The 144,179-nt window shown below is 44.2% G+C and overlaps 3 protein-coding genes across 4 annotated transcripts in view; 1 reads left to right on the top strand and 2 right to left on the bottom strand.

Annotated features, from left to right (window-relative positions):
• Positions 1-22,585: 22,585 nt before the first annotated feature.
• Positions 22,586-39,716, bottom strand: LOC138747971 (glia maturation factor gamma-like). Of its 2 annotated transcripts, XM_069907629.1 has the most exons (8): positions 39,182-39,210; positions 39,033-39,093; positions 34,544-34,640; positions 32,598-32,647; positions 30,946-30,994; positions 29,486-29,569; positions 25,895-25,968; positions 22,586-22,789 (listed from the first exon to the last, which is right to left on the bottom strand). In XM_069907629.1, the coding sequence occupies exons 1-8, from the start codon at positions 39,193-39,195 to the stop codon at positions 22,718-22,720; spliced, it is 501 nt and encodes a 166-aa protein (XP_069763730.1). In that variant the 5' UTR covers positions 39,196-39,210; the 3' UTR covers positions 22,586-22,717. The 2 variants fall into 2 exon arrangements, with proteins under 2 accessions (XP_069763730.1, XP_069763731.1); XM_069907630.1 differs by lacking the exons at positions 39,033-39,093; positions 39,182-39,210 and adding an exon at positions 39,467-39,716.
• A 5,609-nt stretch (positions 39,717-45,325) lies between these two features.
• LOC138747969 (protein Smaug homolog 1-like) lies at positions 45,326-133,652 on the top strand. Its single transcript, XM_069907628.1, is given in 14 exon segments — positions 45,326-45,422; positions 60,421-60,915; positions 60,918-60,986; positions 86,475-86,990; positions 98,111-98,377; positions 103,800-103,909; positions 106,549-106,635; positions 110,735-111,044; positions 112,838-112,923; positions 115,349-115,464; positions 123,426-123,627; positions 125,435-125,558; positions 127,789-127,872; positions 132,873-133,652. Coding segments are annotated over 13 exon segments (2,124 nt in total). The 5' UTR covers positions 45,326-45,422; positions 60,421-60,791; the 3' UTR covers positions 132,902-133,652.
• A 10,295-nt stretch (positions 133,653-143,947) lies between these two features.
• Positions 143,948-144,179, bottom strand: part of mrps12 (mitochondrial ribosomal protein S12) — a 4,651-nt gene continuing 4,419 nt past the window's right edge. The window contains exon 3 of the mRNA XM_069907631.1: positions 143,948-144,179. This exon is cut by the window's right edge and continues 250 nt beyond it. Coding sequence (XP_069763732.1) covers positions 144,005-144,179 — 175 coding nt within the window. The 3' untranslated portion in view covers positions 143,948-144,004.

Here is a 144,179-nt window from a genome sequence, read left to right as displayed (position 1 = left end):
TTTCCTTATTTTCTTTTTTTTTCGCCTGTATTTGGAATGAATTTGAAATATTGTAATTGCTTATTTTGTGATTTAAAATAAAGTTTTAAAAAAAATAATGTTATTGTTCACCTTTCGGGCGATTCCTTGGAGGGGGAGGAACCTGCAGATGTAGCAACGGTTAAATGTTTTCAAAGAATGTGACTGAAAATATAGTAAAAAGCTTTATTCATGCAAGTGAAGTTTGCTCAGTGAAAGTACAGTGTAATGTTTTTGTTGTCTGGAAGTAAAACACGAAAATCTGTAGACGCCGCGGTTGAAGTAAAAACATGAAACGCTGGAGCAACTCAGCAGGTCAAATAGTGTCCTTTATTATGCAAAGATAAAAAATACAGAACCGCCATTTCGGGCTTGAGGGTGTGGACAAATGTTGGTAGGCGTCCAAACAAAAGGATGGGGGTGGGGAAGGGTTGGTCATTTTTGTCTTTTGTCTTTTTAAACTGTTTATTCTTAATACAGGTGTATTAGTTAGACATTGTACGAGTAAGTCTCAAGCAATCGGAAAATGCACTTATCCGGCATCTATCAATCCCCACAGGTGCCTGATACCCAGGGGATTTCAGTCAAGCTCCATCTCACTCCAAATATATGCCCCATCCAAACAAAATCCCAGCACACAGTTCGGCGAAGATTTTAAATCTAATGCATCCAGGACTGCATGAGATCCCAGACCCAGCTCATGCACCTACCAATGAATGCATGGCTCCCTTTTCGAATAGATTAGGTGGATTGCAGTCCTAAAATACCTGGACTTATTGCTATGGAAGGATTAACAGAGCAAAATAAGGAATTACCATCTTCCTCAATCTAAACAGTAAATCTGTTTACAGCAGACATGTTATTTCCCCATATTAAGAGGTTTAATCGCATCAGCTTCATTTAAATACAAAGCTCATCAGGATTTTCAGCCACAGAGATCAGGAAATGGAACGAGGTGTTGGCTGTTAATTCTTACTCAACACTACTGATTCTCCTTCCGTCTCTTCCATCTCTTCTACTCCGTAACCGCCTCCAGTCCTCCCCTTCTCTTTCTCGTTCTTTCTCTCTCTCCATCCTCTCTCTCTCATTCCCTATCTCTATCTGCAATCCTCACACCTCTTTATGTACCTCTTAGTCTCTCTCTCCATCCTCTCTCTCTAATTCCCTATTTTCTTATAATTCTTTCTCTCTCTAATCTCCTCCAGTCCTCACTCTCTACCCTCTTTCACCCTCTCTCCATCCTCTCTTTCCATCACTCTCTCTCTCCATCTCTTTCTCTCTCTTTCCCCTCCAGTCTGACAAGATCTCTGCATTTTTTTTTTGAATATTTGTACATCCATATACAGTGTCCTGCCAGCAATGGTTGTTCACATTCAAATATACATATATTGATTTTCTTTATGATTATACATACAAGCCCGTGTCTCTAGCAACACCCCCCCCCCCCCGCCAACACCTTCTCCCCCCAACACATAAAACAAGATGTCTCATTCAAACTTTGACCAAGAACAACAAAACTTTAACACCAGAAAAATAAATAATAAGTTCGGGGCAAGGATTGTGCCGGCTCAGTGGGCGGCCTCTGGGTTGATATTCATTCCTGGATCGGAATCAATGCGAGGGAGAGGAAGTTGCAACTGGGAACGGGGAACCCAATCACCACCAGGCGCCTGCATGGCTGCCAGATCTTACAAAAGGGACCGTATTTGTCTGTCAGGTTATAAGCTAATTTTCTCCAGGGGAACGCAGCTCTGCATTTCCCTGTTTCATCGTTTGATACTAAGACAAGAGTCAGACTTCCAAGTCACCTCAATGCACTTCCTGACCACTGCCGATGTGATGAACGCAAATCAGATTTTAAATTTGGACAGCTTCATTGTAACCCTTATGTCCATTATATTTCCCAGCAGGAAAATGCTGGGTCCTGTGGGAATCGCTTGCCTATACTTTTCTCCAGGACTTGGCCTAGACCTTCCCAAAAAGGCCTCACCTTGGTATAGGGCCAAGTTGCGTGCATGAACGTCCCAGTCGCAACACCACATCTGAAGCATTGGTCCGAGAGTTTCGGTTTTGGCGTTAGTTCAACCAACCCAAAAATTTTTTCCCTCCAATTTTCTTCTATACTCAGCATCTGATGCCTCTCATGTCAGTGTCCAACAATAGTCGGCCAGCATCAATCGAATCCAGTTGCCCTGATGCCGCTTTTCCACGGTCACAATGTCCTGGTGAAACCTTTCACCATGTTCATCATCGACTGCACTGAGATCGGCAGGGAAGATGGCCAAGTGCAAATGCAGAAAATGAATTTTCAATGACACTTCATGCTGTTGTACGCTTGAACTCGACTTAAAATGTGACAGGAAATCACCAAAATAAGTTATATCTAAAATAAAACTACATGATAGGAAAATTTTCAGTTGATCTTCGTGAGTACACCCAAAAGTGTTCAGAAAACAAAATCTTCATTGTCAAGTGTAATGGATTGAGTGAGGCCATGATTTGCTCTTCATGTTTTTTAAATCCATTCATTGCTGCATTAGTTACAGACATGAAGGTGGTGGTTTGCCTTGTTTAATGGGGTCCGAGTGATCTACAAGATGTGTTCAAGCGTCCTCTCCCACAGCTGTGGGTAAATTGTGTTTCTACCTCTCTCCTACCTCCTGTCCCCCTGCAGGACAAATTAGATCGAAAGAAGAGAAGGTCATTCGGTTCTGCGAATGATTTCCATCATTCGATAACATCATGGCAGTTTCCTTGCTTAAAGGCTCGATCCTGTCTCTAAAACCCTTGATCTCAGTTATGTGGGGAGAGAGAGTTCCAAGTATTCACAACCCTCTGAGAGAGGAAATTTCAAGACACGTGACTCAGAGTGATTGAACATGCGGGAGGATGGGGGCATCTAGGGGTCAGATGTGGTGATCTCGGGGCTGGAGGAGGTAAGAGAGAGTGCACATGCTGGAATCTGCAGAAAGAAGCCGACCGAGATTATCCACCTCTTACCCTGCCATCGCTAATCATTTTCTCCCTCCTGGAAATTTGATTCTGTTTTCTCATTCAGTCCCTGCAAAAGCATCACATTTAACCAAGCCCAAACTCAATACAAACTCCCTCTATTGATAGTAAAAGCTCACAGAAATGATGGAGGAACTCAGCGTCCATACAAGGTAGAAGTATATTTCTGAAGTTTCGGGTGCGAGCCCTTCTTCAAGGTATAAGCAAAATCCAGGCAGGCATCAGAATAGGGAGAGAAAAGGGGGAAGGAGTCCTGGCCAACAGCTAAAAGGTATTTATTGGATATGATAAGAGGAAAGGTGAGAATTGATTTTTGACTCTGTGAAAGGAGATAAAGGGAAAAGGGGAGAGACAGAGAGAGAGGGAGAGAAATGGGGGAAAGGTGACTTGGGAAGAGAAAGGTTAGGGGGGCATCAATTAATAAAAGCCAAAGACGTCGAAATTAATGACAGTCGGTTGGAGGGTGCCCAGACAGAAGATGAGGTGTTGTTCCTCCAATTTTTGGGTGCTCTCAGTCTACCATGGACATGTCTATCCATGTTCTCGTGCACTGCCAGACTGACGCCATCACTAGCGTCACTAGGGGGCTGCAGACCTCACCGAGTGACACCACCAGAGGGTGCTAGGGTTAAAACATTTTGTGCGGCGTTTCAGCAGAAATTTATTATTGTTTTATAAAAATATCCCTGTCGTTAAAAAACATTTTTCATAAGCCCAGCACATATGTATTAATATACCTACAAGGCTGTATTGGGAAGGGTTGTGGCTGTCATGTGACAGCACTGCCCCCCCCCCCCTCCCCACCTCGTCAGAGGACACACCAGCTGCCAATCAAGGTTTAGTTCCTCCGCACCCATTAGTGCACACCTGGCTGTTGGTTACATGTAAATTGCCTGGACTGCACTCTCCAGCCTGCCTGGCCTTGGCCCATTGGCTGCTGTAATTGGATTAACTCTCCTGGCACCGTCATTGGCTCCCTGGAAATGATCTGGGCTTGTCCCTCCAGCACTATAAAGGTTCTTTTTTTTTTGCCAGCTTGCAACCACCCTGCTTCACTCTAGGCCTAGAAATGTGGAAGGACGTTGGAGAAACGGTTGGTAAGATGTGCACTGTTGAAAGGGTTGGGAGCGTTTAATTAGTGTCCCTTGTAGCACAGAGCCGTGCCTACACTGAGTCAAGGGGTAGTGGGGGATCGTAGTGATTTTTCCCCACGTTCATTATTAAACAATGTACCTGTTCATTGTGTGTTTTTTTTTGTTCCCACACTATTTTCCCCACGTTCATTATTAATTGTCCACTATTTCATTTCCCGCACTTGCCTTCCGTAAATAAAATCCTTCCCTACAAAATAAAACTGTGTTCAGAGTCCTTGCCTTTGAGACTGACCGAACTTGTTTCCTCACTCACAACGAAGGCTAAAACTTAATGTTTGTTTACTTTTTGAACCTTCTAATCTGCTCTGATCAGAGGCCCCAATCCCCCTCCCCCCCCCTCTCAGCATCATTGCCATCATCCCTACCCATTCAGTGCACCACCACCCCCTTCCTCTCAGCGCCACTGGCACCCACAACCCACCCCAGCTCTGCCGCCACCATGCTGAACATACAAGGAAAACGGTACACTTGAATACTGGAGCCCATCACAGCATCTGCAGGCTTCTGTGTTTCATTCCCTCTATTAATAGGTACTTGTTGCTGTCACCTGGTTGTCCTCCACTGTGAGCGAGCACCGGGGCACAAGGATGATTTCGGATGAAGTTAATTCCTGCGAGTGATCTCACAGTCATTGGAAGTATGACGTCTTGACAAGGAGTTAGCTGAAGGCTGCTTCACCAACAAGGTTTAGGGGATGGCCATTGTTGGCCTGTGATGTAACGCATAACTGCACATTTTCACAGCACTTAGCAACAGCCTGTCATTACCAGCAGTAGTTCATACAGATGACAAGTTATGATTAGAAGATGAGGTTCACAAACACCCATTTAAGTTGCCAGCATTGGTCTGGGTCTGTCAGTGCCTTGGGTTCCAGCAGAGTTGATCGCTTTGTGCTGCCGAGCACTATTTTGGATCAGTTCCTTAACGGCACGGCTGGTGGCCATTCAGGGCATTGATTCCATTCGTGCTTCGGCAGAGCAGCCTCGCCTTTCCTTGCGGCTCCGCAGCCGACCCACCCTCTCGCAAACCCCTGGGCCACGCTTGCAACGAGGTGGTCATTTTCAGGGACTGGCCATGGCCATCTCAGGGGAGGGGTGCAGGGAGGGTGGGTATGGTCAACCTTCACCTCGAGAAGAGTCCTGGAGGGTCCATCTTGTAATGGTATGGATTGTATGTACTCACTGGCTGGTAAAAGCCAGTTATTCTATCTATTTTGTAGATCCTTAATAGAAATGTATAAAATTCATGAAAGGTAGAGATAAGATAGAGGTAGTTAAGTTGTTCCCATTGGTGGGGGAGACCAGAACTAGAGAACCTGGCCTCAAGATCTAGGGGATTAGATTTAGGATGGAGATGAGGAGGAACTGCTTTTCCCAGAGGGTGATGAATCTGTGGAATTCGCTGCCCTTTGAAGAAGTGGAGGCGACCTCAGTAAATATATTTAAGACAAGGTTAATTTTTACATGGTAGGGGAATTAAGAGATATGGGGGAAAGGCAGGTAGGTGGAGATGAGCCCGTCATTGGATCAGCCATGATCACTTTGAATGGCGGAGCAGGCTCGATGGGCCGGATGGTCCACTCCTGCTCCTATTTCTTATTGGGAAAGGCCGAGGAAGCTGTCTACAACCGGTCCAGGTGAAGAGACGCATCCTTGAGGTGATAGGCCAGGAGAGTGGGAATCTTTGCATTCGGAAGGGATGGGGCAGGGTAGGTGGTGAAGGGACTGTTATCCTGGGCTAGAGATTTCAGAATAGGAGCCCATGGACTCATGAATAAGGAGTTGGCCCATTTAGTACTGAAGTAAGGAGAGTTGAGATATGAGGGGTGTAGAGAGAGTCAATGCAAGTAGGCTTTTTCCACTGAGAATAAAAACCAGAGCATATGGGTTAAGGATGAAAGGGGAAACATTTATCGGGAAATTTAGGAGGAACTTTTTCGCACAGAGAGTGGTGGGAGAGCGGAACAAGCAGCCAGCTGAAGTGGTGATTATGGGCTCAGTTTTGATATTTAAGAAAAATTCAGGCATTTACATGGATGGGAGGGGTATGGAGGGCTGTGGTCAAGGGAGGCAGTGTGGGTCAGTGGGACTAGGCAGAATAACAATGCTGGGAAAATCTCAAGTCAAACAGTGCAGAGATAAAGATACATAACCAACGTTTCAGGAATGATAATCAAGGCAGAATACTAATGAAAATATAAAACAAGCCCCTCATCAAGAGTTGTTTGGCACAGACTTGAAGGGCCAAAGGGCCTGCTCCTGAGCTGTAGTGTGCTCTGGTTCGATGACCACCAGCCTAACGGAGCCACTTGATTAGATTCACTTTCAATCCAGTGGAAAAATGAACTGTCCAAAAATAGAGATAAATGTTACCAATCTGGAATTTACACATTCCCGAGTGTTTTATCAATGAGGTAATTATCTGAACATCAAGTAGCTTCTTCCAAGATCGTTCTCTCTGAAAGGACTGAAATGTACAATCTGCTCACTGCCTCATTTCCTCTGGCCCTGATCCCTGGTGCCGAGCAGTCTGTACCAAGGTGGCAGTAGTAATTCAGGAGGCCCGGGACAGGCCTGGTCAAGTGCTCTGCTAACAGGAGCATTCTTTAAACTGACATAGAGCACAGTATCAGGCCCTTCTGGCCCACAAGCCTGTGCTATCCAATTTCACTAAGTTGGCCTACAACCCTGGTACGTTTTGAATGGTGAGAGGAAATGGGAGCACCCGGAAGAAACCCACGCAGACACGGGGAGAGAGAGTCCTGACAGACAGCTCGGGATTCGAACCCTGGTCAACGGTGCGTACCAGCATCATACTAACCACTACACTAACCGTGCTGCCCTCGCTAACCATGCCGCCCTGCTGGATTATGGAGGAATCCGGAAGAATGATTATCACTGAGTTTGGAGGCAATGGTCATGTGAATGCTGTCCGTCCTCAGCTGTTGGTGTCGGTGATCCCAGGTGTAGGTGGGACCCTACGTTTTCACCAGGAATGCCAGGTCAGGAGTTCCTATCACCGATTCTAGTATCTGCAGGGATTCTGGTATCCGCAGGCATTTCGTCCAAAGAAAGGCTGTTCATTTTTTACGTGTTTCACAAACACAGCGTCCGCGGACTTTCGTGCTTCACATTTTACTCATTTGTCCACTGCATCTGGTGCTCCCTTTGTGGCCTCCTCTACATCAGAGACACTGGACGCACACTAGGAGATCACCGAGCACCTCGGCTCTGTCAGTCTCAACAGCATGGATGTCCCGGTGGCCGCCCGTTTCAATTCCCCAGCCCATTCAGTTCCTAACACATCTGTCCATCATGGTCTCACCCACGGCCAAACTCAGACCACCCGCAAAGTAGAGGAACGACGCCTCATCTTCCGTCTGGGCACCCTCCAACCGGATGGCATTTACATCGACTTCTCTGGCTTTCGTTAAACACCTCCGCCCCCCCCCCCCCCCCCCCAGCTTCTTCTCCCTTCTCCAGCTCTCTCTCCCTTTTCCCTGACTCCTTTCACAGAGCCAAAATCAATTTTCATTCCTGCTCTCCTCCCCACCCCCCCCCCCCCCCAGCACTATCTTTATTCTGACGCCTTCCTGTTCTTTGCTTACACCTTGAAGAAGGGCTCAGGCCCGAAACATCGGTAATGTATCTTTCCCTCCTACAGATGCTGCAAGACCGGCTGAGCTCCTCCAGCATTTTGGTGTGTTTTCACTCCAATCGCAGCTTCTGCAGATTTTCGAATTTCACGTTGATCCTTCCTACTCTGTCCTTGTCAGAGGCTTAAGTTCATCACTGAGATTAAAATCCCTCTCGAGGACCAGCTCAGCTCAATTTGGGTTGTTGACCAGGGTTTCTTCAAGGATGGGTAACTAGTACAATTGATTTGTTTTAAATCAAAAATAGATTTTGATTGCAATAAATTACAAAATGTCTCTTTGCACTAAAAATGCAGAAAAGCCTGAAAAACTTGAGGGGTCTTGTACCATTCATAGGAGGTAAAAATATATAACCTACGTTTTGGGCCTCTTCAAGGTATGGGGCCTTTAGTTTTCTATCTCTCTGTTTCCAACACTGTTCATTGTTACATTCTATTTAGTACAGTAGTTCCCAAACTTTCTCGGACTGCAGCTCCCTTGGCTCCCAAGCCTCACCACTGGCACACCACCCCCCCACCCCCCGGCCCCCTTCCGAACCACCAACTTTGGGAATGACTGATTGAGCGTCATTGCCACCACTGTGGCACCATGTCGTTATTTCCTCCCTCTGTTGTTTGAGGGGCTTCTCCTTGGTCTCAGCCCCTCATGCCCGGTTTTCTTTCCATCACGTCCCACTTTAAGTTATCCCCGTGCCATCAGTGCTCTGTGATTAGTAAGGAATTGCTTATGTGAGTGGGAAGGGAAGATTGAGAACCACTGCTCTAGACCCAATTGTTCCTGAAATATTTTGTTTGAGAAAAATGGTCATTGGCCCATTTTCTTTGGAGTTATGAAACGGTGCACATAACGAGTCAATGAGGTACAATTAAAACAATGGTTTTCAACCTTTTTCTTCCCACCCACGTACCAATCCCTTACTAATCACAGAGCACCGATGGCATAGAGAATATTTAAAGTGGTATGTGAGTGGAAAGAAAAAGGTTGAGAACCACTCCTCCAGACTGTGGTCATTGCCTTTACATTGGCTGCCGAGCACAATGTTCAAAGTTCAAAATGTCAAAGTTCAGATTTATTATCGGAGTACATACATGACATCACGTTTGACCCTGAGATTCTTTTGTTTGTGGGCGAGACAGAATTACCACTTATTGGTAGTGCAAAAAAAAAACGGTACTTAAGAAGTTACGTACTCATGTAAACAAATAAAGAAATGTTAACAGATTGACTCTGCAATACAGAGAGAAAAAAAAATCAATAAAGTGCTAAAGTAAGTGTTCTCAAATGAGTCCCTGACTGAGTTTTTCATTGAGGAGTCTGATGGTGGAGGGGGAGCAGCTGTTCTTGAACCTGGTGGTGCGAGTCTTGTGGCCCCTAGACCTCTTTCCTGATGGCAGCAGTGAGAACAGAGCCTGTGCCGGGTGGGGTGGATCCCTGATGATCACTGCTGCTCTCCAACAGCAATGTTCTCCTTAGATGTTCTCGATGGTGGGGAGGGTTTTGCCTGTGACGTCCTGGGCTGTGTCCACTACCTTTTGCAGGCCTTGACACTCAGGGGTATTGGTGTCCCCTGTACCAGACCGTGAGGCAGCCCACTCTCCACTACACACCTGCAGAAATTTGCCAGGGTTTCTAGTGTTGTACCAAACCTCCGCAACCACCTGAGGAAGTTGAAGTGCTTTCTTCATGATGCCATTAGTGTGTTGGGAGGATCCCCTGAGATTGTGTGTGAGAGCAGTGTCAAGAGGAAGAACCTATTCAGATCTATTCTGTCTATTCCCCTCATAATTTTAAATACCTCTATCAAATCCCCCCTCAACCTTCTACGCTCTAATAAATAAAGATCCAGTCTACTCAGTCTTTCTCCGTATTCTAGATACTGCAATCCAAGCAACATTTTAGTAAATCATCTATTTTGTAATAAATTCTTTAACTCCCCTCTTTCTGATTATTATTTTTTGCATAAATTACAGTATTCTTCACCTCCACAAATGCACAGGTCATTAAATATTTTTGTCCTGAGCAGCTCACACTCTTCAGGACACGCTTCCTGGAATCAGGGATTTCAATCTGGAAATCGGCTTCTTCGCAAGGAATTCCTGCAAGAGTCCAGCATAGAACAGATCAGAAAAAAAGGCAACTTGACACAGGAGCAGAAGTAGGCCATTCAGCCCATCGAGGCTTCCCCACCATTCAATCATGAGCTGATCCATTTTCCCCACTGCCCGGCCTTCTCCCCATAACCTTTGATGCCCTGGCATCAAGGACCTATCAACCTCCATCTGAAATGGACCCAATGACACGGCCTCCACAGATTTTCTGCCCTCAGGCTTAAGAAATTCCTCCGCGTCTCTGTTCTAAACGGATGCCCTTCAATCCTAAAGTTGCGTCCTCTTGTTCTAGATGCTCCCACCTATATAAACTCCCTCAAAGCCCATAACCTTCTAAGTTACTTTATTCATTACATTCTCACTACTGAGTTCATGAAGGGTTAGATGGATACGTGCCGACAGTGTCAAATGGGGATGGCTCAGGGAGATGACTTGGACAGCACAGGTGAGTTGGGCCAAAGGGCCTGTTCCCTGCTGTAATACTCTATGGACAAGGACAAGACCTTACCTGATGAGAGGCGTTCAGAACCGTGTATAGATTAGGCAGGTCTCAAGCAAGGGGAACATCCGACGGGACCACAACAAGTGAGACTCACTGGTCAGCTCAACATTTCCAAAGGCGAATTTCAAAATAAGCTGATGCATTGCCAGCAACCCGGCACTGTCTGGAAGGAGTTTGCACGTTCTCCCCGTGTCTGCGTGGGGTTCCTCTAGGGGCTCTGGCTTCCTCCCACCCTTCAAAACATTCGGAGGGCATATTTGGGCGGCACGGTCTCGTGGGCCAGAAGGGCCTGTTACCGTGCTGTATGTCTATGTGACTATCCAATTGGGAATCGTGCGGAGGAGAACGTGGAGAGGTCAGTATTGGAGTGGAGTGACTGGGGAGGGGGGCTGTATTGGGCAGAGGAGGGGCAGGCTGGGGGACAAAGGAGAAGGGGGGGGGCTTCTACATAAGCAAACCCATTGTGGACAAACCTTGTCACTGGAGTCTGATCTCTCACTCTGCACCTGGGGAAATGGTACGCTCGCATTTATTGTCAGAGTACGTACATGACATCACATACAACCCTGAGATTGCAGTCTCTCCCATCGTTCAAAACATGCAGGGGTTGTAGGTTAATTGGGCGGCACGGGCTTGTGGGCCGAAAGGGCCTGTTACCATGCCGTATGTCTAAATTTAATTTAAAATATAAATTTAAAGTTTATATGTTAAAAAATGTATAAATTTAAGATAAAGCAGAAGGCTATTCAATCCCTTGAGCATGCACCTCTTTTCCATAACATCAGGATTAATCTTTGATTTCAACACCACTTTCCTGACGTGTCACTTGCTCTTTATTACATTTCCATTAGCAGGAACTTGTGTTGTAATGTTAGGGCTTGTCGTAAAATAGACAAGTTTATTGTCATCTGACTGCACAAGTTCAAGAGGGCAGGCAAAATCATTCAGGCTTTGTTCTCCGGTCCTCAGTGCAAAATGCGCAGACCCACAACCAGACATAACACACATACATACAGACAAACAATACATGTGCAGGACCAGTATCTGTCTATACAAATAAATAAATATTGCTTTGTGAATATGAGAGTCTAGGATGGTCAGTGTGACCAGTTCCTTTGGTCATTCAGCATTCTTCCTGCCCGCGGGAAGAAGCTATTCCTCAGCCTGGTGGGTGTTTGCTGCGATACTCCTGCATCTCTTTCCTGACGGGAGCAGCTGAAAGATGCTGTGTGCAGGGGGTAGAAGGGGTCCTTGCAATATAGTTAGGATAATGTGAACTATTTTGTAATGGCGTAAGAATACACCCTTCTCACTGTAGTAACTATAGTGCACCACTGTGGGGCATATGTATATGTATATGACAGTTTCCTGAGATGGTGGAAGGCATCAGTAAGTAAAGTCTCTACTGTGAATTGAATCTTGCACCTCTAAGTTATTTAAGAAGCCTCCCAAGTAATTTCAGAGACAGAATATCATGGCGGCAGTATAAGAGAACAGGAATAAAGCCATACAATTGATTGCGTCACTGAAATACGAAGGAGAAGAAGGAAAAAAAATTCCTGAAAAAAATGGCTGGAGCAACAGCAGTTCACGCAGTGATGGACTGGGAGGCTGAAGATGTTGTTGAATCATTTAAAAAGTTTCAGCAGAAATGCAAATTAGAATTTGAAAGCTATTTTAAAAATGCAACAGCCGAGAAGAAGGGGAGCGAGGCCTTAGCTTATTTAATAGCTGGGAGCTTGCAAAGGGGGAGAAAAAAGATCCTGAGCAGATATTTGCTTCTCACCTTGAACCCAGGTCCAATCATAGAATTAAACAGTATGAATTTCAAGGCTTAATGCAAGAAACTGATGCTCACTAGACTAAAAGTTGTTGCTGCAAAATGCAGATTTAAGGATATTGAGGAAAGATTAGTTGATTAACTAAGATGGGGAAGAGCCCATCCCGCAGTGCAAAAGTCTCTTATAAGGAAGGATAGCTTGAAGCCGGCTGAAGATATAAACACAGCCAGAGCCTTCGAAGCCACGTGGATGCAAATGAAATCCCTATCAATGCAGACCCACCCACAGCAAAGAGAAGGAAGGGTGGATGCTATAAAGAACACAGTCCAAAAAGTGCAAACCCACAACACCTGCAGGAAGTGCGGCAGACAACACCCCTTCAATGACGAAAACAAATGTCCTGCATAGGGTTCTGAATGTCGAGCCAGTGGTAACGCAAACCACTGGGTGAAGAAGATGTGCAAGTCTGGGATGAAGAAAACAGTAATACCAGTGAAGAAAAAAGGCAAGGAGAAGATCCACCACATAAAAGGAAACAACAATGAGGACTCCGACATCCAGATACTGGATATAGAATCCCTATACCTCCACCAGATGTTGGGTGAGATGAAAGAAGGAAGCGAGTTGCACACAAGGATCCAATTACAGAGATCAATCCAGAACAAGCCTACGATATTTAACCTAAAGGTGAAGCTGGATACTGGATCGCAAAGCAACATCCTTCCACTCAGACTCTACCACCAGATGTTCCCAGAGAACATAATAAAAGGGCATCCAAATGATGGTGCATTGGAAACAGTAAATGTCACATTAACACCCTATGGTGGACCCATGATCAAGCAGCTAGGGAGAGCCAAGATCAATGACTGCCATAAGGAAAAGAACGTCCTCTGTATGTTCTACATGGTAGACGCAGATGGACTGGCAATTCTAGGTCTGGATAGCTGCTGGGAGTTGCAGTTGATCTCTGTCAATCATGAGATCCAGTCAAAGAAGATATCCAAAAGCATCAACAGAAACACACCACAAAAAGAGGAAATGATTTCCACAGAAGTACCCACCAGGCCACGGCACACAGTGGGAGCTGACTTGTTCACCGAGAATCAAAAGTGGTATTTAATAGTAGCCCGTTACTACTCTAAGTTTCCATTCGTCAAAAGATGAAAGATTTGAGCATGTCAACGACATGAGGGCCCGCCTTGCTGAACAAGGAATACCCGAGCGCGTAAAATGTGACAATGGAACACAGTTCACATCACAAGAATTCAGAAAGCTGGCTGCAGAATATGGGTTTGTTATCATTACATCATCTCCACGCTACCCCAAACGGGGAAAGACACACTAGTTAAGTGTCGCAAAACAATAGAAGACCCAGACCTCGCTCTTCTATCATTACGAGCAACACCTTTAAGGGGTGACATGAAGTCCCCGGCAGAACTTCTAAATGGCAGGAGATATAAAACAACTCTGTCGAGCAAAATACAGCCTCCAGAAGAACAGGAGGAAACCAGAAGAAGACTGGCTGACCCGCAAGAGGACTAGAGGGCATAGTTTAAGAATACAGGGTAGGCCCTTTAGGACGGAGATGAGAAAGCATTTTTTGACCCAGAGAAGTGTGAATCTGTGGAATGCTCTGCCACAGAGGGTGGTAGAGGCGGATTCGCTGACTATGTTCAAAAGAGAGTTAGATAAGACTCTTGTGGGTAACGGAGTTAAGGGTCATGGGGATAAGGCTGGAAAGGGGTTCTGATGGTAATGATCAGCCATGATCTAAAATGGCGGTGCTGGCCCGACGGGCCAAATGGCCTACTCCAGCTCCTATTGTCTATTGTCTATTGTCTATTGCAAGAAGGATGCCAGCATTATGACAAACGGGCACAAACATGGCCAGAACTCTTCAGAGGGCACATTCTGCGCCCTCTTCAGACAACAATCCCGGTAGATCACGTCAATGGGGGGGGGAACGACTCCAGTGATCCTCCCTGCCACTCTTACAGTCCTGTGGATCGACCTCCAATCCATTTCTCTGCAGCAACCGTACCCCACTGTGTTACGCAGCTGGCCAGGACCCTCTCGATAGAGCTCCTGTAGAAGATTGATATGATGGCGGCCGGGTTATTTGAGTGCCAAGAAATAGGAAGTAGCAATCGTAGTCAAATCCATCACAGGCTCTGACCTTCCACCCATTGAGTGTGAGGCACTGCTTCAAGAAACTTGCCAAATCAAGAAACATTTGGACAGATACATGGACTGGATGGTTTTAGAGGGGATATGAACCAAGCCCATGCAGGTGGAATTAGTTTGACACTGGTCAGCATTGACAAGTTGGGCTGAAGGGCCTGTTTCTATGCTGTATGACTACTTGACTATAATATTTTGTTCATGGACATTACTCGTTGGATGAGGGGGACCTGTGGTGATACAAACACAGCACTGGCCGCACTCCTACCAGCCTCCTGCAGGGGAAAACCACTGTACCTGCAGGTGGGAAACCTGGGAGACTGGCCAGCCTGTAATATAGACTCGAGCCGGCCCCTCCTGGGGGTCAGTCGGACACGTGCAGCCGGCAAAGGACAGCCAGGCATACGTGGAGCCAGCAAAGATATTAAGACTGGCGTGTCCAGAGTTTGAGCTGATAAAAGCCTGCAGTACACTCTCCTCATGTTTTGTGTTTTCTCGCTGCACCACAGGACCTCATGAAGGCATTTCGAAAGGCCTGGACGGAGTAGATGTGGCATGTGGATGTTTCCCATGGTGGGGGAGTCTCAGAAAACAGGGCCCAACTTCAGGATAAAAGGCTGTCAATTTAAAACAGAGATGTGGAAAAATTTCTTTAGTCAGAGGGTTGTGAGTCTGTGGAACTTGTTGCCACGGGCGGCTGTGGTAGCAAGCTCGTCGGGCATAAATATTGACAGGTGCTTGATTAGTCGGGGCATCAAGGGTTACGGGGAGAACGCCGGGGAGTGGGGCTGAGTGGGAGGATGATTGGCAGAGCAGACTCGATGGGCCGATGGGCCTTCTACTGCTCCTGTATCTTGTTGGTATCCCTTAACAGTGAAAAATGCAAATGGAAACGTTTCCAAGAAACAGCAGGAGAAGAGAGAAAGCGGCTGAACGTCTAACATGCTGAGTGTTGTCAGATCATCAACACGCCCCCTTTATTGAATCGAAATGAAATGGTGACAGGTGGGTATTGTGAATATGTGAGGGGTTTTTTTGTCTTCTGTCAGGGATGTGAGGAGATGCAGGGGAGGGAAGGGTGGGTGTGAGAGTCACACCGCCAAACCTTGCATCAAGTCCAATTACAGTCATTATCCCAGAGGGGACGCAACAAAGGCCGAGTGAGTTATTCATATCATTCACATTCCTGAAATGGGCAAATTGCAGAGGACTGTTTCCACGGTGAAACACAACCATTCTCACCTATTTTGTCCCATTGCTTTGATGGTCTGTGCACACTTCCTGCATTACTGCAGGACTGCGCTTCAGAAATGCTCCACTGGAGGGAGGGCACTTTTGCAGTGGTTTTTTCCTTGCAAGATTTTCAGCGCAGAACTATTTTTTAGTGGCCACCAGTCACGCGCGAAATAGTCAATACAATGTAAGAGTCAGTCTGGTATTTTCTGTATATCCCGTGTAATAGCCAGCCCCGCTGTTTTTGGCCCCCGCCGCCCACCCACCTGGGCTCACCTCGGCCGCCCACCCACCTGGGCTCACCTCGGCCGCCCACCCACCTGGGCTCACCTCGGCCGCCCACCCACCTGGGCTCACCTCGGCCGCCCACCCACCTGGGCTCACCTCGGCCGCCCACCCCAGCCGATCTTCCAATACCCCGGCTGTGGAGTCTCACCTAGGCCCCGGCCGCCCACCAGTCAGAGCTCCCAATGCCCCGACCATGGATTTGCCACCTGGTCCCAGCCCTCCCGCCTGCCCATCGGAGCTCCCGATGCCTTGAACGGCGCAGGGTCTCATCGCAGTCAAAAGTAGTGGGCGTGTAATAGTCAACCCCCTAAATTTTACCCTAAGATTTGGCCCCCAAAACCTGATTATTACATGAGTCCAGAACCCACTTACAGAACACCTTGAAGTCCAGCATTTCCATGTTCAAGAGTAGATATTTTTTTTCCAACGAATATCAGACTTTTTTTAATTTTTTTTAGACATGCAGCTCAGTAGCAGGCCATTTCGCGCCACAAATCCTTGCCGCCCAATTTACACCCCATTGACCTACACCCCCGATATGTTTTGAACAGTGGGAGGAAACCGCAGCCCCCCAGAGAACAACTATGCAGACACGAGGAGAACATACAAACTCCTTACAGCGCGCCCAGTCCCTATTGCTGGCGCTGTAAAGACATTGCTGTAACCGTGGACGATGATGGCGCGGCAGTGGCTGCAGCAGCTTCTCCGAATCCGATGCTACCACAATGGTTAAGTGCTGTGCAACAGTTCTTGATTGATGAACGTTGGACAGTAGAGCGCTGTGGAGCTGGGAGAACCATGAAGTAAGGTACGTGATCGGGCCTCTGTTGTGGGGGACGTCATTTGCTGCCGGTGGTCGAGGAGGAGACGCATGGCGGGTTTTTGCCGGGGTGTGCCTGGAGCGGGCTGCATTGTACACCTGGCTGGGAGGATCTGGAGGTCTGTGTGCTCTGCAGTGGAAGTGTTAGGGAGCAGCCATGTTGAGTGCCCGGCCTGGAGGTTCTGGAGAGTGTGCCGTCTTGGAGACCGGGCATCTGCAGTGGATGGTGGGGTCAGCGAGGAGACCATTGGGTCTCTCTCTATCACTACAGTGCTGAAGCTTGCAGGCCCGTATGGCCATTCTTCACTTCAAGCTACTAGACCAATGGTTCTCCAATTTTTTCTATCCACTCAAATACCACTTGAAGTATTCCCTATACCATCGGTGCTCTGTGATTAGTAAGGGATTGCTTAAGGTGGGATGCAAATGGACGGGAAGGTTGAGAATCAATGCTCTAGACCCAATTGTTACTGAAATATTTTGCTTGAGCAAAATTGTTATTCGCCCATTTCCTTTGGAGCTCTGAAACTGTACACATAACGAGTCAATGAGGGACGATTAAAACAGTGGTTTTCAAAATTTTCTTTCCACCCACATCCCACCTTAAGCAATCCCTTACTAATCGCAGAACACCGACAGCAGTGGTTCTCAACCTTTCTCTTTCCACTCACATCCCACTTTAAGTAATCCCCATGCCATCGGTGCTCTATGATTAGTAATGGAGTGTGTCACGAGATGGTACTGTGGGAGCCTCCCTCTGTGTCTTCACCTGGGAGTGTGTATTAGGGCAGAGTCGAGGGAATTTCACTTTGTGTTTGAACCCAGGAGTGGATGATGGCATCGTGTAGGCAGTGGTTCTCAACTTTTTTCTTTCTACCCACATCCCACTTTAAGTAATCCCAATGTCACAGGTGCTCTGTGATTAGTAAGGGATTGCTTAAGGTGGTATGTGGGTGGAAAGAAAAAGGTTCAGACCACTGGAGCTTCACTTTGTGTTGACCCTGAGAGTCAGGTCCAATCTTCGTGGTGTGTATATCCCCCGAGGACGCACACATTGTTGGTGTGTATTTCCCTGTGGGCACACACATTGTTGGTGTGTATTTCCCTGTGTACACACACATTGTGGTGTGTCTATCCCCCTGCAGACACACACCTTGTGGTGTGTCTATCCCCCTGCAGACACACACCCTGCGGCGTGTCTATCCCCCTATGGACACACACCCTGCGGCGTGTCTATCCCTGCTGACCCGCATATTGTGGCGTGTATAACCCTGCGGATGCACACACATTGCGGGGTGTCTATCTCTCTGTGGTCCTTGCCCCACCATTACTGTATGCGTCGGTCCCATCAGTGGATTCCTTCAGCCAGTTGCACGGAGCCTGCCTAAGACCTGTGGAGTGGGCTGACAGCGCCACCTGGTGAGTGAAACAAGAATGTCTGCAGACACCATGATTGCAGTAAAAACCCCCAGAAATACAGGAGGGACTCGGCCAGTCTCGAAGCGTCCACAGGAGGTAAAAATATCAACCGGCATTTGGGGCCTGAGCCTATCCTCAAAGGATAAATAAAAAGCAGGCAGGCGTCGGAATTAAAAGTCAAACTGCATTTGACTGGGAACCTGTTAATATTTAAGGATGAAGAAGGTGGGAATGAAGTCTGATACCAAACGCATCAAGCGCAGACACCGTTATACCAGAGGGTTCAATCACAGTTACTCAAAACGAGATCACGTTTCTCACCCAGCATGTCAACAGTCAGCAAGATCACATGTTTAGACTGATGTCAAACACTAGAGGTGATGGTTGGGCTGCAGAACAACCCGATTCTCAACATGGACAAGATGAAGGGAGATGACCATGGACTTCAGGAGGACCAGGAATGACCACCCTCCTCTACACATCTCAACAACTTGGTATTGGAGAGAGTGGAGGGCACCAAGGTCCTTGAGTTCACTTGACATATAAGCTATCATGGATACACAACGTCTCCTCACTTGTCAGGAAGGTGCAAGAGCAACTGCACTTCCTGAGAAGACTGAAGCAGGCAAGGTTACCGGCCACCATCACGTCAACCTTCTACGGGAGCTCCATCCAGAGCGTCCTAGCCGGGAGCATCACAGTTGCTCCAGAAAAATTGATCGGAGGTCAATCCACAGAGTGGCAAGAGGATCACAGGAGTCTTCCTCCCCATCCTTCCCGCCCCCCCCCACCCCTCCCACTGCCACCATCAATGTGATCAACCAGGATCTTTGTCTGAAGAGGGCGTGCAAAATCATGGAAGACCCCCTTCCACCCGCACACAGCATCTTTCAGCTGCTCCTGTCGGGGAAGAGATACAGGAGGATCAGAGCCAGTACCACCAGGCTGAGGGACAGCTTCTTCCCACGGGCAGTGAGAACGCTGAACGACCCAAAGGAACTGCTCTCAGTAACCCTCCGAAACTCTCATATTCACAAAACAATATTTATATATTTATTTGGATGTATGAATACCTGTCCTGTGTATGTATTGTTCGTCTGTATGTGTGTTATGTCTGGTTGTGTGTCTGTGTTTTGCACTGAGGACCGGAGAACGCTGTTTCATCAGGTTGTACTTGTAGAAAAGGATGATAATAAACTTGAACTTGTTGTCTTTGCTCTCTTGTCAATACTCCGAAGATCAATGTTCAGCAACGGACTGTTGGAAGGTTTCCAATACCAAGGCACACGTCGGACAATGAGAGAGGAATTCACTGTCGAGTTAGCAAATTGGGAACCAGGGTACATCCAGCCTGGTATTCTGCTCTGCGGGGATAAGCCTTACGCAGACTCGCTCAGTGAGTGGTGCTGAGCCCGGTTTCCAGAATTGAAATTCTGCCCTTGCGCGTAGCTCCGGCAAAGCCCACAGCCACCCAAAGCAGCCCATGCGATCCGTTCCCTCCACCTCCCGTACACAGTGTTCACCACCTTCCCCCCCCCCACCCCCACTGTCACCCTGACAGCTGCTCATCCCACCTCGAGCTTGTGGGCCTTGGTCCCCCTCCACCACCAGGGTTCGTCAGCTCTGCACCCGTACATACCCTGTTGCTCTCTTTCCAGTAAAAATGCAAAGCTGGAGAAACTCGGCAGGTCAAGCAGTGTCCTTTATATAGCAAAGGTAAAAACATAGAAAATACTTGGTTGACCTGCCGAGTTTCTCCAGCTTTGTGTTTTTACTCCAACCACGGTGTTCAGCTCTCTTTCCAACCAGTGAGGAAGGAACCTTATAGAGGCACAGCCGGCAGAGCTATGAATCCAGCAATCTCTGGATCTGCCTGCGTGGAACATGCAGGTTCTCCTATGGAATCTGGCCCTTTGGCCCAGTTTATCATCCAGCCAAGATACCCTGCTGAGCCAGTCCCATGTGGCAATCCTGAGATTACTGATGATTGCCCCCATCCTCCTGGATTTGACTCCTCGTCCACAGAGGGCAATTTACATCAGCTAATTACTGTATATACCAGTGTATAAAACAACCCCTGAATTTCCACCTAAAAAAGTAGATACTGAGCTGTAATGGCTGTATGCGGCTGCCCCAAGACTTACTGCTGACCTGTGGAGTGGTGATGCTAGCTGCATTTAATATACCAATTCGCAATCATTTTAAAAGCAAATGACCCAGTGAAGGTTTAAATTTCATTAGTATATTTAAAAATAAGCCACCGTCAGCTCCTAAGCCAGAACAGAGCCAACTGGACAGATGACCCCACGGAGGAGCACTGAGATTCAGCTGTTAAGGTTCGTGCAGGTGCTCCCCGACTTGCAATGGTCCGGCTTGTGATTTTTTTTCGAAGTTACAGCGGTTGGAATCCGCTCTTTCGGTTTTGGATTCCAATCTATTCCCGCGCTGGCGATGGGCGGAGCACTACTCTCCCACGATGCCAGGTGATGGCAGCATCCGTGAGGGTATTGTCCAGCATACCTTATGCCCAGTGTGCTTTCAGTGGTGTACGTTTTGTTTTCAGTGTGGAATAAAAGTTTACAAAATGCAATTATAAAAAACAATGGATTCGTTTTCGACTTACGACTTTTCTCGACTTGCAATGGGTTGGCTGGAACGTAATCCCATCAAAGGTTGAGAAGCACCTGTATTTTATATTTGGTGTATAAGATGACTGCTGGTTTTGGGGTGACATTTTTTAACTTTCAATGACCATCTTGTTCGCCAGCATGTACGGTAAACTGGAATTAGTGTAAATGGATTGCTGGTGGTTGGCACCGACACTGAACGGCCTGCTTCCCTTGTGTATCTCCCTGTGACTCTGCAGGACTTACTGAGCTCCAGTAATCCGGCATCTGGCTCATTCATTAATCCAGAATGTGAGCGTGGCATCTGGACAAGTGGGAGTGTGTCCAGGGCAGGGGGGTCCCAGACTGAGGGCAGGCTGTGTGCCTGGATCCAGGGTCAGGAAACGTCGGTGGGCTTAGTGCTGCTGTCCACAAGGCCTGTGCACTTCCTGCTCTCTTTAAACTCACCAGATCACTGGAATATACCAACATAAAAAGGAGGTCACTGAAGTCAGGCGTGCTGGAAGCCATGCTCACGTTACATCAATAGAGTTGTGGTGGAACGTGTAACAAGCTTCAAATTCCTTGCTGTCAACATTTCCGATGATCTCACCTGGCCCCTGAACTCCTCCATCCTGATCAAAAAGGCGCAAAAGGGTCTTTATTTTCTGCGGACCCTGAAGGAAAGTTCTCCTCTGTCCCAAGATATCGATGGATCTTTACTGCTGTCCCATTGAGAGCAGACTTACCTCTGGCATCTCAGTCTCATTTCGGATCGGGTGGTGAGAGCTGCCCAGTTGATTATCGGCATCCAATTGCCCACCATTGAGGACATCTATCAGGAGCGCTGTCTGGGCAGGTCGAAGAGCATCATCAAGGATGCATCTCACCCAAACTATGGGCTTTTTACTCTTCTCACATCCGGTAGGCGCCACAGGAGCTTTCGCTCTTGAACCAGCCGGCTCGAAGAAAAGCTCTTTCCCCCACCCCCCCACCCCCCGAGGCTGGTGACCCCTGCTGAACCTTTTTGAATCACAGCGCTGAGTGGGACTGCCCTCACACCGTACTGTCAGTGCACTGCCGAACGCACTTGTTTTTATTCGCAGGGACTTGCTTGTATTTAGCACTATGTTTTAACTTCTGGTTGGATGCTAATTGTATTTCATTGACCAATGACAATAAAGTTGAATCTCATCTCATCTAATAATGTCCAAATGAAGTTTAAGGAAAAGTTACATTTGATGATCCAAATACAGACTCCAAGTTTTAATTTACCTCTTGATCCAGTGTTATTTTTGTTAGATGTCAAATCAATGGCTTTAAAATTAAAGTTAACTATGTATCACATTGAGTTTTTCCGTTTATCAATAGCGGTTTCAAAAAAATGCTTAGCTATTTCGTGGTTCAAATATAGGGACGAAAAGAGGGCGCAATGAAATGAAAGCCTGTATTTCCTTAGAAAAAAAATTACATATAATTTGAGAGATAAATATTCTTTTTTTTAATTAAAGTTTGGAGCCCTTACTTGAAAGCTGTTGATATTAAGGTATGAGGGTCTCGATAACTTTAAGGTTAAATAATGATCTCCCCTTTCTTTCTTTCTTTGTAGTTGGGGCGGGGAGGAGGGAGGGTAGTAACTGGGTGGTTGGGTTTTTTTCCATATATATAAAAATGATTAGTCATAAGATAAATGCATTTAGATGTAGTAATTACTGTTATATTCGTATTGATTATTCTTAAATAAAATATTTAAATGAAAGAAAAGTTACATTTAAAATTCATCTTGAATGGAGAGAACTCAGCATCACTTTTAATGCAGTGGCAATTCAATTTATTCCTGCAGAATAAAAACACAGCATTTTATTTTTTTTTAATCACACTGGTTCCTCGAACGGGACTCTCGACCAGCTGGTTGCACCGCCAAGGTGTGCTTCACACTTTCAGCGGAAGAATGCCAGCTTCTCACACAGCCAGTTCTCTGTCAGCTCATCGGTGTTCCGAATCTCGAAGACCTGGGAGTTAAGAATACGAGAACGTAAGAAGTAGAGGAGCGGGAGTCGGGCCGTCCGGCCCGTCGAGCCTGCTCCGCCGTTCGGTGTCATCGTGGCTGATCTGACGATGGGCTCATCTCCATCTACCTGCCTTTTTCCCCCAAATCCCGTAATTCCCCTACTGTGTAAAAATCTATCTAACCTTGTCTTAAATATATTTACTGAGATCGTCTCCACTGCTTCAATAGGCTGAAAATTCCACAGATTCACCTCCCTCTGGGAAAAGCAGTTCCTCTTCATCTCCATCCTAAATCTACTATTCCACATCTTGATACTGTGTCCCCTCCTTCTGGTCTCCCCCACCGATGGAAACAACTTACCTACCTCTATCTTATCTGTGCCTTTCATAATTTTTCTATAAGATCTCTCTCATTCTTCTAAATTCCAGCAGGTACAGCCCCAGAGGACTTAATCTCTCCTCAGGCTAACCCCTTCATCTCTGGAATCAACCTGGTGAACCTTCTCTGCCACTAGATCCTTCCTCAAGTCAGGAGACCAGAACTGCACACAGTCCTTCAGATGCGGCCTCACCAGTACAGTTGCCCCACAATCTCCCTGCTCCTAAATTCAACCCCTCCAGCCATGAAGGCCAACACTCCATTTGCCGCCTTGACAGCCTGCTGCACCGGCAAACCAACCTTTTGCGATACATGCACAAGCCCTCCCAAGTCCTTCTGAACGGCGGCACACTGCAATCACTTGCCAGTTAAATAATAATCTGATCTTCCATTTTCCCTTCCTTACATTTACCAACGTTGTACTCCATCTGCCAGACCCTTGCCCACTCACCTAACCTATCTATATCCCTCTGCAGACTCTCCATATCCTCTGCACTATTTGCTTTTCCACTCAATTTAGTGTCATCAGAAAACTTAGATACACTACGCCCTGTCCCCCCTCGTCCAGATCATTTACACACATGGTGAAGAATTGCAAGCCCAGCACTGACCCCTGCGGCATGAGACTCACCACTGATTGCCAACAGAAAAACATCCCTGCTTTTTGTTGGTTAACCAATCCTCTATCAATGCCAACACATCAAATGCTAATGGGAGCATAATCTTCCTTCTGCAATGAATCACGATGTCAAACAGCCACTGGTGTTGTAAAGCTAAGATAATTTTCAACGTTGACAGTCAAAAGACTTGTATGGTGAGGCAATGCTACAGCTGTACGACCTGCAGACCCACAGCCCCAGATGGCACGGTTGGCATAGCGGTTAGCTTAATGCCCTTATGGTGCCAGCGATCAGAACCCGACCTGGGTTCAAATCCCACGCTGGCTGTGAGGAGTTTGGATGTCTTCCCCATGTCTGCATGGGGTTTTCTCCGGGAGGGGCTCCAGTTTCCTCCCACTGTTCAAAACATACTGGGGATATAGGTTAATGGGCGTAATTTGGGCGCCACGGACTTGTGGGCCAAAATGGCCTGTGGCCGTGTTGTATGTCTAAATTTTAAAAAGGAAGCGGGTTCGATCCCGACCGCCGTGTGGAGTTTGCACATTCACCCTGTAACTGTGTGGGTTTCCCCGTGTGTCCTCCCACATCCCAAAGGTGTGCAGGACGGGGCTTCTGTTGACTGCTCCAAACTACCCCAGTGTGTGGGCAAGGGGGTAGAATCTGGGGAGCGTTGGTGAGAATGTGAGGAGAATTAAATGGATTCTTGGTAAATGGGTGCTCAATGGTCAACAAAGAGTCAATGGGTTGAAGGGCCTAGTTCTCCACTGTGCAACTCCGTGAGAAGCAGGAATAGCAAACACCAGAGTACATGTGTACAAGATTTAGGGGAGACATCAGGGGTAAATTTTAGGTGAGACATCAGGGGCATTTAACCCTTTGGATTCTGTGTCCCTGTTTTCAGGGAATTCCAACAAGAGCATATACTCCATGTCCCCGTTTTCCAGGACTGGTTTTATGCCCGACCACCAGCGGGTTTTCACTGGTGTTCGTTCTGTAATTTATCCGTGGACCCAGTCTGGTGTATATATTACGAAAGGTTAAAAATGGTCAGAGTCCAAAGGGTTAAGAGACACTTAGACAGGCACATGGATGAAAGAAGGGGTCATGAGGTAGGAAGGGTTTTAGTTTTTTTTGGTAGGTATATATGGGTTGGCACAGCTTCATGGGCTGTAGGGCCTGTATGAAACTTCTTAATTTTTTTTTAATTTAGATAGACGGCAAGGCAACAGGCCATTCCAGCCCACGAGCCCGCGCTGCCCAATTACACCCATGGCCCCCAGTATATTTTGAACAGTGGGAGGAAACCGGAGCCCCCGGGGAAAACCCATGCAGATCACGGGAAATGAACAAACTCCATATAGACAGTCCAGGATTCGAACCCAAGTCCCGATCGCTGGCGCTATAAGGGTGTTGCGCTAACCATGCCGCCCCCCCCACCCCTTGTTGACAGCAGCCATCTCCCACTAATTTGATTGTAGTCAACAGGCCCTTTCAAATTGCCTTGTAAAATGGGGGTAATTTATTAGGTTGAAGACCTAGGTACGGGCCTATTTGAAAGGGCCGAATTGGGCAAGCCTGGTTGAAATCTACCCGGTTCCCAGACCGACCTCGGAGGGTGTCCTCCTCCGCCTAATGTGAATGACTCACTCGGTTACTCTGGAACTTTAAACAGAAAGAACACAGGGAACAGGGGATTCCCTGTGGCTGCGTGACACGTCACTCGCCACATCATCCCAGGGGCAGGTCCCCCTTAAATCGCCAGGTTGGCGATTTAACAGGTGGGTAAGGCTGCTGTTTGAAAGGTGCAGAGGGCACACATAAGTTGTTGGGTGAGATGGGGGCATGAGTTGGTTATAGTTATAATGCCCACATGAAATCCACTGCAGTTCTGCCCCCCCTCCCCCCACCGTTCTCTCTGTCACTCCACCTGAGACCTACTAAATTGTCTCCCTGAATCTCAAACGAATGGACAGCATTCCAGGACAACGCCTGAGGAACTACACACAAGGAAATCCCTGTGGCCCAGACGGGAGAAGAAATGAGCCAGCAATTCCAACAGCGAGATTTCAAAGCAACGCACAGGATGTGTGTTCCTTGGATTCGCTCACCTTGGTGATTTCCGATGCCTGGACTAGTCTGTTCTTACTCCCAGCGTACATCACATGCTGTTGGGGACTACAACCTGTAACTCAAGGTAAGAGTGGTTAGTGGTATGTCCAGGATGGATCCATGTTGGTAGATTAGACCATAAAACCATAAGATATAGGAGCAGAATTAGGCTGTTCAGCCCATCGAGTCTGCCCCGCCATTCAATCATGAGCTGATCTATTTTCCCACTCACCCCAACTCCCTGGTCTTCTCCTGATGCCCTGGCTAATCAAGAACCAATCGATCTCTAACTTAAACAAGTTGGCCTCCACAACCGTCTGTTGAAATAAGTTCCATAGATTTACCAACCTCTCCACATCTCAGTTCTCAGTGGACGCCCTTCAATCTTTAAGTTGCGCCCTCTTGTCCTAGACTTTCCCTCCATGGGAATCCACCTACTCCACCCTCGCCTTTCAACATTCAAAATGTTTCAATGAGATCCACCCTCCCCCCTCATTTTCCCAAATTCCAACGAGTACAGGCCAAGAGCAGAGACCATGAGCATAATGACTGAGGTCACATGGTGACGATGGTCACCCCTTCTGCCAGCCTCCCCGTGAAGAGAAGTGGCACTCACAGGTCCTTGCCCAGCAACAGGGGATCAAGGTCCTGCTAGCTTCTGTCAAAATGGCAGCCCCTCTCTGAGGCTAGAAGTGAGAGGTAGAAGGGGAGGCAATCCTGGGAGTTATAGCTCAGGACGTCCGAGAATTCCCACAATAGGACACATCTGAGAACTCCCTCTCCAACAGAACTTGTGGCCACTCAGTTACTGAAAACATTTCATGGAGAGATCACCCAACTGCCCAGTCAACTGCCGTCAGCTTCGCACAGGCTTTGAACGGCCCGTTACAGGAGTTTTTACTTTAAAATCCCGCGACTGGTCTGCGCCCTAGATGGCGGCGCCTCTGATCGGCAGCAGACTCCGGGGGAGCGGAAGACTGGTGCAGGGCACCAGGAAAATGGGGAAGACCGTTGCACAGTCTAAGAAGGAGAAGCAGAGGAGACGGCCCACGGGGACGGCGACCACGGCAGCGGACCAGCGAGGGGGCTCTGCGACTGAAAGGCCCAGGCACGCGGCAGGCTGCCAGCGACAAGGGTCGAGGAACTTGCAGAGGCTGGGGGGGGGGCTGCTGCCGGTGCCAGAGGGGGGGGTGCTCACGCCAGGCTGCAGACTGTTGGAAGCAAATCTAGTTGGTGACTCTAGGGGGGACTCTCCTTTATTTCTCTTTCTCTGAATGTAAGAGGTCAACAGGCAATTTCTGTCGATGGTGAATCTGTCTGCCTTAGAGCGGGCTAAAGCAATTTTTGCCTCATATGATAGTTTTATTATAATGACAATAAATCGAATCTTGAATTTCGAGGGGTGCCAAATTGGTGAGTGATGCTGAGGTAAGAGATCACCCCACGGTCTTCCTACTGGCAGAGCAGACTCGAGAAGCTAAATAGAACAGCAGAGAAACAGGCCCTTCGGCCCAGCTGTTCATGCTGAACAGGGTCCAAACCAAACTAAAACTTTGTTGCTTATCTTTCCATACCTATCAAATTTCTGTGTCTATCTATATGCCTCCTGAACACAACTATTGTATCCATTATTCCTGGCAGCCCGTTCCACTCTCTCTCTGTAAAATATTTGCCCCGCATATCTCCTTTAAATGTCCTCCCGCTCACCTTAAACGCATGCCTTCTAGTCATTCTCAACAGGGGCCGTAGCACAATTAGGTGGGCCAAGAACTGTTTTTTTGTGTAGGTGGGAGAGAGGTACGGAAGAAACTTAGTGAAGCACTCAAGTCTGCAGATGCTGCAATTGCAGGGGGAGAAAAAAGCACAACGAAATGCTGGAGGGACTCAGCCGGTCTTTTCAGCGTCCACAAAGGTATATTCCCAATGTTTCGGGCAAAATAAGCCAAGAAATTTCGGACAATGCTGGCTGGGGGAGGAACATCAGAGAGGCTGGGTGCAGAGTGGGAGATCACTTCGTTGAGCACCTCGGCTCTGTCCGCCACAACAGCAGGGATCTCCCAGTGGCTGCCCATTCTAATTCCCCATCCGATTCCCTTGCTGACGTATCCGTCCATGACTTCATGAACTTCCAGTCTGAGACCCCCCGCAAATTGGAGGAACAATACCTCATCTTCCGACTGGGCACCCTCCAACTGGATATTAACATCTCTAGCTTTAATTAAACGCACCCCCCCCCTCCTCCTCACCTCTTTCCCCTTCACCTCTCCCTGGCTCTGCCTGTCCGTTCAGTCTCCTTTCACACAGACATGATAAATTCTCACCTCTCTCCTTATCAGATCCAATTGACACCTGTTGTTGGTCTGGATTCCTCCCCCAGCCACAACGACTGAATTCTGAGATTTCCTGCTTTGGGCTTATTCTTTGAGGAAGGGCTCAGGCCCAAGAGGTTAGCAACATATTGTGGAGTTACACCACAGGGGATCACCTGTTAACTTGCAGGAAGAGCACTGGAGGACAAGGCAACACCCGGATGGCTGCCAATCACCCTCCGGGATATCAGCCACATCCGGCCCCCTCGAGGTCAGTCTCAGAGCCAGCACAGCCCCTCTAACAGCCAGCTCTGTGGACGTTTGTGTGGAATAAAGCCTGTTGATCAGACTTTATGTTAAGGCTCCAGAATGGCTGCTAGTGTGTGACACCTTTAAGATCCTGACTGTTCCCTCCCCCCCCGCCCCCCCCCCACAAACGCCTCTCGTGATAATGTACATCTCCTCGTCTCCGACGCTCCAGAGAAAACAACCCAATCTCTCCCCATAAATCATTCCCTCTAAGCCAGGCACCATCGCAAGCCCTTCTGTAAAGGCCCTTATCCTTCCTGGAACTGCTGGGGCACTAATTCTTATTTCCCCTCAGACTTTGCAATATTTTGGGCCGTTCACCCAATTCCCAAAATTTTCAGAGAGGTTCATCTCCCGCAAATCCTCTGCCTTGAGCATAATGTGTCAATCTAACCTTGCCCTCCTTGGCATTCAAAATGAGGCACACCGTTGTAAGCATGAATTACAGACGGGTAAGGATCTTCCAATTTAATTCTACCTCGAAGGAAGCACGCTTTGGTGTACAGAGTGGTTACGGGTGGCACGGCTGGTGTAGGTGCGGTTAGTGCAACGCCTTTAAGACGGGGTTTGAATCCTGCGCTGCCTGGAAGGAGTTCGTAACTTCTCCCCGTGTCTGCGTTGGTTTCCTCCGGGGATCTCCAGTTTCCTCCCACTGTCCAAACTGGGGGAGTAGGTTCATGGGGTGTGACGTGGGCCTCATGGACTCGTAGGGCCGAATTGGCCTGTCTTAGTGCTGTGTGTCTAACTTGATTTTTTTTTTAAATACAGGAAGGGCGCAAGGTCCCAAATACACTTGGGCTCGGCCAGAGGTGAGGTGGTGCTCGCAAAGCGCGGGAACACACGTCGCCACAACTCTGCAGCTTCACTTCTCTCTAGACAGGAACAGCAAAGAGTTCTGAACTCACGGTGGTGACGCGACCCCCTCTGAATGGAGAGGAGACAAGCCTTTAAAAAGAGGTCCTGCCAACTCACCCTGTGGACTACTGAAGATCAGGCACATGGGGTAGGACACCCTCTTGTCATGATGTACATATTTATAGCTGTAAACTACGAATCTGATCAGTAGTTAAGAAGCATAAACGTTTCCTGCAGTCGAAAATGGGAAAAAGGGTAACAAATGACAACTGGAGAAAATCAGAGATTAGAATTAATAGACAATTAATAGGGAGAATATTCAGTGGCAAGGATAATCCATGATGAACATTAAACAGAAGCATAAAAAATAATTTTCACTTTTACAAAACATCCAGGAAGTCTTCAAAGCTCGGGAATTCTGGCCTGCGCTACGCAGCTGAAGAAGAGTTCTTTTTCGACGATGGAATCTGGAGCAAAACGCAAATCTGCCCGGTGGTAGGGGGGGTGGGTCAACGGGACGAACAGCATCAGTGGGAGAAGGGGGCTCGGAGCCCTTCATCGAGGAAATTAATTTTTCAACTGTTCGCGATGAATCGCCAGTTATCGAGTCTGCATGCTGCAGTTTGAGAAGAGGCGTGCCATCTTCTCCCTAGACGGGGGGACAGCAGGAGTCCCACACAAAGCTCTCTCTACCCCAACCTATCACTCCTGTTACGCCGCAAGTCCACACGACAGGCCCTTCGGCCCACGGTGCAGTGCTGACCTGCTCAAAAAAACTCCCTACTTCGTGACCCTCTCTTTCTCTGGCCTGCCTAAGAGTCTTTTAAACGTCCCTATTGTAGCCTCCACCACCACTACCCGCTACTCTCTGTGTGTAAAAAAAAGACTTACCCCTGACGTCTTCCCTAAACTTTCCTCCCTTCACTTTGTACAGGTGTCCTCTGGTGATTGCTGCCCCTGCCCTGGGAGAGAGAGGTGCTGGCCATCCGCCTTTCATAATCTTGTAGGCATCTATTAAGTCGCCTGAGTAAGAGGAAGAATTTGCAGGGTATGTATTCTTGAGGACCGTAGATCAGGGCGTAAGTGAATTTCCAAGAATTTCCAAGAAAGGACTTGAATCCTACAGAACTTGTGCTGAGAACATTTAAGGGGATTGGTTAACGTACAAAGGTGAGGGCATTGGTTAGATGCAGAGTCTGCAATATCTGAAAAATCTGAGTCCTTTCCCCAGAACTGGTGTTCCTCCATTTCCCCACTGATGCGGCCAGATCAGCTGAACGATCCAACCGTGTTTTTTTTTTGGCCTTTTATTTTGGTTATTTCAAATTTTCAGCCTCTTCCCTTTTTGCTTTGCTTTCTGATTGAGAAAGGTCATCTGCTCCTTCTCATGTTGTCGGCGCTCGGCATGCCCACATTTTCTGACTTCGCTTCAATTTGGCTCGAGTGCAGTCGAAGTGTACATCGTTGACTCGACCTTGTTGTCGGCAAGGCATTTCGGAGGTCCCAGGCTGGTGGAAGCTACAATTTTAGACCCCCTAATCTTTATTTCTTGGTAAAATTGTTCAGTAAAGGATATCGAGGTTGCCATTCTGGTAGTTCGTTTCTGAGTGAGTCTGGAGAAATGTCCTAGGACGAAAATACATTGATTTATAAGCGTTTGGTGTGTTGTGCAGTGTGAGACTACAGAGGTAAGGGCCGGTCTCGGGGCACACTGGCGAACTCTCTGTTTTACACACAATCTATCCTGCATTGCCAGCCTGCGCTAGTCTCACCCTCTCTGAGTATCACCACTATGGGATCACGGTTCAACAGGCCTGTGGATGTCCAGTCAGTGAGCACCTCCCCTCCCCTTGTTGAGAAGGAGAAGCAGAGGAGATGACCCTGCAGGTCAGTGGCCACGGCAGCGGAGCAGTGAAGGGCTCATCAGATGAGGCTGCGGTGGTGGGGGGGGAGGGCCTGCACGCACTGAGGGCTCCTGGAGACTGGCTCATGGGAACTGGGTATCGGCACCGGGTTTCGAGAGGGTGCTGAGGGTAATAAGGGCCAGGGTTGCCAGATTTGGCACCTGTTAACTTTCTATGGAGAGTTCCCTGGCCGGCTGCATCTAGTGTGGTACAGTCGTGGTAGAGGGAGGTCAATCCACAGGGTCATAAGAGCGGCAGAGAGGATCAGTAGAGACTCCTTCCCCCTCCCCCCCCCACCATCAACGTGATCATGGTCTGAAGAGGTTTCGCAATGTCTTCAAGGACCCCTTCCACCACCTCCCCCCCCCCCCCACCCCAGCTACTCCCATTGGGGAAAAAAGATACAGGAGTATCAGAAACATAACCACCAGTCTGAGGAACAGCTTCTTCCCATGGGCAGAGAGAATGCTCATACAAACCCTCTGAGAATCTACTATTATTTAACAATATTTATTTATTTTTATATATCTACAGCATATCTTCTTTGGCTTGGCTTCGCGGACGAAGATTTATGGAGGGGGTAAAAGTCCACGTCAGCTGCAGGCTCGTTTGTGGCTGACAAGTCCGATGCGGGACAGGCAGACACGGTTGCAGCGGTTGCAGGGGAAAATTGGTGGGTTGGGGTTGGGTGTTGGGTTTTTCCTCCTTTGTCTTTTGTCAGTGAGGTGGGCTCTGCGGTCTTCTTCAAAGGAGGTTGCTGCCCGCCAAACTGTGAGGCGCCAAGATGCACGGTTTGAGGCGATATCAGCCCACTGGCGGTGGTCAATGTGGCAGGCACCAAGAGATTTTTTTAGGCAGTCCTTGTACCTTTTCTTTGGTGCACCTCTGTCACGGTGGCCAGTGGAGAGCTCGCCATATAACACAATCTTGGGAAGGCGATGGTCCTCCATTCTGGAGACGTGACCTACCCAGCGCAGTTTGATCTTCAGCAGCGTGGACTCGATGCTGTCGACCTCTGCCATCTCGAGTACTTCGATGTTAGGGATGAAAGCGCTCCAATGGATGTTGAGGATGGAGCGGAGACAACGCTGGTGGAAGCGTTCTAGGAGCCGTAGGTGATGCCGGTAGAGGACCCATGATTCGGAGCCGAACAGGAGTGTGGGTATGACAGCATATAAATTGCTTGTAAATATGTGCGCTAGGTCAACATATGTGTTTGCATGTTTTTACACTGAGGACCTAAGGGCGTCGTTTCGTCCAGTTCTCCATTACAATTGTATGATTATAATAAACTTGAACTTGCCGTGTGTCTGTGAGGGACTTACCTCATGCTCTTCCTCCAATACCATCATCTGGCTTACTTTGTCAGCTTTAACTAGAAGAAGGAAGACAGATGAGGTTGGAAGTAAAACATGAAGTAAGAAAACACACAAGGCTGGAGAAACTCCAGCAGGTCGAACAGCTTTCTTTATGAAGCAAATGTCAAAATACAGAACCGACGATTCGGGCCTGAGCCCTTCACAAAGGTATAGACAAAATGTCGGCAGGCAGGCGAGGTTGCTGTTTAAAGAATGACTCAAGGTTCTTCCACAAAGCTCAAGTGTCAGCGTGGGACTTTCACAGGCAAGATTGGAATTTAATGCCAGTTGCCAACAGGAGCTGCCTCGACAGCATTGAAGAACTCTGGAACTGGGTTATGCCACCGCTCTCCTTCCCTGAAGAACATGCCTGAGCCATTGATTTATGGGGGCATTGGGTGCAGCCAACAGGATGAGGGGAGAGTGGCTTGTGCAATTAGGGGCGACTTCTGGGAAGGGAGGGGTGACTTTCCTTCTCCAGCCTACTCTGACTGGAGGCTACGCAAGGACCATTGGCCTAAGAGCACCTCGGATTTTAGGATCTAATCCTCACCTCAAGCTTTGACCCCCTCCACCATTAAATTCAGCTATGGTTCCTGCTGAAGGGGTGGGGTCCAGACTACTCACCCACTCCCGTTACACAGGGTTTGTGGTTGGGGGAGGTGGATATTAAGGAGTCCGTCTATCCCATCAGTCCGTTTCATGTTAGCATAGCAATTAGGGGCAGCAAGGTTCGCATAGAGGTTAACACAACACTGTTACAGCACAAGCGACCGGAGCTCGAACGCAGCACTGTCCGTAAGGAGTTTGCACATTCTTCCTGTGTCTGCATGGGGGCTCTGGATTCCTCCCACCCTTCAAAACATACCGGGGTTGTAGGTCAATTGGCGGAGCAGATTCATAGGTCGGAAGGGCCTGTTACCGTGCTGAGTGTCTAAATTTAAAATGTAGCTAATGCCATAGGCAGCCCCAATACAAAGGGCAATAGAGACCCAAGATCAGGTCTTCTGCCCCATCCTGTCACTGGGGACACTTAGAAGTCCAGCACTGAGACTCCAGGGGCAATAGAGGAATTATCTTCAAGCTTAAATAAGATGTGATATCATTGAAATGTGAGTGGGTGAGACATTATCTTTCCACTTTGTCAAAATTGCTCGTCTAGATATCAACGAAACAAAAGCTAGGATGCTCTTCTGGGTTGAAGACAGAGATACATCCTCTTCTAGAGAAAAACAAATATGATATCATTTAAGGTTGGAGATAATTCAATCTATTATTAAAGATGCCAAGTCTGAATGTGAGAAGATGTGGGGCCCATTCATAGATTATTACCATGATCTGAGGATTGAAGTGGTGTGGACACCCCAAGGATTCCCCGCCTGGTGTCTGGGGCCCGGTGTTCGATTCATATTTACAATATATACAAATAAACCTTGTTTATAAGGAGGGGGTAGGTTAATAGGCGGAAAAAATCCTTTTTATTATTGACTAATAAGTAAAGGGGGGGGTTTTAACTGCAGATCACGGATCATACCACATGATCACATCAGAGAAGTATCAAATATCCTATATAAGGGAATTTTACGTGTATTATTTGTATTCCGTGTTATTTTTGGGCATAATACGAGATGATTTTTATTGTTTAGTTATTATAATTTTAGAATTTGATGTCCTGAATGAAATAAGTTAATGTAACAATTACGGTTATGCCTTTAACTTACAATTGATATGTGACGTGTATATGATTTGATTTATGTTATCAGTAGTTTATCTTGTGTAAAGGGTTTTTGTTAAACTCAATAAAAGTATTTTTAAAAGAAAGTGGAGTTATCTCATGGGGGAGGTGGGGGTGCGAGGTGGGGGTTCATCCCATGGTAGCCCCGTTGCCCCCTGTTCCTGGTTCCCTTACTCACTGATAATGGCAGCGTTGGTTGTCTCTTTACGGAAGCGAAACTTCTTCAGCCGGGTCAAGAGTACGGGGTCCACGTCGCACACGACCAGTGAATCGGACTGCCCAGAGGTTGGAGGGTGGGTGAGGAAAGAAAACACAGAATCAGCTTTGAAGCATTGAGAGCAGGCGAGGGGCCCTCATCTGGTAGGAGCCGGGGTGGGGGTGGGGGGGGGGGGAGGGGGATATACTCCATGCAAAGAGCACAGTAAGATCCCAGACTGCAGCCAGAGGAACGTGTGCCAGTTCATTAAGTGAGGAGCATTGGTCCATGACAATCTTCTCTACAGATGATTCCAGATCATTGACCTCCTGCTTCCAAGAGCAGAACTGACAATCCCCTTTTTTGTCACTTGGAATTTATGGAGCCCCAGATACACTCCACTGGGTGACTAAAATCAAAATATTCCAAGAATAGTAAGCCAGGGTGGGGAGGTTTTCCTGAGTGCTGCAGCCAATTCTGTTCCTCACTCAATCCAACTAAAACAAATAATTGAATGGAATTTTTTATTGTCACATGGACTACCCAGACAAGTCAACAGTAAGAACACTACAGCGCAGAAGGGCCATTCAGCTCTTCTAGTCGGTACCGAACAATTACTCAGCAATCAGGAAGAAGGCTCAACATGAGGAGTTTGGGGAGATTTGGTACGTCACCAAAGGCCCTTGCAAATTTCCACAGGTGTACCGTAGAAAACATTCTGACCAGTTGCATCACTGTCTGGTATGGAGGCGCTCATGTACAGGACAGGACAGAAGAACAGAGATAGGCTATTCAGCCCTGCAGTTTAATTATGAGCTGATCCATTTCCCTATTCAGCCCTGCTGCCCGGCCTCTCCCCACAACGTTTGATGCCCTGGCTAATCAAGAACCTATCAATCTCTGCCTTAAATACACCCAATGACCCAGCCTCCACTACCACCTGTGGCAACAACTTCCACGGATTTACCATCCTCTGAAGAAATTCCTACAGATCTCTATTCTAACCAGACCCCCTTCAATCCTGAATTTGCTCCCTTTGGTCCTAGACTACCTCACCTTCCTACATCTTTCAATGTTCCTACATCCTTCCATGCCTTTCAATGTTCAAAATGTTTCAATGAAATCCCCTCCTCGTTCTCCTAAATTCTAATGAGTACAGGCCAAGCAAGACCTGTCAAACGCTCCTCATATGATAACCCCTTCATTCCCTGAATCATCCTAAGCTACAGAGGGTCGTGAGCTCAGCCAGCACCACCGTGGGCATTAGTCATCTCTCCGTAAAGGACATTTAAAAGATTCAGCATCTCAAGAAGGCAGACTCCATCCTCAAGGATCCCCCACCACCCAGGCTCTCTTCCCTCTGCTGCCGTCGGAAAGGAAGTGCAGGAGCCTGAAGACGAACACTCGGCGGCACAAGGACGGCTTCTTCCCCTCCGCCGTCAGATTCCTGAATGAACAATGAACCACAGACCTCACTTTTTTTTTGTCTTCTTTTGCACTCAAGTATTTATTTTTAAAATAGTGTATTTATAGCAATTTTTTGCATCTGTAGTGCACAATACTGCTGTCACAAAGCAACACATTTGTGACACGTGTTCATGACGATAAATCTGATTCTGACCATACCCTTCCAAGCCCCTCTCATCAAATTTTTCTTAAATGTCACCCGCGTTTACCAATTCTGCAGGCAGCTCATTCCACCACTTTGTGCAGTGATAAAATAAAATTGTAGAATACAGTGTTACAGTAAGTCAAAGCGTGCGGGGTGGAGAGAAAAGTGTCGTTAAAGACAAGTGCAGAGTCACTCGAGATACATTGTGAGATGCGCAAGGTCACAACCGCAGAAGGAAAGTTGCAGGTTTGTCTCCGATTTTCCACTTGCATTGAAACTGAGTCCATTTCAAAAAATGACTCTGCACAATCCATTCCCGCCACATGCTCCTTTAAATGGTGGCAACAAACTATCCTGGACCCAACACACCAATGGCATATCGAAGAAAGCCTCTGGTTCCTCAGGAGTTTGCAGAGGCTTGGTATGACACCAGAAACCCTGGGCAAATTTCTACGGAGGTGTGGTGGAAAGTGTGCTGACGGTCCGGTACGGGCTCACTAATACTCCTGAGTGTAAAGCCCTCCAAAAGATAGTGGGCACAGCCCAGGACATCACATGCAAAACCCTCCCCACCATCGAGTGCATCTACGGGGAACGCTGCCGTCAGAGAGCAATCACCACCCAGCACACGCTCTGTTCCCGCTGCTACCATCAGGAAAGAGGTCTCGGTGCCACAAGTCTCGCACCTCCAGGTTCAGGAACAGCTGGTCCCCCTCCACCATCAGACTCCTCAACGACAAACTCATTCAGGGACTCCTTTAAAGACTCTTGCGCACTTTGCTTTCTCTGTATTGCTCAGTCAGTTGTTTACATTTGTTACATTGTTTTCATGTTTACGCTGTTTACAGTTTATTTTTTGCACTTCCAATTAGTGGTAATTCTGCTGCACCCACAGGAAAAAGGAATCTCAGGGTTGTATCTGATGTCATGTACTCTGACAATAAATCTGAAACTGTGAAACCTTGGCCTCAGATGTGACGAACCCCTAGGAAGTAAATGGTACATTGGCCTTCATTGAACGGAGCTCACAATATTCAAACCAGGAGCAAAGGTGTTGCCGGGCATGGGGAAACGTGGGTGGATGAGATGGTGTGGAGGAGCTAACAATAATTTGCTGCAGCCTTTAACAGCAAGACTATAACATTCTGCACATTTCCACACTCCAGTCTGATCAAAGGCCTTCGACGCACTCCAGTAGTGCAGGAAGTAGGTAGCTTTTACCCTGGATCATACGCAGGGGGCACAGATGGTTCACTATTTAGGAACCAAAAAGGGGGGAATTGCGATCTTGAGTGTGGGAGGGAGAGCAAGGTTTGCAGTTGGCTGCAGAGGGGTGGTGAGGCTTGGGGTTGCGATCGGGGGAGGTGCGCAGGGGTGATGTCTGGTGGGCAGAGATAGTCTGGCTAGAGATTAAGTTGCTTTGCAAGGTGGGGAGTATGTTGAGATCACACACACACACTCTTTCACATACAAACACACTCCCTTACACATACAGTCTCTCTCACACACACGCACAGACATGCACACCCGCACACACATACACATACACATACCCCCATACATGCCCACACATATACACACGCACACACAAACAAACACATACCACACACACACACCTACACCTACACACATGCGCGCACACACACGCACAGACATACACGGTCGCATGTGCACACATACATAAAATCACCCACATACATACACACATTTTCACACTTTCTCAAATACATACTCTGTCCTTCTCTAATTTCTATCTTTCTCACAGGTACACACTCTAGCTTTCCCTTTCTCTCCCCTCCCTCACTTTCTCACTCACTCTGTCCTGATCTCCATCTCTCTCCTCCTTTCACTCCAGTGAATCAGTAACTGACCGGAGTCAAGTGTGGATGCAGGAAACTCAACACCTCCATAGAGTGAAACACGAAAGTCTGCAGACACTGTGATTGCAGTCAAAACACAGAGATGCTGGAGGGACTCAGTCGGTCTCGCAGCGTCCACAGGAGGTAAAGATATATTACCGATGTTTTGGCCTAAGACCGTCCTCAAGGAATGAGTGAAAATAGACAAGTATCTGAATTAAAGGCCAGGGAAAAAAGTGCTGTTGGGTTCTGTGGTTCTAATGGAGGTGGTGTGGGGGGGTGTGCAGACCAACAAGACAAAATGTGAGAATTGATTTTGGCTCTGTGAAAGGAGTCAGAGGGAAAAGGGAGGAGAGAGAGAGAGCTAAAGAAAAGGAGACAAAGATGGGGAGTGAGGGGGTTTTCAACAGAAAATGGAAAAATTAATGATAATGCCATCCGGTTGGAGGGTACACGGTCAGAAGATGAGATGTTGTTCCTCCAATTTGAGGGTGGTCTCAGTCTAGCAATATACGAGACCATGGACAGACATGTCAGCAAGGGAGGAATTGAAATGGGTGGCCACTGGAGACAGGGTGAAGGTGCTCAGCAAAGCCGTCTCCCGGTCTGCGCCCAGTCTCTCCGACGTAGAGGAGGCCACAGCAGGAGCAGCAGGCAAACCCTGCAGATTCAAAAATGAAGTGTTGCCTCACTCGGAAGGACCTTTTGGGGGCCCCGAATGATAGTGAGGGAGGAGGCGAGGGCACAAACGGGGCTTCTCCTGCGGTCACAAGGGAGCGACTGGTGGGAAGAGGAGGGAGTGCTCCCTCCGGAAGGCGGAGAGGGGCAGTTTTGTTCAGCCTCTGAACAAGTCACGGGAGCCAGGTGGGTCTTTGCTCTCTGGCGATGATCATTTCACAGTCGCAGGTTGTGGATGGGCCGTCGAATCAAAGGGAGTTAACGACTCAAGCTTGTGATCAAAAACGCGCTGTGATCAGAACCAGTTACTTCTGTAACTCACGGAGCCATCAACATCCCGGAAATACTGGAGGTAATTCTTCAGCCGTGTGCTGGAGACAGAGCTGCATGTTTAAAAATACAAGTTGTTCAGATTTAGTGGTTTTTCACTCTGGGTAAAACGTAAGGGCAGGTTGTACCGTGGCGTCTCACCAAATTCTCTGCATCTTTGCCAGCCTGTAGTAACAAGGCGGAAATCTTCGGTGGAAGTGAACATTCAAAGCCTTGTTACCCCACAACTGAATCCCTGCCCTTCACTGCTGTGGACAGCACGGACACAGGGGTTGAAAGAAAGAGGGCTTAGAGGAACAAAAGACCTGCAGCTATTTCTGCCCAAGAGGGCCGTGTCAACAGAAGTGGAATCCAGAGAAACATTTTCCATCAAAGCATGCGAGAAAATGTCAAATAAACCCAGTTTATGAAATGCAAAATCCTTACCATGCTGATTCTTCTGTGCAGCCGTGGTTAAACTCAGCCTGGTCTTGTGACAGGATGCTTGCACTGTAGTTCCTCAATAAAGCTGACAGCCCATCATCTGTGCCACAGATTTGCATAACACAAATTCCTTGTTCTAAACGCAAAATTTTAGTTATAAAGTTCCAGGACAATCAATCCCCTTGCTTAAAGACACTTGGGAGATTGCTCCTTGAACTCTGGAAAAACACATCATTTTAGCCTCATCCCTGCCGTGTGCTTCTGAAGACGAGATCCTGCTCAGCTCACCACAGGCCCACTTCGAAGTGCAACAGATCTAACCACTGAAGGGGAAGTCATTGCTCTTTTCTAGCTAACTGACTTTTAAAAACAAAAGTTTCTCCTTAGGGGGAGCAAGCCGGAGAGGAGTCTTGGTCAGTTGAACTAGAGAGTTATAATTGGACTGGAAGACTCCAAAATCATCAAGGATCCCTTCCACCCCGCACACAGCCTCTTTCAACTGCTCCCGTCGGGGAAGAGATACAGGAGGATCAGAGCCAGCGCCGCCAGGCTGAGGGACAGCTTCTTCCCACGGGGCAGTGAGAACGCTGAATGACCAAAGGAACTGCTCTCATTCACCACCCGAGACTCTGCTATTTATTAAATATTATTTATTTTTATATTTGTATATACACATATTTGCATATGTCAGTGGACCCCAGCTTCGCTTCAACAACCTCTGCAAGCGTGACATGAAAGCCTTAAAAATCTACACAGAGTGCTGGGAAGATGCAGCAGACGACCCCGACAAATGGCGAAGTACTCTTCATCGACACCTGAAGCAAGGTGACAGAACGATCTTGAGTCAGTTTGAGGAGCCAAGCGAAGAGCATGGTGGGCAACTGTTCAACGATGCCCTATAGTTGCAGCACTGTGACAGAGCCCGCCGTTCCAGATCGGCCTCCACATCTTCAGTCTACACTGTTAAACAAACCAGTGACTACCAGAGGCGCAATACCCATGGTCGATCACGACCGATGGAGGCCAAGAAGAAGAAGGACTGCTTATATTTTGTTTGTCTGCATGTGTATGATATCTGGATGCGCGTTGCCATGTTTTTGGACCGAGAACCAGAGAATGCTGTTTTGTAGGGGTGTACTTGGGCAATCAGACGATAATAAACGAACTTGAACTTCATTCAAAGGGAGGGAACCAGAAGGAACCCAAAAAGAGAATGTCTGTCTTTACTAGTAAATGTCTTCCTCAGTTGAACAAGAGCAGTGGTTCTCAACCTTTTTTTTCCACTCAAATATCACCTTAAATAATCCTTTATTATCAACAGATCACCTATGGCTTCCTATGCCTTTAGTCAGGGATTACTTTAAGGTGGTTGGGGGCAGGTGAGGTCTGGGCCCAATGTCCCACTCACCCAGGGAAAGTGCACGCGTAATCCATCGCCTTTCCTTTCTCGGTGTAGTGATTGTCGCGTGGCCACTATCTGGCTTGGCCAGGCACGACGACACTGCAAATGGCCTCTCCTACATTACTGTGTCTGTAGCAACACCCTCTCGTCAGTGTCCCCCGTTTTCACCGAGTTTGCTACATCATGGCGCGGCCGACTGTCCAGCGGTATAACTGGATGGGTCGGCTGGGCTCGTTTGCCTTGGTTGGCAGCCAGCCTAAGAGAAGGACGACTCTGATTTCAAACCCGGGCAGCTGGGGGTCATTAGTCTTGTCAGGCCATCCATCTACGAGATGGACCCACCGACGTAACACCTACAACCCAAAGACCTGGCTGTCACCATCCCAGAGTGCTAGGCTGTGGCAGATAAACCCCGAGTGCAAAGGGTGGGGACAGTACTGCACAACCTGCACTCCACCTAAACAAATGCATTGTGCAGGCTGGAAGGACAACCCCATGTCTATGATCCTTCCTAAATCTTCGTTCATGAACCCAAGCCATGATGAATTTAAGGTGATATTTGAGTGGAAAGTAAAAGCTTGAGAACACCGAACAAGAGAGCTTTCATCAGACCAAGGTCTTCTTCATCCAGGTCAGTGTCATTTGAATTAATTTTACTCTTCTTTAGTGCATGACATATTCCAGTCCTTACGCGTTAAGTAGGCCGATACTTTGGCAGGAGAATGAAAGTTAAAAAGGATAAAGGTTCCAATATTGTCATGTAATACTACATTTACAATTTACAATACAGGAAATTCTTTAACTTTGTCTACTGTAAGGAAGACACTTTGTTGAGCGCCCCTCGCAGAAATGAGGCCCCAGCGAGGAACAAACTCGTGACCCCTGGTTTACAAGGCCAGTGCTCTAACCACTGAACTATCGGAGAAGATTTTAAAAAAAAGAATGCTATGCTAAGGTGGATGCAGGAACAGAAACCATGCGCAGAACTTTTTGAAAGAGGCAAGACAGGTTAATGAAGATGTCAAAAAATGCATGAGGAGCCCTGGGTTCATAAATAAGGCAGAGTCCAACATCAGGGAAATGGTGGTGAACTATAAAACAATAGTTGGGTCACAATTGGAGATTAAAGCTCAATTTTGGTCATAATATTGTAGGAAGGATGGTGTAATCTTTTGTCAAGCATGGGATAACTTGATTTCTCTGCATCCGCTGTAAAACATGAAAGTCTGCAGACACCGTGGTTGAAGTATAAACACGATGCTGGGGAAACTCAGCGGGTCAAACAGTGTTCTTTATGTACCAAAGGTAAAGATACGTCAACAGGGGAGCACTCTGATGGAAGGCAACCACGGCGTAACTCACAGCATAAGATCCTTCCTCACCAGGCTCCTGTGACAATTCAGAAGCTGAACTATAGAGGGAATGACCCAGTACGAGAATGGCAACTGCCTCCGAGAGTGTAGTTAATGAGGTTGAGATTAGACTACAAACATGACATCGCGTACGATCATGAGATTCTTTTTGCTGCAGAGCGAGGGCAGTATTACTACTTAGTGCCAAAAATAAACTGTACACAGCGTATACATGTAAACAAATAAAGAAATATAAACAGATAAAGAAATGCAAATGAACTGACTGTACAATACAGAGAGAATTTAAAAAAACAATAATGTGCAGAATTAAGAGTCTTGAAATGAGTCCCTGATTGGGTTTGCTGTTGAAGAGTCTGACGGTGGAGGGGGAGCAGCCGTTCCTGAACCCGGTGGTTCGAGCCTTGTGGCACTGACACCTCTTTCCTGATGGCAGCAGCGAGAGCAGAGCGCGTGCTGGGTGGTGTGGATCCTTGATGATCGCTGCTGCTCTCCAAATAGCAGTGTTCCCTGTAGATGTTCTCAGTGGTGGGATGGGTCTTGCCTGTGATGTCCTGGGCTGTGTCCACTACCATTTGGAGGGCTTTAAGCTCAGGGGTATTGGTGTCTCCAAACCAGACCGTTTTTGCCAGGGTTTCTGACATCATCCAAAATCTCCGCAAACTCCTAAGGAAGTAGAGGCGTTGGCGTGCTTTCTTCATTATGTCATTTGTGTGTTAGATCTAGGAAAAATCCTTTGACATAATGACTCCCAAGATCTTAAGTTTGCTCACCCTCTCCATCTCTGACACCCCATTGATCAATGGATCATACACCTCTGGTTTTCCCTTCCTGAAGTCAACAATCAGCTCCTGATTTTGGTGACATCGTGTGCAAGGTTGTTGGCGCACCATTCGGCCAATCTCCCGACTCATCGCCTTTTTTTATACAACCCACTACCGTGGTATCATTGGAAAACTTGTAGAGGGTGTTATTGTCATACCGGGCCGCACAATAATAAGTGTAGAGCAGGAGGCTAAAAACGCAGCCCTGTGGTGCTCGCAGACTGATGGAGGTTGTGGAAGAGATGTTCTTACCAGCCCTCATTAATTGTGGTCTGGAGGTGCGGAAATCCAGGATCCAATTACACAGTGGGGTGTTGATTGGTTTTGATTGCTGATCAGTTTTGAGGGGTTGATGGTATTAAATGCCAAACTGTAGACGATAAAGAGCATCCTAATGCATGCTGGTATGTTATTCTGAAGGCATGGTACCCACGAGAAAGTGTACCACCAGGAAGCACCATCTAGGAAGAAGGTAATGGTGAGGCCGCATCTGGAGAACTGCGTGCAGTTCTGGTCTCCTTACTTGAGGAAGGATGTACTGGTGTTGGAGGCGATGCAGAGGAGGTTCACCAGGATGATTCCAGAGATGAAGATGCTGGCCAATCAGGAGAGATTGAGTTGTCTGGGACTGCCCTCGCTGTAGCCCCAAGGACGCCAAGGTTGGACCTGGGTTCAAATCCCGCACTGTCTGTAAGGAGTTTGCACGTTCTCCCTGTGTCTGCACGGGTTTTCGCCAGGGACTCCGGTTTCCTCCCATCCTTCAAAACATACTGGAGTGTACGTTAATTTGGGGGGCCCACAGGCTGGAACGCGTCAGTCAGCACTGACATCTCCGTGCACTCAAAGACCACCAGGTTTCAGGCAGACCAAAGTGCATCTTTTAGCAGTTCAGGATGTCTCACTCTGTGTGTCCCCGGGGACAACCCATATATCAGCAAGTCCTCTGTCACACTGCTGCTGGGGATGAATCGCGGCAAGGTCCCACACATTCTTCTCCACATACTCTTAGCAAATCTGCACTCAGCAAAGAGCTGGGAGACCATCTCCACTCCACCTCAGTCATCTCGCATGGTGGTTAATGTCCCAGTTGTTCAGGAAGGGTCTGACTAGGAGGGATCATCTCACCTCCAGCCAGACCAAGTCCTGGGACATCTCCCTATTCATCCTTGAGGAGGATGTAGGGGAAAGATCTGCTGGCCCTCACCAATACCCCTGAGTGTTAAACCCTGCAAAAGTTAGTGGACACAGCCCAGGACATCACAGGCAAAACCCTCCCCACCATCAAGGGAACACCGCCGTCGGAGATATCAAGGATCCACACCACCCAGCACACACTCTGTTCCCATCAGAAAAGAGGTATCAGTGCCACAAGACTCGCACCACCAGGTTCAGGAACAGCTGCTCCCCCTCCACCATCAGACTCCTCAACGACAAACTCAATCAGGGACTCTAACTCTTGATTTTTTTCCTCAGTATTGCGCAGTCACTTTGTTTACATTTCTTTCTTTACACATGTACTTTGAGAACAGTTTTTTTATGCACTGCCCATAAGGGCAAAACCGCCGGGTAGCGGTTTGCGCGACACCTTTACAGCGCTAGCGATCGGGGCCGGACTCGGGTTCGAAACCTGTGCTGTCTGTAAGGAGAAGGCACACTCTCTCCGTGTCTGCGTGAGCTTTCTCCAGGGGTTCCTCCCACCGTTCAAAAAAACACTGGAGGTAACGCTTAATGGGGTGTAAATTGGGTGGCACGGATTCATGGCCTGTTACCGTGCAGTATTCCGAAATAAATTTAAAAATTTTGTTTAAAGTGGTGATTCTGCCTGGCCCGCAGGAAGGAGGATCTCAGGGTTGTATGTGATGTCATGTACTTTGACAATAAACTTGAAATTTGAACTCTTACTTATCTTTAATTATCTTTTCTACTGCAGAACTCCTGATTTCCTTTGTGTCTTTTGGCTTGGGATCAAAATCAACATTTCAGTCAAGGTCCCCAGCCTCTGGATAAATGGGCAGCCTCCATGTATTCCCCCACCAGACCCCAACGGGAGAACTACAACCCCCAGCGGCCCTTGCGAGAACCTGCCCCGCATCCGGCTCACCCCCCCCCCCCCGATGTCACCTCCTGTCTCTCCCATTCCAGTGCAACCGCAACCGAACGTGTTGAGTGACGGGCCAGCCACCCAGTGGGGAGGGAGGCCGGCGGGGGGGAGCCGACCAATGAGAGGGCGGCGCGGCGGCCGATCAAGTTAGGAGGGCTGGAGTTTTGCCCCCTCCCTCCCTCCCTCCCTCCTCCACCCACCCCTCGGCGGATTTTCCAGCGCTGTCGCCGGGCTTTGGATCGGAACCCCCCCCTCCCCCCAGGTGAGGGGAGATCGAGAAAATTCGACGGCGGTCGGGCGGGGCGGGCGGTCGGTGCTCGACGTCGGGGTGGGTGTTCGCGGGGTCGGGGCCGACGTTTGATTTTCCTGAGGGGAGGGGAGGGAGGGGGGGGGAGGAGGTAGGCCTCGGCCATCACCTGGGGAGGGGGGGCAGGCCCCGAGGTGTGCCCGCCATTTGGGTGGAGGGGGACCCGGGTGAACAACCACCCCCCCCCCCCCCCAGACCCAAGGACGTCCTCTTTCCCCACACACTCATCCCCAAGAGCCCAGCCCCTCCACCTTGTCACTGGGGGGGGGGACCACCTTGTCACTGGGGGGGGGGAGACCACCACCTTTACACTGGGGGGGGGGGACCACCTTGTCACTGGGGGGGGGGAGAGACCACCACCTTTACACTGGGGGGGGGGGACCACCTTGTCACTGGGGGGGGGGGAGACCACCTTGTCACTGGTTGGGGGGGAGACCACCTTGTCACTGGGGGGGGGGGGAGACCACCTTGTCACTGGTTGGGGGGGAGACCACCTTGTCGCGGGGTGGGGGGGACCACCTTGTCGCGGGGTAGGGGGGGAGACCACCTTGTCGCGGGGTGGGGGGGGAGACCACCTTGTCACGGGGTAGGGGGGGAGACCACCTTGTCGCGGGTTGGGGGGGAGACCACCTTGTCGCGGGGTGGGGGGGACCACCTTGTCACGGGGTAGGGGGCACCACCTTGTCACTGGTTGGGGGGAAACCACCTTGTCACGGGGTGGGGGGGAAACCACCTTGTCACGGGGGTGGGGGAGACCACCACCTTTTCACGGGGGGGGGACCACCTTGTCACTGGGGGGGGGGAGACCACCACCTTTTCACTGGGGGGGGGGACCACCTTGTCACTGGGGGGGGGACCACCTTGTCACTGGGGGGGGGAGACCACCTTGTCACTGGGGGGGGGGGGAGACCACCTTGTCACTGGGGGGGGGGAGACCACCTTGTCACTGGTTGGGGGGGAGACCACCTTGTCGCGGGGTGGGGGGGACCACCTTGTCGCGGGGTAGGGGGGGAGACCACCTTGTCGCGGGGTGGGGGGGGAGACCACCTTGTCGCGGGGTAGGGGGGGAGACCACCTTGTCGCGGGGTGGGGGGGAGACCACCTTGTCGCGGGGTGGGGGGGACCATCTTGTCGCGGGGTGGGGGGCACCACCTTGTCACGGGGTGGGGGGAAACCACCTTGTCACTGGGGGGGACCACCTTGTCACTGGTTGGGGGGAAACCACCTTGTCACGGGGTGGGGGGGAAACCACCTTGTCACGGGGTGGGGGGGACCACCTTGTCACGGGGTGGGGGGGACCACCTTGTCACGGGGTAGGGGGCACCACCTTGTCACGGGGTGGGGGGAAACCACCTTGTCACTGGAGGGGACCACCTTGTCACTGGTTGGGGGGAAACCACCTTGTCACGGGGTGGGGGGGAAACCACCTTGTCACGGGGTGGGGGGGACCACCTTGTCACGGGGTGGGGGGGACCACCTTGTCACGGGGTGGGGGGGACCACCTTGTCACGGGGTGGGGGGACCACCTTGTCACGGGGTGGGGGGGGACCACCTTGTCACGGGGTGGGGGAGTGGGGGTACCAGCTTCTCCCTGCTTCCCTTCATTTATTTTTGCCTTGCTCTACTTGCTGATGCTTTTTTAAAAAAATTTTGACATAGTCTTCTCTGCGTGGCAACCTGTTACAGGGATGACTCATTGGTTGGATTTCTGTAAATAGACTGTGTCAAGCTGTTTTAGTAAGTATAAATGCTAGTTTCCCTGAGATTTTTGGTTGTATCTGCATCCAAGGTTCAATTGGTCATCATGAGACAGGGCCACGTTATGTGAAATTGTTTCTCATCTGCTGTAAGGACGGATTCGCCATTGGCAGGGACTGCCCGAAGCGCCTCTTGCAGTCGGAGAGAGAAGCAAAAGAGAGTCCGTTCCCCCCCCTCCCCACTAGTGTGTCTGTAGGTTCGCCAGCGGCGCTTCCGCAGCCTCGTGGAGTCCGTCAGCGAGCCGAGCTCTGGATCCAGGACCCCCAACCAGGTCGGGAACCTTCTTCTCGCATCCCAGCCAGTTTCCGGCAGCCCGCAGCGAGTCCCCCGGCAGCAGCCCGCAGCCTCCATGGGTTCCTCGAGTCGCGTGTGCAATTCTTTCGGTCCGGTCGCCCGTCCCCGTGGGTCGTCTGCTTCGCCTTCACCCGACGGGGAGATGGTTTCCCCATTTTCTGGCGCCCCATGTCAGCCCTCTGCTCCCCTCGTGGCTGCTGCTGCCGATCATAGGTGCCGCCATCCTGGGCGCAGACCCTGCGGTTGCGAGATTTTAAATGAAACTCCAATCAGCTCCTTTAACGGGACACTCAGAGCCTGTGCGGAGCTGGCGGCAGTTGACTGGGTGATTGGACCCTGCAGAAGCGCTGTATCTTCGTGGTTCTGCAATGGCTCTGGTAGTGTCGCGATTTTGAACACCTTTCCGTGTTATCAACCGTGTAATGGTCCCCCTTATATTTGGCCCTGCCCATCTGAGCTTCGGACTGGATGTTCACCTGGGTCCCAGCCGCCTACCTAATCGAGCTTCCGACGCCCCCAAACGTGGGCTTGCCGCCCACCCGTCCAAGCTCCTGGCGTATCAAATGTGGAGGCAACTTGGTCCTGGCGGCCTGCCCATCCGAATTTGCAGCGCCTCGAACCCAGACATAACCTGGTCCTGTTCGAGCTTCCAATGCCCTGAACAATGCAAGTACTTACTGTGCATGTAATAGTCAACCCCCCTAAAAAATTGATCCCTAGAATTCAACTATTTCACACGTATATATGGTATTCTCCCACTGCCCTCTTCACTTTTGTATTGGTGTATTTTCAGTCTCATACAGCACTTTTATAATTAATGCACCCTGCAGGTTTGGTATATCATCAATAGTTTTCAAGATTCTGAAAGACTGAATCTTAAAAGTTGTACCTTTGACTAAAATGTGCAAGTGAGGTGACTATTTTGCATTGCAAGTGATGGTTTGATAATTGAGTTAGAGTGATGGAAAGTTCAATGTCTGGCTGCAGTATCTTAAATAACATATGAGAACACAATTTAAGCACACACTCTTCTCACTGCTACCATTAAAGAAGGTGCCTCAAGACTCACACCACCAGGTTCAGGAACAGCTGCTCTCCCTCCACCGTCAGACTCCTCAACAACAAACTCAATCAGGGACTCATTTAAAGAATCTTACTTTGGCACTTTGTTGATTTATCTGCTCTGTATTGCACAGTCAGTTTGTTTACATGTGTATGTTGTGTAAAGTTTATTTTTATTGCCAAAAAATGGTAATTTTGCCTCACCTACAAGAAAAAAAATCTCAGGATTGTGTGTGACATATGTGCTCTGACAATAAATCTGAAACACTTGGATACTTTGCAACTAGTGGATCATCTGTTGCTATTGCATACTTCTAAGGATTCTCAACCTTTTTCTTTCCAACTCGCATACCACTGCAAGTGATGCCATAGGTGCTCTGTGGTTGGTAAGGGATTTCTTAAGTAAGGTTGAGAACCATTGGATTAGACAATTTATGGGAACGCCACTTGAAGGCTGTGTGCTTGTGATGTACTGTTGGTACGGTGCATGTCATTCTCAGAAGCTGCTTGTCGTTTTCCATTTCTCATGCCAGCTGTGCCTTGGCACTCCTTCTGAGATGACTAAATCAAAGGTTGGTTTGAACTGTTGAGTTCCGAGTTACCAAGAGTTGTTTGCAATTTCGTTTAACTTCGTTGGTGGAATCCTTGCAGACAAGGTTAGTCTGTTTTGTATTTGAGCAGGGATTGCAGAAGAAACTATTTTTATTTAATTACTGTAAGGGATTAATTTCATAATGTGATTTAGTTCTTTATCGTTTGTTGGTTTTTAACATACGTATTTGCATCTGGATGGCTTTTGTTTATTCTCTTGTATGAATTATTATAATTGGGATAGAATCTCACTGTTTTTTTTTGTTCTCACCCAAGCCACCAAAATATCTGCGGAAAAGGTTGCAAACTTTATTGGTTATGAAATTAATAGCATTTTTGCGTAATTGGCTAGAGCAAGGATAAAATTGATCTTTTGATACCGCTCTGTATAAAATTTGTTTAACTTTTTTGCATGGGTGCGGGAGGTGGTCTTTGCTTTATTTTTTTCCCCCTTCTCCTCCCATCAACTGAGGAAACAACTTGTAACAGTGTTTTTGTCAACTTTGAGATTGATTTTTAGAATCAAATCTTGAAACACTGGTCTTGTATGGCTCAGTTGCATAGCACTCCAGTGTTAAAGTAACTAACCTTGTGTTCTTTTTGTTAGATATCAATCTTGCAGAGTGGGAAAATTTGATAGTTAATCAGATTTATTCATGGAAGAAGAGGTATTTGGAAGTTGACGTTTTGATATCAAGGAATTTTTTTAAATCTGAGTTGGTATTAATGAAAACACAAATGCTGGAGGAACTCAGCCGGTCTAGCAGCATCCATTTGAGGTAAAGGACATATTATCAACATTACAGGCCTGAGCCATTCTTTTGTGGAATAAACAATAAACAACGAAGACTGAAGGATGGGAGGGGGAAGAGTCCAGTCCAGCAGTAGGTGTTAATTGGATATGATAAGAGGAAAGGTTAGAATTGATTTTGGCTCCAAAAAAGGAAAGAGGCCCATCAAGTTGAATTGGGGGAAAAGGCGACAGGGGAAAGAAGAATGGGGGGGGGGGAGGGGTTGGTTTAACAGAAACCGGAGAAATCGAAAATGCCATCTGGTTGGAGCGTGCCCAGACAGAGTATAAGGTGTTCCGCCAATTTACAGGTGGCTTGGTCTGGCAGTGCACGAGACCGTGAACAGACACGTCAGCAAGGCAATGGGACAAGGAATTTGAAATGGATGCCCACTGGGAGATGAACGGAGTCAAGGTGCTCAACGAAGTCATCTCCCAGTCTGCGCCCAGTCTCTCCAACAGAGAGGAGATCGCAGCGGGAACACCGGATGCAGTAGATGACCCTTGCAGATTTACAAGTGAAATGTTGTTTTACTTGGAAGGACTGTTTGGAAGGTATTAGTGAAGTTTAGTTCATTAATTATAGGATAGTAAAGGAATGAGTAGAATAGTGTCAAGACCGATGACTAGCCAGTGATTCATAATCACTTCTATGTCATTCAGTGGAGCACCCATCCCTAAAGATCACTCGCTTGATTTCTCAGCCTGTTGATAGTGACAATGTGTGCACCAAAGTTTGATCAGTGGAGAGTAAAAGTAAGTTGTTTTCTCCTCGAATTCAAGTCACAAACCATCACTGCACAGTGCATGCAGAATTCTCTTAATTTAAAAAAAATTTAGACATACAGCATGGTAACACGCCATTTTGGCCCATGAATCTGTGCCGCCCAATTTACACCCCATTAGCCTACGCTTCTGGTACATTTTAAATGGTGGGAGGAAACCAGAGACCCGGAGAAAACACGCACAGATGCAGGGAGAACATACAAACTCCTTCCAGACAGTACGGGACTTGAACCCCATCCGGACCCGATTGCTGGCGCTTCAAAGGCGTTGTGCTAACCACCACGCCAAATGTGCCACCCTTCACTTTCTAAGATAGCTAATGGTTGTGAATTATATTGCAAAGGAGCTTTTATATCTTTTCCCTTTCACAAAGTCAACATCCCAAAAGCCCTTTTTCCATTGGTTTGTTGTCATACAAGTACTTTGTGCATGTGCTCCAAACTCTACTTTCTTCAGCCAAACAAGTACTTATTGTTTTTTTTAGTTGTAATTTGAAAAGTGTACACTCTTGTAATGTGGTAGCCACTCTGTACCCTTTTTCACTGGCACCTTGCCACAGAAATTTATGGCCAATTTGCTGGTTAAAGGTCCAGTGGAAAAGCAAATTGACAGCCTCGACCTCCTTCTCACATCCCCAGGATCAGTTGGCGCCAGCGTGCCAATTAACCCAGTGTGAAAAGGACAAGTCACGCAGGAAGTTTCTGGTTGAAGGTAGACTCTCCTCTCCCCAGGGATGACTTGTAGTCAATGTGGAAGTAGGTAATGTCCCAGTTAAAAGTGACCCAGTGGGGACAGCAAAACAGCTTTTTTAACTGGGACACTGAACGGCAATTAACTGAGATGCCAGTGAAAAAAAATGTGTGCATTCACATAATTTTGCTGAATGGTTAAGGGGTAAATGTTGACTGGGGTCCAGTTTTTATATAGTCCCATGGAGCTATAATAACTTTCTTCCCAAAACCAGTTAGTTAAAGCCTGGGTTTATCATTTCAAATGATTAATGGTGTTTCCACCAACATGTTAATTATTCAATACTGCTTTGGGAGTGTATGGATTTAAATCTTCACTGCCAATCTTGGCAGTGCACTAAGTGGTAATTCTGCCTCTCCCGCAGGAGAAAGAATCTCAGGGATGTATGTGATGTCATGTATGTACCCTGACAATAAATCTGAACTTTGAAAGGAATTTTCCTTGGAAGAGTATGTTGCCCATCTTGGCAATAAGTACAGACGAAAGAACAGGTTAAGGCTGAGCAAAATATGGTGTTGGTCTGCGTGGCTTGGCCTCTATTATGATGGCAGGTGCAGGCAAGAGTTGTATTAAGATGGTAGAGCTTCAGTTTGCTGCTTTCAGCCAATTTACATAGAACATTTCAGCGCAGTACAGGCCCTTCGTCCGATGATGTGCCAACCTATCTAAGCTTACTGTATCCATGTGCCTGTCTTAAGAGTCTTTTAATATCCCTATTGTACCAGCTTCCACCATCAATCCAGACACCCACGACTTTCTGTGTTATTTTTAAAATAAATTTTAAAAACTTGCACCTGACATCTGCCGTGAACTTTCCTCCCTTCCCCTCATGCAGATGTCCTCTGGTATTTTGCTACTGTCACCCTAGAAAAAGATGCTGGCTGTCATAACACTACTGTGCCTCTCATAATCTTGTAGACCTCTATTAAGTCACCTCTCATTCTCCGTTGCTCCAAAGAGAAAAGCCGAGCTCGGTTAACCTTGGCTCATAAGATACCTTCTCCGATTCAGGTAATATCCTGGTAAATCACCTCTGCACCCTCTGCAAAGCTTCTACATCCTTCCTGTAATGAGGCAACCAGAATTGAACACAATATTCCAAATGTGGTCTAACCAGACTTGCAGAGCTACAACATTATCTCACAGCTTTTGAACTCAATCCTCTGCATACCATAAGACTTCTTAACTACTCTGTGTGCAATGTTGAGAGATCTATGGATTTGGAGTCCGAGGTCCCTCTGTCCTTCCACTGTTAAGCATTCTGCCATTAACATGTACACCACCTGACTTTTCAAAATGCATCACTTCACACTTAACTGGATTGAACTCTGTCTGCCACTTCTCTGCCCAACTCTTCATCCTATCTATAAAGTTGTAACCTATGACAACCTGGTACACTATCCAACCTTTGTCATCTGCAAATTTACTTAACCTTCCACCTCTTTGTCCAGGTCATTTATATTTTTTAAAAATCACAAAGTGCAAGGGTCCCAGAATGGATCCCTGCGGGACAACGCTTGTCATTGACCTTCAGGCAGTACATGTTCCATCTATAACTATGCTGTACTTTCTTCAGGCAAGCCACTTCTGAAACCACATAGCCAAGGATCCATGGATCCCATGTCTCGTGGCTTTCTGAATGAGTCTACCATGGGGAATCTTATCAAATGGTGTATCAAAATCCATATACACCACATCTTTTCAAATTTTTTGGTCATTTGCTCAGAAAACTCGATTAGTCTCGTGAGACAACAATGAAGCCATGCTGATTATGCCCAAGAAGACTATGCTTCTCGAAATACTTCTAAATCCTGTCCCTAATAATCCACTCCAATAGTTTGCCCACAACTGGTGTAAGACTCGCTGGTCTATAATTCCCAGCATTATCCCTGTTACCTTTTTAAAACAAGGGGTTTTATTTGCCATTCTCCAATTTTCCAGTATCTCCCCTGTGCCAGGGAGAGGGCAAAGATCATTGCCAATGCCCCAGGAATCTTAGTAACCTGAATGTTTTTAAGAAAATGACACTGTGTATATTCAAGAGGGAAATGTTTGTGTGTATTTTGGTTAATATGGTTCATAGTGTGAACTTCCTCTTTCTTAACCTCATTGTGCTCTAACCTCTCCTACCTCCTCTGCCTCCTGGCACATATTCCCTCCTTTATCATTAAGTGGCCCTACCTTTACTCTAGTCATCCTTTCGTCTGTGCTTCTAGCATACTGTTATTACCACTTCCTTTTATCGTATCTAAATAGAGTTCGGCAGCCTTGCCAAAACCCCCCTGTATCTAGCACCTATGGGGATTGGTAGATGCGTATTTTATGGTTGCTTGAGACTTGCTTTTCAAACTTCTAACTAATATATCCGCATTAAGAATAAACAGTTTAAAAGACAAAAATACTATACGTAAACTGAACAAACTTCCCTTGCATTAATTTATAAATCTTAAAGCATTTTACTTTATTTTCAGTCATATTATTTGAAAACATTTAATCATCGCTGCATCTGCAGGTTCCTCCCCCTCCACTGAGCTGCCCGAAAGATGGACAATAACATTATAAACTATTAACCCCCCCCCCCCTGCAAACTCCACAAGTTTATAAATAAAGCCTCTGTCTGGTGCAACTCTCACTAAGCAGGGATAAGGAGATCATTTGAATGTCACCCCAATGGCAAGTGGCCTCAACCAGCTTGTCATCCTGGGTGACACCATTGCCGTTTCACACCACTTTATTCCAACAGCTGTTACGAGCAAAGCCTGACCAAGGCCCTCCGCTGGCTGAATATTTGCTCCCACCTTCCCCAAGGGTTTATATGTTACTTCAGAGAGCATTTACTTTTATAATTTTAAACTCGTGTATTTTTTTAACCCATTATTTTATTCTTATTTATTTTAATTTTTTAAAATTTATTTTCCTTGACTTTTTGCCGGTTGCTTGAGGCTGCCGGTTGCTTGAATTTCAGTTACTAGGGGTTTTACTCTATTCTGCCTTATTATACAGACTTCTACTTTTGAAAGTGAAAGAGGCTTCAGTTTAACATTGGAGTAGGCCACAGTGCCCCTTCTGTAAATCAGAAATATAGAGTGGGTAGGTGAGATAAGTTGGAGCTGAACCCCTCCTGTATTATGAACCCTGAATCTCTCCACTGCATGGTGGCTCAGTGGCCTGTCGTATATTTAGTTTTTTTACTTGGATTGCCAGATACTTTCGGAATGAACCCCAATGTGTACATCTATCGATAGTGTCTTTGTTCCTTTAAAGGAGCAAGTTAGTTGTGTGAACACCCTGTTTTCTGCTCTTTTGAAGTACTTTTCTAAGATGTGCGGTTTCACCAACACCATCACTGTTGGTACTATTTTGGTACTATTTAGCAATAGAAGTATAATGTGGGCGATAGGGCTTGGATTTGTGCATTCTCTTGGACTGGAATCTTTAATGTTATAATTATTCTTGCTTCAGTGGAGGATTATTGATACTAAGCAGCTGAGATCCATGCAAGTGTATGCTAGCTTGTTTATTTATATTGTTAAACCTCTAAACTAGTGATAATCCACATTTTTTTCCACTTGTATACACCTTAAATAATCCTTTACTAACCACAGAGCACCTATGGCATAGGATGACATGGTGCTCTGTGGTTAGTAAGGGATTACTTTAAAATGGTATGTGAAGGTTTAGATTAGAACCACTGCTCTTAAGCATAGATCCTGGAAGAGATTGGAGGGCAACCGTGTGGCTGCTACAAGCATTTATGATCTTGTGCTGCCTTCCTTTCCCCTACCCTGTGGCATGAGAAATGTATATATTTTTGATGTGATCCTGTTTTATTTCTCCTCTTTGGATCAAGATATTTTATTAGCTATTGGATCTATTTCTTGATTTTTCTGTACCACCACATTTATAATTTGATCTGCAGAGCAGGTGATGGTTTGGGTGTTCTAACAGTATTCTAACCCCTGTTGCACAGATTGAGGAAAGGGATGTAGAAATGGTGAGGGGAGTTGTACTAATATCCATCCTCTCCAGTTTAGCTTGGCTTTGGCAGATAAGATGATGAATTGGTGGTGTGCATTCATCCTGCATCCCTTCATGAATTAGGGCCTGCTAACTTTGATGGGAGAAGCCAACATGATACTCAGGTAGATGGTGTGGTGAAGAAGGCATTTGGAATGTTGGCCTTCATAAATCGGAGTATTGAATTCAAGAGTAGGGAGGTTATGATGAAATTGTACAAGGCATTGGTGAGGCCAAATTTGGAGTACTGTGTACAGTTTTGGTCACCAAATTATAGGAAAGATATAAACAAAATAGAGAGAGTGCAGAGAAGGTTCACGAGAATGTTGACAGGATTTCAGGGTCTGAGTTACAGGGAAAGGTTGTGCAGACTGGGGCTTTTTTCTCTGGAGCGTAGAAGATTGAGAGGGGACTTGATAGAGGTGTTTAAGATTTTAAAAGGGACAGACAGGCTTTTTCAATTAAGAAAGGGGGAGATTCAAACTAGAGGACATGGTTTAAGATTGAAGGGGGAAAATTATAAGGGGAACATGAGGGGAAATTTCTTTACGCAGAGGGTGGTGGGGATGTGGAATGAGCTTCCGGCAGACGTGGTCGAGGCGGGATCATTGGTTACATTTAAGGAAAGACTGGATAGTTACATGGATAGGAGAGGACTGGATGGGTATGGACCGGGTGCTGGTCAGTGGGACTAGGAGGGTGGGGATTTGTTACGGCATGGACTAGTAGGGCCGAACTGGCCTGTTCTGTGCTGTAAGTGGTTATATGGTTATATAGGAGAAAATAGGTTGGTGATCCTGTTACAGATCATTTGTTAATTAGTGTGCCAGCAAAAGTCTAAAAAGTGTCTGATTACAAAAATCAACACAATCACTTGATCTTTTTTAATTAAAAAAGATGTGCTGTACTTGAAACTATCAGCCACTTTGTTGAAGGTGCACAATTTGCCTTCACTTTCTTGCTTCGAAAGCGACCCAAACTTGGCCAGCATCCCTACAAGTGTTGTAAGTTCAAGCATTGTGTGCTCAAAGTACTTGTGCAAGTTTTCCATATTTTTCTCAACGGGCCAAATACTCTGCTCTGTTATATATTTGACAGTTCTCACCGCTTTCCTGTCAGTCCCATTTCCTACAATTCCCCTCAACCTACTTTCTTGCCCATCGACTCCCTCAAAATCTTCTGCCACCCATCCACCAACGTGCACTGAGTAATTTACCAAGCATCTTTGGGATGTTGGAAGAAATCTGTGCAATAACAGGTAAAATAGTGCTGTAACAAACTGATTTGAGAAGTGCAGTAGAATAGCCAAGTGGAATTGTGGGAAAATGAGGGCAATTCATTTCACTTGGTGATCGCTGTTAACGCTTGTGTTTCGTACTCATTTCTAATTTCCCCTAAACAGTGTGTGCCATTTTGGTCAGTAGTCAACTATGTCGCTGGCTATCAAAACCCACATAGACAATGTGGATTTCATTATTTGAGGCATTTTAGATTTTATATAATAATTTAGTTCACTTCCCATTATTAACATTCTGAACATCATGACTGAGGCTGTGTTTTATTCCAGAATTGGATTTAAACTTTTTAACTGGTGAAATTTGGTGTTTCTCTAGATCAAGGGTGGACCACCTTATTTTTTAAAACTCACATTCCATTTTAAATAATCCCTATGCCATAAGTGCTCTGTGATTAGTAAGGGATCACTTAAGGTGTAGGTGAGTGGAAAGAAAAAGTTTGAAAACCACTTTTAATCGTATCTAATTGACTCGTTATGTGCAGGGTTTCAGGACTCCAAAGGAAATGGGCCAATGACAGTTTTTCTCAAGCAAAATATTTCTGTAACAGTTGGGTCTAGAGCAGTCGTTCTCAACCTTCCCTTCCCACCCTAAGCAATTCCTTACCAATCTCAGAGCACCGATGACATAGGGATTACTGAAGGTAAAATGAGTTTTTTTGTGAAAGGTTGCCCACCCCTGTTCTAGGTCATTAGTCCAGACCACTAGATAATTATTTTGCTACTGTTCTTGGAAGCAGGGACAGTAAAAGCCCAATTTATCTCAGGACCAAGTTGGAATGCAGGAATATGTCCATCATAGTTCAAGACTTGCAGCTAAATTATAATACCACTGGTAATCTGCCATTTTACTTTTGGGTAACTTGTCTCTTTTATTGTAGGGATTCAGAAAGGTGGCCTTGACATTTTTTTTGTGGGATTGAGATGACTTGGCTTTCCCTGATAGCTAAATATGGTTCTTATTTATGTATAAAATTATTGGAAGCAAGACATTCCATGCAGAGGAATGTGGTATATACAGGCAACTTATATTGGTGATATTCATTCAATGGTATGCAATGTCTATCTTACTGCACTTGTACCTACATGATTTACCCAGCTCTGTCCTGAAATGTTGCGTGAAATCAAAGGCGGGGAGATACTCTTTACCTGGTTACATCTGCAGTTATCTAGTGAGTCCTGATTTGTTTCGTGCTAATGTTTCATACCCACCAGTGTCGGACTACTCTATCCTCATAGAACTTGCAGGCAAACGTGTTCCTGCCCTTGCCTGATTTTTTTTTTTCTTTTGAGAAATGCTCAAATAAATTTATGGATCTGAAGAGGAACTTCTGAAAATTTGAGACACACTTGAGACTTCAGACGCTGGAGTCTGGAACAAAAGACATTCTGTTCGGATCAACTCTGGTTCAGCATCAACGGGGAAAGATCTTGAGTGATTGTAACCCAAAGCCTCGACCATTTCTTTTCTCCCACTGATGCTGCTCGACCTGCTAAATTCTTCCAGCACATTGTTTTTCTTAACTTCTGAAAATTTGTTCTCCTTGTTTCATAAAGGCCTCGGCTGTTTGCTTTTCTGCCCTTGTAATTCCCCTACTGACTAATTTGCCTCCAAATTGAATTTATCATCAAACTTCTTGACCTGTTTGGCACTGCACTAGAATCACAATTTATTGTCATGAACATATCACAAAATGTATTGTTGGCAACTTTGCTACAAATTACATTTCAAAATAAATAGTGCAAAATATAGGAGAAAGTGAGGTAGGGTCTGGTTCATTGTCCATTCTGAAATCTGATGGCAGAGGGGAAGCAGCTGTCCTTGTGCCATTGGGTCCTCATCTTTAGACTCCTGTACCTCCTTCCTGATGGTAGTAGTGGGGGTCCTAGAGGATAAAGGCTGCTTTCTTAAGACACCGCCTCTTGTAGTCACCCCTCAATGGAGGGATGGCGCAGGCTGAGTTAACAGCTCTCTGGAGTTTTCTCCTTTCTGTGCATTGGCACCTCCATACCAGACAGTGATGCATCAGTCAGAATGTTTTTTCATGGTACACTTCTAGAAATTTTCAAGAATCTTTGGTGACTACAGCTCAGTTATCCATTGTAACCTTGAAGCAATGATCTGTTATTGTGTAAGTAACAACTATGTAGATGTAAGATTATTTATTATTAGACGGACAGTATCTGTGTCGAAATGTCTGAACAAATCTCTGCAAACTAACTTGGCATTTTGTGGAGGAAGCAATGTCTTTCTGAGCTCCTGACTTCAGAGTTGTCTCTTTTGTGGTGAATTGTTGCTGGATGTTGGACTGGGGGCTATTAGAAATCTTGTTATTGACAAGTGAATATGAAAGGACAAACTTTCAGCTTTGGAAGGTCTGAATAGACCGTTGTTTTTGAAGCCAGTAGAGTTTTAATTTTCAGATTCAGTTTTGAATGAGACCATTTGAAGAGCTGTGGGTCACGGTCCACAAACTGGGGAGTTAGATGTGTTTATAAAAAAAAAAAAAAAAAAAATTTGAAAGGAAATTTTGTACTTTTGGAAGAAAAAAAATCATGTTGAAGAGCCTGTTTTGGAATGATGTAGCTCTCCAAACAAATTGGCTGGTAGGAAATGTGCTGAGGTGATTTAAGGCAGTTCCTCTGTCAGGTGAAAAAAAAATCAAGAGCTTCCAGTGGAACCTAGTATATTGACTGCCTGCTCTCCAGTTTATCACATCCCCCCTCATGTATTGTCCTTATAGAACTAGATATCTCCCTGAGAACAGTTCAAAATGATGCTAGTACGAGCACATCATAGCCAAGTCAGATCCCACTCTGACCTACTTCCTTGTACTGTGAAGCCAATAGTACATCCATTTTGACCAAGGGTCAGTCATTGAATCTCATGGTCTTTGCGGTTCAGTCTTGGCCAAATCACGGAGCTATTGTAATATATTTGGAAATTAGTGGTATTCTTAATAGCAATGCAACTTTGAAATAAAATCAGCGTCTTTTTCTGTACGGTCAGGTTCCTGACCAAATGTTTTGTTTCCTTTTGCGGCAGCGCTATTGGAAACGATTTACACTTTGTGCAGATTTCTTTCTCTATCCAGTATGTGCCAGCACTGAGTGCTCTTTGAATGTTAATGAATCCAGATGTGGGTGGCTTTAGGAATGATGTCATACATTGATGGAACTTCAGTTCTTGGCTAACAACTGCTCCAGATGGGGCTGGTTGAGGGGTGGGGGGCGGCACTGCTGTGGGTTGGATTCTTGGGAAAACTTCTATCGAGCTATTGAAATCTACAAACTGGATTAAGCTGGATGTGGGTGGAGCAAGGGAGGAAGGCTGGACAGTGGACTGATTCAGGTTTTTTTTTTCCACTCTGGTTCCCTAATTTAGATCCAATAGTCTGAAAAATGAGAGCATTTTTCAGGTGGGTGTAATTATTCAATGGTTTGTTCAGAATGGTATTTGCAGATATCTGGGGTCAGAGTGGAATAGAGTCTGTAGCCAAGAGTATGGGGAAGGGAGAATGAAATGTGGAAAATTGCTGAATGAATACATTTAAAACTGTCTGTTTGCTATTTCTATATTTATTTTGCCTTTTTTGTCTTTTGATTTTTAGTGACAACATGAAGCCCTAAACTGCAAGAAACAAGGAAAAAATTAAGTGCCGAGTTTACAGCAGTCTCCTGACAGAAGTTGGCTGAAGTTGTTTCTCAGTTCAGTTTCCAGTGTTGAGTAGTTCTCCCAGACTATTGCATCTGGGGGGAGGGGGTGGGTGGGTGGGGGTACAAGGCAAAGAAAGGGGGGAAATATTTCAAAACAACCCCCCCCCTCCCCCGTATATATATATATATAAAAAATGTTTTGACAGAAAATACATCAATTGTTTCAAAGACTATAGTCTTGCGACCCAAACTGAAAACATGTGACATTCTCTTCTTGGTGTTGGGTACCCGAAGAAAAGAAAGACAATCGTGCAGGCTTGCGATCATGATGTTTCGGGATCAAGTAGGTGTGTTAGCTGGGTGGTTTAAGGGGTGGAACGAATGTGAACAGACAGTAGCCTTGCTATCTCTGCTAAAGAGGGTCAGCCGGACCCAGGCTCGATTTCTTCAATTTGTTTGGAGCACTCGCTGGTCGATTGCACTGAAATCCACACACTGGAGAGAGAGGCTAATGACGCTGGTAAGTCTGTTTGACCAACACGTTCTATAATTTGCATAGTGTTAATATATAAATTTTAATGTGAGGACTTCCTTGCCTTGTGTATTTTGCTGCAGGTATTACTGGGTGATCATTGCTGGGCTTATCACAAGCCAAGAATGTAGAGTATATTACGACTAAGTGTTATACCTCTTTAATCCGGCAAAGTTGGGAACCTGGCCATTGCCAGACCACAGAAAATGCCGGGAAAACAGAAATTGACCCCGAAGGAAGCCCACTATATAAACATATCCAAGGTAGAACAAAGCTTAAAAACAGGAAATAATACTGTGGGGCAGCACAGTTAGCGCGACGACTTTACAGCGCCAGCGATTATGACCGGGGTTCAAGTCCTGCGCTGTTTGTAAGCAATTTGTACTAATGGCAGCAGATTCAAATGTACCGGACCTTGGGAGTTGCCAGACCACGGAGCACTGGATAAGAGAGGTACAGCCTGTACGAGTTAAGAATTAGTCTTCCTGGTACTTTCCATTTATTAAATATGGGACTTGGCTGACAAAGCTTCCCTGCCTAGGAGCAGGATTTGTTCATTACCCCTAAGTTTGCTGACCACCCCCGGGTTGACTTTTTAAAAGCATTATTACTTTCATTTTGCTGCATAGACTTTTATTGCAACCCTTCTGACCTTTATTTGTGGGTTCTTATTCTTTGAATTTAATCATTCTAGCGATGCCTTCCAATTTCCAGGGGCCAAATCCATAATTCTCTCCATAAATCTTTGCTGCTACTATTTCCTTTTTTTTTTAAAAACTTTATTTAAAGATTTTATCACAAGAATAAAAGAAAAATTACATTTAAAGAAAAGATAAAAAATAAAATAATAATATTACAATACAACATTAGTCACCTAGCTTAAATCCAACTAACCCCCCCCATATGGCCACTAAGAAAAAATAAAATCTATATTAAAAAAAACCCACCCTTCCCCCCCAAAAATAAAGAGTGAAGAGTTAGTAAAATTAATAAAATTATATATATTAAAAAAAACACTCACCTACAAAAGAAAAATAATAATAAAAAAAATCATCAAATCTAAAATATCACATTTAAAGACATATTTAAATCAAACTTAATTTCATATACTTAACAAATGGAGTCCACTTCAGCTTATAAAAAGACATCTTATCTTGAATTGAGAAAGATATCTTTTCCATAATTAAACAGGATTTCATCTCTAAGCACTACCTATCCAAAGTTAATATATTTCTATCTTTCCAAGTAAGTGCTATACATTTCTTGGCCACCGCTAAGGCTAAATAGATAAAAGAAATCTGATAATCATTTAATCCTAAGTCAATTAATGATTGCATATTCCCTAATAAAAATATATCAGGATCTAATACAACATAGATATTAAATAAACTATTAAATATAGATTGAATACCTTTCCAACTATTTCCTTTTTTGATTATACGTTTAGCCGCATGTGGTAGTTTTTTTGGTGGATTCTTCGAGGCCTTGTTTCTTTCTGCTTCAACATTGTCCTATTGAATTTGAAGAATTTTTGCATTATAAAACTGTTTTGATTTTGCAATGGAATATGGAGATTTTAGGTTGATTTTTGCATTGATCAGTGGATTGATTGTATATCTCTGTAGTTCTGATCTCTCTGTGGCTACTTCTCCCACCATCCCTTCCCCACCTGACTTTGCCAGTCAAAAACACAAATGCTGGAGGAACTCAGCAGGCCTCGCAGTGTCCATAGGAGGTAAAGATATTATCGATGTTTCAAGGTATGAATAAAGGAGGCCTGAAATGTTGGTGATGTCTGGGTTTAGAGGAGAAAATGAAGAAGAAAATTTCTTTCCTAACCAGGATTTATAGTTCAAAATGGTGTATTGATGTGGAACTATTATAGAGTGAAACGATTGACTTTCTGGTCATCTGTCTGCTCGCTGATAAAACGTCATGTTGCAATAACTGTATGATTTATCATGTTTGGAGCTTTTAAATGCACGTGTTTCTTTAGAAAGTTGTAGAAATCCTCGAAATATTCAGCAAAGCAACTGGGAAAAGCAGCCAGTGCCTCAAACTGCTGATTACCTGTCCAACTGCCATGAATTGTTTGATCCACAATGCCATCCCCTCTTGAACAATGATTTCTTTTTTTTTTTTATTAACTTTTTTATTTTTCACACCATAAATCACAATAGCCATGATATACACTTTTTCTTTTCCACACATTTACAGTGACTTTTTCTCCCCCCCCCCCCCTCCTCCCAAGCCACCCCCCCACCCCCCCCCTCTCATCCATTTTAGGTATACAATCTAGGTTGCATTAATTCAGTTAGACAATGTTGTCATTCAACAAAAATACACCAGAAATTCTACTGAGTCCATTCTTTTCTTTTCTTCTCCTTCCATCAACTTAGGTAATGTTTGTTCCCGGTAGGTTTTCGCTATTGTATTTAATGTAAGGCTCCCATACTTGTTCGAATATTTCAATATTATTTCTTAAACTATATGTTATTTTTTCTAATGGAATACATTTATTCATTTCTATATACCATTGTTGTATTTTCAAATGATCTTCCAATTTCCAGGTTGACATAATACATTTTTTTGCTACGGCTAGGGCTATCTTGACAAATCTTTTTTGTGCATCTTCCAAGTCAATTCCAAATTCTTTATTTTTTATGTTACTTAGGAGAAAGATCTCTGGATTCTTTGGTATATTGTTTTCTGTTATTTTATTTAATATCTGATTGAGATCATCCCAAAATTTTTCTACTCTCTCACATGTCCAGATTGCATGAATTGTGAACAATGATTTCTTGAAGGGACATTGACCTCTCAATGCTGCCAGGCCTGATCGATTTCCAACAGAGTTGTGGAATTGTACAACATGGAACTGAGCTCTGCACCCCAACTGCCCAAGTTAGTCCCAGTTGTCTGCAATCTCCTCTCATATCTTTTGGATGTGGGAGGAACCTTGCGTGGGCACCAAGCAAGCATGTAGGCTTTGCAGGACAGTATCCAAGGTTGTGATTGAACCCAGATCTCTGGAACTGAGGTCGTGATTGTAGCTGTACTGATAAAGTGGACCTTTGGTTCCTTGAAAACAAATGCAGCTGCAAAAACATTTTTTAATCACTTTGTAAAGCATGAGAACCGGTTTACAAGCAGCTAGTCTCACCTGAAGGGAGCCGCCTCTTTGTGTACGAATCATATATTTATATAGTTAGACCCCTTCCGTTTCCAGGACATTCAAACATTCCGCTCCATATAAGTACACATTTCTTAGAATTCTCTTGGGATTCATTAATCAGAATCGTGCCCCTTCCCCAATGTTTGTTTTTTTGCTACCTTGCTAATTAAGGAGGTGGTTATCAGCTCTAGCTGAAAACAAGAAAGAAAAGAATGCAGTTAGCTTCTCTCTTCCCGTCACCATTTCAAATTTTGCATTCTCTGGACAATGCGCTGCCCATTCTGTGAGAGTGCTGGCAGGGTAGATGAGGTGGAACTGCTTTTCCCAGAGGGTGATGAATCTGCGGAATTCAATACCCTTTGAAGGTTGGATACATTTTTGCACATTTAGGGGAATTGAGGGATATGGTGGAAAGGCAGGTAGGTGGAAATTAGTCTGTCACCAAACCAGCTATGATCTCATTGAATAGTGGAGCAGTCTTGATGGGCTGGATGGCCGACTCCTGCTCCTATTGCTTGTTAAGAACCAGATTTCCACAACAACAGGGCATAGAACTAATGTCATTATTTTTGAAAAGTGGAGGTCCACATGCTTGAGAATATTTAGACTGAAGGTCTGAAACTGTTCTTGTGAATTCTGATCTGCGGGATGCCAGCGTACCTGGAAAAAACTGCTAAATGCCCCTCTACTTATACTGACGTTTGTTAATGAGAATTTTGCATCCATTTGATCTGTCCTTGGTATGTGGTCTCTTCTGAAATACGGCTCCTGGTGACAGTTCATCACTTCCACACTGACAAGGCAAGCGGGATAATTCCCCTAGAGTTGACTTCAACATTTTACCACCATACTTGGGTAAAAGTATTGCCATTGAGCCATGATCGACACCCTTTTCTAAAACTTTTTTGTTAGCAAATCTAAAGTTGCCTTTTTAAAGAATTCAGCATTAATTACTGTAAGGTTGGAATATCATTAGTTGAAGTGTCACAGTCTAATGGTGGAAGTGTCATGGTCCTGAAGAATGAACATTTCTTTCTCTGCTTTTGGCTGCTTGCTTTAATTTTGCGATAAAGATAGAAGAAATCTCTTTGAGTTGATGATATATTATCTGATTTCTACTTGGAGCCATGGAGTTAAAGGGCAGAAAAATAAGCTAGATTGCTCTGGTTTGCCATCTATTGTTTTAAGATTTGGAAATAAAATGTGGGTATCAAACAAGACTTGAATCAGTTTTTCCTCTGGTCCACAATTTTTCCTCTTAAGGCACAAAGATTCCTCTTATCATGGTACAGTAATAGCTCTGTAAAATCTTGATGTAGGGCTGGCAGATTTTCAGTTGCAAGTTCTAATATCCCCATTTATTTTAAGGTGCCATGGAACCAAGTAAGTTTAAAATGAATGAAGGCCCAGTGAGTTCCAGGGACTGCAGAAATGTTAAGTTTTCCAAATATTTGAACAGCAGATTATTCAAGTCTTAATCTTTATATCAAATGCTACACTGGTTTCAGCCCAGTGGCTTTTTCTGATGTCTGCATTAGTTGCTGGGATTTGAAGCCAAACATTGAGAACATTGATTGCCTGTGAAGTAGTTCTAATTCAAAATAGTTTTAAGATTTGTATATCCAATTCCTATGAAAATGATTGGTACAAACTTTTTACATGCTTTGTTTCTTGATTTCCCCCCCCCCCCCCCCATCATAATACTTTGCTCCTTAATATGTAGATTACAGACACTGTTAACTTTTTTTTAAAAATGGTGCCATAGAGCAGCAATTCTTTGCATGCAGCTCCAATGGGAATTATCACATATTCCCATTTAGAATCATTAAAACTCAAACCCACAGCCACAGAAAATAATTTGCCTGTGAATAATGATCCACTAAGAGCTCTAGCAGATCTTGCTATTGTCGGGAACGGCAGGCTCCGTCGGACCGTGGCGGATTTAAATACCCTGCACACAGGCTATTTAAACACCGCGGGAGTTCCGAGCGGCCAACCTGTCATTTAAAGAATTCGCGACCACAAGGATGCAGATGTGGGGGGGGGGGGGTGCTATAGGTCAAGCTAAGATGCCTCCTGGCCTATGTAAGATCCTTGGAAAACAAATTAGATGAACTCCGAGCCAGATTAAAGCATCAGCGAAACATCAGGAGGTGCTGAGTGATGTGTTTCACAGAGACATGGCTAAATGAGGGCATTCCAGGCATGGAATGTCAGGAAAAAACAGGGAGGTGGTGCTTGTGACATGATCAATTCATCGTGGTACACAAATATGACAGTTATGTCCCAGTCCTGCTCCCCAACCTGGAACATCTGACGATCAGGTGCCACCCGTTCTATTTGCCGAGGGAGTGCGCCATCATCCTGGTCATAGTGTACATACTGCCTCAGGCTAACACTAAGCTAGCACTGGGGTGGCTGAGACATCACACCTGATGCCTTCCTGATCATTGTAGGGAACTTCAATCAGGCCAACCTGAAGAAGTCTCTAATGAACTACCACCAGCACGTCACCTACGATACCAGAGGAGCCAACGCACTTGACTACAACTACACCACCTACCGAGCTATCCTACGACCGCTCTTCAGCAAGTCTGATCACCTGACTGTACTTCTCCCAGCGAACAACCAGAAACTGAAGACTACAGCACCAGTGGTAAAGACAGCGAAAGTATGGTTGAAGGAAGCAGAGGAGCATCTGCACAACTGCTTTGAATCGGTGGACTGGACCATATTCAAGGACTCGCCCTTTGACCTGAAGGAATATACAACGTGTCACTGACATCATCAAGACTTGCGTGGAAGACTGTGCCCACAAGCACACACTGGGAGTTCCCCAACCCGAAGCCTTGGATGAATCAGAAGATTCGCAACTTACTGAGGGCGAGATCAAGGGTTTTTTAAAGCCGGTGATCCAGATTGCTTCAAGAAGTCCAGGTACCACCTGCAGAAGGCTATCTCAGCAACAAAAAGCAATTCTGGGCAGAGCTAGAGACAGACAGATGCTTGCCAACTATGGCAGGGATTTCAGGCCATTACTTCCTACAAAGTGAGGTTGACCACCACAAGTAGCTGCGATGCTTCACTGCCTGAGGAGCTGAACACCTTTTATGCTTACTTTGAGAAGAACTCAACGGCCTATGTGAATCCCTGCAAAAGCTGATGACCCTCTGACATCAGAACATCATTCAAGAGGATGATCCCTCGCCAGGCTTCAGGCCCTGATGGCATACCTGGCAAGGCACTGAAAATCTCTGTCAACCAACTAGCTGGAGTGTTCAGGGACATTTTCATCCTCTCAGTGCTGTAGTCGGAGGCTCCCACCTGCTTCAAAATGCCATCAATCACCCCGGTGCCTCTGCAACTGGATCCTTGACTTGCTCATCAGTAGACCACAGTATGAATTGGAAGCAACGTTGTCTCCTCACTGACGATCAACACAGGCGTACCTCAAGGATGCTCTGCTCCCTCTATATTGATGACTATGTGGCCAGGAACAATTCAAATGCTATCTACAAATTTGCCAAAGACACCACGGTTGTTGGCAGAATCACAGCCTGCTCGTGAGGAAGCGCACAGGAGGGAGAGAGATCAGTTACTTGACTGATGTCACAGCAACCACCTTGCGCTCAATGTTAGCAAAACCAAGGAGATGGTTGTGGACTTCAGGAGGAAGTAGGGAGAACATGACCCACTCTTCATCGAGGGGTCAGCATTCGTGTGGGTCAAGAACTTCAAATTCCTGGGTGTCAACATCTCTGAGGATCTGTCCTGGAGAATCCATGTCGATGCACTCACAAAGAAGGCTGGCCAGCGGCTATACTTTGTGAGGAGTTTGGGGAGATTAGGTATCTCACCAAAACAATCTTTTAATTTGGAGAGCATTCTGGCAAGTTGCATTACTGCCTGGTGCCAATGCTCAGGACAGGAAAAAACTCCAGAGGACTGTTAACTCAGCCTGCGACATCATGGGCACCAGTCTTCAATCAAACACAGACATCTAGAAGAGGCAGTCTCTCAAGAATGCAGCCTCTGTCCTCAAGGATCCCTATCACCTAGGCTATGCCCTCTTCACTCTGGTACCATTGTGGGGGTGGGGGAGGTCCAGGACTTTGTGGCACAAGGACAGCTCCTTCCCTTCTGCTATCAGATTTCTGAATGAACAATAAACCAGGCACTACCTCTCTTTTTCTCTTTCTCTATTTTGCAAGCTGGTTTCTAGAAATGTTTGCACAGTGATGACATTAAATGGTGATTCTGTTGTAAAAACCTCTGGGTATTCTTCATAAGCCTCATTATTTGATGATTTTAGTCTCCTTTTCACTTTTATTGTGTACTTAATGTTAAAATTGTACTACTGTTGAAACTTTAATGCAGTAAACATGTAATCAGAATTTGGATAGTCATCGAGTTTACTGGTTCAACAAACCAGTTCAAAATAGTGTTTTTGTTGTTCACCCTGAACCAATGTTGACTGGTTCTCTGCACCCTTTCACACTCACCACCCAGCATCTCAGAGCAAAGGGGCACCTCTCCTCCACTGCTGATGTCCTGCATAACCGCCTGTCTCTTTCACACTGGGCAATGATGCTCCTTCCCTAGGTGGTTCATCCCCGGGGCGATCTGACACCTGCATGCCGGAATGCGAGCGTTCTCAATGTCACGTTAACCGGTAGATTGGCGATTAATTATTGGGTTAAAGTGCCAGCGTGAATGGACTGTGTGTGAAGATCCTCTTTGAGATGCAGTCGGTCTTGCCAAAATGGCAGTCTGTTTGAACACTGCAAATTCCCCAGGCCAAATGTTTAACGTCCAGGTAATCTGTTTTATTGATGTTGCTTGAAGGATGAATATTGAACTGGTGGCTGGGGAGAGTTGTTCAAAATGGTAGGATCTTTGGATTGGAACAATGCTGCTGAGACTGAGGGTTGTTTTGAAAAAGGTGGCATTTTATGATTCTTGAATATTACAGAACCAACAAAGGCTGGCAGGGCATAATCTAGTTACGTGACTGATAGAACTTCAGGCTGATCGTGATACTAATGGAAGACAGCCAGTGGAGAAAGCCAGACTGTTACACTGATCTGCGGTTGCTCTCTGAAGAATTGCAATGTATTGTACTGGAGAAGATCTGACATACATTGTGTTTGTTAGCAAGTTCATCTGAGTTGGTACTGTTCGTACGCAAACTGTGCTTGTAAGCGTTTAACTTTGTTGACCTGTATGATCAACCATGACCCAGTCTTCATATACACATCTCTTGTGGAGAGGACTGAGTGAAAATCAAAAATGAGATCTTAGCAGTGGTGAACTCTCACCATCTACTCATTGTGCATGCAATTAAGATCCTTCTTATGGTGCAGGTGAACACTGAAACCTTCCTGATCTGTGTTGTTGAGACAATCTTTGATCATTTAACCTTGCCATTGGAACTTGCACTGAAAATGTTGTTTGAATTTTAAATCTTGGGATAATCTCCATATAACAGTTTACAGTGCGGAAACAGGCCATGTCGGCCCTTCGAGTCCGCACCGGTTCCCCCCTCCCACTTTCCGCTTGTAACACCCTCCAACCCCCTCAGAAATTTGATGCTTATTTAAATTCATTTAACCCATGATTATGATTGAGGCTGCACCCTAGAAGAGGTATGCTGCATGAAGTTTAAATTGGGTTTCATAATAAAAAATGCTAACATCCTGTTACCACCATTTGACACATCCCCCCCCCCCCCCCACCCAACACTGACAGTGTTCTGCTGTACAATTTCTGCTTAAGATTAATTATTTGCACTATTTCTCTTTCTAGGGTCTCTGTTTATTAAGTATCCCTGCTAAAAATGGCAGAGAGTTTGATCAGTTGTGAATTATAGAAGCAAATTTCTGGAGATTATCTGGCTTGGAGCCAGCTGGCCTACAGTTTTTGTAGGGTCTGGAGTGAGTTCATTCTGCTATACAGCAGGGGAAATGTTAACATTGAGTAACACACCATTTTCAATCCATCGGGCACACAAAACTCAAAACGGTCAACCAGTTTACCTATCTCGGCTGCACCATTTCATCAGATGCAAGGATCGACAATGAGATAGACAACAGACTCGCCAAGGCAAATAGCGCCTTTGGAAGACTACACAAAAGAGTCTGGAAAAACAACCAACTGAAAAACCTCACAAAGATAAGCGTATACAGAGCCGTTGTCATACCCACACTCCTGTTCGGCTCCGAATCATGGGTCCTCTACCGGCACCACCTACGGCTCCTAGAACGCTTCCACCAGCGTTGTCTCCGCTCCATCCTCAACATCCATTGGAGCGCTCACACCCCTAACGTCGAGGTACTCGAGATGGCAGAGGTCGACAGCATCGAGTCCACGCTGCTGAAGATCCAGCTGCGCTGGATGGGTCACGTCTCCAGAATGGAGGACCATCGCCTTCCCAAGATCGTATTATATGGCGAGCTCTCCACTGGCCACCGTGACAGAGGTGCACCAAAGAAAAGGTACAAGGACTGCCTAAAGAAATCTCTTGGTGCCTGCCACATTGACCACCGCCAGTGGGCTGATAACGCCTCAAACCGTGCATCTTGGCGCCTCACAGTTTGGCGGGCAGCAGCCTCCTTTGAAGAAGACCGCAGAGCCCACCTCACTGACAAAAGGCAAAGGAGGAAAAACCCAACACCCAACCCCAACCAACCAATTTTCCCTTGCAACCGCTGCAATCGTGTCTGCCTGTCCCGCATCGGACTGGTCAGCCACAAACGAGCCTGCAGCTGACGTGGACTTTTTACCCCCTCCATAAATCTTCGTCCGCGAAGCCAAGCCAAAGAAAAGAAGAAAAAGAAAAAAGAAAAAAATTTTACCTGTAATTCTTATGTGCTGAATTTGGCTAATAACATTTAGATAAAAGTGAATAAAATGTGGCAGGAATCTGAATTCAATTTTTTTTTTGTTTCCCCTTTTCTCAGCCCAGATTTGAGGTAAGGGTGAAACCTAAGGGGTAATTCTTTTACATAAAGGATCAAGATTCCTTTTATTACATTAAAAATCCAACATGCATGATGTACCTAAACTTTTTCCTGCAACATTGGTATTGCCCTGGTGGCCCTTTACAGTAAGAGAGAAAGATAGGCAGAAGAGGGGTGGTGAGGAGGTGGTTGAGGCAGATACTATGGGTTTGTTTAAAGAAATTGAACAGATGCATGGATAGGATAAGTTTAAAGGGATATGGGCCAAATGCAGGTAGGTGAGAACGGTGTGGGCAAGTTGGGCTACAGGGCCTGTTTCCACTGGATATGACTATTACAATTGATGATAGCATAATTTAGATGTCTCCTAGTGTGGGAAATCCCCCAATATCAAAAATATTTAACCTAGAACACAATGATCGAAAGGCAACAAGTGTTCATGAAATGAACCTACCTATACTTGAAGCTGACTGCATTAGAGCCTTGGCTACTCAATGATGCCTTTATTCCTGTTTGCTTTGTTGATGTAAAGGATTTTCAGCTTTCAAAACATCCTATTGGAGCTTGTGGCATTGGTGGTTTTTTAGTAGATTCTTTTCCATACTTGTATCAAAAGGTTCCTTCAATAAAATCTGAACTGTTACATATTAAAATGCAGTATTTAACCACTTCAATGCATTTTTACTTTGAGTTTAGCTCTGTTTTTCTCCTTTGAAATTTATAATGTTATTTATATTATCTATTGCAGCGGACAAGGTAAAACCTTTCAGTTTGAAACGAGGCATGGTTGAACTGAGAATGTGCATACTGTAGGTCGCTACAATGCTCACAAATGTTGATACTTGTGGTGTGGAATTTTGCAGAATAGAACCATGAAAGAATCATTTTTTTACGCAGTCTAGAATTGTAAAGCATTTCTCACCTCCTGGAAATAGGCATCATTCTTGCCATTTACTGGACTGTTTCCATTAATGCTGTCTCCAATATTGTATAAAGTTTCATGGGTTCAAATGCTCCCTCTTGGGTCTTGATAGTGTTCTGGCCTGAAACATTGAAATTCTTTTTCTCCCATTGATGCTACTTAACCTGCTGAGTTCCTCCAGTCAATCTTTTTTGCTTTCTATTAGAATTACACCTATCTGTTGAAGGTTTTGGTATTCTAAGTGCCAAATACCATTACTGGTAATAAAAACCCAATGTTGGAGAAACTCAGCAGGTCTTTTATATAAGCAAATATATGTGCATAATTGATGTTTCGGGCTTGAGGCCTTTATCAAAGCATGGAAAAATGTTGGCGGGCATCCGAATTAAAAAGTTATGGGGGTGGTGTAGGGAAGGAGCATGGAGACAAAGGCAAGATGTAATAGGAGAAGGGAGGGAGGGTGGGCACAGCAGTAAGCAAGGGGAGGAGGGATGGCTAGGTAACTAGAGACCGAAGAGGGTGGAGAGCTGAGGGAAGGTGGGGGGAAAGGGACAACTGGTTAACAGAAACCAGAAAAGCTGGTTAATGCCATCCGGATGGAGAGTGCCCAGACATATAAGCATATAACCATTTATGGAGCAGAAACAGGCCATGTTGGCCTTTCGCGTCCGCACCGGTCACTGATTTTGTGCGCCCTCTTCAGGCATTGGTCCCGGTAGATCTTCATTCAGTAACGTATGGTTAAGAGGTGTTGTTCCTGCAACTTACGGGTGGTCTCGGTGGGCAAGTATATGAGGCCATGCATAGACATATGAGAATGGGAGTGGGACACAGAACTGAAATAGTTGGCCACTGGGAGGTCCCTGTCATTGGTGCGGACAACTCCTCCAATTTATGGGTGGACTGGTAATGATGTACCTGCAAAGGATTTTTTTCCATTTCTCTGTTCCTCCCTCACCAAGGATCCACACCACCCAGCACACACACACTGTTCTCACTGCTGCCAACAGGAAAGAGGTATAGGTACAAGTCTCCCACCACCAGGTTCAGGGACAGCTGTTACCCCTCCACCATCAGTCTCCTCAACGACAAACTCAGTCAGGGACTCATTTAAGGACTCTTGTGCACTTTATTGATTTTTTTTTAAATTCTCTATTGGAGTCAGTTTGTTTACATTTAACAGTTCTTTATTTGTTTGCATATACGCTGTGCAGTTTTTGTTTTGCACTACCAATAAGTGGCAATTCTGCCTCGCCCACAGGAAAATGAATCTCAGGGTTTTACGTGATGTCATGTGTGTTTTCTGACTATAAATCTGAAATCTGCCAAACTCTTTCTTGAGCCTTAGGTATTTCAAGCTTTAACACTCTACACAATTCCCAGCCATAGTGACATAAAACTGGTGTCTATCCCAGCATTTGTTGCGTTCTGCCACAGCAGGTAGAATTTTTGCATACGTTTACACTCCACAAACTTATCATTATCAGTACTGGTGGATATTCTCCATATTTTCAGACAGTATTGATCCCTGCCTTAAATACTCACCATCCTATCAAGTTCTCAAAACCTGGAACAGGAGTAAGCGAACCGGTCCATTGAGCCAGTTCTGCCATTCAATGAGATCATGGCAGATCTGATGATAGGCTCATCTCCACCAACCGCCTTTTCCCCGTATCCCTTAATTCTCCTAATATATAAAAATCTAACCAACTTTATCTTAAATATATTTATTGAAGTAGCCTCCACTGTTTCAATGGGCAGCGAATTCAACAGTTTCACCACCCTCTGGGAAAAGCAGTTGCTCCTCATCTCTGACCTAAATCTACTACCATGAATTTTTGAGGCTACGTCCTCAAGTTCTGGCCTCCCCTACCAATGGAAACAACTTGCCTACCTCCATTTTATCTGTGCCTTTCTTTTCCATAAGATCCCCTCTTATTCTAAATTGTAGTGAGTACAGTCCCAGGCGACTCAGTCTCTCCTCAAAGGACAACCCCTTAATCTCTGGAATCAACCCGGTGAATCTCCTCTGCACCACCTCCAAAGTCAGTACATTCTTCCTGAAGTAAGGAGACCAGAACTGCACGCATTAATCCAGATGCAGCCTCGCATTCCATTCCTTTAGCATTGAAGGTCAACGTTCCATTTGCGGCCTTGACAACCTGCTGCACCAGCAAACCAATCTTTTGTGATTTGTGCACAAGCCCTCCCAAGTCCTACTGTACGGTAGCATGCTGCCATCGCTTGGCATTTCAATAGTATTCTGATCTTCCATTTTTCCTTCCAAATTGAATAACCTTACAACATAAATCTTGTCCTAATAAGATTACCTTTTCATTTTTCCACACCCCAAGGAATATTAGGCCATAACATTTTCTTCTGTTTGCCTCTAATTTAATTCCCTGCCGCCAATCAGGACAGTATGAATCTTGTGAACCCTTTCATGCTAAAACTGTAAACCAATAGCAACCCAAGACCCCCAGATCCTTTAAATGTTTTGACCAGATATTGAAGAGGTGCCTATATATTTTTTTCTTGTTATTTTTGGCTTGTAGGACTTTTGGGAGGTTGTAACAAACATTTAAATAGTCACCCACCAGTGGTTGGCATTTGCAGGTTTTTATTCTACTACATGCAGCTTTTCCATGAAGTGATTTTCATGGTTAGAGTTTCTCATTGAAGTTGCAACCTAGTATGAGTGAGAAGAATAATGGAAGTTTGAGTTTTCTGGTGGCACAAGTCGTAGGATGCCAGCAGTAATTTATAAGGTATTCTGTATCAGAAGCTTGTTCAGTTGGGACTGGAGAACTTTAGTCCTCATCCCTGTGAGTGGAAATCCTTGAATTTTGTGCCTTCCTTGCCAAGAGCATCAAGCCCAATGGCAATAGCTTGAGCTACTAGACAACATCAGAGACCTGATTTCATGGCTTTTTGTAGTATGGAATGTTGATTTGTTGTAATTAAGTTCAGTGTGATTTTAAAATTGTTTGTGAACCACTGTATGATATTTAAATTAAAGATGTTGTTTTGGTTCTAACTTTATATTTTAGAATTGTTTTAAAGAATTGGAAAATTGATGGGTTTTGCGTATCTTTCTAATGTGAGAGGAAAACTTGAGCTGAAGATCCCAAGTAGGATGTTCTCTTTTCTGGAAATACTTTTGTACTTAAAACGAGTACTTGGTTGGTCCAAGAGAGAAACATGGCAATGTTCTCCAGAAATGAGAGAAACATGGCAATGTTCTCCAGAAATGAGAGAAATATGGCAATGTTCTCCAGAAATGAGAGAAACATGGCAATGTTCTCCAGAAATGAGAGAAACATAGCAATGTTCTCCAGAAATGAGAGAAACATGGCAATGTTCTCCAGAAATGAGAGAAACATGGCAATGTTCTCCAGAAATGAGAGAAACATGGCAATGTTCTCCAGAAATGAGAGAAACATGGCAATGTTCTCCAGAAATGAGAGAAACATGGCAATGTTCTCCAGAAATGAGAGAAACATGGCAATGTTCTCCAGAAATGAGAGAAACATGGCAATGTTCTCCAGAAATGAGAGAAACATGGCAATGTTCTCCAGAAATGAGAGAAACATGGCAATGTTCTCCAGAAATGAGAGAAACATGGCAATGTTCTCCAGAAATGAGAGAAACATGGCAATGTTCTCCAGAAATGAGAGAAACATGGCAATGTTCTCCAGAAATGAGAGAAACATGGCAATGTTCTCCAGAAATGAGAGAAACATGGAAATGTTCTCCAGAAATGAGAGAAACATGGCAATGTTCTCCAGAAATGAGAGAAACATGGCAATGTTCTCCAGAAATGAGAGAAACATGGCAATGTTCTCCAGAAATGAGAGAAACATGGCAATGTTCTCCAGAAATGAGAGAAACATGGCAATGTTCTCCAGAAATGAGAGAAACATGGCAATGTTCTCCAGAAATGAGAGAAACATGGCAATGTTCTCCAGAAATGAGAGAAACATGGCAATGTTCTCCAGAAATGAGAGATGCTGATCCTAAATGGATTGCTCCCTGCAAATTGGAGCTGAGCTAATTTGCTAAAGAGTCAATAGTAGTCATTTCATATTTTGAGCTTCATTGCTGCTTTGGTGTTTGGTAAAAATCATAACAGATCTTTGAGCTTGTCTCTTTCCTGCACTTACCATTGATCTCCTGAGTTTCTTTTTAATATTACAGGAGCCTGTTTATTTTGCACAGCCCTTTTGGATAGTGCACATTCTCTTCTCTCTATGTCATTTGTCCTGACTGCTTTGGAAGTTGACTCTTGGTTCTCGAGTCCTTTCGCCAGGTGAAATATCAACTCGACATCTCTGCTGCCAAGCCCTGCAAGAATTTTATGGACTTCTATTTTTATCCTTCTAAAGTTGGTCTCTCCATATGACAAGCCTGCTATCCTGAGAATCAGTCTTCTGAAACTTTGCTGCCCTCCCACCCCCCCCCCCCCCCCACCACTATTGTAAGTGTAATCCTTCTTCAGGTATGGAGTAGGCCTGTGCTCTATCCCAGATATGATCTCACTAGTGCTTTGTATAATTGAAGCAAGATGTCTTTGCTCCTGATGTCAAGGTTCTTCTTATTGCTGTTTAATAATAAAAAGTCAACTTTTGCCTGCTGTGAAGGCAGAGATGCCATGAGCATTATTCAATGCTTCTGATAATAAGAAAAAGAAGCAAAAGGGAGTCCCCTCAGAGTTGTTTGCTTTCTGAATCACTTGTCAAACCTACATTAAATTAAAGATGTTGTTTTGGTTCTAACTTTATATTTTCAAATTGTTTTAAAGAATTGGAAAATTGATGGGTGTTGGGTATCATGCTATAAGGACATTTGGATTTCTCAGAACCAACAACTCCCTTTATTTTTACATATTACTTAGTATCTTTGTATCACCCCCAGGTACATTTCTACACCTGCCTCTTGGCTTGCATTGCTACCAAACTTTATCAGCAAACTCTATGTTAATCCTCTCACCTAAATCAGTGAAGATCATGAGTAGCTGGAGCTCCAGCTTTAATTTATCCAGTAGTCCTCTGGTCATTGCCTCGTAATCTGCCAATTACGTTTATTTCCTCATTTCTGTTTGCTGCAATAGTGCGGATCACCCGGTGGCCACCCATTTCATTTCCCCTTGCTGACATGTCTGTCCATGCACTGCCAGACTGAGGACCACCCGCAAATTGGAGGAAGACCTCACTGGAAGGCATTAGCATCAACTTCTCCAGTTTCTGTTAGACAACACCCCCCCCCCAATCTTTGTCCCACTGTCTCCTTTCTTCTAGCTCTCTCACCCCTTTTCCCTATGACTCCTTTCACAGAGCCAAAATCAATTCTCACCTTTTCTTTAATCGTATCCAATTAACGCCCTTTGGTTGTTATGTTTGGATTCGTCCTCCTCCCAGTCTTTAATTCAAATGCCTGCCTGCATTTTGCTGATACAGTCATGTGCTGCATAACGTCCATTCTGGCAACGTTCTACCGCATATACGTCCATTCAGAAATCCCGATTGGAGAGCAGGGTGTAGCGGACATGTGTCCCGTAATTGAACTTGCTCAATTCGCCCAGTGATCCTCTCAGTCACAGCAAAATGCTTCTTGTCACATACACTGACAGAACTGCTGCACAAGATTAAAGAACTCCGGGAATACAGCGGCAGTGTTGCAGAAAATGAGCCCAAGTCCCATTTCTCCAGGCACCATGTTCCAGAACAAAATTGATGTTCGAAGCCGTGGCCAAGCAGGTGAAAATCTGCTGTAATGATTATTCTAATGTAGGAAAACCAAAGCACCAAATGCTGCCGTCACGGAATGGTTTAATTAACCTGGCCCCCATGCCACTTCTAATCACCTGTCATTACCCAACACCCAACCCCAACCCACCAATTTTCCCCTGCAGCCGCTGCAACCGTGTCTGCCTGTCCCGCATCGGACTTGTCAGCCACAAACGAGCCTGCAGCTGACGTGGACTTTTTACCCCCTCCATAAATCTTCGTCCGCGAAGCCAAGCCAAAGAAGAAGTGTATAATATGGTGTTCACACAGCATCCAAGTCACATAGTGTCCTATATCACAGAAGTATCTTGAACATTAAGCAACACATGACTGTTCCTTGAAGAAAGGCTCAGGCCTGGCAGATTGGTAATATATCTACCTCCTGTATTCGCTGCAATCTCAGCAGACTTTTGTGTTTCACTTCGTTCCTAATTTTCCTTTATTGTTTTCTCTCTGTTAGTTGATCTGCAGTCCATACCAATGACCTCTTAAAAGGCTCTTTTTTTAATTGAAGAATACCACAGCTTTATTTAATCTATGTCTCCTTGTTTGTGACTATTTGGCATTCCTTTATTATCCAAAAATGTGTCACTCTCTGGTTTGAATTAATTTGATAGAACCAATGTTCCATTCTCTAAATAAAGAAATTTTCCTCATCTGTCCTATTTATTGTCAGAGTACATACATGACATCACATACCCCAACCCTGAGATTCCTTTTTCCTGCGGGCCAGGCAGAATTACCACTAATTGGTAGTGCAAAAAAAAACTGGACACAGCGTAAACAATAAAAGAACGGTAAACAGATAACAAATGTATGCAAACTGTGCAATGCAGAGATAAAAAAAAGAAAATCAATAAAGTGCATAAGTAAGAGCCCTTAAATGAGCCCCTGATTGAGTTTGTTGTTGAGGAGTCTGACGGTGGAGGGGGAGCAGCTGTTCCCGAACCTGGTGGTGCGAGTCTTGTGACACCTAAACCTCTTTCCTGATGGCAGCAGTGAGTGGTGTGGATCCTCGATGATTGCTGCTGCTCTCCGACGGCAGCTTTCCCTGCAGATGTTCTTGATAGTGGAGAGGGTTTTGCCTGTGATGTCCTGGGCTGAGTTCACTACCTTTTGGAGGGCTTTATGCTTTGGAATATTGGTGTTCCCATTACCAGACCATGATCTGTCTCAGTCTGAGACTGATGCCCAGTTCTAGCCTCCTCAGCTGGAGGAAACATCCTCTTTGTATCCAGCCTGTTGACTAAAAAGAATTTTATGTTTCTAACCTTATAAAATCTAGTCCGAGATATAGCATCCTCTGGAAGTGGATTATTCCTGTATGTGAATCCTCAAAGGCCAATGTACCATTTTCCCACCTACTACAATGTACCAACATTAGAGCACCTAGGTCCCTCCTTCAACATTGGCTCTCCAATCTTGTAACATTTAAAAACTCCTTCTGTAACAAAATACAATAAAACCCCTGCTATCTGACACCTATGAGGATTGGTAGATGCTCATAGCTATATTTCCCTGTTGCTTGAGACTTAATCTTACAATGTCTAACTAATACACCTGCAATAAGAACAAACAGTTTAAAAGATGAAAAATACTGTACTATATTTACACTGAACAAACTTCACTTACATAAATATTTAAACCTTAAAGCATTTTACTTTATTTTCCATCACATTCTTTGAAAACATTTAACCTACGCTGCATCTGCAGGTTCCTCACCCTCCATGGAGCCATCTCAAAAATAATCAATAATATTATAGACCATTACCCCCCCCCCCCCCCCAAGTTCACAGATAAAGCCTCTGACTGGGATGGCTCTTACTAAGCAGGGTTAAGGAGACACTTTAAGAGAGCAGCATCAACCATCCTTTGCCATTTCACACAACTTTATTCGAACAGCTGCTACGAGCAAAGCACGACCAAGGCCCTCTGCTGTCTGAAAATTTGCTCCCATCTTCAACAAAGTTTTGTGTGTTACTTCAGAGAACATTTACTTTTACAATTTTAAACTTGCATTTTTAATAATCTATTATATTCTTATTTATTTTCCTTTTTTTTTACTGATATTTGCTTGAATTCTGGACACCAGGGGTTTTACTGTGGTGGTAACTATTTTTTTCCATTTACTACATTTGCTTTGTTCTTGCCCAGTCATTCAACTTGTATGTACCCCTGAAATCTCTTCTCTAGTATCCTCCACAAATGTCACCGTTCTGGTAGAAGTCCACCACCCAGCATGTAAACTGGAGAAGGATCTGTATATTCATACTCTGTTCTAGAATCTATAGAACTTTCAGAGAAACTTTCAGAGCTACCTTATCTATATCTTCACTCGCAAAACTCTGAGACTGTTTCTTTCAGTCTTGATAAAGGGTTCAGATTTGAAACAATGGCTGATCATTTCTACCCATGAATGTTGTCTGACCTGCTGAGCTCCTCCAGCAATTGTTATCTTTGCTCAACATTCCAGCATTTGTACCTTTTGAGTTCCTCGAGCTGTAGTTTGAACCTTATAGGTTATAGAAAGTGATGTATTAGGTTAACTATTTGAGGCAGCTGTGGAATTGTTGAGTTGCAGTTGATCCATACCTCAGCCTCATTTAGACATTTTTTTTTGTAAGTCTAGGTAATTTAAAATCAAAATCTATCCTCCAAGTTTTAAATTCATTTAATATTGTCATTGGTTCTAAAGAGAATGTCTAGTGTGTAGATCATTAGATTTCAACATCTTATTTTGTGATGTGTTAACAAGTAAGAAAGGTGTGTACGTGTTTCTCCCTTCGAATGGAGGGAAGTTTCATTTTAGATTTTGTGGAAGATTATTGAGGTGATTTATTGTGCCAAATAATTCGCTTGGCTATTAAGACCATTTAAAGTGAATGACGAAGTTGTAAATAAATACATTGTAGAAGTAAATAACAATACATTAAGCTGGTTAAATAGATTTTACTGTATGTCGTCTTTTAAACCTTGGACTTGAAAATGGAAGCTGATTTTTGTCACATCCTATCCTAATGGAACGCATCAAATTGCACCTTCCAGCAACATTGAACCCATTCTGGTTTGCCTACTGTCCAAACCAGTTTGCCGATGATGCCACAGACTTGACCCTCCACTCCATCCTGACCTAGCTAGAAAATGATGCCTCGTAGACCAGGTTGTTGTTTCTTGACTTCAGTGTTCAATACTATCATACGTCAGAGGCTGATGGCTAAGCAGTCCTCACTGGGACTCTGTACTCCTTATGTAACTAGATTCTGATCTTCCTCACCGAAAGACCAGTCACTCCAGGTTGGTAATAAAATCTCTAGACCTAGTCACACTGAGCTCTAGCTCTACTGACTCACAACTACACTGCCAGATTCATTTCGGACAGAATCATCGCATTTGGGCCTGATGCAACAGGAGTTGGCCCATCGTCACCTTGCTCATAAAATATTGCAAAAACAGCAACGTGCATCTCAATGTGGATAAGACCACGCAGATGCTTGTGGACTTCAGGAGGACAAAGGTCGACCCCTATGTTCCACATCACTGGTTGTGTTGTTTCCACCCTGGGATTGTAGCACCGTCAACATTTCCTAAGGAGGTTGAAGAGGGCAAGGCTCCTGGCCCCCAAATTGACAACATTTTTTTAATAGGAGCTCAATTGAGTCTCTTGTCTGGTTTTTATCATTGTGTGGCAAGGCATCAGACCAGGTCCATTCAGAGGATCATCAAAAAGGCTGACAAGATTACTAGGATCTCCCTTCTCTTTATTGACTACATTTACTGGGAGCAGTGTTTAAATAGTACTCAAAGAATCATAGAGGGCCATTTCTGTCTATCACACAGTATCTTTGACCTGCTACCATCAAGGAGGTACAAGGGCATCAGAATCAGGATCCTGCAGGCTGTGAGATTGATGAACAGTTTCCTGTAACTGAGTAAACCCCCCCAAAATTATTGATTTTAATTTGTATCTTTGTGCATCTATCTTATTGTGTGCTGTGTATTTTGTGTGCACCATGGCCTGGAGAAGTGCTGTTTCATCTGGTTGTATATGTACAATCAAATGCTAATAAAATTGAACTTGAAAAGCATTAAAGTATTCCTGGGAATTTGTTTTAAGTAAGAGGTGTCACCTTTCTGCAAAATAGCAGAAGTGTGAAAATTTTTAAAATGCTAGAAATCTGAAACAAAAGATGAAAATGAAGGATTTTTAAACGAGAATGTTCACCATTTCTGCTGAGTGTTTTCAGCTGGTCATTGTTTTTTTTCAAATGTGTTGTGACTGTCACTGAAATTTGGACTATGTTATCTCAAGAATATCCTTAAAGTTTATCCATTGAATAAAATATAATTGCTTTTCGCTTGAGCAGACATCTTTGCCACATAAATTTGAATTCAGTGATTTTTAACTTTTGACCTTGACATATGACATATTTGTGTTTAAAATACTATCTTCGCTGATGTCTGCTAAATTTGCATTCAGTGAATTAAAATTTTAAAATCAAGCTTGTGTTTTGTATGGGACTTTTTCCATATTCAGATCAGATGCTATTTAATGTCAAGTAATCCAGAAATGTAATATCGCACGAAATTGCCTTTAGTCAGGCAAACATTTGCCATTAGCATTGCCTAGCGCCCCCTTACAGTTAGAGAAAGAGAAGCAAAAGAAAGTCCTGCCAGAGTCACTGTCTGTGGATTCACCTCCACCACATCTGCAGCTCTGCAGACTCCAGTTTAGTTCCAACCATCGGCGACCGCTGCCCAGATCCAAATCTCCACTGAAGAGGTCTTCAGTGTCCAGGGCCCTTTGGGAGCCCTCCTTGCCCTCGGTGTCCTCTCAAATCCCAGTTCCAATCACCCGGTTCTCCAGCAGCCTGCAGCCTTTGCAAGACCTTTGACCTCTGGTCACCTGCCCCCCGGGTGGTTTCCTTGCCCGCAGCCTGTGCGTGTCCTTCAGCTGCTGGACTGTCACTGTCCTTGGGTCATTTCATCTGCTTCCCCTTCTCAAGGCAGGTGCTCTTTCTGCTACTGGTGCCCTGCACCAGTCCGCTGCTCCCCCAGAGTCTTCAACCCCTCAAGACCATCATCTTAGGCCCAGACCCCACAGTCGCAGGTTCCTTTGATAGGCCGTTTAAAAGCCTGTGCAGAGCCATTAGCAATAAAACTGGACGGTAAGACCCTGTGAGGAGCGCTGTGTCTCTGCTCCCCAGGTCTGCACCAGTGGCAGTGTTGCTGTTTACATTAGCTCCAGCACTGCCGGGTTTTTTTTAAGTTGTTGTAACTCCTGGGCATCCTTTTGGGTTCACCGAAAATCTACCTGAGCTCAAGGGAGGACAGAGTGTAACAATGGTGACAAGAGATGTGGAAAAATCCTACAACAATTTGCAAAAGTCAAGTAAGGAATATGATGTCTGTATGTGTCTGAAAGATCCATTTAGGGTTTTGGCGGAGTGATTAACAACATTAGTGTAGTTAGATTAGCAGTAGTTCGTTTGAGGTTGGGGTATGAGGTTGTTACATAAGATTAGGGCTTGTGGGATTGGGTTGAGGTGCAGTATTAGCAGGGACTTTGTGACGTGAGAGTAGCCTGGTCACTTGGAATAGCAGGCTGTATAACTAGAGATTACTGCAAATATCAGGTCTTGGGTGTTTCCAATTTCTCTTGAGAACATGTTTACAAAGTTAAAAATGTTTTCCCCTAAGTGGCAATGGGGTCATTGGGTAAAATGGTGATGGATGAAGTATTGTCGGGGAGATGTGGAAATTCACTCTGGAATGACTAAAGATTTTTTAAAACAACTATTTCAAAGAATTTGTTTCCTTCTACATGATAAGTTAATGTGCTTTTTAATAAAATGTACTGAATAAGAAATCTTCCCACTATTCATTCTTTGAAATTATACCTGAAGTATTGCTAATGTTTTTTTAATCTCCTTGCATGAGATAGACAAAAGGAAATCCTCCGCTGAAGAGGTTATTCAATGACAACTGTTTAGAAAGAAACTTTTGTGGGGGGTGGGGGGAGGTAGGGGAAACAAGACTTCATTCTCCCATTCTTGCTGTGCGGAGTTTGCGGTGGGATTTTTTTTAATTGATGTTTTGTACTCTGTACTGTAACATTCCCTTAAAGTATGTCCATGGCCATAAAATGCCTTGATGTCTGAAGGGGAAGGGCATTTTTGTTGTTATAAATCCTGGTCTGTACAGCTTGTTCTTTTACCTTCCACTCCGGCAAACCTTTTTGCATTGAGATAGTGAATCTCACTGTTACTTGCTTTACAAGAAGCACATTGTCTCATGCTACTACATTGTATAATTTTGTTTAAATTCAAATTGTTGGGCTTCTCTACAACTTAAGTTGTTATGTATTTGAAACATTTGGACCAAGATGTTTGTGTTCTGACCTTAACCTTGATGAGGAGTGGGGTGTGGGGGATCTTGCTAGTAAGATTGTGTTGGATATTTGGATCCAGAATTTCCATTTGCCCAGAAGAATCTCTGCTCTTTTTGTGTTACTGTTTTAAACGTGATGTCTGATTGAAACCTTCCAGCATTAAATGTCTGAATAGAAGTGCAGGCCAGGGCTATTTGAGCTGGAGTTTCTGGAAGTTACAGTTGAAAAAGACATTCGACTTCATTTGAATCTGTTTTTTTTCCAAAAAAAAAGCAGTCATGTTTAATCACACATTTTGTTCATTGCACTCTCGTCCTTGAGGATTTGCTTAACTTTGAAATTTTTTTTTAAACAAATTTCAAATCGAACATCCAGGTTACAAGTTTGCATGCCCGTGTTGGTTTACAGACGTTCCTCATTGTTAAAGTCAGTGTTTGCATTTCAAAGCACAAAATGACTTTTATTTGAGAACTGGCATTCGGTGCTCCCAAATTGTCATTGTAAACGATGTCCTTCCCATTCCAGAAAATACTCGTGAATTGAGAGTCCAGTAATGAAAAAAACACTTGTAATTTTATAGCATATCCTTGTCCCATTTCAGAATGTCTCTGAGTGATTTCAGTCAAAAAATAACTTCAGAGGTAGAAAATGCAATGGGGTCCCAGAGAGAGAAACACACAACATTTCGGAGAACTGAACTGCAATGTGAACTGCTTCTTGCACAGCCATTTACAGTCTATGCCGGTGTATAAGACGGTCCAAACTTTAAAGGTGTCACCCCAAAACCAGGGCCCCTCTTGTACGCCAAGTATCAAATCCAAACCTTAACAACAAACTCTCAGCGCTCCCCTGCACCAAGTATAAAATCCGAACCTTGATAGCAAAGTCTCAGCGCTCCCCCACGGGAACCATCCACCCAGTCCAACTGCTATCGGCTCTGTACAGGCTTTAAGCCTGTTAAAGGAGCCGACGATGGTTTATCTTAAAGTATGAGAATAAAGTTTAAACCTTTACTGAGTAATTCACTTTTATAAAATTGTGAATTAGTATGTAAAACGTGCCTGGCAGTATTACTCTCTTGGTCAGCGGTACGTCCCCGATTTGGGGTGCAGCGAGTACATCTCCAAACCTACATTTTAGGTGGAAATTCAAGGTTTTATCACTGGGCATATACAATAACCTGATTAAAGGAAGTGTTTTCTATTTAATGTTTGCAGTTCTTTGCTTTTGGTTTATTTACTCTTAAAGTACAGACTGTTCTAATGAAGGAAACCGTTGCTAATTTATACAATTTCATAAATAACGGTGACATACAGAATTAATAGTAATTTGAGAAGGCTGATAAAGTGTAACTTCTAATTTTCTTACAATATATTGGTAAATTCTACAAAAGTGGCCAAACTCAGGCCAGTGGAGGAAGGCTTTTTTTTTTGCAACATCTTCATTGGTTACCCCTGGTTTAGTTTTGATGTTGATGCTGGTCCAGTAAAAGTTTAAAATTCTGGATGCCCAAAATCTGGGCGACTTGAGAATTTGGACTTCTCAAGCTCTCAAACTTTTTAAATTTAGTGGGCCTTTGTGTGCTTTAAACACCACCTAAGTCGCAAAAATGTACAGATATAAATTTATTTGTTTTTTTTGTACTTTGTATTTTATCTGAAAAAAATGCTTCATTCAGAATTTACCTATTCATCTCTTCTTCATTCTCCTTAATTTTTAAAAGCACTTCCCAAGAATCCGGAAAATCTGAACCGACCCAATCCCCGAGCAGAGTTTTAGGACATTTACTGTATGTTAAATAGGCTTGATGGTAAAATTTTGTCACAAGGAAAGTAGTACAATTTTGTTCATGCATGTGTGAGTTCCAAAAGCACTTGGTATATTACACCATTGCAATTACATTAAACGCAGTAAAGCAGGCCTCAGGGGCCCTGTGACCTATTCCTCATTTAAGTTCCTCTCATACCGAATCTTGTAAGTTATGGGTTAGGGTGCCAGCTATTTGGTGACTGATGTGCAGTGCAACCAACTTCAAAACATTTAGTTTCCGTCAACCTTCCCAAGTCAGAAACTGGATGCTGAACTTTTCACACAAGAGGATGAAAGATTTTGTGTCCATAGTGGCCAGTTGCCTTGATCGCTCGCTTGCATTAATGTATTTAATTTATGAAGGCAAATGAATCGAACTTGTTGAATGGGAAAAGTTTTGTCTCCAGAAATTTGAATAACTCTATTTTATTTTCCAGCTTTCATCAGTCAATGGCATCAAGACCCTAAGGAAAAGGTTGTTTTACAATTGCTTTCCCATCTTCCTCTACTGCAGCCTGGAAATGTAGAGGCAAAGTCTGAATATATGGAGCTGTTGCAGAAAGTGCTAGCTTACTCCATTGATAGCAATCTCTTCATAGAAGAAAGTCGGCAGCTCCTGTCTTATGCACTAATCCATCCTGCAACCTCACTGGATGACCGGAGTTCTCTGGCCTTATGGCTGACTCACTTGGAGGACCGCATGTCGAGCAACTACAGTTCACAGAATGTGGGCCGAGTAGATTCCATTTACACAGGAGCATTCAACCAAAATCAACGACAGAATGTTGAAGACAAGCTGAACGAATGGCAGAACCGAGCAGATAGCAGCATGTGTGTCACTGTTCCTGGTTGGCAGGACAAGCCAATGACCTGTGAGAATGGACATTTGCCTCTGCACACATCTGTGTCAGTGCCATCGGCGATGAACAACATTGGAAGCAATACAAGTACAGGTAAGGTGGATATTTAATTACAGTAAAACCTCGTTAGAATGTGGGGTCTAAGGTTTCATACCACGTTACAACCGAGTCGCGGAACAGATGCCCGCGGAGAATCAAACCCAAATATTACCAGTTTTCGAAGGATCTGCTATCTATAACAATTTCAATGAAAGAAAGCAAGCGCATTCTTTTAATATTGGGATTCTGAATCTTAATCAACTTATTTGCAAAGTTTAGGGTCCGCAGACATCCGCGCTCTAAGCGATTCCGCGGATTAACGAATCACGTTGTAATGAGGTTTCAGTGTATCAAATATAAAAGACGTTTGGACAGTTGTATGGATGTGAAGGGTTTTACAAGGATACGGACCAAAGACAGGAAAATGGGGCTAGTCCAGAATGCCAGTGTTGGATGTTTTTAGCATTCTTGCATGTTTGTCGATTAAATGTATTAATTGGAATGCCAGTCAGCAAAAGTGAGGTTTATATTTATCCCTTGTTCCACATGTGCTGATGAGATTAGCTGATATTGAAGCTGTATAGGACTGTACTTCTGTTGGTCCTGATACTGCATTGAATTGTACTTAAAGTACAGGCAGGTGTTCGGGCACCTGCCTGTACATTGTGCCTTTAGAAAAAGAAAAGTGATGTGTTTGCCTAGCTTGAATAATCTCAAACCACCCTGTTTGTGGAGAAGTGAGAAATGTTTGACAGCTGTGACATTATTTAAAGAACTGTTCACTTGTTCCATTAAATCCTCCTCTAGAGTATTTAGCAGTGAAAATATTTAGGTGGTGCAGTGAACCAACAGACAGTTAGTTAGAAATTTCCACTATTTCTGAACTTGGCTACGTCATTTGGGATGGGGGAAGGGGAGAGAAAGAGAACAACGTAAGGAAAAATTAAACGGGTTAGAAAATCATGTCAGAATGATTTTGGTTGAGTGGTGGTAATAGAAGTGTTGAGAGCATTTCCCCTTGTCGAAGATCAGTTCATACAGGGCTTAGGAAGTGGGATTCAAAAAGGGGGAGAAAATAACATTAAACATCTCAATGCCTGTTGCAGATGTTGCAATAATAGAAAACATGTGCATTATAAAGCGACAAAGAACATTCAGTACTCAACCATGCCAGTGGCGTCAGTCTATATATAGACAGGAACAAAAATGTCTGAAGGCATTACAAACTTACAGCTGTTTTTCCCCTTTGTTCAATCAGCTAAAATTGTACATCAAGAATTATCTGTGAACGTCAAAGCAGTAAAACAATGGACTTCAGTGGGATTTGGTCAGGTGTCACTGCCAAGCTCATTTGCGGCTTTTGGGTTCGGATTAGACATTAGTCTGGGAAATAGTGACTTTTCAATTAAAAATTGGTAGCCCCTTGGGTGGCTTTGCTCCCTTCTAAGAATGTGTGGCAATAGAAAGTGACAGCTGGCATCTGTCTGCCATTTTATTCTTGCTGTGGACAGGCCAGAAATTTAACTTGTAAGTTTCTGTTCATGACTGGATCGAGAGGTATAATACTGTAACTCATTATTGGAAGATGTACGGTGTTAGCAAATGCACTGAATACTAAAACCAAGCATATTTGATGATACAAATCGTATTTCAGCTTGGCGAAACAGTTTGTTTCCAGTTATCCAAAACACTCGAAACTGGACATGTATCAGTTAACTGCATTTTATGGATATCCGAGAAATTCCTTTAAACAGCCCAGTTTAAGTAGTAGAATACTAGTATTGGCCATCGCCAACCACAACATCTCCCCACAGTCGTCACCATACCTGCCCAGGAGCCCAAGGTCCCTGCTCCGATCCCAGATGCCTCCCCACAGTCGTCACCATACCTGCCCAGGAGCCCAAGGTCCCTGCTCCGATCCCAGATGCCTCCCCACAGTCGTCACCATACCTGCCCAGGAGCCCAAGCTCCCTGCTCTGATCCCAGATGCCTGCTCACAGTCGTCACCATACCTGCCCAGGAGCCCGAGGTCCATGCTCCGATTCCAGATATCTCGCCACGCGGAACCTGCCCAGGAGCCCGAGGTCCCTGCTCCGATTCCATATATCTCGCCACGCGGAACCTGCCCAGGAGCCCGAGGTCCCTGCTCCGATTCCAGATATCTCGCCACCACCGTCGCGGAACCTGCCCAGGAGCCCGAGGTCCCTGCTCCGATCCCAGATGCCTCCCCACAGTCGTCACCATACCTGCCCAGGAGCCCGAGGTCCCTGCTCCGATTCCAGATATCTCGCCAGCGCCGTCGCGGAACCTGCCCAGGAGCCCAAAGACCCCAGTCCGATCCCAGCCCCAGTCTTTTTCTTTGGCTTGGCTTCGCGGACGAAGATTTATGGAGGGGGTAAAAAGTCCACGTCAGCTGCAGGCTCGTTTGTGGCTGACAAGCAGACACGATTGCAGCGGTTGCAAGGGAAAATTGGTTGGTTGGGGTTGGGTGTTGGGTTTTTCCTCCTTTGCCTTTTGTCAGTGAGGTGGGCTCTGCGGTCTTCTTCAAAGGAGGCTGCTGCCCGCCAAACTGTGAGGCGCCAAGATGCACGGTTTGAGGCGTTATCAGCCCACTGGCGGTGGTCAATGTGGCAGGCACCAAGAGATTTCTTTAGGCAGTCCTTGTACCTTTTCTTTGGTGCACCTCTGTCACGGTGGCCAGTGGAGAGCTCGCCATATAATACGATCTTGGGAAGGCGATGGTCCTCCATTCTGGAGACGTGACCCATCCAGCGCAGCTGGATCTTCAGCAGCGAGGACTCGATGCTGTCGACCTCTGCCATCTCGAGTACCTCGACGTTAGGGGTGTAAGCGCTCCAATGGATGTTGAGGATGGAGCGGAGACAACGCTGGTGGAAGCGTTCTAGGAGCCGTAGGTGGTGCCGGTAGAGGACCCATGATTCGGAGCCGAACAGGAGTGTGGGTATGACAGTGGCTCTGTATACGCTTATCTTTGTGAGTTTTTCAGTTGGTTGTTTTTCCAGACTCTTTTGTGCATCAGCATAAAACAACAACAAAGAACAAGGGAAGATTTTTCAAGCATGAAATAAAGTTTAATTCTTACCTTGAGCCCACGAAAGCTCCATTGGATTCAAAATGGTGCTAACAATATGTTAGAGCCCTACTTGAGTACACGAGAGCTACGTTGGATTTAAAATGACACTAACAGTGCGTCAGAGTCCCACTTGAGCATGGCAGGTTAAAAAAAAATACAACTTATTTTTCAACTTGTGACATGTCGCCGCCAAAAATATTTGCAGATAACTGAGAATTTTGGTAAAGTGGTTTTTAGATAATATACTGTACATATATGTAGATGGAAGGTACATGTATATGGGCAAGAATTATGATATTAGTGTCAGTATTCTTCCATAATTTAATCTTTGTAATAAAATGGTAGGAATTCTTGAGTAGAGATCGAGTTGTTTTGCTTTAAAAACTTTTGCCAGAGAACTTTGGTGTTTTCTATTCCAAGTTTTATCAAATGCATGTGAATGTAGAGACACAATTCGGCTTGTATGTTACTCATTTTAAATTTAGACGTACAGCATGTTAACAGAGAAATACCCCAATTGACCTACAACCCCCATACATTTTGAAGGGTGGGGAGAAAGCAGAGCGCCCAGAGGAAACCCACCCACGCAGACATGGGGAGTACAAACTCCTTGCAGACAGTGGCGGATTCCAATCTGGGTGGCTGGCACAGTAATAGCATTGTGCTGACTACGACATTAACCGTACCGCCCCTAAGCTAGCTGTGTCATTCTGACTCTTTATTTTTTTCATTGTGGGAAGTAATTGGTCCCTCGTTTTTTTTCCCCCAAGTGGCGATTTCACCCATGCACAATAGCTCTCAAATCACCTCGTGTGCTTTAAATCTGTGCTTCTTTTGCAATCCACGTTTCAATAATTTTTGCTGTGATAAGAAGATGAAGTGTACAAACACATTCTTATTATCTACAGGTCAAAGAAGCAGTATTGGATTACACTTTATCTAAATGCATTTTTTTTTAAGAAATGCCTCACAGGTAGTTATGTTGTTTCATTAAGAACTTGTGGTGACAGTCAAGCTATTCTGGGTTTGGGAAACTTGGAGATTATTTGTTGTCCTTCTCCAATCTGAACTATTTTAATTCTCCCAACCACCCACGTGTGATGCAAGAAAATACATCATATTTATCTGCTTTGGGTGATTTTGGTTTTTAATGTAAAGAACGTGACTTGGCTTTATATCTACCCGTAATGCCTTTCCAAACGTATTTATGAATCCAAAAAATGTTGTATTAGGGGTGATTGACAAGTCTTGTGGGGCTAGTTCATGCAATTTGTTTTTAATAGAGGTGGTCGGGCATTTCTCCTAATGGAAAAGCTTCCCTTCAGAGGCAAATCAATTGGGATATACAAATGAAAGTGTTTCTGGGGGAATCCTTTTCAGTAACTGAAATGGATGGCTTTCTAACTTACCCACATACAACCCTATTAAAGAAAGAATTAACAAGGCATTGCAAAGTTTCAAACTCATAACCTCTTAAAATTTGGGAAGAATTGAATAAAGAGCAAGTACCATATTTGACACTATGCAAATCCCCACCCCCAATTTCAGCAGAGAATGTTAAGAAATTTTTTTATGGGTAAGTTGGTGAAAGAGTTCCTCCTGTACCTCTTGCACTGTTGGTGGGGGCCGCCAAGGTCTGCCTTCTCACCACGGGAAGTGAGTGGTGGTGGCAGATCCAGAAAGCACCGCCTTGCACCGTTGGCGGATGCTACCGTGGCCTTCTTACTGGGGAAAGAGAGCAGCAGGGCGGCTCCGGAAAGCACAACCATCCGCCTGAGGGGAGGCGGCTCACAAAGCCTCAGGCTCGCTTCCTAGACAGCTGCAGCACCTCCACTAGACGAGTAGCCGGCAACTTGCTCCATTTCAATTCCGCATACAAGATCGGTGGGGGGATCTTGAATGTCGTCAAATATGGTAAATGCCCTCTCACGACCCCTTGATTTGGGTCTGTTTTATTTCCAATTCAATCTGTTCTGAGATGTACAGAAAATCCTGTGGCATAAACTTAATTTGCAAAAACTGGGGAGCTCTATTGTAGGTTTTTTTTAAAATCATAACACAATTACATTTCTACAAATTGTGAAATTATTGAGCTGCTATTTTGGAGTAAGTCTGGCTGGTTTCATGAGTAAGAAAGTGTTTTTACTGAGTTATTGTGGGTGGGCTGGAAATAAATGGCAATTCGGAAACACTGAAAATCCTTGGTCATGACCTTCTTGCCCAATCCCAACATCATGGCAAGGACTAAAGGCAAAACAAGGGGAAACCTCCAAGGAGTTGGTGTTACCTCTTTGAAAGCCTGAAAATTGTGTGAGAAATCTCCTTTGACCTTGTGATGTTTTAAATTGAAGTTTTGTTAATTGAGGGAAAAATTGCAGGTCTGATTTTTTTTAAGGTGAGTCTCATGACTGAAGAAATGGTTCAAGTCGTACAACAGGCCTTTCAGTCCAGCTTGTGCATGCCAACCAAGTTTCTTACCACAGACTAGCTACGTTATTTTGTTGTAAATGATAGTCAGACAGTCAGACACTGCCCCGCTGAAAAGCATTTGGTCGTCTGCCATTGGAAATGTGGTGGCACAGGATGGTCTGTACTAAACGTCTCTCCTTGAAATAGGATGTCTCCAAAAGCAATAGATGGCAGTTACTGGAATTCTGAAATTAAAAAAATAGTGCTAGAAATGCTCTGCTAATGTAGTAGCTGTAAAGGAAGAAACTCAAACCAAAGTTTCAAGTTGATTAACTGAGACTGTGGCGAATTTTGGTCATCTGCTCAGCATCAGTGTTCCAGGAATGATATTTGGGGAACCCAAGGTGCAATGTGCAGATTATCTGAAATCATTTATTCTATATTGGCGAAGGTGACGGTAAATGGATATATATCAAACCAATTTAAATTAAGCAGGTCAACTAGGCAGGGATGTCCACTATCTCCCTCACTGTTCGCGTTAGCTCTAGAACCAGAACTGATAAGAACAGAAAATAAAATAAAAGGGATAAAAATAAAAGAGAAGGAATGTAAAATCAGTCTATTTGCAGATGACATCATAGTATACTTAACAGAAACAGAAATATCAATAAAAGAATTACATAAGAAATTGAAGGAATATGGAGAAGTGTCGGGGTACAAGATCAACGCAAATAAAAGTGAAGCAATGCCAATGAATAATGCGGATTTCTCAAAGTTTAAGAAAGAATCACCATTTAGATAGCAAACCAAGCAATCCGATACCTAGGTATACAACTAGATAATAATCTAGGCCATCTATACAAACTAAATTATCAGCCATTAATGAAGAAATTATAAGACGACTTAGAACATTGGAAAGATTTACCACTAACACTGATAGGAAGGGTAAATTGCATTAAAATGAATATCTTCCCAAGGATACAATACCTATTCCAATCGTTACCAATTCACCTAACAGAGAAATTCTTCAAGGAGCTAAAGAAAGTAATAAGGAAATTCTCATGGAAAGAGGGGAAACCGAGGATAGCGCTAGATAAATTAACAGAATGGTACAAACAAGGAGGCTTACAGCTACCAAACTTTAAGAATTATTATAGAGCAGCACAATGAAGATACCTTTCAGATTTTTATCAAACAAGGGAAAAACCAGATTGGACCAGATTAGAGCTAGATAAAATAGGGGAGAAGGTACCTGAACATATACCATATAAGTGGGATGAAAAGTTGGTGCAACATAGGAATTCACCAGTACTGCACCATCTGCTCAACATTTGGAAGAAGATTCACGTAGAAAGGAATAAAACAAATTATCAACTACCAAAATTAATATTGACGCAAAATCAACTAATCCTTTTCACAATAGATTACCTTTCCTTTAGAGAATGGGAGAGAAAAGGGATCAAAAGAATAGAAAATTGTTTTTCGGGAAATAAATTATTATCTTTTGAACAAATGAAGGACAAATATGGTATAACTCACGGTACGATGTTTGCATACCACCAACTGAAAACCTACTTGAAGGACAAATTGGGAAGCAGGCTGAGGTTACCAGAAGGAAGCAATTTTGAATATGTGATTACAGACATAATGATAATTAAAAGATTTATAACAAACATGTACATCAAAGTGCAAGAGAAAGAGAACGAGGAAATAAGCTGTAAACCCGAACGAAAATGGGAACAAGATCTAAACATAAAGATAAAGAATGAAACTTGAGAAAAGCTATGCTCCGGAACTATGAGAAATACAATAAACACGAGGTTACGCATGATACAGTATAATTGGTTACACAGGCTATATATCACACCCCAAAAGTTAAATAAGTGGGACCCAACAGTATCAGACAGATGTTTTCGCTGTAAGAAGGAAACGGGAACAACAGTACATGCAATTTGGGCATGTGAGAAAGTGGAAAAGTTTTTGGAAGTTCTAAATCAGGTATTAAATAAAATCACATAAAACAACATAACAAAAAATCCAGAGATCTTTCTTCTAAGTAATATAAGAAGTAAAGAACTTGGCCTCGATTTGGATGGAGCACAAAAAAGATTTATTATGATAGCCTTAGCTGTAGCAAAAAAATGTATAATGTCAACCTGGAAATCAGAAGAGAGCCTGAGAATACAGCAATGGTACATGGAAATGAATAAATGTATTCCATTGGAAAAAATAACATATAATTTAAGAAATAACATCACAGTATTCGAACAAATTTGGGAACCGTACATGGAACACAATAGAGAAGTCCTACTGCGGGCCTCCACCCCCTAAAATGACAGAAGGAGAAGAAGACGAAATGAACTGACCCAGATTATAAAAGTAGATGACACAAATTTCTTGTTTATTTTCATTGTGTGATGCCATTGTTTAATGGGTTTAATGTATCATATAGGTTGAACATTGAGTGGGTGGGGAGGGGGGTGAAGGAGAGAGGGAAGGGAGGGGGGGGAAAAGGGGAGAAAATGACACTGTGTATAATCAAGAGGGAAATGTTTGTGTGTATTTTGGTCAGTATGGTTCATAGTGTGAAAAATAAAAAAAAAATTTAAAATCATTTATTCTGATCACAGCTTTAACGAATTAACATTATTTAAAGGGGACGTCAGAAAACATCTTGGATCATCATGAGATGAAAGTCTGGAGCAAGAATGGCTCTGTAATATCCAGTCTCAGGAACACTGATTTGTACCTTGATATAAAACTTTATTATTAGACAAATGAGGTGGCCCGTATTGAGTTATCAACCCAGCTAGGGGAATTACATTTAAGCCTCGGAGTGGTGCACGGGGAATAATTAGGCAGGATCACAGCTACTGGTCTTCCCATTGTTCATAAAGGCTAGTAGTGTGTGACCTACTGTTGCTGGTGCAGGTTGTAAAGCATCTTGCAACTCAAGTTTTTGAAACTTGACTGCACATCCTAGCCGAACATTCACAATCTGAGCTGCTTGAATGATAAAGCAAAATTAGTGATAGGGTCAGACCATTGTGAGTCATCTGATGATGGCCATGTAAGACTTGGATGATCTGAGCCATGGAAATACTGCTGCTTTAAAGAAAAGGGGAAGAAATGCAAGAATGACTCCCCAAACTAGTGCGCAAATAAGTTAAGGGACACAGAAAAGGGTATTCAGGCGCTTGGTATTCATGGTGAGGTAGTAAACTGAATTCAACATTTGGCTAGATGGCAGAAGCCTCTCAGACTGGAGGCCTGTGTGACGAGTGGTACGGCTCAGGGATCGGTTCCGGGACCATTGTTCTTTGCCATCTCTATCAATGATCTGGACAATAATGTGGTAAATTGGATCAGTAAGATCCGCTAAGATTGGAGGGGTTGTGAACAGCGAGGAAGGTTTTCAAAGCTTGCAGAGGGATCTGGACCGGCTGGAAAAACGGGCTGAGAAATGGCCAATGGAATTTGATGCAGACAAAGCGTGAGGTCTTGCACTCTGGAAGGACAAATCAAGGCAAGACATATACAGTAAATGGCAGGGCACTGAGGAGTGCGGTAGAACAAACGGATCTGGGAATACAGATACATAATTCCCTGAAAGTGGTGTCACAGGTGGATAGGGTTGAAAAGAGAGCTTTTGGCATATTGGCCTTCATAGAGTATTGATTTTAGGGGTTGGGATGTTATGTTAAAGTTGTATAAGACATTGGTGAGGCCAAATTTAGAGTATTGTGTGCATTTTTGGTCACTTAACTACAGAACAGATATCAGTAAGATTGAAAGAGGGCAGAGAAAATTTACTGGGGTGTGGCCCTGTAATGTTCGATGGTTCGAACTGTTGTCTGCTAGGTGGTGAGTGGGTAAAATCTGGAGAGAAGTGGGATGTGGTTCAGGAAATTTGATGCAGAACCCCTGGTTTCCCCCCACACTTTCCCCAAATTTGTATGTAGTCGATGATGTGAGACAACGTTGAGCCAATTCAATCTTGGCTAATCTTCGTTCTTCTCTAAGCTGGTGGTGGGAAAGTTTTCCAGGGTTCTTGTTCCTAATGAGTTATCTATTAATATTTACATTTCTTCCCTAAATACTGTTTGCTTTGTCATTAAAATAATGGAGTGTGTGATGTAACAGAGGATTGATGACATCTGTTTGAATGTCCAGTTGGAAAGTTGGAGAAAAGATAGGAGGGTTTTTGTGCAACTAATGTATGAAGGTTGCTACTTGAAATCTCTAACAAGCTCAGTTTTACCCCTCTGGAGCATTGTCATCTAATAATCATAATTCTACTTGATTTATATTAAAATTTGTGTGCGTAAGATCCTATCCGAAATATTTGAGTACATCTTGCATATCTCTGAGCTGATTATTGGCTAATCCTCCATTTTAATTTATACTCTACACATTGAAAGTGCTTGTCTGAGTCTAATGAATGTTTTGGGAAGAACAAAGAATCAGGATTGTGGAGTTGGAGGATGTAATCCTTGGCACTAACTGTTAACAGGAGTTCGAGAGTTATATCGAATGTGAAATTTCCTTGAGTTGAATGGAGCAGAGGCAGCTCAAAGGACCCTTGGACTTTCCCTTCTCCAGCTGTAAAATGCCAATTGTGGCTCATTTAGATCTTTGAGGCCCTTTGATTTTCTCAGTACGTAGAGTCATACTATAACTATAACAGAAACAGCCCCTTCAGCTGACCAATTGCCTGCCTGTCTGGACCCAAGTGCCTGCATATGGCCCTCCACGCTATCAACCATTCTTAGCCATGAACCTCTCCAAATGTCTTCTCAATGTTTTAATTGTCCCATCTCTACCACTTCCTCTGGCAGCTTGTTCCACACCCACCACTCTCTGTGTGGAAAATGTCTCTTCTGCGTGCTTTAAATTGTTCATTTCACCTTAAATCCATGTCCTCCAGTTTTTGACTTGCTTACCTTGGGGAAAAGGTACAGTCAGTGTAGTGATTAATACAGCGTTGTTACCATCCCACTGACTGGGACTGGGGTTTGGATCCCACGCTGTCTGTCAGGAGTTTTCGCTTTCTACATGCCTGCGTGGGATTGCTCCAGTTTCTTCCCAACATTCAAAAACGCACTGAGGATGGAGGGCAATTGGACCTATTTGGGCAGTACGGGCTTGTGGGATGAAAGAGCCTGTTACAGTGCCTGTATGTGTAAATTAAAATTAAATTCACTACTCTGTGCCCCTTGTGATTTTTCCATACCTCTCAAATGTCTCATCTTGGCCTCCTTTTCTCTCGGGAACAATGCCCCAGCCTATCCAGTTTCTCTCTGCTCTCAAACTCTCCGGTCCAAGTAACATTCTTATGAATCTTTTAAGCACATTGTCCAGGTTAATGACATCTTTCCTATGCTAGTCAACCTAAACCACAGGTAATTCTCCAAGTTTGGTCTCACCATTGTCTGTTAAAGTTTTAAAATCAAAATTAGCCTTAGGACTTGTGAACTGGGAGAATAGGTTGAAGCAAAAGTGGAATTCACAGTAATATCAATGAACTAGGGAGATTATATCCTTTTGCAGGTCTTGATCAGGACAAAATATCTTAACTAAGTTTTTCTTGTTGTTTTGCCCACTTTCTTTACAGGAAGAGATGGATTTCTTCATTTTTCTTTTCTGACAAATATGCCATTTTAATTTTCAGTTCTCCAAGGCCAAACTCAAACCAACCATAGCCCTCTGAAGCGCTCAGTTTCCCTCACTCCACCAATTAATATGACGAACCCGTCGGTGGTCAGCGAGTGGATGTCTCCAGATGATCTGCGGACCCGAGCCGTTTACGCCCCATCGGACCATGCACCGCTCTCCCCTCAGAGCAGCATAGCCTCCTCTGGAAGTGGTGGCAGCGAGCAGACGGAAGAACAGGGGTCAAGTCGCAACACGTTTCAGGAGGAGGGGAGTGGAATGAAAGGTAAGGTGCAATGACTAGGCTATTGGGTCAAGTGGAATTAAATCATATAGACTTTAGAATAAAATCTGCATTAAATTGGCAACCAGGCGCAGTCGATGAGCTTTTCATTCAAACTTGTGAACATTGTTACAGGGGAGGTGTTAAATTGAGTTTACCATCAAATACTTAGTATTTGCCTCAAGATTGTTGCTTGAAGCAATTATCTCTATATCAAGGGGACTACAATAGAGGAGTAGTTAAGATCGAATTGTAAAGATTATATCTGCAGCTGCATGGATTACATTTCACTTGTTCTGAGAAGGGTACACATTTTTTGTATTAATAATGTAATTGCCCTTGTGGTCCTATTGTAACTTTGTCAACTGCAATTCGGCTTCCCTGCTGGTGTGGTTTAATATGTTGATTTGAGATTATTTACCTGTTTCTCTGTTCCAGTTGAGGGAAACCGTTGTAACTAGCCTCACTCCAAAATTGTCAGCAGGTCTGAATTGTTAATGGTTTACCAATTCACGAATAGCTGATCGTGACGCTATTTGGCTTTTAAAAATATTTGTAGCCATTGTGTAATGTGTATTTTAAAAAACGAATTTAAATGTTTGTTCAGTCAACTTGATGACATCACGGGTGCCGGATTCCTGGTAATAATGGTTGCAGAACCTGGAAGCCAGCAAGTTGTCTCTGGAGGGACAATTGGATCTTTGGGAGGAGATTTTCCTTTTCCCGAGGTCAACCAATCCCATGTGTTCTAGCTGACTGCAAATTCTTGATCTCATTGAGCACATCTTGCAAACTGTCTTTGGCTCAGAACATTGACAGAAGGATGAGGTCCTATCACACCTTGAATACATGCTCCATCTAAGATCATAATGGTCCTGTATTTCAAGGTTGCACTTGGCTATCTGAACACTAAATCCTCCCATTCCCTGACTGTCCAACGATCTACTGATCTCAGCCACAAATATATTCAATGACAGCAATGTGAGGGAAGAATTCCAAAAATTGGTAATTTCCTGCATTTAGAAAGTGGCCTTGGGTCTTGCCAATATATTTGTCTTGCACTTCATTACCACCCGAGGATCCTGAAAACCTGGACCAACCCAATCCCTGAGCAGTCTGGATTTTCAAACTTCTACTGTATTCTTGCAGTGGATAGTGCCCAGGTATTGGGGACGTAGTAGGTGACATTCTCTCCAATATTTGTAACATTTTCTACTAACTGGGGACTGTGTAAATTGAGTTTTACATGTATAATTTGTATCCCTTCATCCAAATTTCTTCCTAGTGTTCATTTGTCTGACGTTGCTTGGTCGTAACCTTTGCAGGTTAACCCTTTGGAATCTGGCCATTTTTAACCTTTCATCATATTTACTCTGGAGTAAACCTTTACAGTGGTGAAGTAGAGTACGTGGTTTGGCATAAAATCAGTCCTGGAAAACTGGGGCATAGAGTTCAAAGAGTTAAAACTTCATTCATATGAGTACTGCATGTACATGACATAATTTAAAGCTCCCAGTTACCTTGCCCTGTGATGTGATCAAGAAATTAGTGTTTCTGATAAGAGATGCTTGTCAGCATGCTGTGAATTCTTTAATCCTGTGCTCCATGAACTCTGTACAGTGTCAGGCCCTATATCACTTGATGCTATTTAAGGCAATTGACCTTTTATTTTTCAAAATCATGTTAAACTGAGTGTTAAGATTTTTCTTAAACCCATCAAATCGTCAGGATTTAATATAATACTTGAGCAAATGGCTGAATGGATTCAGCTGCAGAATTGTAACCCCTTTCCTCTTTTTTTCCCCCTCTCTCCCTTGGAGTAAAGGACAGGCTATAATTGTACAATTTTGCTTTTAGAGTAAAAATTTTGCCCTCTGCAAATTCAAAATGAATTTTTTTAGATGGATATTTCTGAAATGTAAGTGGTAATTGCTTTCCCTCGCATAACATATATACTTAGTCTAAAAGCTGATTAAAGGTTTTCTTTGTTTTAATCTATCCTTTAGTCCGTTTTACTTTCCAGCCTGGTATTGGACTTTTGACAGGATTCTGTTGCTTCTGTCTGGCCAGTGGTAACTGGTGGATGAGTGGTCTACTGTCAACATTTTTTCTTGTATATGGGAACGCAGTACAGTTTGAATTCAGCCATAATTTGACTCAGTCCTTTGGGTAATCATTTTTTGCTTGATGGTCAGTATCAAATTTTGAGACTTGCAGCGAATATTGTTTTAACATCAGTCAAATTGATTGTCAATGTGTTGCAGCCATTATATTGCTGCATTAACAGTTAACATTCAATGACAATTCATTAAAAGAAATTGTAAAAAGTGTTGCATTTGCAGTTGAACCATAATCCTTTTGGGGATTGGTATCAAGGGATTTATTTATTTATCTTAGATCCAAAATGGGGGTTTCATCTGCCAGTTTTACCTTGCTCAATTTGTCAGTAATCCTTCATAAAAGGATTTGTGCAATCATTCAGAAAACATTGGGTTTTTTCATTTCGGGGTGGTCATCTGCTTTGTACCGCAAACTGCAAAGACTATTTTGGGTGGGACAAGGTGAAAGTCAAAGAATGATGTTATTGTGAGAATAGAATATATACTCTATTCCTTAAAAGACATTTAAAGTGATGAGGAATGATGCCTTGTGAACAATTTATTATTAAACAACTCTGAACTTTTTGCAAGCGTTGAGCTTTTGAGATGAAGAAACCAACTTCACGGACAAATAAATGCATGAAATTGGGGAGAATTCTCTTTTGAAATGGGGTTGATTTTATATTCACCTCAATCAACTGTAAAGAACCAAAAAGGAACAAGGATAGGTCCAAGGTGAAAACGTAGAGTTAACATCTCTAAAGGGGCTTCGTTTGGCTTATTTAGGCCCTAATAAGCTTTTTCTTGGAATAGGAAACTTGTATCAGTGTTAGTAAATTGGAAAATGTTTTCTCTCTGGCTTCCCAACTTCTGTGCTATTTATATTTTTTAGACATACAGCACGGTAATAGGCCCTTTCGGCCCATGAACACGTGCTGCCCAATTAACCTACATTTCAAACGGTGGGAGGAAACCAGAGTTCCCTTGGGGAAAACCCACGCAGACACGGAGATGAAAGTACAAGCCACTTACAGCATGGAATTCGAACCCTGGTCCCAATGGCTGGCGCTGTAACAGTTCGCTGTTTTGCTAACCTCTATTCTAACCGTACTGCCCCGCTTTCACTTTCAAAAAGTTCAGAATTGTTTAATAATCTTCACTTTAAATTATTGAAACAGTGATTGCAGGATAAGAACACGATGAGAATATCAAAAGTTAGTTTAAATAAAATCTCAAAGGCCATAAAAAATTAAGTTCAGGGAACAGTTCTCTAAACAAATGTTGAGCCTGATCTCTCACTCTCAGGCATCACCTAGTACAGTGGTTCTGTGGTTAGTAAGGGATTACTTAAGATTACTACTCTTTGCAGACGATGCCGCTTTAGTTGCCCATTCAGAGCCAGCTCTTCAGCGCTTGACGTCCTGCTTTGCGGAAACTGCCAAAATGTTTGGCCTGGAAGTCAGCCTGAAGAAAACTGAGGTCCTCCATCAGCCAGCTCCCCACCATGATTACCAGCCCCCCCACATCTCCATCGGGCACACAAAACTCAAAACGGTCAACCAGTTTACCTATCTCGGCTGCACCATTTCATCAGATGCAAGGATCGACAATGAGATAGACAACAGACTCGCCAAGGCAAATAGCGCCTTTGGAAGACTACACAAAAGAGTCTGGAAAAACAACCAACTGAAAAACCTCACAAAGATAAGCGTATACAGAGCCGTTATCATACCCACACTCCTGTTCGGCTCCGAATCATGGGTCCTCTACCGGCACCACCTACGGCTCCTAGAACGCTTCCACCAGCGTTGTCTCCGCTCCATCCTCAACATCCATTGGAGCGCTTACACCCCTAACGTCGAGGTACTCGAGATGGCAGAGGTCGACAGCATCGAGTCCACGCTGCTGAAGATCCAGCTGTGCTGGATGGGTCACGTCTCCAGAATGGAGGACCATCGCCTTCCCAAGATCGTATTATATGGCGAGCTCTCCACTGGCCACCGTGACAGAGGTGCACCAAAGAAAAGGTACAAGGACTGCCTAAAGAAATCTCTTGGTGCCTGCCACATTGACCACCGCCAGTGGGCTGATATCGCCTCAAACCGTGCATCTTGGCGCCTCACAGTTTGGCGGGCAGCAACCTCCTTTGAAGAAGACCGCAGAGCCTACCTCACTGACAAAAGGCAAAGGAGGAAAAACCCAACACCCAACCCCAACCCACCAATTTTCCCCTGCAACCGCTGCAATCGTGTCTGCCTGTCCCGCATCGGACTTGTCAGCCACAAACGAGCCTGCAGCTGACGTGGACTTTTTACCCCCTCCATAAATCTTCGTCCGCGAAGCCAAGCCAAAGAAAAACTTAAGATGGTATAAGAGTTGGGGGGGGGGAGAAAGGTTGAGAATCACTGATCTAATAGCTATCATCAAACAATGTGTGGCTCTTTCTGCTGTTGCAGAGTCTCCTGTAATGTGGCAAAGTGTAAAGCAAGACCTTTGTAACTGCTAACATGTGCCAGTTTCCAGGTAGCTCATTTCTCCTTATTCCCCACATGAAACAGCTCGGTCGCTCTGATGCCCAGCGCTATGCTTCTCTTGCACTCGTAGATATTTTCATTTTGTCTCTTGGAAACTCCTGTGGCCTTGCATATTTGGCTGCTATGGAGGAGATGGTGACACGGGAGACTGCCATTGCTAGCATCTGAAGCAAAACACTATCTGCTCCTATTCTGTCCTCTTTAATCAGCCTCGAGAAAAAGTTTTGACTTGAAATAATGACCAGTCTTTTTCTCCCACTGCTGAGTTCCTCCAGCGGATTATTTAGATGGGGGAGACAGTGTTTGTTTTGCTGGTTATAGTTATTGAGGTTTCTGGCGGCATTTCAACGAGACTCAATACGTTGAGTGGTATAAAGTGTCCCTGTAATTTGCTGCCCACAACCTGGGGTGTAGATTCGAGACAGATGATGAGGAAGAACTACTTTTTCCAGAGGAGTGAATCTGGAATTCATTGCCTGGGGAAGCAGTTGAGGTTGCCTTGTTAAATATGTTCAAGACCTAGTTAAATAGATGTTTCACAGCAGAAAAATTTTGAGGAAAAGGAAGGTAGGTGGAGCTGAGTCCACGATGTGATCGGCCATAATTTTATTAAATGACAGAGCAGGCTTGGTGGCCCAGGTGTCCCATGCCTGCTCCTATTCCTGAAGTTATTGTGTTCGATGGAAATATTAATTTTAAAATGTCTGTGAGAGAAAAATGCACTTTAAACCAGTTAGCAATTTGCCACCCTGTTTCTGAAGTGGAATTTTTGTTTCCTCACTTTTATCACAGATGTACCCACATGGTTAAAAAGTCTTCGACTACACAAATATGCATCACTCTTCTCGCAGCTAACATATGAAGAGATGATGACCCTGACTGAACACCAGCTGGAATCTCAGGTTTGTTGATAAATTATTAAACTCATTGTCTCTCCTTTTAACAGGGTATCAAAACAGTATTTACTGCATCCTGTTGTGCTCTCCTCTACATCAGAGAGACTAGGTACAGATTGGGAGATCACTTTGTTGAACACCTCGGCTCTGCTGTCACCTTCGCATGGATCTCCCAGTGGCCACGCATTTCAATTCCCTGGTTGACATTTTTGTCCACAGTCACATGCACTGCCAGACTGAAACCACCTGCATATTTAAGGAACAACACCTCATCTTCTGTCTGGGCACCCTCCAACAATGACATTAACATCGACTTCTCCGGTTTATGTTAAACCATGTCTTTTCCCCACCCCCCTCCAATTCCTCCTCCTGTTGCCTTTCTTTCCCACCCACCCCCCCCCCCCCCCAGCTCTGTTTCCCTTTCCCAGAGCCAAAATCATTTCTCACCTTTCCTCATATCCAATTAACATCTTTTTGTCTGGACTCCACCCCCAGCCAGTCTTCAGGCCTGAAAGGTTGGTTCTATATCTTTACCTCCTGTGGATGCTGCGAGACTGGCTGAGTTCCTCCAGCATTTACTGGGTATTTTTTACTATCAAAGCAGTTTGCCTATTGACTGTCCGCATTTCAAGTTTTATGGACTCGATGTACACCTTGTGGTAAATGTGACATTTTTGTATATACGTCAGCTTGACAAAGCTTTTGTCATAAACTGGGAGGACGTAATGAGTGAATTCCAGATATGTACCTGGGATACCACAAGCAAGCATTTCTATGGATGATTTTGAAGTTTTGAGTGTTTTTGGGTGGTCTGTTGCTCTATTTTTACCTTGTTAAAAGAACTGAGGTCAGCAATATTTTGTGCTCTTTTGTTTCCCTCTCCCTTGTCCACCAAAAATAACATTATGGGGCATTTTTCTACAACTGGCAGTAAATCTCCAGTGCATCAATGACCATTCCAGTGTGATACTGGGGGAAGGAGGGATAACATGAGCCCATGGCTGATATTCAGCCTTGCTTCTAATTTCCTTTTTTTCATACAGTAAAACCCCTCGTATCCGATACCTATGGGGATTGGTAGATGTCAGATCAGTGAATTTTTAGGTTGTTTGAGATTGCAGGTTGCACAATTGGCAAACTAACGGTGAGCCGAGCCAATTTTAAACCCTTATTTATTTTAACCTATTTATTTTCCATTATTTCGTTTTGCCAGTTGCATGAATTCTGGATAATGGGAGTTTTACTGTGGAGGATGTTGGCTGTGGAGTCTGTGTTCTCTAAGGCAATCCTATTTTCCACTAATTTTCCTGATCTCCTATTCTCTGAATGTGGCTCTGAACATCTACCCCGAAAGTTTCTACCATTTGCCTACATACCAGGGCAATTTACAGTAGCCAATTAACCTTCTAATCTGCACTCATTTGGTATGTGGTGGGAAATTAGAGTACCTGGAAGAAATCCATACCATCGTGAGTAGAGCGTGATAACTCTACCAGGGACGCATGATGTGGGCTCCCACATCAGTGAGACCAAGCGTGAATCAGGGGGCTGTTAAGCAGAGGATCTGGGCTCCATCTTCTACGGCTGTCTCGAGCTCCCGGATGCATGCCATTTCAATCCCTTCCAGTTCAAACACAATGACCTGTTATCCTTCGCCTTCTCCATTGCCAGAATGAGTAAACTGAAAGAACAACACCTTGTATTTTTGCCTGGGCAGTCTTCAGTCCAATGGTAGGAATGGTGAATTTTCCAGTTTCTGAAACACACGTTCTTCCCCTTCCTGTTTATGTTCTCACTCCCACACTCTCATCTCGGATCCCTCCCTCCCCACCCCCTCTTCTCTTAGACCAATCTGTTCTTCACCTCTTCCAATGTATGACTACTTTTCCTGCACCTGACCCCTTTTCTCTTGTTTCTCCCTTTTTGTCTGGCACTTGTCAGACAATATTCATACTGTTGGGTTATAAGCTACCTTGGGAAATGTGAGATCTTGTTTATATTTGGCCTCACTCTGGTAGCAGAGGAGTCAGACAGACCGGTCGTATTCTGGTGATGGGAGTTAATAACTTGCAACAGGGAGCTCCAGCTGACTATTCCAGACAGAGGGGAGGTGCTCGGTAAAGCAATTGTCCAGTCTCTGCTTATTTACTAATGTGGCCTTGTTTACATTGAGACCCTCTGAATGGATGAGGTTGGAGAAGATACACGTAAAATTCTGCCTCATGAAGAACAATTTAGGTCCCTGAATGAAGGTGTTGTTCCTAGTCCTGCTGTGAGGGAAGCTTCCTTGGGTACAGGGAATGAGAGAAGCAGGGATCCTGAAGAGAATGATCCCTATGTTGGGAAGGAAAGATCTAGCTGTTGGTGGGATTGCATTGTAACTGGCAGAACTGTTGATGAAGTAGAAGCTGGTAGGGTGATAGGTAAGGACCAAGGGAACTCTACCTCTGTTCTGTCTTGGGGAGGCAGGGTGAGAACAGAAGTGTGGGTAATGGAGAGTATTTGGGTGAGGCCCTATCAACCACTGTAAAGGGGAAGCCATGTTTCTTAAAGGGAATTTCAGCTACTTCCCTCTTTTTCTCTCCACGGCTCCAATCTTTGCACCTTCACGATTGCAAGATCTCACAAAATGTATTCTTATGCAGAATGTCACAAAGGGAGCACGGCACAAAATAGCTCTGAGCATTCAGAAGTTGCGTGAACGACAAGGTGTGCTGAAGTCGTTAGAAAAGGTGAGTCGAGTTTTTTTTTCTTTCTCCTGCCCTGCAACTGAAATCTCCAAATCAAACTGGCTTTTAGTTTGCATTACTAGAGAATTCCTCAGACGTTGGCCCAGGTTACAAATATTGCATGCTTGATTGAATTTTTTTGTTGCTTCTTTTCCCTATTCATGTCCACTAATAAATGGGCTCTTTGCCACCATGTCTATGTTGAGCATCAAGTAACCATCCCTACTAATCCCATTTACCAGCAATTGGTCTGCTGTCTTCAATGCCTTGGTAAATCAAGGAATTGTTGATAATATCTGCCGACACCATACACCAGGGCAATGTATTTCAGTCCACCTGGGTGGAAAAAAAAATCTTCCGATACCCTCAAAACTCTTTGTTCTTTATCCTAACTAGGGTTACACAATACCCTCTTGTTATTAACACTGATGTGGGAAAAAATTTCCTTCTATCTATGGCCCTTAATTTTCTCCATCTCTCCAGCCACCTCAGCACCAAGAAAAGGCCTCTCCTTGTAAATGAATCATAGCACCCTGATGAATTTTCTGTCTCCTCTTCAGGCAATCATGTCCTTCAATTTTTTTTAAAATACAGCACAAGCCTGAACTGCCCAAATGCCCCAATTAAACTATAATTCCCCCCTACGTTTTGAAGGGTGGGAGGAGACCCATGCAGACATGGGGAGAGCATACAAACTCCTTACAGACAGCATGAGATTTGAACCCAGGTTGCTCCCACTGTACTAACATGGTGCTGGCCAATCATGTCTTTCAACAGTTTTATGACCACAGTACACAGTTATACGTTTTACACTTGTCAGAATTAAATTTTACATTAATTTTCAACCCTTCTTAGCAACGAATAGCATCCTGCATCTTAAGGCCATCCTCCTTGCTATCTAGAGCACCAATTTTTATATCATTTGCAAACTTTCCAATCAATTCTTCTACACCAGTGGTTTTCAACCTTTTTCTTTCCACTCGCGTACCGCCTTAAGTAATCCCTATGCCATCGGTGCTCTGTGAATAGTAAGGGATTGCTTCAGGTGGGATGTGAGTGGGGAAAAATGATTGAGAACTACTGCTCTAGACATAATTGTTCAAAATATTTTGCTTGAGAAAAATTGTCATTGGCCCATTTCCTTTGGAGTTCTGAAAACCGTGCACATGACGAGTCAATGAGGGACGATTAAAACAGTGGTTATCAACCTTTTTTCCACTTTAAGTAATCCCTGTGCCATAGGTGCTCTGTGATTAGTAAGGGATTGCTTAAGGTGGTATGTGAGTGGAAAGAAAAAGTTTGAAACTCGCTGTTCTACATGAACAACATGCATATAAATGTAGATGGGAGAGTCTCTGCGCTGCTCCCAATGTTGGCATTGGTCACAGACTTTTAATTACAAAATAACCTTCTACCATTATCCTAGCAGTAGCCAATTTTGGATTCAATTCATCAGCTCTAGTCTTCAGGACTGGTTTCCCATGTGAAACCTTCTTCTGAATATTTAATTTTGATTTCCAAAGATTAATTCGGACAACAATACACTTTCTTTCAATGCTAATGTGTAACATACAGTCCATTTTTCCCCTCACCATGTAAAACCTAGTCTAAGACTGAAACCCTTCAAAACAACATGCTGTCCTCATTGGTGCACTTTATTAACTCATCTTCCCTTCATGAAACCATGCTGATTTTGATTAATCCTTACCTTTCCCAGTGGAGATTACTCCTGCCTCTCACAATTTTCTATTAACTTTCTACCACTGTTAACTTCAAGCTTGGAATTTCCTGAATTATCCCTGACTGTCCTCGAGCCATCTGGTCCTGCCTATGTGGCAACTAAATATGTAAAGATCTTGGAATCCAAACATTTCCCCTTGCCTCTCATAGCTGTCAGGGATATGCATCATTAGTCTTGAGGATTTATTTGGCTCTTGGCCTGCTAGGATCTGTATTACCATTTTTTTTTGTACTAACATGTTCTAGAACACAACATTGTAGCTGGAGAATTCAGTGCCTCAGTGAATACAAATGAAAGTGTTTGTTTAATACATTGCCTACATCCTCTGGTTCTACACGCACAATCCCACTTTCCACCCTAATCTTCGGTATTCTCCATTATTCTTGTGTGCCAGTGATATTTTGTACCCCTTCACCCATGCTTTCTATGCAGTTGAAGGTCCACACTGTTTCAGTTCTCCGTGCATGCTAATTTTTTTTTAATATTTGGGGTCTTGGGCTTACTTACCTTGTCTTTCAGCCTTGTGAGAATGTGTTCACCCTGAATTATTACCATTTCACTTTAAAATAACTCTCACCTCAAACATAGACTTGCCTGTACATAACTGTTTCCCATCTACTTTGGTCACATCCTGTCTTACAATATTAAAATCAGCATTTTCCCTCAATTAATTCTTCGACCATGCTTGTTCCTTTACTTGAAACGTGATTCTGCAGTCTCTCCCCAAATGCCTTCCCGCACTCACTTCAACCACTTGGCTACATTCCTTTTTTTTTAAATTTTTTATTTTTCACACCATAAATCACATTAACCATGATACACACTTTTTCCTTTTCACACATATACAGTGCCATTTTCTCCTCCCTCCTCCCATCCCACCCTCCCTACCTCCCCCCTCCCGTCCATTTAAGGTATAAAATCTAGGATACATTAAACCAGTCAGACAATGTTGTCATTCAATAAAAATACACCAGAAATTCCACTGAGTCCATTCTTTTCATTTCCTTTTCCTTCCGTTAGTGATTGTCCCCGGTAGATTTTTGCTATTATGTTTAATGTAAGGCTCCCATATTTGTTCGAATATTTCAATATTATTTCTTAAACTATATGTTATTTTTTCTAATGGAATACATTTATTCATTTCTATATACCATTGTTGTATTTTCAAATTATCTTCCAATTTCCAGGTTGACATAATACATTTTTTTGCTACGGCTAGAGCTATCTTAACAAATCTTTTTTGTGCACTTGGCTACATTCCTTGACAGTGTTCCAATGCCGCCCCTCTAACAAGACCACTGCCTCAAAAAAACACTCCTGAACACACTTCAGAGATGTTACCCCTTTAAGATTTTAAACACCAGTATAATTCCAGTAAATACTGAAGTTGGAAATTTTTGACTGCTGTCACCCTGTTTGCTCTTGCGTCTCTGTGCCTTTTGCCCTATATTGCCTTCTGCTGACTGTTGGGAGTCCTGTAATATGCCCCACTGTAATAAAGCGATTGGCTGCTTGTTCTGTCCATCTGGCCTCTTCAGAGCCTTCTAGGATATCCATCCGCGTTGCTGCATTGATGGATTTAAAACCAACATTGCAATTTCTCCATTTCTGCATTCCACCCCGCCTGCCACCATTATACCTGATGCAAGCTTTTTTTCCCCATATCTTGATGGCCATAATGTTATGTGTCCACGTGCTGATCAATGCTCTAAATTAATTTGACCCGCTCATCAGATTCCTTGCATTAAAATAGATGTAATTTAGTCTTGCATTTCACCCGTGTCTGTGCTGATCAACGATTGTCTCTCCTGCAAGTGCGCTGTCTCATTCCTCAACCAAATTAGTTTAAGCATTTCCCCAACAGCTGTGGCAAACTTTCTTGCAAATCTCGGTTCTGATATAACCAGTCCATTTTGTCTCCATCTTTTTCGCATTCTCATCAATCCAGAAATTAAAATCCCATCCCTTTATCTGACTTGTCCTCTTGTATAGTGCAGTGCAGCTTCCTAGGAACTCCCTGCCAAGACAGGGACTGACAATAGAATTCAAAACAGATGAGGGGCTGCAGAAGCTGAAACCTGGAGCAATAATAGTCTGCTGGAGCAACTCTGGGCCATGATGAAAGATCTAATGGAAAAGTTGACTATTCTCTCCACTACCCCCCACCCCCAAACTGAGTATCTCCAGCAAATTCTTTTTTCGTGAAACTAACAGTAAAATCTGGCCCGATAATGTCATTCCTACAAAATTAAATAGCTAATATGAATTCTAAATGTAACTCATGTTGACAAACAAATGGATGATTACCATCATATGCAAGGAATCTATTGAGCATGTGTTTGTAATGTTAATGCTTAACAGGATGTTCTTGAAGGAGGGAACCTGCGAAATGCCCTTCAGGAGTTACAACAAATAATTATAACACCTATCAAAGCCTACACCCCACCTCAAACAACCCTTAAAGAGGGGCACGACACAGATTCCAATAATACGTCCAACAAGGCAACTGGGCTGGGAGCAGACAGTCGGACAACCAAAGCTACTGCTGAGAAGGAATCAACTTCTGGTGGCTTTCAGTCCCAGAGTGTCTCAACGTGTGATGGAGAATCTGCAACAGCTCCCATATCAGAAGGTGACATTCCTGGACAGTTCACCAGAGTCATGGGAAAAGGTTAGTTCCTAACATTATCAATTGAGAACAGTTGAATGCGGTTGACACTCCTGCGTTTTCAAGAGCATCAGGGAGTACAATTATGAATGCAGATTGAAAGTTTTGTCGCCATTCTAATTGGATTTAAAATTGCAGTTTTGTTGCTTTGCTGCTTTTCCCCCTAAGGTCGTTCTTAGTATCGGCCCCTTTGCATTTAGGTCCTCCAATCAGGCTTTCATATGTGCTAGAGAGACCTTCGAAAAATAGAGTTGATTGAAGTGGGATATTTAACCATTTTGCTTATCAATTGCCTTCTGAAAAAGCTTCAGCATTTGGCTTTGGAAACAATCTTAAGTGTAAACAGGATGACACACAGACTGGAAACCTTTAGGAGGCTAAATCGTTTTTGCACTGTTCTTTCTTTCATGCCATTCTGTTGAAATCAAGATAGTTGCTCTGCCTTATAAATACTAATTATTTTTTAAGAGCCCACTCTGTTCCTACCAGTTTTTTATTCTTCCACCTATTTGTTTTTCATGGCTTCCTAATGTTTCATTTTGATCCTCTGATCTTGTGGGACATTTCCCCCACCCAGTTCTCTCAATAGGTATATTTTATGTTTCTTAAATTCCTTTGTTTTTAATTGTAGGTCAAAGGCAATTGACCTTGCGCAGACCCTACTTGGGTTGTAGAGGCCTGGATGAGAATTTTTTACTTTTGCTTTCCAATCAATTTTTAAACAAATGTTTTAGAAATGTTAACCTTCCCTAACTTTATAGAAGAGCTTCACAGGTGTTTGTCAGGCAAATCCTGTATAGCTACACAGCTGGAAGCTGTCGAGGCAATATTTTGGCAAGAGTTAAGCCATTATGTCACTTCTCAGAGGACTGGGTGGGGGATGATTTGGTGGCTGTGGCATATGGTCTTTTTCAAGATGGAGTGGCATGTTTTTCCCTGGATGTTCGACAGACTGACAGGATGGATGGGGCTGCATTTGCCAGCTGCTACACCCAGGCATCTTTTATGGGCAGGAGTAGGACATCTACACATCTTTCCCCTTCCGTACCACTAAGACACAACTATCAGAGACTGGGCTGATTCCCAAGCCTACGAGCCTGGCTGGTGGTTATTCTTCCTTCATCCACTCACTCGCTCATCGCAGCTGTTTATGTGATCCTCTCCCACACGTTTCCAATTTAGGAAAAATGTTGGGGTTCAGAATTGTCAGGCAATGTGCCCCTTCTGTCACCTTCGGCCTTGCTTTATATTTTGGTAACCAAAACACAAAATAGCAGCTCACCCAGTACCTATGTAGAAATGAACAAAGTTAATGTTTCAGGTCAATGGCCTTTCCATCAAAACAGACACTTAAGGTCAAAAGCAGGGAGGGGTGGAGACAAGGTTTGATAAGCTAGAGACCAGGAGAGGTTGAATAGCAAGTAATAGTATTGAGCTGAAGGAGAGTTAAGTCTTGTGAATGAGAAAAATTGTGTAAGGGGGCGCTTGTAATAAGTTCTTCATGGGAAAGAACAAGCAGTGCAAATTCAAAACTGGAATGGCTGATTATCTAAAACTATTCAATTCTGTACAGAGTCCATGTGCTTTGTCAGATGAGTGTTGTTCCTTGAGCTTCAGTTGAACTTCTTTGGGACAATGTAGGAGGCAGAGAGGTCAGTAGGATGGAGCATTGGTGTTCTTTTCTTAAAAGAAAAAAAAACACGTGGAGGAGAAAAATGGAAATGGTTTCTGCCTGGTTGAAAATTGCTCAGGGGAGTTGAGATTTTAATATGTTACAATCTCTTGTTTTCCTCTAGTTTGCACTCAGCTGCTAGTGTCCAGACCAGATGAAGAAAACATAAGCTCTTACTTGCAGCTCCTTGAGAAGTGCCTGGCACACGAGGTGGGTCCTTGCATGTTACACACGTTACTATTCCTATGGTATGGTGCTTGTTATCCCAGGTCAATGATCATTCTGAAATGGGAGAAAAACAAGGGTTGATCCTGTGCCTGATTTTCCCTTTTCCTACTCCATAAACTGGAATGTGAAAAGTGAGAACTAAAATGAGTTATGTTGCATCTTTCTGTCTGTCCTATACAGATTAAAGCTAAGGAAACAGTTTTTGAAGTGTATTAACAAAAATGTCAGTTAATTTTCATACAGACTTAAAAATTATGAGATTATGATGGAAAATGGAGTTGAAAACTCCATGCGTGAGAACACATCTCACGCATTTTGACAGATTTTTTTTAAATAACTATAGTAGATAAAACATTGGGTTAATGCACCATCATTTGAACTGATTCGTCTATTACCAGAAAAGTTGATGAAGGAAAGACTGTGGATGTTGTGATATATATACCTTTGATAAGGTCCTACATGGGAGGTTAGTTAGGAAGTCACTTGGTGTTCATGGTGAGGTAGAAAATTGGATTTGACATTTGCTGTCTTCACTGGGACTCAACACCCCTCTCCGTGACTGGATCCTGGACTTCCTAGTGGAAAGACCACATTCTGTCCGGGTTGGCAGCAGATGTCGAGCGCTGTCACGCGCGCTCAGCCTGCTCCTACTCACAAATGTGTCGCCTGATCCAGCTCCAAGAGGACCATAAGAGCGGCACTGGAGTCCTCCTTCACCCACCCCAAAATCAACGTGATCTACCAGGATTATTGTCTGAAGAGGGCGCGCAAAATCATCGCGACCTTCCACCCTGAACACAACATCTTTCAACTGCTCCACAGGGATTGAAACTGTGGAACAACCAAAGGAACTGCTCTCATAAGCATCTGAGACTCTCATAAGTACAAAACAATATTATTATTTAATAGAATAGATGAAATACTTGTCCTGCATATGTATTGTTTGTCTGTGTGTTCATGTCTGGTTGTGCGTCTCCATGTTTTGCACTGAGGACCGGAGAGCGTTGTTTCACCAGGTTGTATAATCAGGTGACAGTGAACTTGACCTGGCTTTACAGGAGAAGCCAGAGAGTGGTAGTGGACGATTGCCTCTATGACTGGAGGCCTGTGATCAGTAGTGTTGGGTCCATTGTTTGTCACCTATATCAACGACCTGGTTGATAATGTGGTAAAATGGATCAGTAAGTTTGCAAATGACACAGATTGAGGAAGACTTTCAAAGCTTGCAGAGGGATCTGGACCAGCTGGAAAAATGGGCTGCAAAATAGCAGGTGAAATTTAATGCAGACAAGTGTGAGGTGTTGGATTTTGAAAGGAGAAACCAAGTTTGGACATACATGGTAAATAGTCGGGCAGTGAGGAGTGCAGTGGAACAGAGGGATCGAGGAATACAGGTGCATAATTCCCTGAATGTGGCATTACAGGTAGACAAGGTTGTGAAGAAAGCTTTTGGCACATTGGCATTTAAAGGATTGAGTCTAGGAGTTGGGATGTTATGGTAAAGATGTAGAAGACATTGGTGAGGTTATGTGCAGTTTTGGTCACCTAACTACAGAAAAGATATGAGATTGAAAGGATGCAGATAAAATTGACTTAATTTCTCCAGGATTTTAGAAGCTGAGTTACAGGTTAACTGAGTTAGGACTGGAGCGTAGAAGAATGAGGGGATATTTGATAGATTTATGCAAAATTATGCTGGGTAGAGTAAGTGCAAGTTGGCTTTTTCCAGAGGTTAGGTGAGACACAAATCAGAGGACATGGATTAAGGGTGAAAGGGGAAACGCTTGGGGGAATTGTTTAACACAAGAGTGACAAGAGTATGAAACAGGCTGTTAGCTGAAGTGGTGAATTTTAACATTTAAGAAAAATATGGACAGTTGTGTGCTTGGAGGGTTATGGCCTGGGTGCAGGTCAGTGGGACTAGGCCGAATTAATAGTTCGGCACGGCCTGTTTCCGTGCTATAATGTTCTACCTTGTTGTTAAACTGTCAACATCAGTTCGGGTGAGATTTTTTTTCTGAGCAAGATCTCCCTTGGCAGTCCCTTCAATATTTCTGTATTCTTTCAGCCTTGAGAGCTGGCAAAGAATGTTTGAGAAGCACTGTGAACCTCTGTCCAGTGGCCGTGTTGAATAATGCACATCGCTGGGGTTCAAATGCAGCAGTTTTCACATTGTAAAGCAAACATTGATTCCTGCATCACCACAGATTTAACTTTAACTGATCTCTCCAGGGTTCCTGTACCTGTGTTTGCAATAGTGCTTCCCTGCTTAAAACATCACTCTGTCGCACACCAGCTTACCAATAGTTCATAACAAATACAAGTAAATTAAGTGTTGTGCTATCCTGCATGATTATTGGTCCTTGCACAAAATATGTTATGGCCATTTGTATGGATTTGATTGCAGGCATTTACTGAAACGCAGAAGAAAAGACTCTTCTCGTGGAAACAGCAGGTGTTTAAGCTGTTGAGGTCTTTTCCCAGAAAAGCCTTGTTGGAGATGCCAGGTGTTCGCCAGAGAAGGTGAGTTTTCTTTGCCACTTGTGTGATGCTAAACTCAAAACAACTTCAAATAATTTGTAGGAATTATATTCAAGGTGGAGATTGACAGACAATTAAATTACAGGTTGAACCTCTGTTATCCGGCACTCTCTAGTCTGGCAACTCCTGTCATCTGGCTCATTTTAAATCTCTGCCAAACTCCTTACAGACAGCACAGGACTCGAACCCCGGTCCTGATCAAGGCAGATGAAACTTTTACAGCGCCAGCGATCGAGACTGGGGTTCGAGGTCCATGCTGTCCGTGAGGAATTTGTACGAATGGCGGCAGATTCAACCTTTTCAACGCCAGCGATCGGGACGATAGCGCAAAATCCTTACGGTCAGTGTGGGACTCCGACCCTGGTCCTGATGATTGGTGCTGTAAAGGTTGAATCTGCCACGATCGGGGCTGGAGTTCGAGTCCCGCACTGTCCGTAAGGAGTTTGTACTGTACGTTACTGATTGTCCAAAACGCTCGGGACTGGGTCTTTATCGGTGAACCAGATTTTTCAGAAAACCGTGAAATTACTTTAAGCACCCCAGTAGCACCAGCAGAATACTTTTATCTCTCGCCGATCGCTGACACCTCCCCACCACGGTCGCCAACCCTGCTTGGGAGCCTGACCTATAACTGGTAGGAGATTGCACGTACAGTCCCAGGGATTGTCTTCCAGCAGAATTCAGTGACCCTGCTGAAGGAGTATTTGACAGTAATGGCGGCTCTGGGGAGAGGGGGGGCGACCTGAGGCAGCGAGGGGAGGGGGCAGCTCGGTGGGGGGGTGAGTGCACTGCAATGCTGCAGGTCAGAATGCCTCTCCTCTCGCAGTCAATGTGAAGGATGCCTTCCACCATGATACATGAGCACATCCCTCTCACTAAGGTCCGTAGTCGTATTGCCCCAGACAAAGCCCAGAATGATTTACAGCAAAACAAACCACAGCAGCATTTCCAAATAGTAGCATCTGCCCCCCCCCCCCCCCCTCCCCCGGCCCCCAACCATTTCATGCTATGAATTGCTTCGACTGGTCTAAGCTGTGTTGTTACTGAACTGGCGATAATTGAGCCTCACATGAACATGCTGTGTTCTTTTAAAAACTTTATTTATTTGAAAGATCATTAGTAATAATACACCATACATTCCATAGAGACAATTTTATATAAGTATTAAAAAAAAGAAAGAAAAAAAGAAAAAAAAATTTAAATCCCCTCCCACCCCATCAGCCAGCTCTCTTAAGGAAAGCCAAAAACATATAAACATATATTCCAAATATGGTAACCACTTATTAACCAAAAAAAAATTCTCATGCAGATTGTATGTAATTTTTTCCCATAACAATACAAGCTTTCAGTTCATTATTGCCATCGCATTATATTATCTTTCCAGGTACTTGCTACACATTTTCGAGCAACAGTGCTAAATATATAAATGCAATTTGAAATTTATCCCTTTAAAGGAACCATATAACCCATTTAAAAAAAATAGATGGATCTAATGGTAACTTAATATCATACAATTTTTCCAAAATTAACCTAATTTCTTCCCAAAATGATTGTACATAGACACAAGACCAAACAGCATGTAAAAAAAGTACCGGTACATACACCACATCTGAAACAAGAGTCCAAATTACTAAAACCATATTTTTTTCAACTTCTCTGGAATTAAATACAGCTGATGTAAAAAAGTTATAATTAACCATTCCATACCTCACATTCGTCGATCTAGTAACATTATCATGACACATATCCGCCCAATATTCTTCAGGAAAAACAAAAGCTAAATCATTTTCCCATTTAAGCTTAGACTTGTCCCATTCCGGTTTATCCATATTGTCTTGTAACACTTGGTACATAACAGAACTATAACTCCTTTTTGGTATAGAAGATATCAAAGACTCAAATTCCATCAAGAGAGGTAAAATCATCTCTACCAAACATATCTTTCACCAAAGCTTGCCGTTGATAATAAAACAAATAAATAATTTTCAGCAATATCAAAACGCTCTTTCAATCGATTAAAAGAAAGAAACTGTCCTTCTACAAAACAATCCTGTAACGTCTTTATACCCTTAGAATCCCAACTCTTTAAATGATTATTAAACATTGAAAAAGGGAATAAGCTGATTATTATATCAGGGGGTTAAGATTGACAATTTACCTCTTGATCCTAAAATCTTATTTTCCTTTGTCCGTATCTTTAATAAATGTTTTAATACCTCAACAGCCCTTAAGGCTAGAGCTGGATGAGGTCCTCACCCGGGAAGAGACATATAAGGCAATTGAACAACTGAAAAGTGGCAAAGCAGCAGGTATGGATGGAATCCCCCCAGAGGTCTGGAAGGCTGGCGGCAAAACTCTGCATGCCAAACTGCATGAATTTTTCAAGCTCTGCTGGGACCAAGGAAAACTGCCTCAGGACCTTCGTGATGCCATCATCATCACCCTGTACAAAAACAAAGGCGAGAAATCAGACTGCTCAAACTACAGGGGAATCACGCTGCTCTCCATTGCAGGCAAAATCTTCGCTAGGATTCTCCTAAATAGAATAATACCTAGTGTCGCCGAAAATGTTCTCCCAGAATCACAGTGCGGCTTTCGCGCAAACAGAGGAACTACTGACATGGTCTTTGCCCTGAGAGAGCTCCAAGAAAAGTGCAGAGAACAAAACAAAGGACTTGGCTTGGCTTCGCGGACAAAGATTTATGGAGGGGTAAAGTCCACGTCAGCTGCAGGCTCGTGGCTGACAAGTCCGATGCGGGACAGGCAGACACGGTTGCAGCGGTTGCAAGGGAAAATTGGTGGGTTGGGGTTGGGTGTTGGGTTTTTCCTCCTTTGTCTTTTGTCAGTGAGGTGGGCTCTGCGGTCTTCTTCAAAGGAGGTTGCTGCCCGCCGAACTGCGAGGCGCCAAGATGCACGGTTTGAGGCGAGATCAGCCCACTGGCGGTGGTCAATGTGGCAGGCACCAAGAGATTTCTTTAGGCAGTCCTTGTACCACTTCTTTGGTGCACCTCTGTCTCAGTGGCCAGTGGAGAGCTCGCCATATAACACGATCTTGGGGAGGCGATGGTCCTCCATTCTGGAGACGTGACCTACCCAGCGCAGTTTGATCTTCAGCAGCGTGGATTCGATGCTGTCGACCTCTGCCATCTCGAGTACTTCGATGTTGGAGATGAAGTCGCTCCAATGAATGTTGAGGATGGAGCGGAGACAGAGCTGATGGAAGCGTTCTAGGAGCCGTAGGTGATGCCGGTAGAGGACCCATGATAATAGGAAGCATACTGTACTTACGTCCTGATTGCTGCCGCTGTGAATGCGCTAACTGTGCCATCCCACAGTATTAGTTCCTGTTTTAAGCCTTGATCTACCTTTTGAATGTTTACAGAGTGGGTTTCTTTAGGGGGTCAATTTCTGTTTTCCGGCAATGGCCAGGTCCCAATGTCGCCGAATTAAAGAGGTTCCACCTGTACAATGAAGTATGGGAGGTTCATAAGAAAAGGCTAAGATTGCTATGGCCACAATCTTGCTGAACGTCGCAGTAAGTTTGAGGGGTTTGGCCTTTGGTGTAAACACTTGTGTGACACTAACTAGAGTTCTATACTGCTGCTCTACATTGCTGCAAGTTTACTGTGCTGTGTCTTGGTTTCCCTTTTGTATATTCCCTTCCTCTTCATTAACTCCCATTTGTCCCCTTGGAATGAGAGCTGGCACAGGAGGAAAAATACAGTGGTGTTTGTAATAAAGGTAAATCACAAAATTCTGTAGACTCTGTGCTTTAAGTAGCAAAGGTAAAGATACATCACCAACGTTTCGGGCTTGAGCCCTTCAAAGTATGAGAAAATACTTTCAAACAAAAGATGGGGGGGGAGGGAGGTTGGCAAAGGCAGGAGATGATAGGTGGAGAGAGTAGGGAGGGGACAGCAGTAATGAGGGGGAGGAGAGATGACTGGGTGGATGGAGGAACTGGAAAAACAGGAAAAGGGGGAAGGGAAAGAAAAGGCGAGCAGGTTTTGTGGCAGGCAGTAAAGTCAATGTTAATGCCATCTGGCTAGAGGGTGCCCGAACAGAAAATGAAGTGTAGTTCCTCCAATCTGCGGATGGTCAGGGTGGGATAGTACACAAGGCCACGGACAGACATGTGAGCGCGGGAGTGTGACTTGAGATTGAAATGATTGGCCACTGGGAGGAAACTGGTTGCGAATGGAGAGGAGGTGCTGAGCGACGCAATCTCTCAATCTGCGACTGGTCTCTCTAATGTAGAGAATGCCACAAGGGGTGCACCGGATGCAGTAAATAAGTGTTGCATCACTTGAAAGGCCTGTTTTGGGGCCCTGGACCGTGGTGTGGGCGCAGGTGTGGTGCCTCATACAGGCACAGGGGAAGGTGCAGTGAGTGGGGTGAGATGAGTGCATGAGGGAATCGCAGAAGGCTGAGAGGGGAGGAGAAGGAAATATGTGTCTGGTGGTGGGATCCTGTAGTAAGTGCCAGAAATTCCTGCAGTTGATGTGTTGGATGAGGAGGCTGGTGGGGTGGTAGGTGAGGATGAGGGAGATTCTATGTTTGTTGCGTCTGGGTCAGAGGGGACCAGGGCAGATGAGCGGGAAATGGAAGAGTTGTGGGTGAGGGCTGAGTTGATAGTGGTGGAGGGGAAGCCACGTTTATGGAAGAAGGCAGACATTTTGGAAGATCTGGGAGCAGATGCAGTGGAGACAGAGAAATTGAGAGAAGGGGATGGAATCCTTGCAGGGGGACGGGGTGAGAGGAGATGTCGTCCAGATGGTTGTGGGAGTTGGTGGTTTTGTAATATATGTCAGTGGAAAGCTTGTCTCCCAAGATGGAGACAGAGATCCAGGAAGGGATTGGCCAGGTGAGTTTGAGATCAGGGTGGAAGTTGTCCGCGAAGTGAATGAAATTGACAAGCTCATTGTGGTGCATGAATCAGCCCCGATGGAGTTGTCGATATACCGGAGGAAGAGTTGAGGGTCTTGCCTGTGTAGGCTTGCAGCATGGATTACTCCACAAAGCCTACAAACAGGCAGGCGTAGCTGGAACCCATGCAGGTACCCATGGCTACTCCTTTGATTTGGAGGAAGTGGGATGAGTTAAAGGACAAGTTGTGCCAGGCGGAGGAGGGAGGTGGTAGAAGTTGATTGGTCAGGTCTTTGGTCCAAGAAGGAGTGAAGTGCTTTCAGACCTGTGTGGGGATGAAGGTATAAAGGGATTGGACATCCTTGTATTCCTCAATAGTGGATGATTGAATCTGTGACATGTGTCATGCTTTGTCTAAAATCCAGGCACACCCAAACAGTCCATCACCTTATTGTTACAAATAATACTTCAGTTACTATATAAAAAATAATTGATTGGCAATGAGAACAAAGGATACATTTGTTCCTAAATTTTTATAAGCAGGTGGATTTCAATTACTGCATTAAGATCATTGCTTTCAATTTATTACAATTAAAATGTAAAGATCTAAAGCACGTGTACCAGATTGATCTGCCAGCTTTTATTTATATGGAAGGATTCTTAACCAGAGAGTCCCTCCATGTGTCACTACCACAGGATTGAAATGATGACCATCAGAAAATGAACGATGAAAAGTGGGATTGGATTCTCTGCTCACCATTTTTTTAAAGGAAGGTTATCCAAAGTTCCAGAATTTTAGAAGATTATTCATAGTTTCAAAATTTCTGCTACAAGTAGAATGTATTATGTAGGAAAGTGTTCCATTTCATCATTACCTTGGCGTCACAAACAGCATATTTTCTACTGTGTGGGGTTATGTGGATAATTGTTGGCGTTAACCAGAATGTTCCATGGATGTGCTAAAGTCTGGTCGTATCCAATGATCCACCTCCCCCAAAAATAATCACCGTGCCATGGGATCCTTTACATCCTCTTAAAAGGATGACAAGGTGTCATTTAACATCTCATTGAGGCAGGACTTCAATACCACACTGGGCTGTAAGCCTAGACTTTGTTCTCCGTCTTAAAAGGGAATTTGGCACCCAGCTTTCTGACTTGTGGAAAAGCTATCTTCAGAGATGCAGCTAACGCTTGGTTGATTTAAACATAGAATAGTCCTTTTAAAAATTTTTTTTTTAATTTTATACGTTAATGCAAACCTTTGGGAACCAGGTGAAAATGTCCCTCATGAGTGGGATTAATGCATTTTAAGTGATTTTTTTTGTCTAGTTTTCAAATTGGCTCGTCTTATTTGAAGCAGTTGTCCATCCGCACCAACCAACTAGCCAGAGTGTTCACGGAGATTTTCAACCTCTCGTTGCTGCAGTCAGAGGTTCCCACCTGCTTCATAAGGGCACCAATCATCTGGTACCCAAGAAGAGAAGCGTGAGCTGCCTCAATGACCCTCACCCAGTAGCACTGACTTCTACTGGGAGGAAATGGTTCGAGAGAGGTTGATCCTTGGCTAGAATGCAACGGTCTGGACCCACTGCAATTCGCCTATTGTCACAATCACTGCACAGCGCGCACAATATCCCCGGCTCTCCGATCAGTTCTAGATCATCTCAAACAGCAACCCATACAGCTGCTCTTCACCGTCTACAGCTCAGCCTTCAGTGCTGGTCAAGAAGGCTTAAACTCTGGGCCACTGCACCCCCCTCTACAACCGGATCTTTAATTGCCTTATCGGAAGGCTACAATCAGAAAAAAAAAGTCTTCTCCTCGCTGATCATCAACACCGGCACCCCTCAAGGATGTGCGCTTAGTCCACTGCTCTACCCATTATGTGGCCACACACAATTTCAAAGCTCTCTTGCAGATTTGCTGACGGCGTCACAGTTGTCAGCAGGATCACAAAGAGGAAGCGGACAGGAGGGAGATCAACCTTGTGCTCAACGTTAGCAAAACCAAGGAAAGGTGCAGACACTGGCCAACATTTTTCCAGACCTAGATGAAGGGCTCAAGCCTGAAACATTTTACCTTTGCGATATAAAGGACACTGCTTGACCTGCTGAGTTTCCCCAGCTTTGTGTTTTCACTTCAACCACGGTGTCTGCAGATTTTCCTGTTTTACTTCATACTTTGTGAGGCATTGGAGGAGATTCGTAATGTCACCGAAGACTCAAAAGCTTCTGCAGATGTACCGTGGAGAGCATTCTGGCTGATTGCATCACTGTCTGGTACGGAGGCGCCAACTCTCAGGACAAGAATATAAATGCCAGTGGATTGTTAACTCGGCCTGCGACATCACAGGCCCCAGACCCCACTCCATCAAGGCGGTGTCTTAAAAAGCAGCCTCTATCCTCAAAGCCCCACTGCCCAAGCCACACCCTCTTCACTCTGTGACCCTTGGGGGAAATGGAACAGGAGCCTAAAGATGAAGACTCAACGGCACAAGGACAGCTTCTTCCCCGTTGCCGTCAGATTCCTGAATAATCAATGAACCCAAGACACTGCCTTATTTTTCGTGCACTTTTTTTTAATATGAATGTTTGCTCTAATGATGATGTTGCAAAACACAGTGACTTGTTCTTGACCATAAATTCTGATTTTGCTCCATACTGACCTGGTGGAAAGTAAGTACACATAAGGGAGCTTTAGAGGATTCTATTCAGAAATTTGGGACTTTTTTTACCCCAGCTACAAAAGAGTAAATACCAGCTGAAATTGATGTACAGTAAAACCCCTGACGCCTATGGAAATTGACGGATGCCAAATAAATGAATTTTCTGGTTGCTTGAGATTGTGTGATTGGCGAACTAGCAGTGAGGCTTGCCAATTTTAACTTTGCATCATTTTTACCTATTTACTTTCCACAATTTATTTTTGCCGGTTGCTATACAAGGATCTTTTTATAAATTTTTGCTTTGATAATACGATTTATTCTTGTTTACTTGACTGTTAAAGTACCGTCATTCATTATGTTCATTAAAATTATGCTGATATTCCAATACATTTTATGTGCTTTTTTTTTCCAGCTGGGGTTTTGGTCAGTCCAGTTCTCTTCCCACAGCCGGTTCTGTGGTTGGTGGCCTGAGCCGAAGGGGTCAGCGGCCATTCCAGGTACCTCCGCGGGGTCTTTCTGCAAACCGCATGGGTCTGATCGGCACGTCGGCTGCTAATCTAGGTGGTGTTTCTCCAAGGCATACACTTAATCCACTGGCGAGCCAAGGCAGGCAGGTTAGTACTCTCTCCCCATTAAGTAGCATTTGGTTGAAAGGGGAATAAGTTTGGAAGGTCTTTTTTTTTAATTTTTTATTTTTCACACCATAAATCACATTAGCCATGATATACACTATTTCTTTTTCACACATATACAGTGACTTTAAGTTTGGAAGGTCTTTTATTCGTTTCAATACTGTTGCTTTTGGATTTGGGTGAACTATGAGGGGGCTAGACTCTTTAGCTTTAGGTTAATCTTGTTCATCACAAGATTTAAGAGCAGATGTAAGGCCATTCATCCTGTGGGATCTGCTCTGCCACTTAATCATGAGCTAGTCCTTATCATTCAACTCCCCGTAATCCTTGATGCCCTGACAAATCAGATGCCTGTCAATACACCCAATGACCTTGCTTCCACTGCTGCCTGTAGCAACAAGTTCCACGGACTCCCAACCCTCTGGCTGAAGAAATTTCTCCGCGTTTCTGTTTTAAATTGACCCCTTTTATCCTGATTTTCGACCCAGGTTTGGGTGATGGGGAGGATTCTTTCATTGCGATCATTAGGATTTTCTGTGTATGGTCACTTTCTGTTCGACTTTTGGGATCGTGGATGCAGAATAGCACCATTGATCAAGAGCGAACTGTGGGCTAGTATGAGGTGAGAATAATGTGTGCTTGTGGGTGGGATACGTGAAACAACATTTCATTCCCAAGTGTTTATAACTAACTGTTGGAAGCTACCCGTTTGTCACGTGCAGTGAAGGGGGTGATGGTATACTGTTCTAGCCACGAGTAAAGTTTGTAGGAACCAGTGAAGTGAAAAGGTCTTGTTGATGTGCATCTGGTTCCTGTGTTTAGTGCAGTTAATTCTGGCTGACTGAAGCTCCAGTTATGGTGTGACTGAAATTATAAGTGATCTCAGCTAATTTAAACACTTATGGACCCAGCAATACACCTCCTGAAATCTTTTGGACTCCGTCAGATTCAGATTTAGATTTTATTGTCATAGTATGTACGTGACATCACGTACAACCCCGAGATTCTTTTTCCTGCGGGTGAGCCAGAATTACGTGTATTCTGAGCACAGAATACACATAAACAATCTGCAATACAGAGAGGAAAAAAATAATAAAGTGCAAATGAGTCCCTGATTGGGTTTGTTGTTGGGGAGTCTGATGGTGGAGGGGGAGCAGCTGTTCCTGAACCTGGTGGTGCGAGTCCTTTGGCCCCTAGACCTCTTTCCAGATGGTAGCAGCGAGAGTAGAGCATGTGCTGGGTGGTGAGGATCCTTGTTGATTGACGGTGGCAGTGTTCCCTGTTGACGTTCTCGATCCTGGGCTGAGTCTGGTACCTTTTTGCAGGGCTATCCCAGACCGTGATGCAGCCGGTCAGCACACTTTCCGTCACCCATCTGTTGAAATTTGCCAGGGTTTCCGCTCTCACTCCTGAGGAAGTAGAGGCATTGACGTGGTTTCCTCACGATGCCATTAGTGGGTCCAGGAAAGATCCCGACGAGATAGTGACTCACAGGAGCAAGTCCTAATCATTTGTGTAGTGCCCAGCTGCAGTGATGAAGAAAGCTCGATCACTCCGCTGTTAGCTATTCCACTAGCACCCATTTTAACCTGTGTGAATAAAGAACCAAAGAGCTGGATGTATCCATAGGTGGTGAGGAATCCAAAGATTTGTTTTCTAGGTTTCAGTACGAACTAAATTTCTAGCAATGATATGACACCTTTGTCTGACTGCCAAGTGGGAGAAAGAAAGTGGATCCTGGAAATTCAGCTGTGCCTATGAGATAAATCTCTCTTTCCTATTCCCACAGAATCTATGGTTTGCAAACCCCGGTGGCAGCAATAGCATGCCGAGTCAAAGTCGCAGCTCTGTGCAACGGACCTACTCTCTACCTGTGCACACCTCCCCTCAAGCCATCCTGATGTTTCAGTCAGGTTCGTCGCTTTTCAGTCACTGATCTTTTCTTCCGTTGCTTGACAGTTGTTCCTGAAGCCAGGACCAAGTGCAGAGAAAACTCGTTGGGGGCATCCATGGAAAGAAGATCTTTTGGTTCGAACTGGCAAATTAAAATGCTTTGCGCTAATTAAATAGCAATCATCAAAGAGAATTGGAAGAGAGGTTCACACTGAGGGTCGTGGAATCCTGTATCCCATGGGGTTGGGGGTGCTGAGTGAGATGCAAGCCAGAGGATATGGGTCAAAGGTGAAAGGGGAACTTCTTCACACAGAGCATGGTGGGAGTGGGAACCAAGCTAGCCAAAGTGAATGTGGGCTCAGTTTTAACAATAGTAAGAATTTTGACAGATCCATGGATGGCAGGGGTATGAAGGGCTATGGACTGCTGCAGGTCAGTGGACTGGGCAGACTAATAGTTCAGCACAGACTAGAAGGGCTGAAAAGCCTATTTCTGTAATAATGCCCTGCAAATAAAATATTTTTTGGATACTGGGAATATCCAGATTGGGTAAATCCAGACCAGAAACCTCTGGTATTGAATAGAGGAGCCGGTACGAAGGGTCTCGTGAGCTTCTTCCATTTAACACATTGCTAACATGATGTAGCAAATGAAGAACACTGCAGATGCTAGAAACCTGAAACAAAAAAAAAGGGGGTGGGGGGGCATGGTTAGCGAGGCGAAGAGCACAACGCTGTTGCAGTGACTGGGTTCAAACCTCGCGCTGTCTGTAAGGAGTTTGTGCGTTCTCCCCCCTGTCTGTTGGAGGGTGGGAGGGGGAGGGTTCCTCCGGTGCTCTGGTTTCCTCTCACCCTCCAAAACGAACTGGGGTGGGGTTGTAGGTTAATTGGTATATTTGCAACCAACAAATTTTCCGCTGCAACCGTGTCTGCCTGTCCCGCATCGGACTTGTCAGCCACAAACGAGCCTGCAGCTGACGTGGACAGTTACCCCCTCCATAAATCTTCGTCCGCGAAGTCAAGCCAAAGATGTCTAATAGGTTTGTCATTCCCATTCAGCTGGTTGAATTATTGGAATTTTATATCTAATGTTGAGCCTTGATCTTGGAGAACAAAGCAAAGACTGGGAGTGAAGTAGAGTAAAGGGTCGCCAAGCCCAATTGCTTGTCCAAGCTGCTCCATTGCATGAGCAGGCTCTATATCAGCATTCTAGGTGTTCAAGCACCCCTCAGTGTTTGCTCACTAGGAAAGGGTGTCTGCTCATACCACTGGAAACAAATCCCACTGCAGTCACAATGCACAAAAGGTGCTGGAGAAACTCAGCAGGTCCTGCAGCGTCCATAGGAGGAAAAGATGTAGATCCAATGTTTCGGGCCTGAGTCCTTCATCAAGGTAGGAGCAAAAATCAGGCAGGTGTCTGAATAAAAGGGTTTGGGGTGGAGGGTTGGGGGAACGAGAAGCACAGGCCCACAGCCAAGAGGCCAGGAGTGAACAGCAGAGAAAAGATCAAGGGGTGGAGGTGGCTCAGTGAAGGCAAAGCTGGGGGAAAGGAGATGGAGGATAGTGAAAGAGGGAAACTAGTGAAGATCTGGACATGGAGAAAGAGGGATGGGGGCCTAAAGGAATGTGGAGAAGTCAATGCTAATGCCATCTGGTTGGAGGGTGCCCCAGATGGAAGATGAGGCGTTGTTCCTCTCATTTGCAAGTGGTCTCAGTCTGGCTGTGCATAAGACCATGTGCAGATGTGAGAATGGGGTGGGGAAGGCAACACTGGGAGTTCCATGCTATTACAGCAGGCAGAGCGAAGGTGCTCAACGAGACGATCCCAGTGTCTGTCCAGTCTCTCCAATGTAGAAGGAGGCCAGATGCGGTGGATGATCCCCGCAGATTCATGCGTGAAGTTTTTCTTCACTTGGAAGGACTGTCACTGAATGGTGGTGAGGGAGGAGGTATGAGTGCAAGTGGAGCATCTCCTGCAGTCACAGGGGTAGGTACCAAGGGGTGATTGGTGGGAGTGGATGAGGGAGCAGTCCCTGAGAGGGAGGAGAGGGGAAGATGTGTTGTCATGGAGGAAGCAGGACCTGGTGAGTTTCTCCGGCCCGTTTGTGTATTAACTAGAATCACAGCATCTGCACACTTTCCTGTTTCACCCCAGAGCAATTGGCAGCTTGTGACTAAAGAAACTGAGAAGGTCAGGATGGTTTGGTATTTCAAAAATTTGGTTTATCAAAACTTTGTTCTATTTTACCAGAATGTCAAGTGCCAGTAACGGAACCAGAGATTAACACAAGATTGGAATCTCTTTGCCTCAGTATGACAGAGCATGCCTTAGGAGGTAAGTGCCTTCTATTGTGGATTCCACATGGAATTTAATTTTAGCTGGACCAGCCGTATAAATATCATAAATAAAGAGCAAGTCAGAGGCTGGATGCCTTGCACTAAGTGGTTTCACCACCTTGTTCCTCAATTTTTCTTTCATCTGCAGTCCAGAAGCTATGAATGTTTTGGGAAATTCTCCATTTATGCCTGGAGAATTATTTGAAAATGCACCTGATCCGAAATGCACGGGCCCAGAAGTGTTTCAGATTTTGGATTTTTTAGGATTTTGGAATGATGTGTTTGGGGTAACTAATCAACATCTGTATCAGCTGTTAAACGACGACGACAGGCTTTCAGTCTCCACCTACGATGCTGTGTTTAGATCAAAAGGTTACATACAGTACACTTTTTTCAATGAAAGAGTCTTGCTGACCATGTTACACTCAAACATGGCATTTTAAATAGAGATGACTTTCAGATTTCACATGAAGATAAGCCTTGATTCCTAACCATTTTGGCTATTTCACCGTCAGTCATTTTCAACAATATCTTTGTACCACAGAACAGACCCATAGCAAAAAAAAACCAGTGATTAATGCCCGTGGGTGTAGTGGTGATGATGCTTGGTAACAGATGTGGAATTTTCCACTTGTGGTGTCATGTCGGCGCTCAAAAAGTTTCACATTTTGGAGCATTTTGGATTTTCGGACAATGTGACAGTAACATTTGATGTTCTGTACCATTTGAGGGCAAAACAGCCCACTTGATATCTCGTCACCCTAAATTTCCTCCAGCAGAGATAGTGTGTGCTGTCTCCCAGGGGGTACTGCAGTTACTTACCTGGAATACTCTAATAGACCCTCCCACCTGGAGGGAGGACAAGGGCACCAGCTGAATGGAAATATCACCACCTGCAGGTTCACCTTCCTCGCTCCCCTCTTGAAAACACAGGCATTTCTTGACAGTGTTGGAGACTAAATCCCAGAGTACCATACGTGAGCCAGAGGCTGCAAGGGTTTTTTAAAAAATAAACTGGCTTGTATTCACCAGCCTGGGTCACTTAAGAATGGGTAATGTTTGGGGCAAAGATTGACTTGCCCCTGTCCTCCACAGTTTTAAATGTGTCATTAAACAATTCACAGGATCGAAATGCACATACCAGATTTTATTCAAAGTTATTTGTATACATTTTGGTTTGCTTCTGAAAAACAAGAATAAAACAGACAGACATCACCCAAATGGCCAAAACCAACAACAGTACAGCCCTGATTATCCAAAATGGTCAGGACTGGACCTATTTCGGATAAACAATATTTTAAGAGAACCAGTCCTTTTTTTTAAAAAAAAACAGCCCAGTAGCCACAGCAAATTACTTGTACCATTGTTTAAACAACAAGGGAAGGCTTTTTAAGCATGAAATAATGTTTAATTCTCACTAAAAATAAAACCTGAACAAAGTAAGATAAATCCAACACCAAAAACTCAAATTTATGCTCAATGGTTTTACCAAAATTCCAAAAAAAATCACCACCTGGTGATGTCTATAGCCCCTTTCACACTTGAATCCCACAAAATTGGCCGTTCAGTGTCCTGGGATAAGAATGGGGGTTTGGCTTTTCACACTTGACCACTCCTAACTGGGACGCTGAACTCTTTCACACTTGCAAGGAGCCATCCTCGGGGTTAGGACTGTTCTACCTTCTACTGGTGATGTCATGATTGTAAGGTAAAACATCATGAGATGGGAATGTGTAAGGAGTTACCCTGTACAGGGCTGTAACAAGAAGGGGAGGTGTCCTTGTACTCCTGTTAGGTAAAACATCATGAGATGGGAATGTGCAGGGCTGTAACAAGATGTGAATGCATCCTTGTACTTACAAGATAAGAGAGACATTGATGGATTGAGAGGCAGGAAGCTAGCAGGGAAAGGATAGCAACAGTTTTAGTCATTGGACAAGTAATGATATGATGATGTTCTAAGCACGTATCCAAGGGTATAAAAAATCACCATTTTGCTGATAACGGCAGAATGCATTCTCCGACTAACATGGTTAGTCGCAAGTGTTACAATCCGGTAATAAAGAACAAAGAACCCTGATTTCGACTCAGCCTGGTGTTTGTCTCACTCATTCATGAACAAAGCAGACCTAACATGATGCGTCGAGCGATGGTGAACCTGCCCTAAATCCTGATCAATGTATTATGATCTTATATTTGAATAAAATTAATTATAGCATAATTAAGCTTTATGTACAGCACAGTAGAAGCCCTTCAGCCCCTGTTGTTGTTGTGCCGTCCTATATAAACTTTTATAAGGGAGCGTGCGAAAATGCTGGCAATAAATAGCAATAGCGGACTATTTTTAAACAGGGTGGGAAAGTTTGTGGCGCTATAAGCGCACAATTTGTATAGCGTGGGAAAGTTTGTAGTGCTATTGCGTACTATTTAAATAGCGTAGGAGAGTTTGTAGCGTTATACAATTTGTTTAGTGTGGGAAAGTTTGTGGCGCTATCGTGTACAAGTTAAACAATGTGGGAAAGTTGGTAGCATTGCATACAATTTTTAAATACCATGGGAAAAAGCGATGATGGATCTGCCCTCGCGGAATTCCATGCAGCAGAGAGGGCTATATGCTTGGCTGCATTCATGGAGGGGTTTCTCTGCTGCACGGCATTCTGGGAAGTCAGGTCCACCATTGCTTTTTTTTCTCCAGTCTTTATAAATTGTGCACGATTGCGCTACCAATTTTCCTACGCTGTTTAAAAATTGTCCACTATTGCTATTTATTTCCTCTTTCTCTCTCCCGCTGTGACTTTCCCACGACAAAGTTTATACCTTCATTTTAATCTTTTTATCCATCACGTTCCTGCACTCGCACAAAAACTTGAGTCATTTCAATCCCACAATGCAAATTGCAACGTCGGTGTCTGCAGATGCAGGGGATTGTACCCCGGCATGAGATGATGTCGTCATTGATCTATTTTTGCTTTCACACTATGTACTTTAAAGGCCAATTGCCAGTTAATTCCTGGGAACACTTGCAAATGTAAAAGGGGTTTATGATTCAGTCTTCAAGCAGCCATTGCTTGCAAGGTACTAAACGTGACCTCTTCAAAATACATTTGCTATGTCCCAAATATTAGGATGTCCTGAAATGAGGGGACTATGTATAAAAAGTGCTGTAATTTCTACATGGTCAAACCAAAATGTATACAAATACCCTTTAATAAGATCTGGAATGTGCACTTTCACCATGTGAATTGTTTGATTGCAAATTTAAAACTGGAGCACAGGGCAAATAAAGGAAAAATGTGTCTTTGTCTCAAACATTGTGGAGGGCCCTGTAAATGTTGAGATCTTTGGTGATGCCCACATCCCATTAAATATTGAAAAAATAGTTTGTGTGAGATATTGCCCAAATAATCATGCAGTTGTCCTGAGGGGAATTGCGTAGCAATATCTGTGACTCCTGTTTAGACATATTGTTACCATCCTTTGGGTATTCAAAAGCTATTCACCAACAAAGATTGCGTCTAAATTTATTCAACATGTTTTAGTTTCCTCCCAAAATTGTCATCAAAAATGGCCCCTTTTCCTGAACTCAATGTGGGGGCACGAATGACATTCTCCAAAGGAACTAGCAGATGCCAACGGAAGTAATTTTTTTTTTTAAACCAAGTATTTTTGAAAAGATTCAAATCCAAGTGCATGAAGCAAACGACCGAACATGCTGCAATGAAACCTTTCTCTGTGATCTGCACACCAGCTGAGGTCCTGAGTACCAAGTAGTACAATGAACTTTTTTTTAAAAAGACAAGCTACATTTAATTTCTTAAAATATTCCTTTAAAATTAGCCGGAATGATACATAAAAATTATAAATTGATTTAAACTTTTGCCACTGTGCACTTTACTAATGGCTGTGTGATTTGTAAGGATGTGTCGTAAGCAATGTTCTCTAATTTTTAGTAGTCAGTGCACACAAAGATCTTACATTGTGCGATTTTTTTTTTTTTTTTTTTCTCCCTTGCGCCAAAAGCACGTGCGCACTGGAGGCTTGTGCAAATGTAAACTTGAAATTGTTTCAAGATCATTTTGGCACAGCCGATCTCTCATGACTTGTTTTAATATCCAAGTATAAACCAACTAACTAGTTAACAGAAACCGTTAGCCAAGAGATCATTTTCAATCAGTATAATGATCAATGACTGCATTATTTTGGGTCACTAACCTTTGGTGTGCACCGTCATTTCCTTTGTGCACTGGTTGCAAACTGTGCGCATGTGCGCACAGCTTGGCGGGAACCGTGGTTGCAGTGAGCGTCAGGTCTTTCTAAGAATTGAAGGCAGTTCTACAAGAAGCTGCAGATGTCTCGTGCAATACATGAAAGCAGTGGAGAAACTCAGCAGATCAATGCAGCATCCTTAGGAAGTAACATTTGGGACTGAGTCCTTCCTCGAGAATGTGGAAAAACAGAGGCCCGAATAAAAAGGATGGGGTTAGGGGGAGGTCCACAAACCAACAGGCAAGAGATCATGGGGCTGGATACTTGTGGGAGACTAGAAAAGAAAGCTGAGTGATGAGGAGAATAGAGCATGAAGGAGGGTAGCCCTGGAGAAAGAAGGAGAATAGGGTGGGGAACTGGAGGAAAGGAGGCGGGTAGGGAAAGAGGGACGGCAGGGAGATGTTGATGGAAATTAGAGTTCACTATTAATGGTCTGGTTGGAGACTGCAGATACTGAACCCAAGGAGTTTCTCCAGTTTGCAGTGGCCCCATTTTTGGCAGAACGTGGGGCCATGGACAGGCATGTCCAGGTGGGAATGAGGTATGGAGTTGGAATGGTTGCCTGCTGGGAGGTCCTCGCTGTGGCAGCAGACCGAGTAAAGATTGAAGGTATTTCCACTTCAGAGCCCAAGCAGTAAATTTGTAGCCCGGATTTATTAGAAGCCAGTTCAGACAAGAAGCAGTGGAAATGCCTTTTAGTGATACGAATGAATTTTCCTTTCATTTTAACAGATGGAGTGGACAAGACGTCAACTATTTAGTGTGCTGTACTTCGCTTGTGAACACTCATTGAGAGACTGACGTTACACAACAGCTGCAGGAAACACCACTGATGTTTGAAGGGGTCACTACACCTTGTATATTTTTGCTGATCTTTATTTAACCTCGGGGGAATCAGACTGATAACCCAAACTACTATCAGTCTGTTTTCCATTATATTTTTTATTTTAACTTTTTTCAGTACCCATCTGGTTAAAGGTTCAGCACCGGTACAAAAATCATTTAGCTCGACTTAATTTAAAAGAAAACTGGGCACTAACGTGAAATTAGTGATTGACAGTGTGATGTGCTGAGCAGTGCTCATGACGGAGAGAGGAGAGACGGGAACTCTTGGGCTGATGTTACAATGGTCTTAACAGAAACCTGGACGTGTTAATTACTGTGGTGTCATTTAGGTCTGGTACCAATGCATACAGTACTTGGCAGTAGTCAGGTCTGGTGTTTATCTGTCTATCACTAATTTAACCCAAGATCTCTGGGCAAAGTGATGAAAGCAAGTTAACAATTTAAGAACGTTTAAACTGCAAGAGATGTTCTGTTCTGAAGCACGCATTACTAGATAAATCGATGGTTGCATTAGCAAAACCGCTCCAGCATATTACTGAGGAGCTACAAAGAAGAATGGAAAGATAACTGACATTTTTTGGGTTATATATCTGTAAGTTTGTGCTTGTATTGATGGCAAAAATACATCTACACAGCTCCAAATTAGCATTATTTGGACTGAATTTACTTGTGCTTTTGTGGTTGATATTTGTTTGCCTTATTTCTGCATTATGATCTATAACAGGAGATGGTTTCCTGATAGAATTCTCCATGAAGTACTGCCTCTCTCCCCGCCCCCCCCCCCCCCCCCCCCATCAAGTTAGTTGACATTGGGATTCTGAAGGAGTCTCAGACTCTTATCCCGTTCTCTTGGGTTGGAGAATGCCTCTACATTTGGTTTACTTTGGGATTTTGTGTAGGATGCCATAATCTTTTGGAAAAGGTTGGCTGATTCTTGAAAAGGTGAAAAGCCTGGGTGACAAGAGATGAAAACTCAAGTTGTCCTTTCCATAGTAGAGTAAATTCTGGGGGGGAGGGGGGGGAATGCTCTTAATCTGCTAAAGTCTTGAACAGCAACACTGGGAGCATTGAGTCTAATGTGGAAACGAGTTGAAGCATTTTCCATTGGCAGTGAGAAGCCTTTCAGCACAAGCCAGGAATGATGCTCCCTCTTTGCCCCTGCGTTCCCTCCCTCCACCGCCTCACTGCACTCATGGCCCTCGCCACTGGTCTCCAGTCACCGTCTCCATTATTTAGGGCTTGTCATCGCACACTCGTCTTGTGAAACACCTTTTTTGTTTTGCTTCCCTGAATCCTTGGTCTTATGTGTAAAGCAGCAGAAAATCTTGCCACGCGGGTCCTGCAGGAACACTGGTCGCCGCATCCATCCCAGGGAACGGCTGTACCTGCTGCTTTAGTTTGACACTCAGCAAGAAGCCCTCGGGGAGAGATTGGGCACTCACCAAGTTTCAAACGGACAATTTGACTTTGGGTTTTTAGTTTGCTGCATGAATGCAGTGGTTTTCTAATCCAGTGGGGAGCAGACGTTTCATATTTTCAAGCATTGTCCTTCTTGTGCCTTTCCTCGTTTCAGAAATATTTCAATATGATTGCATAATAGGACTGTGGGCTAACGACGCGAAAAACCGTCCTGCCTCGATGCAGTGTTTTCCTGTCATTGATCAAAATGTAACATCTGTACCAATAGCAAACTACCGAAGAGTTCTTTTGTAATAATGGTGCTTTCAGAACAAGATATTTCTTCATAATGATACAAGGAAAGTAACTTTTTTTGGTTTGAAAAATTTAACAAAGCAAGATAATGGGAAGTCGTGTATTTTTAACTCTCCCAGTTGCTTAGTTACATTTAAGAGTTCATGGGTCATAATTTTCTAGCATGAGGCACCGAATAAGGGGGGGGGGGGGGGGGTGGGGGGAGGGAAATGTGTATGTTCAAAGAAAAATGGTTTCATGTATATAGTAAATGTATGTATGGAAAAGTGAGAATAATTCTTGAAAGGGTTTCAGTGCTATAAGGGCCTGTTTATATGAATCACATTTTTTTTTGCCTGAAGCCTGTCGGCTTCTGTAAAGGACTTTTATGTGTTTACATATTAAGAGGGGAGAGGGGGCATGTATAACACAGGTATGACTTTAAATGACTTTGGATTTTAGTGGTCCTGTCACTGTGGTCAAAAGAATTTATATGAATTACTTCATTTGATACGGAATTGCTACGTATCTGTCGTCTCGAAGAGGCGTGCACAAGGGTGGGATGATGATCTCCAACAGTCGGACACTAGAATGATCAGTGATGAACCAAAGGCGAGAGCTTTGTACCCGTGGGATTGGCAAATTCTATTTTTGTGTATTTCTCAAATAATCCACTCGAGAATGAGATCAAATCATCCTGCACATGGGCACAATCTTCACCCGTAATTCCATATGTTTATCCAATACATGTCACGGGCACATTTTTAAACCGGGATGGGTTTGACCGAGTTGGGCTCTGCACTCTTGCATTCCAACCCAGTGTAACTCCTTGTGCTTCAGTCTCGATGTGTGTGGTTTTTCTGGACTTTTGAGGCATATTCAAAGGGCCTTGTTCCATTCAAGATACAACCTCTCGAAGAAAATGATGCAAGAGCTGACGTTCCCACTTAATTTGCTTTTCTATGGTAGATAAACTCTTGCACTTCCATGGAAGTGTTACACTTTTGTTGTTGTTGTGGCAGTGCATCATTTGGCGAGGGGTGTTTTCATTTTTCTTGTGCTGTGGCAAAAGGCATCCTGTTTTCTGCCAGTCTAAGGATGAGGTTGGGTACTGGAGTCATTTTTGCACTGTTTGGTACTGGGAAAGCTACACCAGTTATGTAAGAAAATGCCAACACTTGTTTAAACATGCATCTTGATACATGAAGTTTTGGACATGAATGTTTAGTTTCATCCATCTTTGAACCAGTGCATTTGGCAGAGAACTCTTTAATGCTATTGAAATAGCTGGTTCCTGTAAGAATGGGACCCCAATTATACATCCTCCAAAATGTAACTAGATGTTACAAACTCCACACTATTCAAGAAAGTTTATTTTACCCTCAATCCCTCTTAAATTAGTTGTGACTCTTGACCTGGTGCCACAGCCCCTACATTGTAAATTTGCCGGAACGGAGAAGCTATCTGCACTTTGCCATCTGGAGGCACGATCTTCATGCTTTCACCACTCCAGGGCAATTGTGTCCCTCTTTCTATACACTGAACCCGGAATTGTGTGGGGGTCTTGCCACTAATTCTCTTACTGACAAAATGTAGCCTCCCAGCAGTTGTTTGTAGCCTTTAGAGTCTGGCAAATGAGGGACAAAGTCACAAGGCGGTATGATCTAACAACCTTGGCTCAATGAAAAGGTGCAAAAATGAAGGCGCATGCCCTGTGTCACTCTTAACTCTCTCCTCTGGCCAAGATGCATTTTACTCAATTAGTTTGAGTGGCAGGCTAGTTTATGTTGCAGGTAATTAATAACTAAACTTTCTATCGGTTTAATGCCATTTTAACAGTTCCTCTATAAAATGTTTTGTTTGTGGAAGATCTAAAACCATAGGTGATTTGTGGGTTTTGTCAAATGGCTGCAGTGAATAGCTTGGAGAGTGTCTTGTCCTGTTTTAATGTGAGGTAATGCCAGATGTTAACATGCCCCATGACCCTGCTCTCTATGTGTTTAGCAAAAAACAAATATTGCACCTTTTTTAGAAGTTGGAGTCTGATGAAAGATGGGTTGCTTTCCTGTCTTGAGAATTCCAATTTCCAGGAATGTTTCAGGAATCCTGTAGCCATGTCTGTTAAATTAGAGCGCAATCAGTTGCTTGCTAACCTTAAGGCATTCTGTGACTAATCCACAGTATCACAGCGCTGGTGCCGACGTTTCAAGATGTGCCGGCTTTGTCCTGTGTATTCAGGCAGTATATCGACCAGCAGATTCGTGTGAAGGAATCTTCCTTTTTTCGTTATTTTGCTTGGTCTCCGGGGAAGGAACGGGTTTATAAATAACCCACTTTGGGTGTGTTAATGAGTTTTGAAGATTTATTTTGGGTATCAATTGCTGCACGGCTGATGAGGATGCTACCATGGCAACAATTTCCTGTTTTAATGTAACATTAAGATTAGAAGCTTGAGCTAGGTGTAGAGGGGCAGGCCCCCTGTGTAGTTCAATCCTGTTCAAACATCTGTACAGCATATGTTGCTGTCTGTGTGCTTGGGGTCCAGTATGCAGAGGCCTCTGAAGGCAAATGGTGCATGGCTTTAACCAACTTGTCCACCCCTCGAGTCTGTTTCCATTTCATACTGTGTGAACCAATAATTTGTGGCCACATTTGGATCATTTAATTGATCAATTAAAAGACAATAAACTGTCCTTAAAATAAAGCAATTTGCTAGCTCTAATTATCGAGCAGGAAACTTGCAATCTGGTTAGGATTTTTCCCCCATCTTGTGTTTATAAAGTAGTACCTGGCTTGGAAAGTCATGCACGGGCATTTGAAGGTTTTCTTTTTAAACAATTCCAACACTTCAAATCCACCAGACAATAATTAAACAAAATTTTGAAGGGTTTTTTTTTGTTTAACTGAAGCGCCAAGTTTATCTGAACTGGAGATGAATTCAAAAGTTTATTCAAAATGGTAACTACTTAAGAAACCGGAATGAAATAATTTTGTGACTGTTGAAACCTGTGTTGCACCCGATATGGACAAAGATAACTATTGCCCTTTCCAGGAATGGCCTATGAAATGAATTGCTCTAGACCCTCTCAGAAATGTCCTTTTAAAAATGAGGGCGAAGAATTCATCTGTTCGAGCTTTTTTCCCCCCGAGGTGTGATGAGATTGTGTGCCTTCATATCTTGCTGAAGTGGATGCACGTTGGACACAAGCTGTGTTTAGGGGCTTAAGATCTAGAATAGATCAAAGTGGATGGGGATCTAAACCAAAGTCATTTAAAGTTTGTTGTGTTTAAAGCTTCACCCTTTTTTTTTTACAAAACGATACACGTTTAAAACACAAGTTAAGTAACCCTTTTTTCTATTACACAGTTATTATTTTTAAATGCTTTGCAGCAGGTTTGCTTCCTCAAAAGGGGAGTTGTACTTCTCGAGACAGAATTGGAGGGGTTTTGGGAGGGCGAGGGTATGATGTATAAAGTAATTGTGGAATGTTGAAGCAACGTTGGAGCTGATGTTGAAAAGTTTTAGGTCTGTAGCAGCTAGATGTTTGCTGCTGGGCAGGGGAGGGAGGGGAAATTTAATATCTAAACTTTGGAATATGGCTGTTCCTTAAATATTTGCTTTTCCAAGACCGGAACGGACTCATTCCTGGTTTCTAAGGTTTCACTTGTTCTCTTTCTCTTAGCACCTTGGCAATTAAATGTGCTGGAAAATATCCATTTTTTTTTGGGGAGGGCATTGCTGAACTGTGGGGCCCTCTTTTCCTCTTGCACGCAAGTTCAAATCCTGCCGAATGGGTGGCAGGTTGTTTAGTTATGGTATAGCCATTGATTTACCTCAGCCCACTCATATTGGCATCAGATAAGGATATTATGGAAGTCTTTGTTTTAAAAAAAGCTGGTTGCTCACAATGAGTGGTTCCATCTTGTTCAAAAGGTGTCATGGTACCACTGGTAATCTCATCTCACCCATGGCAATCAGAAATGTCACTAAAGTGATACTCAGGCTGCACTGGTGTCTGTGAGCTGGCACTCATTTCTGTTCGAGCAGTTAATAAGCTTCAATCTGTTTCCTACCTCCTGGTAAGTCCCTGTTGGATGTTGGGTCTCAGACTCGGTCTGTCTGTGTTACCCACTATATTCAGCCTGCATGTTTGACACTTGCTGGCTTGGTTTTCCGATGAACAGTAATTGGCTCCTCTAAGAGGGGAGAGAATTAAGACAGCTACCGCCCCAGTTTCTGTGTTGATTGTGGGGTGGGATTCAGTTTTCACCAGAATTGAAATAGAATTCGTCAGGCTCTCCTCGCACCTGATCGTGTGGGTCAAAAAAAAAAATATTTGAGGCAAATTTGGAATTCTTTGCCATTCTCTATTCTGAAATTTGACCTCTCCATTGTTCATGTGCTAAACTTCAAAGGGATGTACCCCAATGCAGGCTGAAGCTGTTAGAGAAACCAGGAATCACTGCTCTGGTGTAAAGTTATGACCTCCCTTTGTGTTCTGTCTGGATGCCACGAAAATAATTTTCTTACTAAACAATAAATATCCAAAAGTGCTTAAGTGTTGCAATTTTTTCCCCTTGCATTGTCTTGTTTTATGTTCATGTGAGTAATTAATTGTACATCACAATGGCAAGTTCTGTCCCATTTTTTAAAAATATATTTATTGAGCATCAAAAAAACGTTATATAGATGTTCATTGAGCTCCTATTTTCTTTTTTTAAAACAAAAAAACCAACACACATGTACACAAATGTTCACATGCACCCTCAGATATTGCCCAGACTCAACCCCCCCTCAGCCACCTTGGCAACTTTGCTGACAGTATAATCGGTACATTACTGATTGTACTGGTATAGCCATCTCACAGTTAATCATTTACTCTATAAGCTCTGGTAATGACGCATAAAGGGTTGCCATTTGTGGAAAGATTTTCCAGTGGACCCTCTTGATGTGTATTTGATTTTCTCCAGTTGAATAAAAAAAATATCCTTAAATCCATTGTTGTCCCCTGTCAGACTTCCAGTGTAACCAGTTCAGTTTTAATCTCAGCCTAAATTTCAGGTGCTGGCTGGTTTCCTACACCGTGGAGAAAGAACATCTCCCCATCAGCTTCTACCTTCTTGCAACCAATGAGCCGTCGGAGAGATTAGACAAGCATCTATGGATTCATAAACCATCAGAGGTTTTGTTAAATTGCAAGGGAAACATTAGATGCTCTTTATAAATGCAAATTTCAAATATATGCATGACCTAAATTATGTATAAATATTCAAGTATCATTGAGTGAGAGGTAACTGTGAAGCCAAGTGACCTCTGCATTCAGGAAGAATGGAAACCTTGATTTGAAAATTTTTAAATGAGGCTATACATTTTAAAAATTGGAATTATGGATATTCTGCAATTATCTTGAAAAATTGTTTACATCTGGTGCTAAATGGGATGGTTTTGATATCCACTTTGTTCAACAGTCTTCAAATCTATATTGGGCCAATTTTATTGTGCCTCAGTTGTTTCCGTGACATCATCTTATTTACCTCATTAGTTAAGTGAACTGCACGGCAGTTAGTGTAACGTTTCGCCCAGCATTATTGACAGCGCCAACAACGCTGTCTGCAAGGACATTCTCCCCGTGCCCTGTGGGTTTCCTGTAGGTGCTCCAGTTTCCTCCCACGTTCCAAAGGCATAGGGGTTCATTGGTTACATGGATGTGTTTGGGCACTGCAGGCTCATGGACAGGAAGGGCCTGTAACCATGTAGTATCCCGAAAATTAGTTAGAACCTGCTTTCTCCGATTGCTTTCATCTATAAATCCAAATCCTCACTGGTGCTCTGACGTCCAAACACCATCAACATTTAGAGTATTTACATTCACTCCACCAGCTGCAGTTTCTGCCCTTAAGTCACTAGAAGAGGAAGACAAACCCCTGTGGGTGTACGTTGGTTATATAGGAGCTTGGGGTTCCAACACCCTTTCCCCCCTCTCTATGTGGTGCTGTTGACCTGTGCATTCCAGGATAAGGGAACATATTGGAGATGTCTGCTTCTGAATTGCCATGAGTCTATCTAATATCAGCATTGAGAACTAGATTGGCCTTGGTGGTTTGTGTAGGGGGAATGGGCACTGCCCATTGTGACGCTTCACTGCTCGCCCAAGAAGTGAAGGCACAAAAAGACAACACAGAAACAGGCCTTTCGACCTACTAACCACCAATCACCCGTTCACACTAATCCACCTCAAATACTACCAGGGGTAATTCACAGCAGCCATTTAACCTTTCGATCTGCTCAGCTTGGAATGTGGGAGGAAAGCAGAGCATCTGGGGGAAACCCAGCCGGTCATGAGGAGAATTTGTGAAATGCAGCCGAGTTTGGGATTGAACCCAGGCCCTGGTGCTGTGAGGAAGCCCCTCTACTAACTGCATCACAGCAAGTGATTGCAAAATTCCACCTTACCTGGTACTGCGTGAACACATTTCACCCCTTTCCAACAGCTCTCTCTGCAGTGGAGGTTGCGTCGGAGCCAAAATCAGCCTCTGGGTCTGAGGGAGAATGATGCCACGTACAAGTTCAAAAAGGGGAAGGGGTGGGTGGGAGGAAGATGGGGAGGCGACCATCTCTGGAATGAGTGAACAAATATTTATTGGGCAATATTGATCCTGGTTCGACAGCTGGCTGTGCAGATTTTATTCCGACATGTTGCTTTGTGAAAGGACAGTGTAATGTGAAACTGGAAAATATTTCAGTAGTAACCTTTTGTTCTGCCAAGAGCAAATTCTTGTGGTGATTGAAAACTGCTGCTTAATAGGTTTGTTTCATTTTAAATATTTATCTTTCATATGATACTGAAGACCACAAGGAAAATGACACGCCTATAACATTTATTACAGCATACTGAAATATTTGGACTTACCAGATTGGAAATTCTTTATAGAGTCAGATTTGAAGTCTCATGCCATAGGGATGTCAGGGACAGTATTCATTCTCCCTCTGACTAGCAGGTAGTTACAAGACTGTGGAATCATTGCATTGCTTTCCGCTTTTGGCCACAATCTCGTAGTCAACAGTTGTTTTGAGCATTTAACCCAGGCAGGGATAATCCCACTGGAGAAAATGCTGTTCTCTCGTCTGTGATGCAAGAGTAGAGAGGAGCAGAAGATTCTGCTGGCAATGGATATGCTGTGGTTGGATTCAATCCCAAACCTCCAGAAATTCTTTAAATTGGCCTTTCTGTTGTACGAAAATTAATAGCTTGGGCAGTGCAAGGTACAGAGATGGAAAGGATTTCTTAATCCCTGTTAGTGATCAGAATTTACCGTCATGAACATGCCACAAAATTTGTTTTGCAGCAGCGTTACACAGTGCAAATATTGCTTAAAAACTACATTTTAAAGTAAATAAATTAGTGTAAAAGAAGAGAAAGTATCTGGTTCGTTATCCATTCAGAAATCTAATGGCATGGGGGGGGGGGTGTGGGGGGAAGCTCCCCTTTTGGTGCATGTCTTCAGGCTCCTGTACCTCCTTTCCGATGGTAGTAGAGGGCGGGGCCTGGCTGATGAGAATAGAGGCTGCTTTCTTCCGACACCGCCTCTTGTAGGTGTCCCCGATGGAGTGAAGTCTGGTGCCTGTGACGGTGCTGACCGAGCTGACACGTCCTGTCCTGTGCGTTGGCACCTCTGTATCAGAACGCTCTCCATGGTACACCTGTCGAAATTTGCAGAGTGGCTATCTACAAATTATAGGAGGCTCTTGAATCTATATCATCACTGGGTTCCCCTCTTGAATTGGCGGTTTCTGGCAAACTCTAAACAAAACCCTTCTTTCTCCGCGTGCTATCTTGACCTCAGAAGTGTCACACAAATTGTTGTTTTCAACTCTGGGCTGGTCCTGCACCATCTTTAGTTGACCGAAAACCTACATTGTTATGAGATTTGTTCCTCAATATTGGGTAAGATTTTATGGTAGCACAGATTAGGAATGATCTTGGAATAAACATTACCAGGAGCTTCAATTTGACCTCCCAGTGAATTATCTGCAGCTGTGTACACTGGATTTGATTTTTTTTCCCCTTCTCCCTCATTGATTAAACCCTTTTAGAAACCTAGTTTTTGAATTGCTTGAGAAATCAAAAAACTTCTTTTAAAAATGCATCCATTTGAGTGGTTTTTTTTAAAATGATTTAAGTTACACAAAGGCTGGCGGCTATTTTAAGGAGCTTGTAGCTCTCCCATTTCTTTCATTACACCGTTGAATATTGTTTAGCCTGCACCTGAGTTTCACAAAGAGAAGCTGGAGGGACTTTGTACCAGAGACAGAACCCACGGGGAGAAACGGTCAGTTAATGATATGGGGACCTGATCCAAGTCATTGGTGGACCATTTCTCCCCGTGGATACTGCCTTCCACACTGACTGGAAGAACTGACCTCTGGCCTGTCGGACAGCACAGCCTTTTTGGCCACCTCGTCCACACCAGCTCTCGGGCATTCATCGCGTTTCTGTTCTCCCCACATTGCCATCAACTTTCCCAACCCCTTCACTCGCCTGCACAGTTATCCACAAGGCTTTAGAATGGGTAAGGAAAAGGCAGTACCTGGGTAGGTCCACATGCCAACTCCAGGATCAAACTCGGCTCACTGCAGCTGTACCATTTGTGGTTCCATCAGCCTTTCTGAGCTGGTGTAACCGATGAATGGAACCAGGACCTCGAACTGTGGTAGGACACCAATGCCCCTGAGTGGAAAGCCCTGCAAAAGATGGTTGATACAGCCCTGGACATCACAGGCAGAACCCTCCCCACCAACGAGAACTTCTACAGGAAACACTGTTGTCAGAGAGCAGCAGCGATCAACAAGGACCCACACCACCCAGCACACGCTCTGTTCTCGCTTCTGCCATCAGGAAAGAGGTCTGTGTTCAACAAGACTCTCACCCACCCGGTTGAGGAACAGCTGCTCCCCCTCCACCATCAGACTCCTCAACGACAAACTCTTTAAGGACTCTTTTGCACTTAATATTGGTTTGTTTTCTATCTGTTTTGCATGGTCAGTTTTTTTAATGTGTACATTGAGTCACTTTTTATTTGCATTGCCAGTATATGGTAAATTCAACCTTACTGGCAGGAAGATCTCAGGGCTGTATGTGATGTCATGTATATACTCTGACAATAAATTTGAATGGACAACATCAGCAGAGCTGAATAAGCTGATAAATGGGGGTTAAAATTGATCCATCTGAGTGAGTGCAGTTTGAACAAACTGACAGGGAGCAGGATTATAAATACAAAGACCTTTTAATGTTCGTTTCCAGTTCCATCATGAGAACAGACAACTACTTCTTTTGGACATGCGCACAGTCGTACTTCCCCCGCACAACCTTGAGCTTGACGCCTGGCAGGTCCTGTGTCCTGCCTCCCTCCACCAGCACGATGTGGTGCTCCTGCAGATTGTGACCTTCCCCCGGAATGAAGCAGATCACCTCCTTGCCGTTGCTGAGTCTGACCCGG

Source organism: Narcine bancroftii, chromosome 13 (genome assembly GCF_036971445.1).
Source record: "Narcine bancroftii isolate sNarBan1 chromosome 13, sNarBan1.hap1, whole genome shotgun sequence".
In the NCBI taxonomy this organism is placed as follows: Eukaryota; Metazoa; Chordata; class Chondrichthyes; order Torpediniformes; family Narcinidae; genus Narcine; species Narcine bancroftii.
The sequence above is the reverse complement of the archived record's forward strand: the minus strand, read 5'-3'. Positions and strand labels throughout refer to the sequence as shown.

What these genes read in the sequence shown, in the direction of transcription:
- LOC138747971 (XM_069907629.1), bottom strand. An exon ending in TCCGGGATGTTGATGGCTCC is followed by an intron (nt 34,641 to 39,032) that starts GTGAGTTACAGA and finishes ACCTCTGGGCAG; the next exon opens with TCCGATTCACTGGTCGTGTG. An exon ending in ACTACCAGAATGGCAACCTC is followed by an intron (nt 29,570 to 30,945) that starts GATATCCTTTAC and finishes AACTACTGATCA; the next exon opens with GATTCGTAGTTTACAGCTAT.